At 45.2% G+C, this 144179-nt stretch overlaps 2 protein-coding genes and 2 non-coding genes across 4 annotated transcripts; all 4 read right to left on the reverse strand.

Moving 5' to 3' along the window:
* Positions 1–8181: 8181 nt before the first annotated feature.
* Positions 8182–41175, reverse strand: Etf1 (eukaryotic translation termination factor 1). Its single transcript, XM_038330450.1, has 11 exons — positions 41022–41175; positions 40760–40863; positions 19870–20045; positions 19460–19599; positions 16005–16143; positions 15655–15845; positions 15197–15326; positions 13144–13299; positions 12688–12752; positions 11457–11604; positions 8182–10457 (listed from the first exon to the last, which is right to left on the reverse strand). The coding sequence occupies exons 2-11, from the start codon at positions 40843–40845 to the stop codon at positions 10375–10377; spliced, it is 1314 nt and encodes a 437-aa protein (XP_038186378.1). The 5' UTR covers positions 40846–40863; positions 41022–41175; the 3' UTR covers positions 8182–10374.
* A 4817-nt stretch (positions 41176–45992) lies between these two features.
* Positions 45993–65427, reverse strand: Hspa9 (heat shock protein family A (Hsp70) member 9). The gene is made up of 17 exons (XM_038330415.2): positions 65236–65427; positions 63233–63291; positions 62951–63038; positions 61644–61825; positions 57784–57908; positions 56897–56970; positions 56703–56809; positions 55220–55382; positions 54813–54905; positions 52384–52593; positions 50923–51150; positions 49874–49978; positions 49041–49158; positions 47915–48009; positions 47427–47519; positions 47079–47219; positions 45993–46754 (listed from the first exon to the last, which is right to left on the reverse strand). Exons 1-17 carry the CDS (start codon positions 65314–65316, stop codon positions 46677–46679), a joined length of 2040 nt encoding a protein of 679 aa, XP_038186343.1. The 5' UTR covers positions 65317–65427; the 3' UTR covers positions 45993–46676.
* On the reverse strand, positions 50284–50352 carry LOC119815941. Its single transcript, XR_005285614.1, has one exon. It is a non-coding gene; the product is annotated as a small nucleolar RNA SNORD63 (small nucleolar RNA).
* LOC119815940 lies at positions 52098–52170 on the reverse strand. The gene has a single exon (XR_005285613.1). It is a non-coding gene; the product is annotated as a small nucleolar RNA SNORD63 (small nucleolar RNA).
* Positions 65428–144179: the final 78752 nt, after the last annotated feature.

Consider the following 144179-nt stretch of genomic DNA (forward strand, 5'->3'; position numbering starts at 1 on the left):
AATGCAAATCAAAACCATAGTGACACCAGCAATGAACAGTTTGAAAAAGAGATGAAGAAAACAATTCCATTTTCAACCACAAAGAAATGCCCAGGAGTAAATTTAACTCAGGTAGTAGAAAGATTGTTCAATGGAAATTATAAACCATAGTGAAAGAAAGAAAATCTAAATAAATAGAAAGTCATTCTGTGTCCTTGAGTTGCAGGACTTAATTCTTTCTTTCTTTCTTTCTTTCTTTCTTTCTCTCTCTCTCTCTCTCTCTCTCTCTCTCTCTCTCTCTCTCTCTCTCTCTCTCTCTCTCTCCTCCCTCCTCCCTCCCTCCCTCCCTCCCTCCCTCCCTCTCTCCCTCCCTCCTTCCTTCCTTCCTTCCTTTCTTTCTTTCTTTTTAAGACAGGGTTTCCCAGTTTAGCCTTGGCTGTCCTGGAACTCACTCTGTAGACCAGGTTGGCCTGGAACTCAGAGATCCACCTGCCTCTGCCCGCCAAGTGCTGGAATTAAAGGTATGTACCTTTTTCACCTGGCAAGTTATTTTTTTAAGTGAAAAATGAACAAAGGACAGGAACACGCAGTGCCAATGGCCAACAGTCATATTGTGTTAGTCATGACATGGGTGACCCAAGGCCCCGCGGGTGGGAGACAGACAGATATGCCGTGTAGAGAGAGTTTGGGTATAGAGTTTATTTAGTGGGTATTGGGAACTTTATAAGAGTAAGGGGTTATGGGGGGGAGAAGGGGAGAGAGAAGAGGGGAACAAAAAAGAAGAAAGGAAAGGCAGAGAGGCAGAAGCGGCCTCTTCAGAAGAGTGAGGGACACAGAGAGAGAGAGATGGAGTGCAGGCAGGAGATCCCTTGCTTGTGTAGGCAGGAAAGGGGAGATTGGGAGTAAGCAGGGCTTGTCACTTAAAGGGACAGGATACCCAGGTGACAGGGCAGGCCAGCAGATTGCAACATTATGAACATGTGTTTGAAATGGGATTAGTCACTAAGGACATACAAACCTACCACCATGCCCAGCTCTCTGTGTGGGTTCTGGGATTTGAACTCAGATCCTGATACTTGCAAGGTAAGCACTTTATTAAGTGAGCCATCTCTCCAGTTCCTCAAAAGTTACCCAAAGAGCGGTTGGCAACATTGCTCACCATGAGTAAAGAGTAGTGGTGACCAGACCCGGGGATGTCCAGGCAGTGCTGCACTCTTTGTGACTCTACTTGCAACACTTTCAACACCAAGCATGTGGGTGTGTGGAATCTCCATCTCCCCAGACACGAGCTGGGGATCCAACAGTTCAATTTTGACAGCTGATTTTAGTGCAGACACCATAGTTTAAAGGTTCAGTCCTGAGAGATGTGTTGTCACATGGGCCCGCAGTCTCTGAAGACTAGGGCAGGAAGATCCAAGGGCAATGAGTTCCAGGCTACCCCGGGGTATAGTATAGGAATGTACTAAACAGGGCAGTGGTGGTGCACAACTTTAATCCCAGCACTCGGGAGGCAGAGGCAGGTAGAATTCTATGAATTGGAGGCCACCTGGTCTACAGAGTGACTTCCAGAACAGCCAGGGCTACACAGAAAAAGCCTGTCTCGGGCTGGAGAGATGGCTCAGCGGTTAAGAGCACTGCCTGTTTTTCCAAAGGTCCTGAGTTCAATTCCCAGCAACCACATGGTGGCTCACAGCCATCTGTAGTGAGGTCTGGTGCCCTCTTCTGGCCTTCAGGCATATACACAGACAGAATATTGTATACATAATCAAGGAATCAATAAATCAATCAATAAATATTTAAAAAAAGGAAAAACCTTGTCTCTGAAAACAAAAGGCCATGCTGAAAGGAAGAAAGAGAGAGAGAAGGGGGGGTGGAGGGAGGGAGGGAGGGAGGGAGAGAGGGAGGGAGGGAAGAAAAAGAATAAGAAAAATAGGTATAGTGAGATCCTGACAGAAACAGACATATCTCTACGTTCAAGGCCAACCTGGTCTATATAGCAAGTTCCAGGCCATCTGGGGCTACATAGTGAGACTGTCTCAAAAAATGAAATTATAGGGGCTGGAGAGATGGCTCAGTGGTTAAGAGGATTGCCTGCTCTTCCAAAAGTCCTGAGTTCAATTCCCAGCAACCACATGGTGGCTCACAACCATCTGTAATGAGGTCTGGTGCCCTCTTCTGGCCTGCAGGCATACAAGCAGACAGAATACTGTATACATAATAAATAAATAAATAAATAAATAAATAAATAAATAAATAATTTTTAAAAATGAAATTATAGTGTGAATTTTATAGGCACCTATTTTAGAAATGGTTTAACACAGGGTCTCATTGTATTTACATTATACCTTAATATAATTAATAAACAAATGAGAAATGATGAGTATCAAATATCAGTTTCCTGAAATTTGAGTAACTTCCTTGCTTTCAGATCAAGTCAATAACCAAAGCCTGGGCCTTCTGCTCTTCACTGCCCGCTCACCACTGAGCCTCCGCATGCTGCACAGGCTCAGCGTATAGGAAATGCCTGTGAAGGCTTGCTCAGGGAAAGGATGGCAGTGATGGGTGCTGTAGACAAGGCTGGAAGGGTCTGGGTTTCGGAGGCCCTCTGCTCAGGTCCCCAGGCTACAATTAATCTGTTGCCTCTCTTCCAAGTCAGATTTGAAAGGGATGGGGAACGAATGGGAGGGCGGCCTGAAGTACAGAATTGAAGTGGGACAAGGGAAGGTTCACAGGCTGAGCACAGGAGCGCAGCTCCAGTGCTGGGGTCAACCCCAGAGCCACACATGCAAGGCAATCCTCAGCTACCGAGCTCCTAGTCTTGGCCAGCACGACTCTGCAGGGAGGAGCTCTATCTCTCCCGCAGCTGTCATCCTATCTTCTCAGAGCGTGCTCTGCAGCCCCTCTAAGTGGCCTTGCTAGTCCCATCACTCCCCACCCCAAAGTCCAGACTCGGAACTTGTTCAGTTTGGACAGCCATGTAACAGGCTTGTGTCCTGGCATCGAGTCCTGATTTCTCTCCTTTTTGAGCTCTCCTTTGCCCCCATCTCACAAGATCCTTGCTCCTTACTTGGAGCCTGTCTCTGAAGCTGCCGCTCTTTCCCTAGCCTCCCCAGGAATGGGATCTCTAGCTGAGTGGTTTGGAGAGCCAAGCAGAAAGGACCACATAGAGCCATACAGGGTGTCTCAGCAGAGTGGCAGAGAGTGCTGGGAGCCTGGGGCAAGAGAAGCAACTGAGTCACACACTCAAGGCAACCCTGACTAGGGGAAGTGACTTCACAACACTCTCTGGATGTTCCGCCTCCTTTCCCCTCCCATCCTCCTTTGGTTATGGCCATTCACTTGCCCCTTCTCACAATCTGTGCTTTCACCCATAGCACTGGAGAGAGCAGGATTTAAGAAAACAAGGTCACCTGTTTGCTGAGACTGCTCGTGCTAACTTAGAGCTCGGCAGGTCATCTGTGATGTTGCTCTCTGGTCTCCAGCCGCCTTTTCTGGGTTGTGAAGGGAACAGGATAAGATCCAAGGCTCTCGAGTGCTAAAGTTAGGATTCTCAAAGATCTCAAAAATGGTGCATGCCTGTAATCCAGCTCGTCGAGGGTGGAGGCAGGAGGATAACTAGGTCTGTGACTGGCCTGGGCTACATAGTAAACCCTGTCTCAAAAACGCAAGTATTGGGTGACTGGAGAGACAGCTCCACAGTTAGGAGCACTTGTTACTCTTGTAGAGGGCCTGGATCCTGTTTCCAGAACCCTCCTGATGGTTCACAGCCATCGACTTCCATGGGATCCGATGCCCTCTTCTGATCTCTGCAGGCACTGTATGCATGCTGGTGCAAGACATATATGCAGGCAAACACCCATACACATTATTTTGTGTATATTTTGTCTGCATGTATGTCTGTGCACATGTGTGGAATATGTGTAAATGCCGTAAGAGGTTATCAGATCCCTGGGACTGATGTGAATGAGAATTGAACCCAGGCCCTCTTGAAGAGATTCCAGTGCTCTTCTTGAGCTCTCTCCCTCCCTGAAACAACCTTTTTTGAAAAGTGAAGGTATTAGGCTATGTAGTGAAGAGCGGACTGACTGGAGACGAAGGACAGAAGTCTGTCTTCAGGTTGGACTCCATGTTTTCAGGTAGCTGTGCTTCCCCATCGCCTGCTGCTTGTCTAGCTAGGATCAAAGGTCCCCAAATAGTCCTTGTTCCATGTAGCTCTGGCTGTCCTGGAACTCTCAGAGATCCGCCTGCCTCTGCCTTCTGAGAGCTGGGATTAAAGACGTGTACCACCACCGCCCAGCTAAAGCTAGAATCCAACTATGGTGGTTTTATCTATAGTTCACATCTCAGTGTTAACTGTCCTATCAATGACATAATTTGAAGAGCAGGGGCAAGGGTCAGGTAAGAGGGCTCAGCAGAGGGAGGCGGAGGGAGGTGAAGAGAATCACCACCTACAGGTTGTCTTATTTTTTATATAAGCTGTGACATGCACCTCTAAAAAATGTTAACAAAAATGTGATAATTTTAAAAGAAAAAGTAACCTAGTTGGGGGCAAGTTTGGCACAATGCAGGTACCTGCCACTCTTGTGTCACCAGCTACTTCTGATGCTGAGCAAAAAGGGCAACAGTCACTTGAGGCAGGGGTGGACGCACCCGCCTTTGACCTCAGCCCTTGGGAGGCAGGGGTGGAGGCACCCGCCTTTGACCTCAGCCCTTGGGAGGCAGGGGTGGAGGCACCCGCCTTTGACCTCAGCCCTTGGGAGGCAGAGGCAGGTCGGTCGTTGAATTTAAGGTCAGCCTGACCTACACAGTGAGGAGTTCCAGGACAGCTAGGGCTATGTAGCAATCCTGTCTAAAAAACAAAAAATCAGCAGGGCTGGGAAGATGGCTTAGTTAAGAGCACTGAATTCTCTTCCAAAGGCCTTTTACTAGAATTCAATTACTAGCAACCACATGGTGGCTCATGACCATCCATAATGAGATCTGGTGCCTTCTCCTGGTGTGCAGGCATAAATGCATACATAAAAAATATAAATTTAAAAACCAAAAAAAATCATTTGAGACCAAGAGTTTGTGCAAGTTAGCAAGACCTTTTTGCTTCAAAAGGGGTGGATGGGTGGGAGGTGGCAATGTGGCTCAGTGGTAGAGTACATGCTTAGCTTAGAGCAGGACTGGGGTTAATACAAGACCAAGGACAAACACTATCGTTTGGAAAATTCTGTCTATTCTATGAAGACACTGGATAAACTGTTTTCCCCCAACCCTAGAGACTGTCTTATGTAACCAAGGCTAGCTAGCATTAAACACAGTATAAGGATGACCTTCAATTCCTTGATCTTCCTGCCTCCACTTCCCAAGTGCTAGCAGTTTAAGTGTGCTCCTCCAAGGTCTGGTGAGGATGCTGGAGGTCTTTGGACCCCCTTATCCATCTTCAACTGTGTTGGGGGATAAGATGGCTATCCAGCTGAAATGTGTGCTGTGGGAAGAAGTGTTTCCGGATACAACGCAGGCAGGGGGGAAAGCATGCCAGTGGGTGGGCATGCATGCCCACTTAACCTCACTTGCCCCAACATTTTCCCCCTTAATGCAAGAATTGCCTGCATTTCATGACTCTGGAACCAAAAAGACCTGACCGAGTCCTAGATTGCCATGTAATAGCTTGGACAGATAGAACTATGTCTCTGTGGTTTCTTAAGGGTTATGTAACTTGAATGTCAGTGACGGTAGTTATTTTACAGATGACGGTTCAAACCTAGATTTCAGAGGGCAAAAACTGAGCAGACGTTGAATGAGCCCCCTGGGTTCTTCCTCCCTCTTTTGGTTGACTGCCCTCGCTATTTCTCCAGACTGTAAGGACAAAGCAAGTTGTTCCAGACATCTAATGCTGGCCAGAGATCCGGCCTTTGCAGACGACGCAAATGTCATCCATAGCTAGTATCCTTGTAGTGTAGCACCACCTTGTGGTCACTGGTGTAAAGTCACTCTAGACACATCCATGAGGAAGCTGGTAGCCAAGGAATCTTGATAGCAAGTCTCATCACGGGCCCAATCGAGCTCCAGGTACCGTGCTATGGATTCACCATTATGAAAATTCTTCAGCCAGTCTGTCAGTCTTTCCAGGTAAGAAGGCTGGCCTAAAAAACTCTCTATTCTCCTGCCTCCAGAGTGCCGGTGTGTCACATGCAGTTCAAAGCCAGGGCTTTTTAACACCTCATGTGCTGGGGAATTGGGTGGGGGCTCAGCATGGTACAAGAATCAACCCCAAAGTCTTCACATATACTGGACAAACGTAGCACTAAACTACATCCCCAGCCCTTTGTTTTGAGATAGGACCTCACTCGTTTCAACAGGCTGGCTTTGATTTGCCCAAGCCTCTCAAGGACCAGGGATTACAGACTGGTTCCTGTTAAGCCCAGGTAAGGATGAGCCTGCCGAATACCGGGACTCCTGGAGACGGCTCTACTCTCCAGGGCAGTTCACAGGCCAGGACGTGCACTTGCAGGAAACCTTAGAAGAATGTCTGCTTATTTCCCCTTAGTTCTCATTGGGCCTCATGCCACCTTGTGGCATCCTGTCTCACAGGCTCTAACACCATGTTTCCACCCCCCACCCCCACCCCCCACCCCCACCCCCGCCAGCTCCTACACCCCTTGAGGTACAGTTCCATCAGGGTGGGACTTTGGCAGATGCGAATTCCAACCGGCACTACAGGGAAGCTGACATGAACCTTAAATTCCACCGTGGCATTCAGCCAATCTGCTGGGCCTGTCTGGGAGTGTTGTGGTATGGGAATGGGAACGGGGAACAAAAGATGGCAGCACTGCAGGCCCAGACAGGCAAGTGCCTCAGCTCACACGTCCTGCTCTCCCAACAGCTGAACCTTAATTAGGAACACCACCTAGGCATGCTGCAGGAGAAACACCCCCTCCTTTGCTGCGCAGTGTGCCTGCCTCTTTCCAGAGGAAGACTGTTTTAACCTGAGTACTTTCTGGGTCAGATGAGAAAGCACTGGAAAGGCAGTGATGGGTAGGAGAAGAAAATCACAACGGTCAGTTTTCCTTCAAACTGGAAATAGCCAGCCATGGACAGCTATTTCTCAACTACGTTTAAACTCTCAAAGGAGGGGGGCTCTGGAGAGATGGCTCAATGGTTAAGAGCACTGACTGTTCTTCCAGAGAGCCTGGGGTTCAATTCCCCGCACCCACATGGTAGCTCACACTGTCTGAAAATCCAGTTCCGGGGGATCTAACACCTTTATACCAATGCACATAAAATAAAGTTAAATGAACGTCTATGTTTCTAAACCTTTAAGGAGAGAAAAGAAATATTGTTAAGATCTGACCTAGGACTCAAGAGATTACCTGCTGGGATTAAAGATATGCACCAACCGCATCACACCAGATTTACTTTTAATGCATGCACCAGGTGCCAGCGGAGATCAGAAGGCACTGGATCCCCTAAGACTGGAGCTACAGCCTATTGTGAGTCACCATGTGGGCACTGAACCCGCACACTTTCAAGTGTAGCCAGTGCCCCACCCCTCCCATTTTCCAAGACAGGATTTCCCTGTGTATCCCTGGCTCTCCTTGAACCTGCCTCTGCCTCCCAAGTGCTGGGATTCAAGGCATGTGCCACTTGGCTTGGCTTACAGCCTTAACTGCTGAGCCAACTTACTCAGCCCCCTGGGCTATTCTTTCATTCATTTTTTGAGACAGAATCTCGCTATGAAGCCAAGATTAGCCTCAAACTTGTACCACCACAGGACTATGGGACCTTTTATAGGACTCAAAGGGAAGTGGACATAGAATTAACTTAAGAATTGGGACCAGGATAAAATTTTGGTTTTATCACCAAAGAGCTGCTGATGAAGGCCTTTTTACCTGTTAGGTAACACAGTCTGTCTCCATGGAGTATAGGTAGGTTTGAAATATTTTAAAACAAACAAAAATCCAAAGCTGGACACATGCACATTCCCTTCTGGCATACATGTAAAAGTGGAGAAAGGTATAAATTGGCTTGGCCATAGATAGTGGAAGCTCCTATAGCATAACCCTGGAATTGCAACCTCAGCTATTCTTCATTAACATGGAATCACTAAGGCTGAGCATTTATTAGGCATGGCTAATCTAATAAATGGGAGAATTCAATCTCTGTAGTTCAGACTTTCCTAGGAACATTCCTAAAGAATCTCAAGCACACAAAATATATTCTTAAATATGGTTTAATACTCTTCTCCATTTCTGTACATCACAACACCGAGATTCTGCTCTTAGGGTCTCTCTGCAGAGGCTAGGGAGTGCAGGCTACGGTTTCACCCCTCTCACGTATGTGTTTGTATGCGGAAGTGTAACACATATCGGTATATATTGATACACACATCAATATATAATGCAATATATATCACCAAGGAGAACACATTGATTAAAGAAATACAAAAATTTGGCATCATTTCCAAACTTAAATAGTAAAAATAAAAACTACAAAAGGAGCTGCATACCCTAAATGTATCATGTGAAACAACAAGCATTTCAAAACTGTCAATTTACATCCAATTTCTCTGGTCTTGTCATATCACATTAGACCCATTTACAATGGCAAAGCCCTATGGTACTGCTGGGAAGAGTGTGTTTGCTTGCTCTTGGGTGTTCTGCAAACAAACAGCAGAGCCCAAAGCAAAAGCCTGTTCTGGTGAAGCCTGCCATGTTGGTGAACACGAAAGAATTGACTCTTCTCACTGGGGATTGAGACATCAGGTTACGCGACAGACAGTCATTTGGACCTCAGGGTACAGTGTGAGAACCAGAAGCTTTACATTTAAGACATACTCCCTTCATTCAAGTGAAACAGGATTATTGGAACGATAGGCAGGTCTGTAACCTGGGAACAGGAGCTGGTTCAGACCAATAAAGCTACAAGTGACTGAGTCAAGTCAGTGAGGAACAGCAGTCAGGCACTAAAGTGTTAAAAGTACCCAATTTGAAACCCAATGTACCCCACCACCCTGGTGAGTGTGGGTGATACCAACTGACTTTAAAACCTTTGGTCCTTCAAAGTCCACTTGGTATGCTTTCCCCATTGCTGCCACTGGGCACACCCTACACTTCCTTTACTGTCACCACCTTGAGCACAACATGACCTTGTACTTCAACTGGGCTCAAATCCAACTTACAGCCCAGCTGTGAAGCATAAGCTTCAGGTTTTTGGCCAACTTTTGGATCTAACATGGTTTAATCCATGGTGCCAGAAGCTGTGTCCCATCCCTCCCCCATGCCCTCCCCACCCTCCTCCCATACTTTCTCATCTGAGAGTGCTTTAAGTCCCACTTCTGAAACAGATGCTCCAGCCCCACCAGGGGTTTGAGAAACATGCAGTCATACATGTCTTGTCTGTTGTTCATGTGAAAAATCTTGCAGTTCATTTGGAAGAAAAAAAAATCAAAACACATAATCTCATGCCACCCAACACAAGGAAACACGACCACCTCCGTTTATCAAGAATACATCCAAGCAAAATCATCTTTGCATTTTTTTTTTTTTGGTTCCACTTAAATTGCATGTTTTATTTCTCCCAATCCCAGCAATGGCACAGAAGCCCCATCGTGTCCATCCCACACTGGTTCCTAGTAGGCCGAGACAAAGGGGAGGGGCTTCATTAATGTTAGTGACACTAAGAGCTCCCAAATGCTTGGCACAAATGTGCCTCCAAAAAGATGGAAGTCAAGAATGCGCTGGCCCCAATGTTTCAGCACTCAGTCTGACTTTGCAACACAATCTGCACCTTTGAAACAGACAGTCTGGGAGTGGGAAGTGTGAGGGAGTGAAGCTGAAATTGCCTCCTATTAACTCACCCTTTCAACATTAAACAGAGACCAAGAGAGAAACAGTTCCAATATTTCACCACATATATTTCTTCTTGTGCAGTCTAAGCTGAGAATGCCATGTAAATGGGTCACTGCGAAATGCAGCAATTTAGTTATTCTCTGATCAAAATAAGAAACAAACCAGTATGATCTCACTTCTACTAACTTTTGAAGGTTTACAGCAGTTAAAGTAGTTTTGCTTCTATGTATGAAGGTTAAAAAAATCATTTTTTTTTTCATAAAATACAAGAGCAACCAATTTTACCATCAAGTAAAAGTAAAAATTGGGGTTCTTTTTTAAATTAGTCCAGTGGCATTTAGGACTTAGTTGTGGCTGCTGCGCTGACTCCATGACAAACCAAAGTGTAGGGTTGGGTCTGGTTCTGTTTCGCTTTCTTTTCAGTATCCAATGTTCACGGATTAAGTTCTGGAAATGTTCCAATTGTAAGGCAGGGATCTGTTTGGATTCCACCACGGGTATGCTCCTTGGGTTGAATGCTGGAGGGTGAGGCACATTTTGCCGGACCCATGTCGACTACCTAGTAGTCATCAAGGTCAAAAAATTCATCGTCTCCTCCTTGGTATTCCATTCCCTGGAAATCTACTCGGTACCGCAAGATACCTGAGGAAGCAAAAGCACAGTGAGTGATCTGGGTTCTTGAAGCAGGAAGGATTGATCTTCCAAGAGAAGCTCATCTTCTTCCCAAATTACAAAATGGCAATGATTAGCTATAGGCAAGCTGGCTCACAAATACAAATTTCAGTGCTTGGGAGGCCAAGGTACAAGGATTGCTCAGTTAGAGGCCAATTTGGGTGGCACAGTAAGTCTCAGACCCCCCCCCAAAAAAACCATAACAGAGAGGAAGAAGTAGAGTAGAGAATTACAGTGCATGTGCTAAACCTGATGGTCAGTCATTCCATTCCTGGAACCCACGTGATCAAAGCGTGGACTCCCAGTTTTCCTTTGACACCCGAGTGTTTGCAGACACAAAGCTGTACTCCCCAAAACAAACATAGGCCCAGCAAGATGGTTCTGTAGGTAAAGGCACTGCTGCACAAGCAGAGTCCCAGGATCCACATGGTAGAAGGAGGGAACCAATTTCTGTAAGCTGTCTGACCTCCATATGCATGCCACGGCACTTGTGCCCACACAGAAACACACCAAACAAAACCCCAGAGATTAAATATTAAATACACGCATTAAAAAAAAAATCATGCTAGTAGTACAAGTCTTCAGTCCCATTAGTCCTATGACTTGGGAAGCAGAGGCAGGCAGATCTCTGAGTCCAAGACCAGCCCAGTCTACAAAGCAAGTTCCAGGACAGCCAGGGCTATTCAGAGAAACTGAGTCTTGAAAAACCAAAGCAAACAAACAAACAAATCACAGATACACGATCCATTATTACACATAAATATATGCTAGTAAAAAACTATTAAAGATAACCAAAAAGTGGTTCAAACTAAGGAATATGCCTCCACCTGCTGTTCCAACCACCTTTCAAGTAGAGCGAGCATACGCCACTTGAACTAACTTATTTCAGGCTAGCCACAAGAGGTCCTGGTAAAAAAACAAAAACAAAAACAAACAAACAACCAACCCTGTGTGGAGTTTGCCACTCACCTCCAATCCCACCAAATCCTTTCACAAACTGTGACCCTTCTTGTGACTTATCTGTGACAATTTCTAGTGTAGCTCCAAATTTTTTATAGTTGTTAGCAAACCATTCCAAAAGGGGCATGCTCTCAATCAATTCATGTTCTTGTCCAGTCTACAGGGCAGTCAAGACACAGAAACAATGGGATCAGAACACAAAGTTTAGGATCCTCAATGTCCCAGCCCATCTTCACTGACCCTCTTACCCATTGAGTACTATAAATGTATAATCTTAAAAATATCCTGGTTCTTGGGAACATAACTGAATAACTGAGATGGTTAATAAACTGATTATTTCAGTATTTCCCCTCAGGCTATAGCCCCAGCAACAAAATGTCAAACCATACTTAGTAGTCAACTAATGATTCCTATTGTTGATTCCAGAAACTAGGTTGCTGTAGTTCCCCTTTATTCAACAGCCCAGAAGAGACATGGCAGAGTAAAATACAAAACAAAACAAAACAAACAAAACCACCACATTTGTGCCTGTTGCCCAGGAACTGGAATTATAGACAGCTGGGAGCTGCCATGTAGATGTTAGGAACCAAATCTGGGTCCTCTGCAAGAACAAATGCTCTTAGCTGTGCCATCTCTTCAGCCCCACTGTCAGCCTCATTTTCAAAAGCATGCAGTATTGTATGTATATGACGTCAACTGGCCATAAGGCACCCTGCAGCGGACAAACTGCTGGAGTCAGCTCTCGGGCAGCATGTGCTTTTTCCTTATCAGCCCAACTCAAAACTCAGGGCAGTTACCATTATAGCTGTCTTGGTTAGGAATGTAGCATTCATTATAAATCATGGCAATGCATTTATAAATTTAGTTAAGTTCAAAGGAAAAGCTGATAAAATGTTGATAAAACAAAATAGGTCTCACAGGGTGGGACAGCACTACTCAAATTAAATCTATGTTATTTCAAGGATAAGAGTGTTTTCCTGATTTCTTAACACTTTTTGGCTAAGTATGGTTTGACATTTTGTTGCTGAGGCTATAGCCCGAGGGGAAATACTGAAATAATCAATTAGCTACCATCTCGTGTGGTTCTAGCTGGCCTTGCACCCAGAGTGCATTTTCTGAGATTACAGGTGTACACCACACCCAGCTATACTAACGTGACCCCTCCCTTGGAGTCAGAAGCATGCTCTAGTACTCATGCTTTTGTAGGTTACCCTTACAAAAGGAACTCAAATTTACATACCTCTTTGTCTGTGAAATGAGACTTATCCTTCTCTTGTTCTGGAGTTAAATAGAGAATTTTCTCCTCTGTGTATTAAAAGTTAAAAAAAAAAGTGTTATCCTGGCTCTCACAATACTACCAGACAGAATAAGGAGATCAGATAAGGACAGGACTCTTGGACTAAATCTTCCCATAAACACCCTTGTACTCTGCCACTATAGGGAAACATCAAAGACACAGCCCTGTTCCTTGGCAACTTCAACTGCAAACATCAAATGGATGGGGGTGGGTGGTGGGGGGTGGGGGCGGCAGTAGCAGGAACACAACATGGACACAGACAGAGACACAACATGACACATGATCCTAGATCCTATGAAATTATATGCTCCCTTCTAACTAACTGTGCCTGAAACCAAGGCTTCCCGAACACAGAGAAATGTAACAGACAGCAACAATTTTTCATCTTTTTTTTTTTACCTTCTGTGCCTTGGCAATGAAGAACGTATCTCATTATATCCAGATTTTCATAGACTATTAAAATCTCTACAGCTCCCATTTCCAAAGCCTTTAGTGTATCTTCAACTCCAAAACAGTACTTGCCTGTGTCCTGGCTAATTTCATCAAAGTATCGCCCTGTGGATTAGGGATATAACAATAAAATATACGGTGGCTCTTGATATCCATGAACTTAGTCAACTATGGATTAAACACGCAGAAAAGTAAGCACAGCATACCAAGACGTACTAGAGAGCTAAGCCTGCGGTGGGTGTTTTGAACATACACAGATATTTATTTACTTGTCACTGTAACCTAAATGATAACACACGATTACTTATATAATATTTATAATATATTACAAGGTACATTATTTATATGACATTTACAAGGTATTGTAAGTAACTGAGAGATAATTTAAAGTACATGGGACGATGTACATGTGCTATATGTAAATATTACACAATTTCTCTAAGGGCCCTGCACAGCTCTGGATTTTGTAACTCACAAGGTTATGAAATCAGTTCTAGCAGTCCTGATCACTATAAAGAGAATCCCACTTTCAGTCCCAGGCTCGGCAGCTGACCCATCAGAGCAAGCCTGTTCCCAGTGTCTAGCTGTTCATGGCCTTAGGCCCATGTGGCTGAGGAAACCAAGGGTTTCTGGATCATTTCTGTTGAGCTCCTAGGTCCTCCCGAGTCACCCCTTTAAGGCCGGTGCTGTACTTAGACTTAAGGATGACCTTGAACTTCTGATCTTCCTGCCTCTACCACACAGAGTGCTGGGATTATAAGCTCCCCCAAAAGTATATTATACTGGTGCTCTGAATTGACCCTCTGAATTGAGGGTCTTGTGAATGCTAGGTAAGCACTTTATTTACTGAGCCACCTCCCCACTGGACCCAGCCCTCACCCCAGAATCTCACCTTGAAAATCAGGCTGGTTGGAACTTGTGGCAATGCCACTACCTTAGCTTCCTGAGTGATAAGATTACAGGCATGTCCAGCTAACACCTTTTTAAAAATGTATTTATTATGTATACAGTGTTCCGTCTGCATGTATGTCTACAGGCTAAAAAGAGGACACCATATCTTATTATGGATGATTTTGAGTTACCATGTGGTTGCTGGGAATTGAACTCAAGACCTTTGGAAGAGCAGGCAGTGCTCTTAACCCAAGTCATCTCTCTAGCCACAGCTAGAAAAATCCTCTGGAAAAGGAGGCAGTGTTCTTAATCGTTGAGCCATCTTTTCCAGCCCCAGCTGATACTTTCTCCCCCTCAGTGAAAATATTTAGTTTTCTATTTTTACTTTTTTTTCACTTTAGCTTTGTTTGAGACAGACAAAAGCCCTCAAAACTCTTAAGGATGACCTTGATCTAAACTCATCACCCTAGTGTGGGGATGACTAGTATGAACTACTACACCTAGCCTTTTCTTTCTCCTTCCCCCCCCCCCCTTTTTGAGGGGTAGGGCGGAATGTTTTGAGACAATGTTTCTCTGTAGCTTTTGAACCTGTCCTAGAGCGCATCTGTAGACCAGGCTGGTTTTGAACTCATAGAGTTCTCTGTCTCTGCCTCCCAGGTGCTGGAAATAAAGGTGTGCACCATTACCGCCTGATTTTTTTTTTTTTTTTTTTTTTTTTAAAGACAGGGTTTCTCTATGTAACAGTCCTGGCTCTCTTGAAACTTGCTTTGTAGACCAGGAAAGCCTCGAACTCAATAAGATCGCCTGACTCTGCCTCCCAACCACCACCATCCGGTTGCCTGGATTTTTGTTTGTTTGTTTGTTTTCTTTTTCTTTTCTTTTCATTTCCAAGACAGGGTTTCTCTGTAGCTTTGGAGCCCATCATCCTGGAACTAGCTCTGTAGCCTAGGCTGGCCTCAAACTCACATAGATCTACCTGCCTCTGCCTCCCCAGAGCTGGGATTAAAGGCGTGCGCCACCACCCCCTTTCTTTTATACCTTTTTAGTGTCTTTCTTCAGAATCACACCAAAAACATTTCACAGGCTAAGCAAAATAGTATTTTAGTGATACCTATTAATTTCTTCTCTTGGATGAACTTCACGTTGGAGAGAACTTCAGTAGATAATTCAATGGCTTGGTTGAATCCATTTTCACCACCATAGGATATATCAACTAATTTTAAAACTTTCGATTGCAACCTCTGACACAAATAAAAATAAAAACATTAGGACCTTAAATACCTTTAGTAAAATCCCACCCTCTCCCTTAAAAAAAAAAAAGTTATTGGCCACCAGGAGCTGGAGTTACAGGTATTTGTCTGCATCTGATGTGGGTACTAGGACCAAATTTAGCAAATTTAGGTCCTCTGTAAAAGCTGTGTGTACCTTTAACCACCGAGCCATTGCTACCCAGAGACTTTTTTTTTAGCCTAGGGAATTTATGGATAGGAATATGAACACATGCATAATATGCTGGGGACAAATGTACCCCACATTAGAGACTCTATCCGGCTGTTTCTTATTTCTTACCTGATCAAACATGTCAGACTGACTTAGTTCAGTTTTAAAGTCAGCTGATCCAGCTAAAACCAGACCAGCCACATTTACTTTGTCTCCAGAAATAAACAGCTGCACGGCCGTCTCCGCTACTTTCCGAACATAGTTGTGTCTCTTTTCCATTCTCAAACGGGCAAAGCGCAAGGCTGACTGACCTCCTCTGCCTGTGACACAAAGGTTAAAGATTAAGAGTACAATAGGCCATGAAGTAGAAACAAAATAACCAGTCAAGCTAAAGACACATAAACAGGACCCCCTCCTAACTATTTAGCACAAACTGAGCTTAGTGACTAGTGCTAGAGGGAAGAAGTCCTCCTACATACCGTGTTTCTTTGGGAGATCCACAGTGAATTTGTGCAGGACTTCTCTGGTGTTTCCTTGGAGCGTGCCAAAAAGAGCACCACTGCCGTCTATTACAATAAAACCAAACTTGCTGTCATCTGAAAGTAATGCTGTAAGAGCCTAAAAAACAAACACAGCACTGTACAATCAACTCCAGGGCTCTGTCAAGGCGGAGACAAAATTCAGCGACACAGGAACTCTTTTACTCCACTCAACATGGTATGAACACTATGGAGGGAATGGAGTAAGTGCAGACATCAGCTATGACTATGGAGTTTTCCACTCTGCAGGGAAGGAGAAGGGGAAATACTTGTTTACAGTTACAGGATTAGTTCTGGGATAAGATGGTGATCGTACACACCGAAAGGCACAACTAAAAGCAGTTAGGGTGACTTATCTGGATTTTACCATAATAAAAATAAGAAACAAAATATCTCAAAACCTAAACTTGGGCAGGCAAGATGGCTCAACCAATAAAGGTGTCTGGTGACTACACCTGGTCCCCCAAACCAATGTGGAAGGACAGAATGTGGAATTCCACAAAGTTGTCTTGACCTCCACAAGCAAGCCACAGTGCCTGTCCCCTTTCGTCCCCATCCCCCACACACAACACAACACAAAACTTAAGGTGGATACAATGGCAGTCTATAACTCTAGCACCAGAGAGGCAACAGGAGGAAAAAGTTCACAGCCAACCTAAGCTGCAGAGTGAGAGACCATTTCCAAACCTCATCCAACTAACCAAGCAACTACCAACCAATCAAAAAAAAAAAAAAAAAAAAAAAGTCAGAAAACTGTAGTTCATTTTCCTTTTCATCATTTTATCTCTAGATGATATAAGATGATATACAGAGTGTAACGTCTAAATCAAAGCTCAAGCTTTAATATCTGGTTCCTGGTTTCTAGAGTGGTGCTCCTCAAGTGCACCCAGGGAGCCTCTTGCACTCCGAGTCACTCGGGCCAGCTTAAATTTCTATTAACTATCAGTGACCTCAGCCTTACTAGACAGTACTACCAGGGCAAAATAATTTTGTAAGTCAATTCTATAGTAACAAGTAAAGGAAAACAGACGTGACTAAAAAGACTTTTTAGATTTGGAATGTTCCTCTCAATTTTAAAGAGCTCCACCACCCAGGATTTCTCTGTGTAGCCCAGGCTGTCCTCAAACTCAGAGATTCGCCTGCATCTACCTCCCAAGTGCTAGGAGTTGAGGCTTCCTGTTTTTGCTTTTTAAATGTGTATTGGTGTTTTGCTTGCATGTATGTCTGTATGAGGGTGTCAGGTGCCCTGGAATGGGAATTATAGATAGGCATGAGTTGCTATGTGGGTTCTCTGGAAGAACAGTCAGTGCTAGTAACTGCTGAGCCACCTCTCTAGCCCCATGATTAGTTTTACAGAACTACTAAGTTATGCACTATTTCCATATCACTGCATCTCCTGAGAGGTAAGTAAGCACCCCTGGGACCCATACAGACCCACTTTCTGTGATGGATTGAGACTTAAGGCCTTGAACATCATTAATTGCTAGAGTTTGATCTCTTTAGAACTGATGTATCTTTCATTCTACTTTAATTAATGAATAAGAAACCTTCTTTATAAAGATGTCCAGAATGCAGGCTACTGAATTAGCAATCTATTTTTAGACAAATGAAACAGTAGTAAGATACATATCTTGTAAATTTGGTGTGATGGCATGCCTTTAATACAAGCACTTGGGAAGCAGAGGCATGAGAGTTGAGTCCAAAATGCTAGCCTAGGTCAGACAGCAAGACCCTGTCTTAAACAAAATAAAATCAGGTGTTGGGATTCACTTATAACCTTTTTCAGGTGGAGAAGGATCAGAAGCTCAAGGTCATCCTTGGGTGTACAAAAACCTCTATTAAATTTATGTATTTATTCATTCATTTTTGAGAAAGAATCTCTCTACCGCTTTGGAGCCTGTCCTGGAATTCACTCTGTGGACCATGTGGGCCTCGAACTCACAGAGATCCGCCTGCCTCTGCCTCCCAAGGGCCGGGATTAAAGGCGTGCGCCACCACCGCCCGGCAATGTTGAGAACAGTTTGTCTCAACAACTGAACTCCAATAGGGGCTGAGAGGGAAAGTGGCTTGGTAGGTACGGTGCTTGCTATGCGTAAGGACCTTAGTTTGGATCCATGTAAAAAACTAGGTATGGGTCAAAGGCTTTGAGGGCCCTAGAGTCTCCACCCTTACCTCCACTAGTCATTTTAATGATTACCGGAAGAAAAGTAAAAATCAGTTATGCTAATGTAATAATCAAGCTAAAGTCAGACAATACAGCTATTGGGTACTTTTTAAGTCAGAACAATCCAAAATCTGCTTTCAAAGTTGACATAAGTAAATCTGTCAGATAGAATGGCTAACAGTCCCAAGAGGCCTTTGCCAGGCACTAACTAGAAGCTAAGAAAAAGTTAAGCTAGACTACCATACAGTCAAGCAAGATTCAACCAGGATTGGAATTCCTGTCAAGTTAGCAAAAATCAGCCACTGTAAACTGCAGACAAATGTCAGTTCTAATTCCACTGTAGAGGTTTTTCTCTAGGTTGATGAAAGGCAAGAGACTGAATTCGGAGCCAGCTGTGAATTCCTGATTACTCACTGTTGACTGATCTGGGTCAGTCTAATGAGGTTTCTTTTCTACCATTTATGTTCATCATAGTTAGCACTGTCACTCCGGTTTTATAAGAACAGGAAAAACAAACAACAAACAAAACCCCAAACGAGCATCAAATGCATTTTATTTGCCTATTTTTCAGGAATTTGTGAGCTTAGTGCTAAGGTGCAAGAATATAGGCAAGCCAGAGGTAACCAATCAATCAGCAGCCAATCACCTGCCTCTAATTAGTTGTCCTTAGCACTTTCCTCAAACATCCTAATGAGTAGTATCATAATAAACATGCATTATTCTGAAAATAGTTGTGACGGAGGATGTCCAGATGGAGTGCCCAGCACTTCAGAGGTGGAGGCAGGAGGATTAGGAATTCAGCACCCCCTACACACAAAAGAAAAAATACCTATGTAAAAAGTTGCCTATGGTTTAGAAAAGTGACTTCTCAAAAGATGAACTACGATTACTATCTGAGCTACCAGTTCTATTTCTACATATATAATCTACAAAAATAAAAACAAATCCCTGTGCATGAATGTGCAGTGGCATTGTTCATGAAAGGCAGACAGTGAAAACAACCCAGACATCAATGTATACCACAGAGTGCTCAATGACAGACTGGCAGAACAGTACAGAAATATGCTACCACACAAACAATCTTGAAAAAGGCTAGATTGTACAATTCCAATATATGAACGTGTAAGCCAAACTATTAATAGAAAGTACATTAGCAGTGGACTGGAGCTGCGGAAGCTGAAGGAAGGACAGTGGCTACTAATGGGCATGGGGCTTCTGTGCTCACTCTTACCTCTGTATGAAACTTGTTGTCACACAAATACAATGATGTATTAATAGGTTTGAAAGGTTCAAAGTCAATGTTGACTTTCTTTTCCTTTCCTTCTTCTGTTACAATCGTTCCACAGTAAACAACCAGACCATTTGGAGGTACTGCAAAGAACATAAACAATTTCTCTACTTTTAATTGTTCCCATAACCACAACTTAAGTAAAACAGAAAAACCCTTGAGACTCATAGGCAAAATTCTCATCCCACTTGCAAAACTTCCTCTGAGATGTTTCAGTAGGATTTATCCCTTAAGTACAGCAAATAGCACTTCACACTCAGTGGGTGAAAAAGCTAAAGAACAGCGAGCTGAAGACACAGCAGTAGGCACTGTGGCAGGAGCAGAGCGGACAGAGCGGACAGGGGAACGGTTACCTTTGTTATAAAGTTTGAGTCTCTGCTGTACAGATGTGATGGCTCCCAGGACTGAAAGGCGGTTTACTCGTGACTTAATGTTAGAAGCAGTTCCAAATTCGTCTGCTAACATCTTTGCCACTCGTGAAATCTGGTCTTTGGGAGGAATGATCAGCGATATCATGCTCGTGCCATTGCTGGAGAAGAGAAACACACCAGTTTAAATTCATGTTTACCACCAGTAAAACGAGCTACGGTGAGAAATCATAAAAATACACCATCTAAATGGCACCAGAAAGGCAGTTAAGCACATCAGTGCATTTTCCAAAGAAGCCTAACAAGAGCCAGCAGACAGTGGCTGCTCAATTACTTCAAAACGGAGATTAGCCAAGTAATGAAGGCACTTAAAGGGAAAACCTCAAGGACAAAGAGAAGAGGTTGCTGTGGAGGACCAACAAGCTGGAATTTTACCATGAATGAAGCCTGTCAACAGTAGGGGCTTAGGTTCTGGTTGTTCTTCGGTGGGAGAAGTTATGCCAAGACAATGCAACATGTCTTCCGGTGTCCAGACAAATATTTCACTTAATATTACCCTTTTCTCCTTAAATTCTAGATTTCCACAAAAATCCTCAAATACCAATTCAGCATACCCAATGCTTTCTTGATAAGAGAGTACCGCAATTCACAAATATCCCAGTTATGAAACAATTCGTATCCTACTATTTTGTGCGTGGCTTTCCCCACCCCCCCTTGAGATAGGGTCTTTCTGTATATTTCTGCAGCTATGTAGACTACAGAAATCTTCTTATCTCTGCCTCTCAGAGTGCTGGGATTAAAGGGTATGCTACCAAGAATGTGTTTGGACCACACTGGTTTAACTCAACATCTTACAGAAGTCATACGGGGCAAAAGAAAACGGCTGGGTGACTGAGACCATCTTGTTTCACCATCGTGAGAGCATGGAGCTGGGGTCCCAGAGCCTTGTAACACGTCAGCTGTTCTGCACATGCCTAGTAGCACCAGCTCCAAGGGCGGTAGACAATAAAGTCTATCACACAACATGCGTGTACAAACACACAAATTAAAATTTTAGAAGAATAACACACCGAGAACCTAATTAAGTATCCAAACAAATTCAAATATCTAGAGCCAAAAGATGAGGCTGAAGTATGACCCAGGAGAATACCACCTCTTTAACCTGTACTTTCAAAACACCATCAGCAGCAGTTACACCTGGTTTCATTATTTCTAGTTCTGTTTTTGTCTAGCATGCATGAGGTCACAAGTTCAAATTCTAACACCAAGGAGTAGTGCAGGGTATGACAGCAGCAACATAAACCAGTTTTGTAAGTTGAAAAGAGTTCTGAAGACTGGTTTACAATGTGAACATACTCATCTATAATGACTATACACATAAAGTTGGTTAAGATGACTAACGCCAGAGAGAGAAGCTGCAACAGGTAAAGGCATCCGCCACATGCAAGCACCAAGGAGGCTCACAGATTCAAGTGGAGATTTCTCAAATCACAAGTGAAGACTGACAAAGGAAAATACCCGATGCCAGCCTCTGGTTTCCTTCCACACATGTGCATGCACACACGAACACCCATGTGTGTTCCATACACAAAGATAACATATAAGACAATGTGTGAAAATCATGTGGTAAGATTTCTGAAAAGATTACAAAGAACATGTAAACAACTCCCAGCACTCAACGACAAAAAGACAACCCAAATTAAAAACCAGCAAAGCCTGGGCATAGGGGTATGTGCAGGCAGATGAGCTGAGTAGGCGGCCACCTTGTCTCAAAACAAGCCTTACACAAACAGACATCAACAAAAGCCAGCGAAGGACATAGGTCAGTGGCAGAGTGTTTGCTAAGCAAGCACTAGGTTCAATCACCAATACAAAATAAAACTGGAAAAATAGACATTTTTGCAAAGACCACAGAAAGGCACTGTGGTCTGTCATGGGTTCCCTATCTGGGGTAAGCAAAGCTGTGTGTGTTTCATCTCCCCAGGAAAAGCTTTGCCATACAACAAGAGCCTGGAGCAATGACTCAGTGATTCAGAACACCTGCTGCTCTTGCACTGGACCCAGGCTGGTCCAGTGCTCAGCATGTGCATGGCAGCTTGCAACTGACTGTAATTCCAGTTCAGGGGGATCTGGTGCCTTATTCTGACCTCTGTGGGCACTGCAAGCACACGATGCACAAACTTCTATTCTGATAAACACTCATACACATAAACTTTGAGAGTGATAAGTCATCAAACCTTGGTTTCTGGACTCCACATACAGAAGTGAATGAAGCCCCACCCACAATTTAGAAAACAGAAGATACAGGATGCAGAAATATAAAAGCTCAATATGTCATAGGTGTACTATGGGATGATCCCAGCAGGCGGGATGGATCAGTGAGTAAGGGTACTTAATTGTTAAGTCTGATGACCTGAGTTTGATTCTCGGGACTCGTGGTGTAAGGAGAGAACCAATACCCTTAGGCTGTCCTCTTATCTCCAAATGTATGCTGTGGCATTCATACACCCATATACATAATTAAAATGAATTTTAAGATAGATTGATATTCATGAGTTTAATTATAGCAAATAAAACCAATCATAAAAGACCACATGCTGTCTAGTTACTTCTAGATAAAGTATTTATTCAGAAAACAACTAGGTAGGTAGGTGCCATGGGACACAGAAGACTATGACACCGTAGAGAAGTGGTTATAAGCATGTTCTGTGCGAAGCTTTACTCTTTTAGCTTTTTGGGGGCCCGCACCCAGCTCACAAAAAAAAAAAATCACAAATAGATGCTTATTCTTTCTCATAAATTCCTGGCCTTATACTGGCTTGTTTCTTCTTTCCAGCTTTTCTTAAGTTATCCAGGCTACCTCTGAGTCTTTTCCTTTTCTTACTTCTGCAATCTTACTTTCACCGTTACTCCGTGGCTGTCTGGCCCGATGTCCTTCTCTCCTTTCTGCCCCTTCTTTCCAGATTTCTCCTATAGCTACACTGCCTGCCAGTCCTGCCTGTCCTTTACCGCCCAGCCATGCTCCTGCCTCGCTACTGGTCATTCAGCTCTTTATTAGGAGCATCAGGTGCAAACGATGTAACACGAACAAAATACACCTTAAAATAATATTCTACAACAAGCATGCACACATTTCTTCTCTGTTCTTGACTGCAGAAATGAAGTCCCTGCCTGACTTTCCTGCAATGATGGAGCACAGGCTGGAACCACTACTCAAGTAAACTCTTGTTTCTAAGCTGCCTGTTGTCAGGGTGTTTTACGTGGCAACTGAAGACTAGGACAGGGCCCTGAGTTATACCTTTTAAAAGGGGTATATTTTATGGTATGTAAATTACATTTTAATTAGGAAATCAGTTAGGGCTAGGATATAGCTCAGTTAGTAGAGTGCTTGCTAAGCAAGTGTGAGACCCTGGGTTTAATCACCAGCATAGTTTGAGGCAGGAGTAACAGAAATTCAAGGTCACCCTTGGTGCAAACCCTACCGAAAGGCACTGTGACAACAGATGGATAGGCCAATACACCCACACACGCAAGTACAAGTGGACTAGCTAGGAAAAGGAAGCAGATTAGTTTCAGGCATTTAAATGCTCCAGTTGGTGGCATGTTTGGGAGGTGTGACCTTGCTGGAAGAAATGTCACTGGGGCAGGCTTTGAGGTTTCAAAGACTAGGTGCTAGTCCCAGTTTGTTCTGCTTCTGGCTTCTGGCTGGAGCTGTGAGCTGAATCCACTCCACAAAGGACTCTACTCCTGTAGCCATAAGTCCAAGAAACTCTTTCCTTTGTAAGTGGCTTTGGTGGTGTTTAATCACAGCAGCAGAAAAGTGACTAAGGCACAGCAAATAAATACGACTGTGATACTTTATGTACATATATGAAACCTTTCAACTCATTTCCTAGAACCCACATGTGCACATATACACATCTCCAGTTTCTAGAGAGAAGGCTAGGTAGTTAAAAGCACTGCCTTAGAAAACCCAGACTCAATTCCCAGCAACCACATGATGGTTCACAACCATCACACCAGGCACGCATGAATGCGGTATAAGAACACACACACACAAAATCACCCCCTTTAAGGATATTAGTAATTATTATAGTCATGGGAATGGGTAGATCAAATAAACCGAGTACAAGTGTCCCTTATCCCTGCTACTGAGTCTGTGTATTTTCACAGGAACCTTAAGCCACTGTTGTTTTGTTTTAAAGACTGGGGGGGGGAGGGGGGGGCGGATGGACACAACTTTGTAGAGTCAGTTTTCTCCTTCCACTTTCGTATGCGTTTTTAGAAATCAAACTCAGGTTGCTATGCTTTTGAGCATCAGATGTATTTACTTATAAAGCTACCTTACAGGCCCTAGAGAGGTAAAGTCAACCCCCCCCGCCCCAGCAAAAAAAAAAAAAAAAAAAAAAAAGAAAGAAAGAAAGAAAGAAAAAGAAAAGGCAGGACATGGTGGTACATGCCTTTAATCCCAGTACTTAGGAGGCAGAGGCCAGCCTGGTCTATAGCATGAGTTCCAGGACAGTCAGGGATATACAGAGACCCTATCTAAAACCATCCCCAAAACAAAACAAAATTGTTTATGTATCGTTTGGTTTGGTTTGTTTTTTCAAGACAAGGTTTCCCTGTAGTTTCTAGAGCCTGTCCTGGAACTAGCTCTTGTAGACCAGGCTGGCCTCGAACACAGAGATCCGCCTGCCTCTGCCTCCCGAGTGCTGGGATTAAAGGCATGCACCACCACCGCCCGGCCCACAAGCTGTTTTTTTTTTTTTGTTTTGTTTTGTTTTGTTTTGTTTTTCGAGACAGGGTTTCTCTGTGGCTTTGGAGCCTGTCCTGGAACTAGCTCTTGTAGACCAGGCTGGCCTCGAACTCACAGAGATCCGCCTGCCTCTGCCTCCCGAGTGCTGGGATTAAAGGCGTGCGCCACCACCGCCCGGCCACAAGCTATGTTTTTAACATCTAGATTTCAAGCCTTTCTAGCCAAGTGTCTTAGAAAGGTGAGTTAAGAAATAAATGTGTTCCTCACCCCCCCACACACACACAGAGCAGGTATTATGTGTGGTGTTTTTCCTGTATACAAGCCTATCTCATCTGCACTATTGCATCCCTGGTGCCCTCAGATGCCAGAGAGGGAAGTGAAGCCCCTTTCCAAGAGAAATCAGGGCTCTACCTGCTGAGCCACCTCTTCAATCCCAAGACAAGTCAGTTTAAATACAAACAGTTTCTTCTCTCTCTCTCTCTTTTTCCCTGATGAACAATTTCAAGGAAGCATATACCTTCACTTTAGAAACCATAGGAATTCTCTTCAAAGGGCCCAGTTCAAGCTGGATGAGGGAGGCGCACTCCTTTGATTCCAACACTTGTGAGGCAGAGGCAGGCAGATTTCTTTGAGTTCTAGGACAGCTTGGTCTATAGAACAAGTTCTAGAACAGGATCCAAATTACAGAGAAACCCTGTCTCAAAAACATAAACAAACAAAAACCAACCAGGCCACAGCTCTAAGCACACAGCCTTGTTTACAGGGCAGTATCCTGAGATGGGACTGACAGAGCCGAGTCGATGGCACAGGAACCCAGACCTGAAGGACTGGGGACATTTGAAGCTAAATAGACTACTGGGACAAACTGAGCAAACCCAAAATACCTCAAAGCCAGAACAAATGGCATGCCAGACCGAGCAATGACCTTGAGATGAGCGGTTATCGACTTTCCACAACGAATCTAGCAGTAACAACAGTAGGGTAACCTTGCACCCCTATGTAACATTCCAGAGAAGATAAAGCAGTGGACACATTTAGTGATAGGATATGGTTATTTCCTGGAACTCACTGTTTAAAAGGTTCAGAAGCAGAGCAGGGCGTAGTGGTGCACTCCATTAATCCCAGTACACTGGAGGCAGACAGGCGGATCTACGAGTTCTAGGCCAGCCTGCTAAACACAGAGAAAGCCTGTCTCAAAAACAAAACAAAACAAAACAAAACCAAAAACAAAAACAAAGCAAAAAACCAAAACAGACAAACAGATTCAGAAATACAATTTGCCAGGTTTTTTTTGGGTACATTTTTACCAAATTGCTAAATGTGAAACATACTCCCTTAAAGCTTAAGACTGCACTGAAGAGATAGCTCTATGGGTACAAGTTTTCATGAAGACATGAGTTCAGATCCCAGAACCTACATAAAAACATGTGCTTGTAACCCTGGGGCGGTGGGAGGTAACGACAGGGCTGCGGGGACTCCCTGGCTGCCAGCCTAGCTCAGGTTCAGTGAGACCCAGTTTCAAGGGGATAAGGATCACAATGACAGAGCAGGGCGGCTCTCACCCAAAGATACATTGTGTCCATCTCTGACCCACCCAGAAATTTTAGGGACAAAACTACCTTCCACCAGTTTCCATCTATAATTTTCCCTGCTCTGTGTGTGTGTAGGGAGGGGGGGGGGTGAGGAACACATTTATTTCTTAACTCACCTTTCTAAGACACTTGGCTAGAAAGGCTTGAAATCTAGATGTTAAAAACATAGCTTGTGGGCCGGGCGGTGGTGGCGCACGCCTTTAATCCCAGCACTCGGGAGGCAGAGGCAGGTGGATCTCTGAGTTCGAGGCCAGCCTGGTCTACAAGAGCTAGTTCCAGGACAGGCTCTAGAAACTACAGGGAAACCCTGTCTCGAAAAACCAAACCAAACCAAACCAAACCAAACCAAACCAAACCAAACCAAAACATAGCTTGTGGTAGAGTAGAGCAGGGTAGTGCATGCCTGTATCCCAGTACTCCAAGGCTGAGGAAGGAATGGTTCAGGCTACTAGCACTGCCTGATAATTTTTATGTTAGCTTTAACACTAGCAGATTAAAGGCCTCTGCCAGGAAAGTTGCAGAGCAGACACACTCACTTACTTCACAGGCAAGTCAAAGCTGTTAGACCAGTTTGTGTAAATACAAGAATAAAATCTCAAGGAAGTTGAGTATTTCATGTTCACATACAGCAAATACCTCTTACAATGAGAATGAGAAACAAAACTCTTGCAGCAGGGGCATGTAGCTCAATGATGAAAGTACTTGGTTGGCATCTGCAGGCCTAGAGTTAGATCTCCAGACACTAGAAAAAGAAAAGATTCTCACTTGAGAAGCTGCTAGCTATAAAGACCAAGCTACAGCATATTCTCATCCCCACTACCTCCTCATCTCTGAGACAGGGTCTCACCATGTATCCTTGGCTGGCCTGGTGCTTACTATGTAGACCAGGCTGGGCTTGAACCCAGCTCTGCCTGCCCAGCCTCCCAAGTGCTAGGATTAAGGGTGTGTGCCACACCACACTGTTTGCCTTCTCTAATTCTAATGTTTCTTCACCTTCTACGCTGTCTATATCTCCTTTCCAAAATCAAAAGACCCTAATTAAAAACAGCCAGTGAGAGTACTGGAGAGATGATTTGGCAGTTAGGAGTAATAGTTGCTCTTCCAGAAGTCCCATTCCAATTATTTACATAGTGACTCACATAAGAAGTCAGTTATAGGGGATCTAATGCCCCCTTTCTGGACTCTGAAGGCACCTGGTATGCACGCGGTGCTCAAACATCTACACACGTTAAGAGGGGAAAAAAAGGGGCAATGACTACACATTTATAATCCCAGCACTTGGAGGGGTGGTACACAAAGAGCCCAAAACAGCTGTGGCTACGTGGCAAGACCATGCCCCACAAACAAACAAACAAACAAACAAACAAACGTACGTAGGCAGTGTAAGGGCTGGGGAGATGCTCCAGTCAGAGAAGAGCTCGGTCTCTGGAAGCATGAGGATCTGAACTAGAACCCCAGCACTCACATAACAAGCTAGACATGGCAATGTAAGCCTCAAACAACCTGTAACTAAGGAGGCAGAGAGAGGGAGATCCCTAGGGCTTTCTGGTTAGCCAGTGAGTGGGGAAGATGTCAAAAGAAAAACAAACAACAATAACAACACTCCTATCTCAAGATGGAAAGCAGAGACTGGAGAATCCCCACAACCCAAAGGCCAGCTACTTGACAGGAAGTGAAACAACAAAGAAACCCTGTCACCAATAAGGTCGGACCAACACACCTGAAGTTGTCTCCTGACCGACATTCGATATTCTGTCTCAAAATGAAACAATTTCAGCCTGCCCATGGGCAGCAGTGATTCTCTGAAGAAACCATGCATAGGTGCAAGGACACTCCACAAAGTTACCCTCTGACCTCCACATACACAGTGGCACATGCATGCACATGGGCACACACACAAAGAGACACAGACACACAGAAACCAAATGCATATACAAACAAGATTTCAAAAAGAAAAACAAAACAGCAAAGACATGTTTGTGTGTACGATCTTTCTGCTATATGAAAATTGGTGTTTTTCCTGAAGGATGTAGCAGTCAAATAAATCTTGGGGTGCTTACCAGACATACTCCTTGGCCAGTGCCCAGCAGCACCTGCGGTATTCTGCTTTAGTGGTACAGACACACCGAGCTACCCTACTTATACAATCACCAAATAATACAGCTTTGACCGGAAGAACACCTACACTCACCAGTTGTTTTATCAGACGGGTCACCATGCCTAATACAACATTTCAGGACTGGACCAGAACAGCCTAGAGATTTGCTCCCTAAAACCCAAGCTGAGGCTGAGCATAGTTTAAGACTCTTTCAGCTCAACATTCAATTGGGTACCTCCCAGGATGTAGATGACCCAAGTTATTATCATGCTCCGAAGTTCAACTTAGACCTAGACCATTTCTGGGAAAGATGCTAAAACCATGATAAAGACCATTTCCCAAAACTGTCCTTACTGGACTCACTATAAGACTTCAATTCTTCCTTCTTTTCCTAGATCATCTTTAAAGTGGGTTGGAGAGAGCTCTGTAGTTAAAGTATGTGCCTTGCCCTAGAAGATGGATATAGGGACTATGTGTAATCCCAGTGATCCTACAGCAAGATGGGAGGCAAAGAATGGAGGGTCTGGAAAGCTGGTGTGCACAGTGACAAACTATAAGAGGCCCAAGGCCAACACCCAAAGTTGTCTTCTGATCCTACAATGAGTGTGGGATGGCATCCCCAACAGAAGAAAAACACAGGTATCTTATGACTTTTGAGTACAGGTTTGGAATCATGCATATTCAGGCTTAGGCTCTAATCTGTTACTGGGCTATCTGACCCAAGAATTACCTAAATTCTTGCGAATCTTGCTATCTATTTACTTCACAAGGTCATGATGATTATGTAGGATGTGTTCAGTACAAGGCCTGAAGAGCAGAGAGTAAGTAATCACTAAATGGCAACTAGATCCTGACAGTCCCTCCCCACAGGCACAAGAGGTGAGCTCTCAAAGCCCCACAGGAACATTATTTGAACTTGGCTATGTCCACAGAGGTAGAGTGGACTTTGGTGAGTGGTAACCACTTTTCTAGGACAGTGGCACAACAGATTCAACATCATCTAAAACATCAAACAACCATACCAAAGAAATGGCCAAATCCTACATTTGTTGCACAGGTTCCATGGGGTATAAACCACTTCAAAGAGGCCTGCTACCTTGCCATAGGCTGGTGCTCTCGAGGGTAGAAATCATTTCCCCACACAGTGGCGGTAAAATACTTGAGGAATCAATAGTCTCTGACAACAAAAGCAAGGTCTTCTGTATACAGTATCTTAGCTACATTTATATATCTCTGTGTGAGAACATGTTTGGAGGTCAGCTCATTTATTTGTTACTGTGACAGTGTACATGGGGAGCTCAAAGAAACAACTTCTGGGAGTCACTTCTCTTTCACTTTAACACAGGTTTTGAAGATTCAACCCAGGTAACCAAGCTTGGACCCCAACACCTTTGTGATGTGGGAGGTCCTTCTGTATATGTGCTGCTTTTATTGGTTACTGTTCTGGCCGATGGCTTAGCAGAGTTAAGCCTGGCGGGAACTCTGAACAAAGATAGAGATAGAGAGAGAGAGAGTCAGGTAGACGCTATCCATGTAGCTGCTGAAGGAGAAAGACCCCCGCTGGAGCCTTACTGGTAGATCACAGCCTCATGGTGATACAAAGACTAATAGAAATGGGTTAATTTAAGATGTACGAGTTAGCCAGGAATATGCTTGAGCCATTGACCAAACAGTGTTGTAATTAATAGTTTCTATGATTACTCGGGTCTGAGTGGCCAGGAAACTAAAGAGCAGTCTCCTCCAACACCTCTGTTTGCCATTTTCAAGATGAGGTCTGCATATCCCTGCCTTTCCTGGAACTCACTCTGTAGGCCAGGCTGGCCTCAAATCCAGAGATCTGTCTGCCTCTGCCTTGAGTGCTGGGATTAAAGGTGAGAGCCAATGCACCGGTGCCAATATACTTTCTGATAAGCAGGCATCAGATGTTTTATTCAACTAAACACTTTCGACTCCAAGGTGGATAGATCTACTTATGTAAATCTTGGAACACTAAGAGTTGGGGGTAGTCTGGGCATGTAGTGAGATCCAGTCTCAATAAAGTCAGTCATTCCTTAGGTTTTTTTTTTTTTGGTTTCTCCGGACAGGGTTTCTCTATAGCTTTGGAGCCTGTCCTGGAACTAGCTCTCATATCCCAGGCTGGCCTTGAACTCAGAGATCCGCCTGCCTCTGCCTCCCGAGTGCTGGCCACCACCACTTGGCTTGAACACGTGCTATCTTTTTTGTATTGCTTTATAAATAATACCATTCAAAATTTCCACTTCCTCCCCTCTTCCCATTTCCCTCCTGTTCCCTCCTCCCGCTCCAGTCCTAAGAGAGGGCGGGGTACCCTGCCCTGTGGGAAGTCCAAGGCCCTACCCCGAACACATGCTATCTTAAAATAACTAATTGTCTCTCAGCTTCCACCTTACTAAAAAGATCAACCTGCCAGGTGTGGTAGATCTCTTTAAATTTGAGGCCAGCATGGTCTGTCCACACAGCAAGTTTGAAGCTGGTTTCGAACACAGATCCACCTGCGTCTGCCTCCCAAGGGTTAGGATTAAAGGAGGGCTAAGAAACCTTATCTTGAAAAACAAAAACCAGCGCTGGAGAGATGGTTAAGCGGCTGCTCTTCCAGAGGCCCCGCATTCAAGTCTCAAGTCACACTATGCAACCTCCGCTCCAGGGGCCCCAACACTCACATACAGGCATTCTTTCAGGAAAAATACCAATCCACAAAGATAAAATAAAGGCTAGGACACTATTTTACCCATAATAAACCCTAAACTTTTTTTTTCATTTGATTTTGAGGATCACCTTAAAGCCACTATCTACGATGCAGGTAAAGGGGTGGATAGAACTTGGTTAGAACACAAAATTAGAACTAGAAAATTAGTCATCGGGCTGGGAATGTAACTTAGTTGGTGGTAGCATGCAGGAGTTCCTGGGTTTGATCTCTAGCATCACATAAACAAGGTGTGGTGGCAGAAAGATCAGCTGCTTAGGGCCTACTTTGAGACCTTGTCTACAGAAAGAGAAGGGAGGGAAGATTAAAGATGGCTTAGTTAAAGTAATTTACTGTCAAGTCTTATGACCTGACATCAATCCCTGGCGCTCACCTGGTGGAGGAAAGAAGTGACTCCCACAAGCAGTCCTGACAGCAGGCATGTCACACATGCCCGCCCGCATATACTCCCGATGCTTGTAGGTATAGAATGATTTAATGTAGCAGCCATTTTCCAGTAGTTTACAAGGATCATCTTAGCATTTTATCGCCCAAAGCAGACCACTCTATCCTCTAAAATAAAAACACACTTGGTAATAGCCACCCTTACTAACAGAACATCCCAACACTACATACTGGAATATTCCACCAGGAAGTAGCAGAAGTTGGAAAATTTCTCTAGTTTTGTCAAAACAATGCACTACAAGGAGACAGCAATCTCAATCAATGTTAGGATCTCACTATCAGTGCTCTAGTTAGGAAAGTATAAAGGGATGACGACGAGCCTTTCTTGACCAATGTGTGTTTTGAAATAAAGGAAAAACACAACTCTCAGCCAGGCGGTGATAGCACTGTCTTTAATTCCAGCACTAGGGAGGCAGAGGCAGGCAGCTCTCAGTGAATTCAAAGCCAGCCTGGTCTGAGTGAGTTCCAGGACAGGCTTCAAAGCAACACAGAGAAACCCTGTCTTGAAACAAACAAAAAAGCACAACTCTCCCATTAACTGTCTTTTGAATACACACTTCCCTCACCATCGATGCTCATTAAGAACAACATGTTAAGGCTGGAGTAAGAGCACTTGCTGCTCTTCCAGAGGACCTGAGTCCAATCCACAAATCCACACCAAGCAGCTCACAACTGCCTTTAACTCCAGGGTAATCTGGCATCTTCATGCATCTGCACACACATATTCATTTATTTATCAGAATAAATTAAATCTAAACAACAACAACCAACAGAATTTTGGGGCCTAAGACTATACAGCTTAGTGGAAGAACACTTGCCCAGCATTCAAGGTCATGGGTTCAATTTCCAATAATTCAAAAAGATTTTAACTGCTTCAATCCTCTGTACAATACAAGAATGACCCACAGCAGCTATGGGGTACCCTGGGAAGTAGAGACAAGAGGGCCAGTTTCAGAGATCTTATCTCAAAATAATGAAACATCCCAATTGTAACAGTTTTATTCTATGTTGTGTAGAGCGGCGGGCTGCTTCCAGTCCTAGCTTTACCCGAAATAATTACACGGAAACTGTATTCTTTTAAACACTGCTTGGCCCATTAGTTTCAGCCTCTTATTGGTTAATTTTCATATCTTGCTTTAACCCATATTTAGTAATCAGTGTAGCACCACGAAGTGGTGGCTTACCAGTAAGGATCTTAACCTGTGTTCATCTCAGAGAGGAGAGCTATGGCATCTGCCTGAGACTTTTGCCTGACTCGGCTTTCTTTCTCCTGCAATTCTGTTCTGTCTACTCCACCTACCTAATTTTCTGTCCTATTAAAGGGCCAAGGCAGTTTCTTTTTTAACCAATGAAAGTAACACATAGACAGATGACCCTCCTCCATCAATTCTACCATGCCAAAGAGTCTCCAGCCACATAATACAACACCAATGCCCAAGCCAACTTTTTTGCAGTGCCTTGTACACACTAGGCAAGCACAAAGTAATCTTTTCTTTTGAGAAAGGGTCTCATTGCTCAGGTTGGCCTTGAAGGTTAGTCTCCCCACTATTGGGATTACAAGTGTGGGCTCAGCTACTTTATTACTTAGCATGCATGGTAACAATCCTTAAAAAAAAAAAAAAGGCAAAAAGAAAAACCCAGTTTTTTAAATGCTGAACCATCTCTCCAGCCCCTCAAAGTAACATTTTTTAAACACCTGCCTTGCTAAGATACTTTCTAATTTTTGTCCAAGTAGTTACCTTATTCTTTTTTAATAGTATCCAATATGTCATTTAAGACTATAATTTGGGCTTGTGACTACTGCCTGAAATCACAGAACTTGGAAGGTAAAAAAGAAAAAAGGTCCCCCTAAAAAAACCACACAACTTTTATTACATGTATTTACTTTTGTGTGTGTGTCTGCGTGTATCAGTTCCAAGAACAGAATTTAGGTCCTGATGTTTAGCCTCAAGCATCTTTATCCACTGAGCCAGCTCATGAGCCCCCACTTTCTCAATTTATTTTATACATTTTTCTTAAATACCTGTCTAACTCACTACAAAGGGTTTGATAAGCTTGACTGATTAACAGTAAAAAAGCATTTGTGGATTTAATTTTTGATGTGTGGATAAAATCGTAACTTGAAGGTCACAGACATGGTGGGATGGAGCCATGGCAGGTCAGTGGTAGAATACTTGTGTAGGATGAGCTAAGTCCTGGATTTGATCTCCAAGCAGTACCACAAATACAAATAAAAGACACAGCGGGAAAAAGACAAAACCCCTGACAAAGGTCATTCCCCTTAAAGGAGATTTTAGAAGATCAACAATAATGCGACAAGAGTAAACCACAGTCCTAGCCAGGGTCATGTCTGCAGGCCCAGCTACTCAAGAGGTTAAAGTTGATGATCACTTAACTCACAAACTCAAAATTAGCCTGATGCACACCCTTAATCCCCGCATGAGGCAGCGGCAGGTGCATCTCTGAGTTTGAGGACAGCTTGGTCTACATAGCACGTTCCAGGACAGCCAGGACTACACAGAGAAACCCTGCTAGGGATGGAGGTGGGGAGGATGGAGACATAGCTAGCCTGACCTTGCCAACACAAATAAGAGGGGACCTCTTTCTCTCTATCAACCCAAGACACCAGACATAAAAGCAAAGTTAATCTAGAACTCAGGAGGCAGAGGCAAGTGGATCTCCGTGAGTTCAAGGGCCTGGTCTACAGATCGAGTTCCAGGACAGTCAGGGCTACACAGAGAAAACCCTATTTTGGAAAACAAAAACCAAACCAAAAATCAAGGAAGCCTTAAAGGATCAATGTTAGATGCCTATAATCCTGCACTTGGGAGGCTGAGGCAGTGGGATTGTAAGGAGTTCAAGACTAGTCTAGTCTGAATAACAAGGCAAAACTTTGTCTCAAGACACCAAGTCTAGGCCAACGGTCCCAGGTTATCAGAATGACCACAAAGAGTTTCCAGGAACCCAAACATGCCAAGTCCTGTGAACCTAGTAGGAAGGGCTGCAACAAGAGTAAAGATAGTAGCCAAGCGTCCAAAGCAGGTCAAATGGCAATGTTAAAGCCTGCTATTAGAGGCAGTCTCACGGAGCTCTCGGTGCCTGAGCGGGAAGCCATATAATTTATAACCTCATGGAAAAGAGCTTCGAACCTTCCAACCCCCCTCCACTCCCTCTTAAGATAGCAGGCTGCGAAAGAATGAAAAGACACCTACAGAATGTATCCTAGGAGAAGATTCTATTCTGAGATTCCTGGAGAATGGGCTGGACTCAGAAATCTCTGCTGGAGATGATCAACTGGACGGACAGACCTGATAATGGGCAGGCAAAAATTTTCCTTCCCACTCTTCAAGCAGACTCCAACAAGTATCTTACAAGCAAGTTATCTTACTAGAACTAGCATGCAAGTACTCTTTCAAGCCCTAGTTCAAAGAACCCTCTTGTTAAAGGGTACATCCAATTGGTCTATGTGGTATGGCAGGAAGGATAGAAAAATAAAAATACCTTACTACATTCCGCCGTAAATGCATGCTAACACTGTACACTTGCTTACTGAAGAATGCGTCTAGAGATCTCCCTTCCCTGGAAGGATTAAGTACATCTCCTATCGCAATGTGTGTCAAGACTCGAAACTCAAAGAGTGTTTGTTCATTAGATCCACAGGACATAGGACTCCTGAACAGAATACTCCAGCACTTAGGACTAGTTCTGAATTAAGACACTTGGAGGGCTACCCGAGGAAGACTACCACATCCTAATTGGATGCGCTCATCACTCCCCTTCCTTCCTCTGTGTGCAATTACTCTCCACCAAATTTTTTGAGACTCACCCTGAACATGCTAAGCAAGTACTCTATCACTGAATTGTATCACAAGACTGCTTTTTACATTTTATTTTGAGTCAGAATGTCAGTTATCCAGGCAGACTTTGAACATGCAACTTCCTGCCTCAGCTTCCCAGGTAGCTAAAATCACTCCCGTGCCACTAGAGCTAGCTCCTGTAAGATATTTCTAAATATCAATGGATATAACAGGACTAACAGAGAAACCCTGTGTAACAGCCCTGGCTGCCTGGAACTCACTTTGTACACCAGGCTGGCCTTGAAGTTACAGAAATCTGCCTGACTCTGCCTTGCAAATTCTGGTATTAAAGGCATGAGCTACCACTGCCCAGCACAATCCAAGATTTCTATGCATAGTTAAATACATATAACCTATCATATGTCAAACAAGTCTCTGCAACTGGTTTTATATTCACCTCTCCCTGAATCATAAATATTCAGATTCTTGACTCTTCTCCTGTTTTTCATTTTAAAATCTAAGATGGGACATGGCACACAAGACAAAGGGAAGAATGAAAGCTCTTTCAGAGCCTGAATCTCTAGTGGCTTAGGTAGATACAGGAAAGCCTGGAAGATAGCTGCCAAGTCTGAAACAGGCCAGCAGTAAAAACTGAGCAAGATTCTTCCTTAACCCCCAAAGACTCAGAGCTCAAGTTGTGGCTTAGTAACAGGGTAACTGCCAGAAATGGACAGGCCTTGAGTTCAACCACTAGCAGCAAAACCAGTATCTTTAAAAATGGCTTGGAACAGCCGGGCGGTGGTGGCGCACGCCTTTAATCCCAGCACTCGGGAGGCAGAGGCAGGCGGATCTCTGTGAGTTCGAGGCCAGCCTGGTCTACAAGAGCTAGCTCCAGGACAGGCTCTAAAGCTGCAGAGAAACCCTGTCTCGAAAAACCAAAAAAAAAAAAAAAAAAAAAAAAAAATGGCTTGGAACATTCATTCAGTGCTTGTTTGCAACCCTCAGTTCAATCTCCAGCACTCTTCCTCCCAATATATATTTGCAAATGCACGGAGTGTGCAAAACAAGAAGGAATGGAGGAAGGGATGGAAAGAGGTACGAGATGAGGAGAAAGAAGACTGAATGACTGTAAGCTATCACTCTTAAGACTTTCTTTTTGGAGAGAAGTGCTGAAAATCATACACACTAGCTTTGTAACTGTGTCATCAAGTAGGATCTTAGCCAATGTATCACCTGAGTCACAACCACGCCTTCAAGAATATGAAAAGCTTACTTCCCTACACTCTTCTTTAAGAAGCCCTTACTACTTTCTGGGTGTGTCTTACTTTCTTCTGAGTAACACAGTCCCTTAATCCGCATGCTTAAACCTTATTAAAAAATCTTTAAAATCCAAATTTAGCCTCATTTAAAAAAGAATATTGAGAAATGAATAAAACCAAAAACTACCTGAAATTCACTAGTTTGAGAATGTTCTGCTGGGCAGTGGTGGCACACCTTTAATCCCAACACTGGGGAGGCAGAGGCCAAGTGAATCTTTGAGTTCAAGGCCAACCTAGGATACACAGAGTTCCAGGACAGCTAGGGCTACACAGAGAAAACCTTGTCTCCAAAAAGAAAATGTTTCTTTTATTAAGAGGAGAAAGATGTTTACAGAAGGGTCTCCTGTAGTCAACTGACCTTGAACTCGGGGCCATTTCTTTTCCCAGCAGCTAGAGTAATGAACTGTTCATGGTGGCTCATTCCTATAATTGCAGCATTTGGGAGATCGAGGCAGAAAGATCAAGAGTACAAGTTCAACCAGGAACACAGGAGACCTTATCTCAAAATAGAAAAACAAAAAGGCCTAGAAACCGCTGTAAGTTCCCTATTTGAAACCAGGTGTGGTTCAACTCATGTGGCACTGGATCCAGTTTTGGTAATGTACATGTTTTTCCTTATAAGGCAACTATGGGGAATATACTAAGAGTAATCATAAAGAGCTAAACTTATACAGGGTAAGTGCTAAGGGAGGTTTATATGTAAGAAAACAACTGGCTGCTTATCCTATTAGCCCATCTAAACAGGAACACTTCAAACCGGCTCACACACCATGTGCTATAAAACCAGTCCACCAAATTTCTCCTTCAGTAGTTGGCCTTTGTAGATGTAATTCCACAACAATACAACCTGCTGGACTCAGAGTAATTTTTAAGACTAGTCTTGTAGATTTTGGAAAAGACAGTTTTCCAAAGCAGCATACTGGTTCACAAACTAGAATGTGGATTACTATGCAGTTACACATGTGTAAACCAAGCTCAGAATTATAGGTCAAAGAGGCCGGCCTCTGTAGTTTGTTTGATGCTTAGCGTGTCTTACATTTTCACACTCTGACATTCAAGACAACAAGTTATCTAAGCTCTCGGCCTCAGCTGCTTTGTGTATCAACTGGTGACATTTGTTGTTGTGAACATTAAAAAGCATCTATGACAAAGCGCTCAGTCAATCATGTTGTGGTGACTTCATCCTGTCAATGTATTTTAACTATTGAGTCCATTTTGGGGTAGCTCTTTTTAAGCTACTCTACATTTGTTATATATCAAAAGATAACCTCATAATGACTGAGTAAACTTCAAAATAACTCGGGCAAATTTTAAAAAGTAGTGTTTAGGCTGAGAATGGTGACAGCATATACGAGCAGAGACACACACATCTCTGTGAGCTAGAGGCCATCCTCGGCTATATATCAAATTCGATGCCAGCCAGGGCAACATAGTAAGAATGTAACTCAAAAAATTTGGGGCCCTGATGACTTGCATTCCAGCCTCAGAATGTGACTTAAAGTAGAAGGAGAAAACCAACTAACACCACAAAGTTGTCCTTTGACCGCTACAAATACCCATGCACACACACAAAGAAGTTAAAAGAAAGCTAATGGGGCCCACATCCTAAACCTGCCCACAAGTTCCTATTTACTTCTGAGATAATTCTATGCATGTTAAACTGGGGCACCTCTAAAGACTGACACATATGGATCTATTTTGCCATTTGTCTTTAAGGTTCATCACAATCATCCTAAAAATATTTTAATATTAGCCAGGCTCGTCCTATAACCTCAGCACCTGGGGGATAGAGGCAGATCAGAAGTCAGGCCAGCTTCAGCCAGCCACATAATGAGTTGGAGGCCAGCTTGGTTTACAAAACCATTAAAATTTTCAGGGGGGGAGGGGCACTTAAAATTAACTCAGCCATGAGAATGAAATCTTGCCATTTCCCAAAAGAAACTGATACATAGCAAGAAAGTTCTGAGTCACATACAACAAACTTTTGATTACCTGACAAACAACTGAGATTTTAGCATTTCCATGGGTTCGAGGTGCAACCAGATCCTGGCTAAATTATTAAGCAAAGCAGGAAAAGATTATAAATTACATTACTTGTTTAGAGGAAGAGCCCCTAGCTAATTTAGACAGCGTAATCCTGTCTAACATACTCTTTAGCATGCTTCAAACTTTACTGAACTTTTCTAAACTAGAAAATAAAGTTTCCAAAGACTTTTAAGAGAGTCTTAACACTTTCAAGTAGTTAGGAACTATGGCTAGGAACAAATCTAAGAATGAGATCAACTAGGAGAAAGAAAAGTAGCTTTTTTTTTTTTTTTACGCCTTCAATGTTAACTTCACTCAAACGAGCAAACTAGTAAAAGAATTCATATTGAAACTGCTTCAGAGAATGTACTATATCCAAATTCTAATAAAAGAACCCTAAATGAAAGCATTGAGATAACCTACAGGTTCAAGTCCATCTTGAAACAGTGTCGCAGGAGGCATCCATAAATGAGTACCCCACAGAAAGCTTTAAGGAACAACAAAAGGATGCCTACTGAAACAACCTGGCTAATTCTTGGCGACCTAATGAATCATGACCTCTAGTAACATTCCTATATGATTTTCACATTTGGGCTTATTTTTTTCTCACTCTCCACACGACACAAGTTCCTATGAGAAAGTCTTTATATTCCATTTAAAACAAAACACCCTAAGAAATAACAACAAAAGCATCTATCTAACCTCATCTCAAGATTTTACACTACATCAAAGGGATGAGCAAAGACCTTCAGGCTGATCTTTCAAATGTCTAATCCCAAACAGAAATTAGAGCTGCTCGTTTATTAAGAATGAGACACCAAAGCAAAAGCATCCGGCTCTAAAACCATGAACTTTGGTAGAATGAAGCAGAATCCACCTAAAAAGTTAATGAGTTGGGTGCCAACGTTGTCATCACACAACTGTCAGACACAACTTCAGTGACAAACTCGGGCTGAAACTCAGAATGTCTCAACTGTGGGCTGTTCAACTTCCCACATGGCCTGGAAGAAAGGCACTGTTACAACTATGCTCTGGAGTGCAGCAATATATAACGTTCCACTTTTAGGGTGCCGGGAAGCCAAACAGTAAAAAGTTTCTATAACTGGGAAAGTAAATACAGCAATACAAGGAAGCAACACAAATACCTCTGGCAAACTCAAAAAGCAAACATATGGCTACTTTCAACCTAGCTTGTTCACCCAGGAATGAACACACTAACAAATTCTTATAAAAACTTACGGAGCCGGGAAGCTCCCTTTAAGTAAGTTTTGAATTTCCACAGCATTATTAATCCATCAGGAAACTCGACAATGACATTCCCAAGAAGTTACAAAGAAAAGCCGACAAGGACGCTAATGTTATGGTTCCTATCAAACAGTCTCATTACCTGGAATTATCTTGAATGAGCATACAACAAATTTGTTAACAAAAAAAAAAACAAAAACAAAAACAAAAAACACACCACCAGCCCATCCAGCACACGCTGGCATTTTCGGTTTATAGATGAGTCTTGGAACAGCCAAAACCAGGAAGCCCCGGGGAAATTAGAAAACTTAGGGAAAGTCGGAGAGGTCTAGGACCCAGACAAATAAAGGTGAGCCGGGAAGATCTCCCTTGGCCAACTCTCCTTTACAGCCCCCATCAAAACTTCACCCACACGGGACTTGAAAGTCCAAGTGGGGGAGGCCATTTTAATGAGGCCTGGCTGAGGAACGTGAAGCGAGAGTAAGATAGAAAATCAGGGTAGGGCGTTCGGAAAGGAGCGCCAAGTACTTTACCCCAACAGCACCCAAGTCGCGTGGCAGCACAAGGAGCCCGAAAAGTGAGGAGCTGGATTTAAGGGCTCGAGAGTGGTACAAAAGTCGCAGGGGCTTTCTCCAGAGAGGGGACCGAGTGATCTGAGCCGTGGGAGCCGGCTCCTTACCCCCAGAGGGTGGGGGGAGGACTCTTTCCCGGCCAGCAGCGCCGACCCTCGCCCTCCAGTCAGAGGCTACTACCCGGAGGTCTAAAGGCGGGAGTTGGCTAGTGCCGGGTTCTCCCCATCCGGCCATGCGGGGTGGGGGCGGCCATCCTGAGGGTCCCGGATCCAAGAGTGCAGGGGGGTGGCGGACGTGGCGCTCACCCGCGGGCCGCCTCCAAGCTCTTAATGAGCTTCTTGATCTTCCAGATCTCCACGTTCCTATCGGCAGCACTGGGGTCGTCCGCCATCTTCTCGCCTCCTCCTCCCTAGAGCGGCCCGGCGGGGCCCGGAGACACCAAGACCACAGAGTTAGCGCCGCCGCTGGGGCAGAGAGGCCCCCTTCGTCGCCACCCCCCGAGCTGCCCTCTCCTCCCGCCCCGACAACCCGCGGCATCGGGCGCCGGCTTTCCCACGCCCGCTTTACCTAGGGGCCCAGTGCTGGGCGGTAGCGGCTGCTCCTCCCCGGCGGCGGCTCCGCGGCGGCGGCGGCTCTGACGTAGGACACCGGCTCCCTCTCTCCAGGCAGCTGCATGTGTTGCAATCCGCTCACATGGGGCCTCTGATCTCACTTCCTCCGCCAGGGGCGGAGTGGAAGGCGGCGGGCGGAAGGGAGGGGGCCGGTGCGTCGCACAGAGGCTCTGCGCGCGCCGCGACTTCCCATTGGCTCTCGCGCCTCCGCTTACAAGAGGCCTTCTGATTGGCTGCCTCTGCGGCCGCGCTGCCTTGTGAGGTGTAGGCCGGGGAGCGGGAAGCACCGCCTCCGTTCCGGCCCCGCCGGCCTTGGAGGAGGAAGCGGGCGGACTCTCGTGCTTTTTCTCGGCTTCTATGGGCTGGAATGGCGGTGGCTCTTAAAGGGCGCGAGAGAGTGGTCGTTGTCTTCCGTTCTTTGCCCCTTCACCTGAACGGACACCTGAAGCTCTGCCGCGCAGAATCTGGTTACTCGGACCGACTCCTATGTACGTGCGAGTGGTCAAAGGTGTTTGGAAAGCTCAGAGGATGTCTCTCCGCCGTTCAGCTTTGTCGCTGACCCAAGTGCGGTGCACCTGCGTGTATCGTGGCTTCGCGAACAAAAGTTCAAAATCCTGGCCTCTAGGTCTGGATCAGGAGCTTCACCGAGGCTGGAGCCGATCGGCTGCGCTGGAGTGAAAGACGGTTTCCTGTCGTTTCAGTGCTACTGTGGGTTTATTGTGGTTCTGGGACTTTTGGGGGTTGAAGGGTTGTCTGAGGTTGGAGACCCAAGGTATCTGAGAGCATGCGTGTTTTGTTAACTGTTGAGCGTGGAGGTGGGGAGAACGTTGGCAACGTTAGAACTGTCAACGAGTTAAGCTTTCCAGTTGTCTGTCTCCAACTTCACAAATTGTGTGCACTCAAAAGATTTGAACTCCGAGCAAGTTGTTGAACTCTAGTTTTTCTAGAAAGCGGTGAATCGAGTAATATTAACTTTAATGGAATTCACAGTTTAGTTGAGCTTATAACCGCTCATAAGGTTTTTTTCCGAGATGGGTTTCTTCGTAGACCAGGTTGGCCTTGAACTCAGAGAGCCACACCTCTCTACCTCTATTACTGGGATTAAAGGCGTGAGCCACCGCTGCTTGGCAACCGTTCGTAATTTTTATAACTTCCTTTGTTGGCCTCAAAATCCGGGCAGTACTCCTGCGTCAGCCTTCAGAATGATGGGGTTACAGGTGTGAACCAGTAATCCCAGCCGATCTGTATATTTTGTGTATTAAAATAATCGGATATGAGAGTATATGACAAGGAATCTAATTCTGAAATAAAGCGTGGAGGGTGAGTAAATTAGGAGTCTAATATATTTGAGGAGCTATAAAACTGACAGTGTGCTGCAGCCACAGGAGGAGAGGTGATCCAGGAACTTTTTAAGCCAAACATAGCATTTGGAAAGCAAAGCGGGTAGGTTCATTTGTAGTAGCAGCAAGAACAAGAGACAAGCCCAGAGCTCATGACTCTCCTAGACCCTCATTAGGCTGTTATTCTGTATCTTTTGTACTATCCTCTGGAATGGATAAGGTGTGTCCTCCTGTTCTGTGAGCCACTCTAGCAAGTTGTCAAATCCAGCAAGGTCCCATTTGTCAGGTTCAGCCTGGAACTCTTACTAGGCATCCAAAGTAGACCTACAGATGCTGAACTTGTGGGATCTAGTGCTAACTCCTGGTGGTGTCAGGATTGGACATAAAGGTACCCAGTATGGAAAAGAACAAAACCTCTGGCCACCGAGGTTGAATGTGAACACTTCATCATCAAGTATGTTAGTAAAATGAATGCCTATTCTTCCACTGAGAAATATCCCAGTTCCAAGCAAAATTTATTATGGGACTCTGGTTGGAGCAGGAAAAAAACCAAAAAGTCCAAAAACATTTAACCCTAGCAAGTGTTGCAGATACTGGATATAAAGCAGGTGGTGGAGTGTTTCCTAGCATCCTCAAAGACAGGGTAATAGGCCTCAGCCTCCTAAGTGCTGGGATTTCAGCTGTGAGCAAGATACTTGACAGTTTTAATATGAATTATAACTTAAAATGTTATTTTAGTGCTGATTTTCCTGGCCTTGATAATTGTGGGAATCGTGTAAAGTGGATGCTGAAATACTTAGGGTTCAGCGTCAGGTGTGGACTGCAAGGTAACAAGACGTTAATCGAGTCTGTATGAAAAGTGTTCCACTGCTATTATGTGCCCTGTTCCACGACAGTTTAAGAGACTTGGAGATTTTTTTTTTTTCTTTTTTTTTTTTGGTTTTTCGAGACAGGGTTTCTCTGCAGCTTTAGAGCCTGTCCTGGAGCTAGCTCTTGTTGTAGACCAGGCTGGTCTCAAACTCACAGAGATCCGCCTGCCTCTGCCTCCCAAGTGCTGGGATTAAAGGCGTGCGCCACCACCGCCCGGTGAGACTTGGAGATTTTAAAGTTGTAAATAAAACAGAGGAAACTACAGGTTCCTCATCTGCCTAGGAAGTAATTGAGTGTTGTGGTCTGAGGTCCTAAAGGGGGATGAGGGTTTTGTCCTCCTAAGTAGACTAATGCTAATATAAAATTGCTTGATGCTGCAAACTCAGTCCTTTGCCTACTCTACCAGTCTCAGGATGATGCTGCAGGAAATGTGATAGATTTCTCAGACCTCAATTGTTGGGCTCTCCTAGCACCAGGCAAACCCGTACAGCAGCACCAAACAGACCCACAGGATTGCTGCTTATTCTGGCTATTCAAATTGTGTTGCTCAGGAAACATCACTCATGCTTGTGGTTTTAATTCCTCTTTATATTCCTTTCCTAATTAAGAACTTTTCCCTTAACCAAGGAGGCGGCACTCAAGCCTTTAATCCCAGCTTCAGTTCGGAGGCAGGCAGGCAGGCCTGAGTTCGAGGCTAGCCTGGTCTACAGAGTGAGTTCCAGGACAGCTAGGGCTACAGAGAAAACCACGTCTCAGGTATAAACAAAGCTTTGATATTCTGAGCAGGGTAGTTAGTGTGCATTAGTACTTGGGATGCTGAAGCAGGAAGACCAATGAAGGTGCAGCTCTGTTGGTAAACTGCTTACTAGTGTACACGAGACTGGCTCCATCCCCAGCACCCCACAGACCACCAGGTATGGGGGTGAGTGAGCACTTGTGAGACAGATGGAAGATCAGAAATTCAAGGTCACCCTTCACTGTACAGCTGTCCCCCAAACAAAATACACACCAACAAAAATCTGTTGTCTTGGGCTGTCAATAGAACTTGCTCAAGACAAGTTTTGAGTTTGATCCTTAGCAACAAAACACCTTTATGTGCTGACAGATGCACTTCCAATGGCTTGAAGCCCTAGATTCAATCACCAGTGACAACAAAATCATGCAGGTGTGGGGATACACGCTTATAAACTTAGCTGTCAGGATTGTGTCCAGTTTTAGGCCAGCTTAATTTGCCAGACTACATAGCAAGACTGTCAAAACCTTGACTTTTCTGGGTTAAAGTTGCATCCACTCCACTGTAGGTTTAATCTCTAGTGTGTCTTGCCTGTATGGAAGTGTGCTACATGCATTCCTAAGGTTTCTGATCTGGAATTGAAGTTACAGATGGTCCTGAGCTTCTGTGTGGCTGATGGGAATCAAAACCTAGGTACTCTGGGAAAGTAGCCAGTGAACAAAATGGCAGCCTCATAAAGCAACAACCACCAAGACAAACCGTCACAGTTTAAAACAAAGCGCAACCTAGGGGCTGGTTAACAGCACCTGTTCTTGCCAGAGGACCTAGAGTCTGTTCCCAACATTCACATGGTGGCTCCTAACTATGACAACACATTCAGGTAGCAGACACTGAGAGAAACAATAAATGGGACCTCCTGCAACTGAGAAGCTTCTGTAAAGTGAAGGACACAGTCAACAAGACAAAATGGTAGCCAAAGAATGGAAAAAAGATCTTCACTAACCGTAAGTGAGTGAACTGAAGGACATGCCAGAGAGAGTGAGACATTTGTACCCTAAACCTTTAAAAAGCATTTTTTGCCAGAGAACTCTCAACAGAGGAATCTAAAAAAAATGGATGAAAGACACGTGAGGAATGCTCAGCATCTATGGCCATCAGAGAAATGCAAATCAAAACAACTCAGAATCCATCTTACACCTATAAGAATGGCCAAGATAAAAAAAAAAAAGTGATTACAAATTATGCTGGAGAGGATGTGGGGTAAAGGGAACATTCCTCCATTGTTGGTGGGAGTGCAAACTGGTACAGCCCCTTTGGGTATCAGTATGACGATTTCTCAGAAAATCAGGAAACAACCTACCTCAAAGAGCTACCAATACCATTTTTGGGTATATACCTAAAGGATGCTCAATCGTACCACAAGGAAGTGTGTTCAGCTTATGTTCATAGCATTGTTTGTCATAGCCAAAACCTGGAAAAACAACTTCAACCCAAGAATGGATAAGGAAAATTTTGTGCATAAAAGTGACTTTTAGACATAAAGCAAAGTAAAACCACCCTACAATTCACAATCCCACAGAACCTAGACAACACAGAGGAACCTAAGAGAGATATACACAGATCTAATTGACATAGTAAGTAAAAAAAGACAAGATCTGAGTAAATTGGGAGCATGGGGACCATGGGAGAGGGTAGAACATGAGGGGAGAGGAAGGAAGGAGCGGAGAAAAATATATAGCTCAATAAAAACAAAAACTAGCTCTGCTTTTCAATTTTGTTGAATCTGGAAACAGCACTTTTTTTTCTTTAGATTTGTTTCTGCCAGCCAGAACTTTGAGAATGTCACTATGTAGCCCTGCCTGGCTTCCCGAGTGTGCTTCTACATCTGGCATATATGCCAGTATTTTTATTATTCCTCCTGTATCTTCAATGTGTCCAGTGTTAGAAAGTCATTTTCATTTCTTCCTGAAACTCACAAAAAAGATCAAGATTTCTTAGAATTTTATTTTTTTAAAAAAAACCTCCAAAATGGATGAAAAGAACAATCATCAAGGATCTAAGTGCCAGACACAGGCCATCCAAGAAGGTAGCTTGGAAAGTATGACTTAGGACCACAAAAGACTTCATCATTCATTGTCCTGGATCTATTTAAGCCATGGCTAACAGCTGGCTTACACTGACTTAGCTTCTGTACCAACAAACCATGCATAGCACAGGTAGCTTAGTCTTGCAAGGCCTGAAGGATGACCTCATATACAAATAGACCATTCTTTATAGCAGTCCTCTTGGCTAACAAAGATTTACATACAATCCAAGGTCCATGACAAGACTACTGCATGTGAAATGGGTTTCACACTTTGAAAACATGGCCCCTTCAGCACAAACCAGATATATCTTAATAATGATTGGTATACAGCCCCACCCCACCCCTGTAGACGTGGCTGAAACTAACTGGCTAGCGACAGAATGGTATGAACTGCTACTTCTGAATTACCACCCATTAAAATGAGTTAGCTAATTTTCACTACATATATTTATTAAGGAAATTATATGGGTTACTGCAAAAACACAGTAAAAAGACTGAAGTTTGACCCTTTTCTGCTCAGGACGTCCCTTTACTCCCAAGCTTCATGTTGTCCTTCTGGCCTCTCTCAAAGCCTTGCCACTGTTACTGTTTCTCCTCCTTCTGGTCTTCCTTCTGTTCCCCAGTACCAGAACTTCCAGAACCTTCCCGTTCAGATGCCATCTGTTGAGAAAATATTTCACATTAGGTCTAACCTCATCCTTCATACATAACTCACATTGTATTCATCATTCCGTCCACCCGCCCTTGTAAACCATCGCTATTTCCTATGCCTTTCCCTGTAACATTCTGTTCCCTCCGGCCCTTGTACCTTTTTTTTTTTTTTTTTTTTGGTTTTTCGAGACAGAGTTTCTCTGTGGCTTTGGAGCCTGTCCTGGAACTAGCTCTTGTAGACCAGGCTGGCCTCGAACTCACAGAGATCCGCCTGCCTCTGCCTCCTGAGTGCTGGGATTAAAGGCGTGCGCCACCACCGCCCGGCCCTTGTACCTTTTTATACGCCATCTCAAAGAGCTTCAGTGACGCCTGCTGCAGTGAAGATGCTGCCTGTCTGATGTTTTCTCCCGTTTCACTGTCCTTCCGTGCAAGCAGTTCTCTCATTTTGGAAATCTCTTCCTTTAGCTTGTTGCACTGTAAAAGACAAAAAACAAACAAAAGAAACCCTTTTTCTAGAATGTTCTTTTCTTACATGTAGTGCACTATTCAAATTCTCATTTTTGCCTTCCCAACTTTGCCCTTTTATTCATGTTTTCAAAAACCCAAATCACTATCAAACCCAAATAAAGACAACCTTCAAGAATCAGTGAATATTCTCTTCGATTGTTTCTAATAACTTACCTCATCAGCAGGTAACTGGTCCTTGAATTCTTCCATCTTGGTTTCTGTGTCATGAATAATTCCTTCAGCCATATTAACTGCTTCAACGCGTTCCTTAAAAAAATTTTAAGTTTAACATAACTAACTTTCCAATCAACACAAGTTTCATTAAGTTCTATATCACGTGATACAGTAAATTACTTAACACTCCGTTAACAGTAGAGCTAGAATGACTGTACTCAGACGTACTTGGGATGACCCTGAGAAAGAGTTGAGTTGGCTTTTGTGGCGTGGGAATTTTGATAGCGGGAGACTAAGAACATTCCAAATCCAGTTTGTGCCCTTAGTCCCAGGTACTAGTGGAGGCTGAGAAATGGGAGGGTTGTGGAAATCATCCTGACTACAGGATGTAATCTCAAATTAATGAAAGGGAACAATAAAGATGAGAAACTTAAGAGCAGTGACCTGCCCAGTCTGTCAGCTTTAACACGTTCAGCAGAAGTAATCACCTTCTTTCTCCGGTCTTGCTCAGCATACTTCTCTGCATTTTTAACCATATTTTCAATGTCATCTTTGCTTAATCCACCAGAAGACTGGATCACAACTGGAGTTAAAAAAAAATTCTCTTTAGTTCTCTTCTTTCACTGTATTAACAAATAACATTACACTACATGGTGCACACCTTTAATCCCAACACTCAAGAAAGCAGGCAACTCTTGAGCTTAAAGCCAGCCACGGCTACAAAATAAGACTCAACCTCCACAATAAACAAATAAATGCTGCCTCTATTTATAGTAACTAATCTGAATAATTCAAATTATGATTTTAGTTATTGTCTTATAAGTGAGTTGTATAAAAACACCAAGTGACCTGCCTCCCTAGTGAAACTTCAGCAATCCACAAGGTCAGGCTTGCCTGTTTGCCCCCTCCTAATGTTAACTTATGAAAATTCAGATATTTGTCCGGGCAGTAGTGGTACACACCTTTAATCCTAGCACTTATTGGGCAGAAGCAGATGAACCTTGAGTTTGGAGCCAGCCTGGCCTACAGAGCTAGTTCCAGGACAGCTAAGGCTACACACAGAGAAAGCAAACCTTGTCTCAAAAACCTAACAAAAAATTTAGAGATCTATGTCAGCATTTGGAAGGAAGAAGCATACAGATCTCATTGTTTGAGGTTTGCATGGTCTGAGCAGCAAGTTCTGGATCAATCAGGGATACAAAGTCAGACCCTGTCTCAAAACAAACAAAAAGGCAGAAATTCACTCAGTAAGACTGGCAGCAATCCTTTCCAGGGCTTCAGACATGCATGAGGTACAAGAAATACATGCAAAGCCAGGGAGTGGTGGGGCACACTTTAAATCCTAATGACTGTCTCAGAAAACCAAAAGAGAAAAAAACAAAAACCATGCAAGTGAAACACCCTTATCTCTGATACCTGGAAAAGGGGGCAGTGTGGTAGCAACCACCCCAGGGGAGAAGAGGCACAGAAACAGAGTGTGTAGTTCCTAATAACGGCCACCTTACTTTTCCTTTGATCGTCACCAAACCCAAGGCATCACATATGCTGGAAGGCACTCTACTGCTGGACAAAGTTCTCAGCATCATACTTCTTTCATACGGTCTAAATACTTACTCTGTTGTTCACGTCCTGTTCCTTTATCTTTGGCAGAAACGTGAACAATACCATTGGCATCAATGTCAAATGTAACTTCAATCTGAGGGACTCCACGAGGGGCTGGGGGAATTCCAACCTAAAGTAAATAGCCAGAGTCAGCTCCTCTCAGATGTGCTCCCATTTCCAAACAGGCCATCCAACCCCTTGCTTACAAAAACAAACAGTATCTTCACTAAAGTACAGAAACTTGAGATTTTAGGCAAAGGTAGTAGTTTTAGTGCTTCAAGAACAAATACATAACCGTAATAGCTGTGTGGGCCTGGAGTTTTCAGTAAATCAGGACTTCACTGTCGCAATGCTGACCCAAAACGGTGGCCATCAAGTGGTTTTAAAACAATCGATCATGTCTCAACTGATTTCTGAGTTAGCACTGCTTCTAAATCTGAACATGTCCCTGGCTTTTAAATAAAGATCTGAAAACAAAGCACTTTCTGGTAAAAACTGAATTTATGAGTTTCATAATTCACCTATGAAAACTATTTTTCAAAAGTAACACAGTATGGGCTGGGCTGATGGTTCAGTGGTTAAGAGCCCTTGCGGTTCTTCCCGAGGACCCAGGTTCAATTCCCAGCATTCACATTGGAGAAAACTGTAGTAAATCCATCCAGGGAACCCAATACCCTCTTCTGGCCTTAGTATATAGAGATACACCCATACAATAATAAAACCTCAATAAAGTATTAATAAAGTAAAAGTATGCTTGTTTGCAAGCAGTTTGGAGAGGTCAAACTACTGTCACCTTTGTAAGCTATAGGACCAAAACGCATGATATTCAGATTTGAAATACCTACCAAAGTGAACTGTCCTAGAAGTTTGTTGTCCCCAGCCATCTCTCGCTCTCCCTGACACACTTTAATCTCTACTTGAGTTTGTCCATCAGCAGCGGTAGAAAATACCTAGTAAGAAGGAAACTTCTTTACTTGGTAATCTGATTAAACTACACCCATTATACAGAAAAAGGCTAATGAGATTCACATTCTAATACTCGATTATTCCTAACATACAATACTCTCAGAACAAAGGTTTATCTCTGCAAAGACAGGATTAGTATTAAATGGCGTACAACAGCTACTGTTTCAGCTAGACAAGTAAGCTGAACAAGATGAAGCTTTAAGCCTGGAAGTTTAAGGCATCAAAACAAGGATATAAAATAACAGTTTGTCAGTCCAAGGACGTAAGACCAGAGATAGACGATGTACCATGTGCTCAGTCCTGAGATGTCATCACATACATTTTTCAGAATGATGTGTTGACAAATACATCACTGCACAAATACCAAAGAGAGAGAGATCCTAGAATAATTTAAGACTGATTTGAGTCTGGAAATACAACCATTTGAGACAGTGTCACACTATATGGTCCACAGTTCTCACATTCTCAATTTTCATGCCTCAACTTCCCAAGTTTTGGGACGATCCAACCAGGCACAAGAAGTGTGACTTTATCTAAGACTCTGCCAAGCCATGCCATATACCACTGCTTGGTAATACACAACCCAGGCCCCATGATTCATGCTGAAATCAAGCCTAGTCCCATGTTGCTAACCAGACTTTTTATTTTATTTCCAACTACAAAGAATTCAGTGGCAAATGACAACAGCCCTTTTAGGAGACTGTATTATCCTTCCCTTAATCACTTTTCCAGAAACTGCAACAAAACACACACACACACACACACACACACAGAGAGAGAGAGAGAGAGAGAGAAACCAAAAACACGGTAATCTCACCATCCAGTCAGCTGGTGTGGACTTAGAAACATTAAGTTTTAAAAAGTTCATGAAGTGGCTGCAGTTATGTACTCATAGAATTTAAAACCTGTTAAGAAGGATAACTCTTACCTGGCTCTTTTTGGTTGGAATTGTGGTGTTCCTATTAATAAGTTTAGTAAAGACACCTCCCAGAGTCTCAATACCCAGAGAGAGGGGAGTGACATCCAGGAGCAGCACATCGGTGACATCACCAGCCAGCACACCTCCCTGAATGGCAGCTCCGATGGCTACAGCCTCATCAGGATTCACAGCTTTACTTGGGGCTCTGCCAAAAATATCTTGCACAGTCTGCTGAACCTATGTGCGGAGGACAAAGAACCTGTTAGCCAATACCCAGGGCCACTGCTGAATTGAGACAGAGCATGAAGATGCCATCCAGATTGCAAGTTAGATGAACTCAGCTCCAACAATGCCGACTTGTTGTGTGAAAACTCACTTTATCCCCTTAATTTAGAAGCATTTGCTTCAATTATCTGTCTTCCAGATGACATTCATCACTGGAAACAGAAGGCATAAGACAAAGGACTATAAAATACAGCCTACAATTCTACATAATTAATCAAAGGCCAATTTGAAGGAAGCAGTAATACCAATTCTGTGGGATAGTTTTTGACCCTATGTGTTAAGAGCTAAGAAAAGTACACAGCCTCTTGAGATAATTTGTTAATATCAACTTGTCCTCTGTAACCAGAGTTCTGGGTCCAACTTTACTCTAGAACCATTTTCCAATATCCTAGCATTGCAACAAAGAAACAAAATCTCCCACAAACAACACAACCCACCTACATTTACACAATGGAGTACTACACAGAAAAAAAAAATAACGACATCTTGAATTTTGCAGGCAAAAGGATGGAGCTAGAAAACATTTTGAAAGACAGTTATCACATGTACTCACTCTTAAGTGGTTTTTAAACATAAAGAAAGCCAGCCTACAAATCACAATCCCAGAGAACCAAGATAACAATGAGGACCCTAAGAGAGACATACATGGATCTAATCTACGTGGGAAGTAGAAAAAGACAAGATCTCCTGAGTAAACTGGGAGAATGGGGACCATGGGAGAGAAAGAGGTGGGGAGAGGCAAGGAGTGAAGAGAAAAACAGAGCTCAATAAAAATCAGTAAAATTACAAACAAAACAAAAAACAGAAACCACCACCAAAAGCAGTAATTCCACCATTAATATGGACCCAAGGTAATTCTATCCAGCCTCCAAGGAACAACTGCACCTTCAACAATAGTCTGTGCTCAGTTATTACTTATCTACACATCTGTTTTCAGAATGATGTGTTGATTAATAAAATGCATCATTGCACAAATCTTTGTTGAAGTAATGCAAGTAGTCCCAACCACTATGCGGGGAAGAAATACCCAAAAAACATCTCCTAGGGAATGACCACGATCAAAGCTTGAAAACATTATCTTTATGAGAATGGGTTTAATATTCTCCCTGATACCCTTTCTTGCATCTTTTAATTAAATTGCATCATGTATTGATTTCCCCCCACATAAGAAATATGAGTCCATACCTTGGGCATCCTCGTCATGCCACCAACCAAAATCACTTCTCCTATGTCACTCTTGCTGACTTCTGCGTCTTGCATCGCTTTCTGGCATGGAGTAACAGTCCTCTTGATTAGATCTGCGACGATGCCCTCAAACTGAGCTCGAGTTACCTTCATATTCAAATGTTTGGGTCCAGAAGCATCCATTGTAAGATATGGCAAGTTGATATCAGTCTACACAGAAAATATTTCACTACAAGTTAATCTTTATGATTCCAACTAAGGTTAAGACTATACCCTAGATAGGACCTAGGAAGAATATCAGCCTTACTAAATTCCTACGATGTAGTGGAAATACACTAAAATCTCTTTTGATAAGGTTTATAAATATTAACAACGAAGACTGGGGCACACAAGGTGAAGAAACTATCATGTGACAGATTAATAGTACCAAAAAATATCTTTAAGAAACATGCTGTGTGTGTGGTTATCTTTCACATCGAGTTAAAATATCCCATGTCTGAGTTCAATAGTTAAACAGTGCTTGCTATTTTGGCAGAGAACTTGAGTTAAATTCCTAGCACCTATGTTGGGTAGCTAACAACTGCCCATAGTTGCAGTTTTGGGAAATCTGATACTCTTCTCTTCTAGCTTCCATTGATATCTGCACTAACCTTCTCCCATCCTCTCCACATAAAAATAATCTCTAAAAAAGAAAAATCATGAAGGGCCGTTAGAGTGCACACCTTTAATCCCAGCTCTTAGGAGGCAGAGGCAGGTGGATCTGATAGTTTGAGTCCAGCCTGGTCTACAAAGCAAGTTCTAGGACAGCCAGGACTATCATAGAAAGAAACAGGGTGTGTTGTATATGGGGGGTGGGTGAGGAACGACAAAGTCAAACAAGAAACAAAAAGAACATATGTTCTCCATCAACCTCTTAACATATCCAGACTAAGTTCCAGGAATTAGTGTTACCTCTGCTCTTACTAGAAAAAAGCAGGAGCGATGCACACTGGATGTGCTGGCTCTGCCCAAGCCCTCAGGAACTCACACAATCGTCTTCAGCGATAGTGAGTTCAAGGCCAGTCTGAGTGGCAGACCACCACAGGGCTTAGTTAATATTCTAGGTAAAATCCATCTTTTCAGAGTACACTATTAAGTCTTCTGAGATGTTCTCAAGGATTTATTTTACAGATTTAAAATCGTAACTATACACTGACTTAGCTAAATACTTTGCTAAAGTGCTAAAGGCTAGAAAAAAACATGTCCGTCAGTAAGACACAGCCATGTAAATGTAAACAACCTTTTCCCCTCCCATTATCAAATTCTGAGACATATATATTTCTCTTTCTACTGACAAATCCAGGCTCTTAAACCACAACCTTAAACATGAATAAGTCACACCAGTTCTGTAGCAGGGAGAATGGCATCACTACCCATGAGCATTGTATGGACAACATGGTTAACTACTCAGAGCCCCTTACAACAGTGAAGGTTTGGGAACTAGGGCCGAACTCAAAACTAGATTATTGTATACAGCGTTCAGGTTTCAGCAACTTAGTTAGCAACAGCCACTTAACCAACAGCTACCATAACTTGTTGCTGTGAATGTCAGAATCTTAAGTAGTCACAGGATTAGACTGGTCTAGTTTCACCCTGGTGAGGCTGTAACCTAGATTTTACACTAGTCTACACTTGTTAAGACAGGGAAGCTTTACCTCTCAGAACTGAGGTCAACAAACAAGCACAGAACAGAGAGCTGGAGCAAATCTGTGCTCCTAGGGCAGATTTTTCCCACAGCTCACTTTTTAGAATGGTGATCCAACTTATTAGGCAGAAAACTAGCAATTCATATATAATCCACAAAATAGTACATTGAAGACACTAATTTTTTCAAGGCTAATCATTCACCATACTGCTTTTTAACTCTAGTCCAGGGGATCTGACACCCTGAGACAAAAATGCAGGTAAAAACACCAATACACATAAAATAATTTAAAAAATATCTCAGGACTGGAAAGATAGTTCAGTGGTTGAGAGCACTGGCAGGTCTTCTAGAGAACATGGGAGTTCTGGCCTCTGCAGGGACCAAGCACACACGCAGTACGTATATAGACGTGAAAAAAAGATCCACACACATAAAGATTTACCTAATTCACTAAAAAGAAAAGTGATCATTGTCATATCGTTCTTTTTTCTTTCGTTTTTGAGACTGTTTCTCTGTATCGCAGCCTTAACTGTCCTCTAACTAGCTCTTGTAGACCAGGGTAACCTTGAACTCAGAGTGCTGCGATTAAAGGCATATGCCAGCACTGCCCAGCTTGCTCAAGGTTTTTACCAAATAGAAAACTGTAAACAGGCTACACTGACATTAGGTAAATTAGAATATATGATTCAAATAAGGTTAGGCTAAAAATATCCACCAAAAGAACTTGGATTTCTTCATGTCTCACCTGAACAGATGAGGAGAGTTCACACTTAGCCTTCTCAGCAGCTTCCCGAACCCTCTGAAGTGCCATGTTGTCTTTCGTCAAATCAACCCCTGTCTACAAAATAGGATTCATAAGACAATTAACAGAGAAACTGCAGTGGCAATGTGGATTTTGTCTGCTTATGAAAGGATCATCCTTTATAAAGAAACATAAATTGTGAGGATTTGTGGGCTAGGGGACAAGTCTTTTGTTCCCAATCTAAGGTGCTATATATATGTAATTAAAATGGTTGAGTTTACCCATGAACCTGAATGTAATTAATTACTTTAGTGCAAAAAAATTATTGAGAAACTAAATGAACAATTTGAACAAAAATTCTGAACCTCCTACACAGAAGCCTACACATTAAATCCATAATGGTAACTAACCTCCCTCTTGAACTCCTTGACAATGTGTCGTAACAAAGCCTGGTCAAAGTCTTCACCGCCCAAGAAAGTATCCCCATTGGTGGATTTCACCTCAAACACTCCTTTCTGAATTTCCAGGATAGAAACATCAAAGGTTCCACCACCTAAATCATACACAGCAATGCTAGAAAGGAAAACAAAGAAACAAATTCTATTACAAAGGAATGAATTTAATAACCAAAGATTAACTTAGTTATCTTCCTGAAATACTAATTTTGAAATCTAGTAACCAACATGCCTTGGTAACATATAAGAGAGACTAGTAAAATTCATATCACACAAACCACGGTTCCCAATTTATCAACACCCATAATAACAAAAATAAAAATTGTTCAGGATACCAAGGAAACAGAAAAATTGTCTTAAAACAACGAAAAACAGACTATATATACAAATTTGGGGAGAAAAAAGGAAGTACACAGCAAAATCCTGTCTTGAAAAAGAAAAAAAAAAAAAAACAATTTACAACATGAGGACTGGCAAGATAGCTTTTTATCTGGTAAAGATCCTTGGCTCCAAGCCTGATGCAACCCCAGGAACCTATGTGGAAGGAGTATGAACTCCACATTACCCTTCTACATGCACACTGTTATGAACATGTCCCACCACACACAGTCAATGATAAGGAGGGTTTGGGTTAGAGCGAGTCAGCAGCTTTGAAAGCAGAGAGGACCAGTTTGATTTCCAGTACCTACACCAGGTAGCTCTAAGGGAATCTGACATCTCTGAAGGTGTTGTGTGTGTATATACCCATACACAAACACATTTACAATTGAAAATGAGTAATTTTTAATTAAAAAAAAAATGTAAGGGCCTCTGATGGTGAGGGCATTTGCTGTCAAGCCAGACAAACTGATGTAAGACCCATTTTTGAGAAAGACAAAAGCCAGCTCACACATTTTATCTTCTGACCCCCACATATATACCATAGCATAAACATACCTTCAACACAAGTACCAACACAAAATTAGAAAATGTAATTGTAGAAGGAAGCAGCGGGGCTGTGTCCCGCCACCCGGCCGCCGGCTAGCTTTACACCTGAAATAATTACACGGAAACTGTATTCTTTTAAACACTGCCTGGCCCATTATCTGTAGCCTCTTATTGGTTAATTCTCACATCTTCCTTTAACCCATATTTAGTAATCCGTGTAGCACCACGAGGTGTGGCTTACCAGGAGAGATCTTAACCTGAGTCCATCTCGGAGAGGAGAAGCATGGCGACTCACTATGGCGAATGCCTGAAGCGTCTCCCCCTCTTTCCCAGAATTCTGTTCTGTCTACTCTGCCTACCTAATTTTCTGTTCTCTTAAAGGGCCAAGGCAGTTTTCTTTATTAATTAACCAATGAAAGTAACATAGACAGATAACTCTCCTCCATCATGTAATAAAAAAATCATGTAAAAACATAACTCAGGTAAGAGTTTCTACGCTTTATAAACTTACACTTTATCTTCGGATTTGTCCAGACCATACGCCAGGGCAGCAGCTGTAGGTTCATTAATCACTCGAAGTACATTTAGCCCAGATATCTGGCCAGCATCCTTAGTGGCCTAAAGAAAGTAAAAATAAATGTATTTTTCCATCCTTTAACTCTGGAACCTTTCCCCCAGGCAAATAGGAGATATAATTAACCTTACCTGTCGCTGTGAGTCATTGAAATAAGCAGGGACTGTGATCACAGCATTTTTTGCTGTGTGACCCAAGTAATTTTCTGGAAAAGAATAAAATTCAATTGTGGCATTATGTCAGGAAAAAAAAAAGCATCAAAATTACTACCAAAGCCTAATATTCCTCCTCAAATCCTCTTGTGGAGCAATACAGAACACTCACCTCCTTTGCAGCTTAACCTGCAGACAGGCCACATAGAAAAACACTGACCACTGTATTGTACCCCAGTAATCTAGCACCAGGGAGGCAGCAGGAGGAAGATGAGTTTAAGGCTGTCCTGGGTAACACTGCTCATGCCTTTAATCTTGGCACCCAAAGCTGAGATAGGAAGATCACCCTAAGTTTGACACCAGCCTTGGCTACAAAATCAGTCTGAAGATAACGTAAACTCCAGTATGAAATTTATTCTCAGAAACAAATCACCTTGACCACTGTTAGTTCTTCAGAGGCTGTAACAACATCAGAAGCTCAAGGCAGCCAAATCGCCCCCATTACAAAGTTATTTGGAGATGCAGGGAGTAATTTTGTGTAGCTCAGCAGCCAAGGTGGTACTGGCTTAGAAATTCCAAATTACCTTTAGCATTTCAGCCAAGACTTACCAACATCAATTGACCTTTAGATTCTAAGTTTAATGTGTAGCTTTCTGGATTTTAACAAATACTACACTGTCCCCTATTGAAAAAGCAATAGCAGGTATCATTAGGGAAATTAAACTCAACCTGCAGATGAAGAGTCCCACAGTTTTGCCGTTCCTACATTTCCTATGCAAAGAGCATAACCTACAGGGCATGAGTCTATAAACTCAGAGGAACCACCAATACTTCCAATTTCCCGAGAATGAACTAAATTTTCTCACCCGCAGTCTCTTTCATCTTCATCAACACAAATGCTCCAATCTGACTAGGAGAATAGAGTTTCCCATGAGCCTCAACCCAGGCATCACCATTAGAGGCACGGACAATCTTAAAGGGAACATTTTTGCTGAAAAATAAAAAGAATTGTCATCATATACCTATCCATTTCAAATTATAAAAATAAACAGATGGGCCAATAAACGATAATTTCTGGAGACAGGTTTATTAAAAATCTCTATAATCACTATCGTGTAAAAATGTGAGCCTGATGACTTTTGAAATCATTTCAAAAATTGTCTTAATAGTTCTCATTAAAAATGATACAAAGCAGCAATTCCACTAAAATCAGGAACAAGACAAGGTTTTCCACTCTCTCCATATCTATTCAAAATAGTTGAGATCCTAGCTAGAGCAATAAGACACCAAAAGGAGATCAAAGGGATACAAATTGGAAAAGAAGTCAAACTCTCACTGTTTGCTGATGATATAATAGTTACATAAGCAATCTCAAAAATTCTACCAAGGAACTTCTATAACTCATAAACCCTTTCAGTAATGTAGCAGGATACAAGATTAACTCAAAAAAAAAAAAAAATCAGTAGTCCTCCTATACACAGATGATAAAAGGGCTGGGGAAGAAATCAGAAAATCAACACCATTCACAACAGCCACAAATAACATAAAATATCTCGGAGTAACTCTAACCAAACAAGTGGAAGACTTGTATGACAAGAACTTTAAATCTTTGAAGAAACTGGAAAGTGAAAGATCTCCCATGCTCCTGGGTAGGAACAATTAACATAGTAAAAATGGCAATCTTACCAAAATCTACAGATTCAATGCATTGACATCAAAATCCCAGCAAAATTCTTCAAAGACCTCGAAAGAATGATATTCAACTTGATATGGAAAAGCAAAAAACCCAGGATAGCCAAAACAATCCTGGGCAATTAACTTCTGGAGGCATCACAATCCCTGACTTCAAACTCTACTACAGAGCTTCAGGACTGAAAACAGCCTGGTATTGGTATAAGAACTGACAGGAGGACCCAATGGAACCGAATTAAAGACCCGGTTATTAATTCACACACATTCAAACACCTGATTTTTGACAAAGAAACAAAAAATATCAAATGGAAAAAAGAAAGCATATTTAACAAGTGGTACCGGCATAATTGGGTATCAACACGTAGAAGAATGAAAACAGATCCATAACTATCACCATGCACAAAACTCAAGTCCAAATGTATCAAAGACATCAACATAAAGCCAGCCACACTGAACCTTAGAGAAGAGAAAGTGGGAAATACACTTGAACGCACTGGCACAGGGAACCACTTCCTAATCCCAGCAGCACAGATACTGAGAGAAACAATTAATAAATGACATCTCCTGAAACTGAAAAGTTTCTGTAAAGCAAAGGACATGGTCAACAAGGCAAAATGACAGCCCAGAGAATGGAAAAAGATCTTCACTAACCCCATGAGACAGAGGTATGATCTACAAAACATACAAAGAACTCAAGAAATTGGTCACCAAAGACCACATAATCCATTAAAAAAAAATGGAATACAGCCGGGCGATGGTGGCGCACGCCTTTAATCCCAGCACTTGGGAGGCAGAGGCAGGCGGATCTCTGTGAGTTCAAGACCAGCCTGGTCTACAGAGCTAGTTCCAGGACAGGCTCCAAAGCCACAGAGAAACCCTGTCTCGAAAAACCAAAAAAAAAAAAAAAAAAAAAAAAAAAAAAATGGAATACAGACCTAAACAGAGAACTCCCAACAGAGGAATCTAAAATGGCTGAAAGACACTCAAGGAAATGCTCATCATCCTTAGTCATCAGAGAAATGCAAATCAAAACAGCTCTGAGATTCCATCTTACACCTGTAAGAATGGCCAAGATCAAAAACACTGATGACAACTTATGCTGGAGAGGTTGTGGGGAAAAGGGAACACTTCTGCATTGCTGGTGGAAATGCAAGCTGGGTACAATCCCTTTGGATGTCAGTATGGTGATTTCTCAGAAAATTTGGAAACAACCTTCCTCAAGACCCAGTAATACCACTTTCGGGTATATATCCAAAGGATGTTCAATCATGCCACAAGGACATGTGCTCAACTATGTTCACAGCAGCTTTGTTTGTCATAGCCAGAACCTGGAAACAACCTAAATGCCCCCAACCAAAGAATGGATAAGGAAAATGTGGTACATTTACACAATGGAGTACTACACAGCAGAAAAAAATGGCAGCTTGAATTTTGCAGGAAAATGGATGGAGCTAGAAAACATTATTTTGAGTGAGGTAACCCAGACACAGACAGTGATCACATGTACTCACTCATATGTGGTTTTTAAACATAAAGCAAAGAAAGCCAGCCTACAAACCACAATCCCAGAGAATTTAGACAACAATGAGGACACTAAGAGAGACTTACAGAGATCTAATCTACATGGGAAGTAGAAAGTAGAAAAAGACAAGATCTCCTGAGTAAATTGGGAGCATGGGGACCTTGGGGGAAGGGTTGGAGATGGGAGGGGAGAGGCGGGTAGGAGAGCTGAGAAAAATGTAGAGCTCAATAAAAAAAAAAATCATTAAAAAATGATACAAAGGAGCTAGGTAGAGGTGGCTGATAGATCTCTGAGTTTGAGGTTGGTCAGGTCTACATAGTGAGTTCTAGTACAGCCAGAGCTACACAGTGAGATCCTGTCTCAAATAAACCAAAAGTAAAAACAATTAGGATAGCATTACTCAAAACAACAAAGTGAAATTAATTCAAATGCTCATTTGAAAGGTGGGAAAAAAATATGTTCATGTAATAGAATATTACTTAGTTACAGGCAATTTCTATTGAAGACTAGAGAGACAGACCAGTGGTGAAGAGCACTGGCTGCTCTTCTAGAGGAACCAGGTTCGATCCCAGCACCCACATGGCAGCTCAAAACTACCTGTAACTCCAGTTCAACTCTTGAGTTCAAGAGTCAGCCTGGTCTACAGAGCTAGTTCCAGGACAGTTAGGGCTGTTACACAGAAAAACACTGTGGGAAAACAAACAAACAAACAAAAAAACCCACACCCCCCCAAAAAAAAACCCCAAAAACCTGGTTGGGCAGGGATGGCACAGGCTTTTGACCTGAGCACTCAGAAGCCAGAGGCAGGCAGATCTCTGAGTTCGAGGGCAACCTGATCTACAGAGTGAGTTCTAAGACAGTCAAGCTACACAGAAACCTGTCTTGAAAGCACAACAGACAGACAGACAAACCAAAGAGCTGGATAAGGAGATGGCGTAACAAATAAGGGCTCATCCTGTCAAGGCTAATGCCCAGGATTTACACAGGAGAACAGAATCCAGCAAGTTGTACTCTGACCTCCCATTTTGTGAGGATGAATACACCCACAAACAAAAATGTTAATAAATAAAAGCTTAGCCAGGAACTGGTACATGACTTTAATCCCAGCACTCAGGAGGCAGGGACAGGCAAATCAGAATTCAAGGCTAGTTTGGTCTACAGTGTGATTTCCAGGACAGCCAGGGCTACACAAAGAAACCCTGTCTCAAACAAAAATAATAGGAAAGGGCTGTAAACACACACACGCATGTAATGTAAGAACATATAACAGCCTTACATGACTGATGAGGAACATCATTTAGGAATATCTCAAAAACCTTAATGCATCTTAACATATTACCCGTCATGTTAATGAATAAAAAAACCAAGTCTATGAAAGCACAAATGGGCTTTTAAAAACTGTTTACTCTTTTGGCGGAGATGTGAATTTCTTTTAGGAACAACGAAAAAGTGACTTGCTCATAGGACCTTGAGCAAAGCTTGCTTTGCTCAAAGGTTGCTTTTCCTACTCACGTGTCTTTCTGTACTTCAGGGTCATCATAGCGACGTCCAATCAGACGCTTAGTAGCATAGAAGGTGTTGTTTGGGTTGGTGACAGCCTGTCGCTTTGCTGGCATGCCAACAAGTCGTTCTCCATCTGCTGTAAAGGCAACAACAGAAGGCGTAGTTCTGGCACCTTCAGCATTCTCCAGAACCTAAAAATTACCAAAGATAATGATTAAGATCTAGTCATGACTGACATCTTTGCAGCCGTGATTTAAGATACAACCATAGCTCAAATCATAAAACAAATGCTAAAAGGATACCACTAAGTTGGGATGTTTACTGCTGGGAATGCTACACAGTATCATTTCAAATATATGGAGAAGTCTATGGCCATACCACCTTGAATATGAATAATATGCAAAATTCTTGTGGAAGCTAAAGCTTCAGAAAATGGGGGGGGGGGTGAGGATAAGAAGCATAAATTAAAAATAAGGAAGGGCTTCACTTCTCTTAGTATCCAGCAAGCCAGACTCCTGTAAATAGCCCGAGTTGTTTCAGATGAGGCCACGGGAAAAGAAAACATGAAGGGTCAAGAATGAACAGACAACTCTAGAATTACAGGTGCCCTTAAGATCTGTGCATTCTGAGGAGGCTCTATCAAACTTTACATGGCAGACACCTTGAACCCTGCTGAACTCCAAGCTGAGAAAGCCATTCCAAGTCCTCTAACGGCATTACCACCCACACCGCTAGAGAGAACACATTTAGATTCTATCCTGGAAAGTTGTATTCGTTCAATTATCAATATCCAAAAGTTAATTCCTGAGTGCAAATAAATAAATAAAATAAAAGCAGTTTTAAAATGCAAATTAGGCCAGAAGGTGGGGCACATGCCTTTAATCCTAGCACTCAGGAAGCAGAGGTAGATGGATTTCTGTGAGTTCTAGGCAACCCTGCTCTACAGAGTTTCAAGACAGGCTCCAAAGAAACAAAGAAACCCTTTCTCCAAAAACAAAAACCATAAAAAGCAAAAACAGAAACACACGTCTACAGTAATAGCTAATACCTGTAATGTTAGCACTGAATAATCTGCATTTGAGGATAGCCTAAGATACATACTGTCTCAATAGAAAAGCCAGCACCAAACCTGATTCAATGTCTCCCCCTCCCCTTTTTGATACAGGGCTTCTATTTATAGTGCAGGCTGAGCTCAAACTCTGAGATCCCACTGCCTAAAGGTGTGTAACACCATGCCCAGCTCGGATTCAGTATTTCTAGGCACCTAAGTTCAGGCAGGAATACCTAAGTAACCCCAGGCTTCCAAACTTGCTCACCTTTGCTTGTTTGCCCTCCATAACCGCCACACAGGAGTTGGTAGTACCCAGATCAATACCAACAACTGCACCCTTAATTGCCTCTGATCTGCAAGAAATTTAAAACACCATGGTTATCTTAACCGTCTCCAACATAGTAACTGTTTTTATGTTGTTGTTAAGTGGCATATTTCATAAACTACAAGTATAAAGTTACAGAGGGAAAATTATTTAAATGTATAGATCACAGCCCAGGTGTTCAATTAATGTGTCTTCTCCCAAGGAAACTAAAGTTATACTTACGCATAATCTCTTCTTGAAACAAATCTAAAAGCTTCATGACTAACGCCATTCCAGCCATCCTGAGGGGGAAAAATTGCATCATCCGTCAACTACACAAGTACACTTGGACTTTTTCCAATTATTACTCTGAGAAACACATACAACCTTTAGAATTAAGTAGTAGCCTGTATAAAAAACAGAAGAAAAGTATGTAAAATATATAAAATATCTAAGCCGGGCCGGGCGGTGGTGGCGCATGCCTTTAATCCCAGCACTCGGGAGGCAGAGGCAGGCGATCTCTGAGTTCGAGGCCAGCCTGGTCTACAAGAGCTAGTTCCAGGACAGACTCTCTAGAAACTATAGGGAAACCCTGTCTCAAAAAACAAACAAAATATATATACATGTCTACCACACATCTACAAGTCTTCCGGATTGTCAGGTAAAAATATAAACTGTCTTAGACTATAAAAAATTCTAATTGGGGCCAAGCGGTGGTGGTGCAGGCCTTTAATCCCAGCACTCAGGAGGCAGAGGTAGGTGGATCTCTGTGAGTTCGAGGCCAGCCTGGTCTACAAGAGCTAGTTCCAGGACAGGCTCCAAAGCTACAGAGAAACCCTGTCTTGAAAACCCAAAATCAAAAAAACCACTAATTATCTTAAATTACAAAAAAAAAAAAAAAAGAAAGATTGAAAAAAAAAAAAAAACAAAAAAATAAACAAGAAAAGTTGGTGGAGCAATTCTTTAATCCCAGCATTTGGGAGATGGAAGTCAGACGGACCAATGAGTTCCAGAACAGCCAGAGCTATACAGAGGAACAGCCTCAAAAGCAAACAAACAAAAAACAAAAAACCTAGCATTAAAAAAGAAAAAAGGATAATCTCAGCACTCGGGAGGCAGAGGCAGGCGGATCTCTGTGAGTTTGAGACCAGCCTGGTCTACAAGAGCTAGCTCCAGGACAGGCTTCCCTTTTTTCCTCAAGCTGCAGAGAAACCCTGTCTCGAAAAAAAAAAAAAAAAAAAAAAAAAAAAAAAAAAGGAATTACAGTGCAACAGAGAGTTCTCACTGCTTAGAAGCAACTCTAGTCTTTACCAATAAGAAGCCCATAAATTAGTGTCCCTCAAAGTCAATACAACCAGAAAGCTGACAGACATGCCACCCCCCAATTCCCCTGAGGTGGGGGAACAACTCGTGCTGCCTATGATCAGATTAAGGAGACATTATGCAAAAAATTCAAAAATTATTTCACAGTTGCCAGGCCTGGTAGCAACCACCTTTAACCCCAACACTTGAAAGCCAAAGGCAGGTCTGGTCTTGACAAGTTCCGGTACAACCAAGGCTAAATAGTGAGACCCTGTCTCAAACTCACAGCCGTGCACACCTGAACCCCATCATACGTGCACTCCAAAAGATAACAGAGCCACTTCCAATGGTCTTGTCAACAACTCCTTTGGGGAGCTACAGTCTCAAAGACGTACTTTCTCTTATTTCAGACCAAGGTCCACAATCTTTTTCCTGTTCTATTACAATCCACAAGTAAATCGAAGACATTAAAAAAGGTTGGAGCCAGGTATGGTGGGTGGTGCACACCTTCAATCTCAGCACTGGCGAGGCAAGGACGGGCGGGTCTCTGTGAGGTCTACATGGTCAGTTCCCTGCTTCCAGAAGAAAAAAAAAACAGACTTGGAACAGTCCATGGGCTCTTAAGGAAACAGAGCCTAGCTCATAGTTCTGCCTTACGATAGACCACATCCGCTGTCTGGGACCAAGCACATCCAACGCGCCCCATGTCAGGTGGGGAGGACCGCTACCTCGTGAATTAGTGGGTGCGACTCCAGAACGCCACGGATTGTGACTCAGCAAAGCTCGAGGCTAAAGTCCTGACCAAGGCCAGCAGACCTGACCACCGAAGGTCCGTTACCTTTCTCCGCTCCGGATTTCTCCTAGAGTCTGACCCTGAAGGGCAAGTCCTACCCCACTCAAGTCAGGGCCTGGAGCCCCTTCCAGAAGGCATGGCATTTCCTCACCTGGTGACGGGCGGCCGCCAGACTCCGGGAGGCTGCGGCGCCCACGAGACGCACGGCCGCGGCTCTGCTGGCACTTATCATGGCTGCTGGACTGAGGGGACGCGAGAGCAGAGAGCAAACACCCCACAGGTCCGGAGCTGCGCGGCACAGCGGCGGCCACACTTCTAAAAACCTCCAACCACGTGGGGTGGGGGGCGGGAATTGACGGCCGCAGCACGAAGGCCCGCTCTTCCGCTGAGGCGCCGAGCGCTTTGCCTGACCAGAGGCTGCTCGGCTGCTGCTCCCAAAATCGCAGCCCGCGGCAAGCACGCCCGGCAGCAAGATTGTTGAAAAGTCCTGACCTCTGAACACGGCCTCCGCAGCTGCGGGAGCAGAGAGAAGGGATACGAGGAAGAGGAACAGACAGGCAGTGCTTCAGACAGCCCCGGCCCTTCGCGGCTGGAAAGACTCAAGGACACACGGGGTAAATTACAGTCTCCTTGCGTCAGTTGCGCCGGAGGAGGAGCCTCCTGCGCCTGCGTCCTTGGCACCCGACTGAGGCTCTAGCGCGCAGGTGCGAAGGGTGTGGCGGACCCGGGTTTGGGACATAACTGTGGCCTTTATTGGGTGCTGCAGAGTACGCGAGTTTGCCCAGGAGTACCCAGAGCGCGAGGTCGCACTGACGGCCTCGAAGTTTCTCCTCAGGCCTCTTCTTGGAGCGGGCGCCATCTTGCCTTGGGGCACTGCTGAGTGTACCCGTGTTCTTTCACGGTCAGCGCTTGTGCACAGCTTGAAGTATGCACACCTGGATAGGGCATCCTTAAATTTGTGCCGCACACTGCGGCGGCACGGTTGGGTTTCCAACTTCTAGGGCAGCATTTGATTCACACAGCTTTGGATCATTTAATGCTATCTTGGTAACAACGCTGAAAAAAAAACCACGTGAGCTGCTTCTCCTCCCGGACCGATTCCTTGGCGGTGGTGCCTGTGTACCTTTTTAAACCTGCGCTGGTTGTCAGGTGTCCAGGTGTCACTACCTTGTGATTTTAGACGTGGTCGACAGTGGAGGGGGTGGGGGAAGGACAGGTTCTCTCGCTCTCTCTCCCTGTCCTGGCTGTCCCGGAACTCGTTATATAGACCAGCTAGCTGACCTTGTATATGCAGAGATGCCTAGTCTTTACCTCCTGCGTGCTGGAATTAAAGGCTTGTGCCCCCTCCCATCCCAAACTGTTACTAGCCCAAACTATGTAATGATTTGTATCCTTAGTTGTCCTCAAGATCAAGGCTATATATACTGCCTGATTTTCCCAAATGCCTGGATTACATATGTGAAGTATGTCTGGCCAGATAGAGACTTAGGGACAAAAATAATTGAACATGATTTGTGTCAGGATGTCTTGGTGGTATAAAGCAGTTCACTGATTTAAAGACCATGAAGTAGAACCAAAAAAAAAAAAAAAAAAAAAAAAATTCTTCATGACCACAAGGGAAATGTGGCAACTAAATGTTCAAAGCATGAACCTAACAGTAGGAGCTTTTAATATTTACCAGTATGAAAGACAGCCTTCCACGCTGCTTTGCAAATGAGCATTTACAGCCTGAAGGCTGAAGAAATAAACTGAATCTGAGAAGGGTTCAAGTGACGACAGGTGGACAGAGAGGTCCAGAGCCCACAGGCGCTGCTCATTACACAGCGCTCTATTGTATCGATTTCTCTGTCGCCATTTCCCTATCGAATGAAATGGAAAGAACTGGTGCATAACTTGCATGAGGATAAATGTTTGCCGAACGGAACAAGTGATACCACAGTACCTGTGTGTAATACACATGGTATTTATTTGTCCAATATCATGTTTAATAGAGTCTCACCATATAGCCCTGGCTGACCTCTAATTTGCTGCGTAGATCAGGCTAGCCTCAAAGGGACAGATCTGCCTGGCTAGTGCTGGTATTAAAGGTGTGCACAATACTTTTTATCTTTTTAGACAGGGTTCAAGTTGTGCAATCTGGCCTTAAATTCACTGTGGTGTGTTTAGTACATGCAGGCATTTTGCAGAGTGATCCTGGCAAATCACTGCAGATTTGCCAGTCTGCAGTCTAAGGAGAAGTGAGGAAAGAACTCCTTGGGGGAGGGATTGCGAGGCCCTAATATCCTTGTGTATGTTTGATGCTTGGCATCTGGGGAGTGTATCTTAATGGTGAAGTATGTGCTTAATATGCACAAAGTCCTGAACTCAATCCCAATATCCTATAAAATAAATATTCTAGTAGGCATGGTTTTGTAATGTTTGAATACCATTTCCTCATTTGTGTTGGAGAGGAACTTTATCATATACATGTGGAGGTCAGAGGACAACTCCAGGATTTGGTTCCTTCTACCATGTGGATCCCAGGCTTGATGGCAAATACCATGGCACAGGCCCCATGATTGATATTTTTGGCACGGGTAAGTAGTTTCAACTTAAGTACGTGTAATGGTCTGTCCTGTCTCTTTAAGAGACAAGCCACGCCCACTCCCCCTCCACCTTCCAGCCTGAATCTCTTTACCATCCTCTTAAAGAGGCAGCTTCTCTCCCCCCTCTCTCTCTCTCTCTCTCTCTCTCTCTCTCTCTCTCTCTCTCTCTCTCTCTCTTTCTCTCTCTCTCTCTTTCTCTCTCTCTCTCTCTCTGCTCTTCTCTTTTTCCCTTCTCCCTTACCCCTTTATAACCTACTAAATATCCAACCTCACTCTGGATGGTGTGCCTATCCATGTTTCTGTCTCTTGCCCACCCATGTGTCTCCCTGACCGGGACCAGCCACTACTCGGGGATCTGCAGCCATTCCTGCCTGGGACTGGCTGCTCTCTGTGGGGCCCCTGCCCACTGCCTGCCTCCCGGGATCCTGCAGCATTTTTAATTAATCCATTACAGTACGTAGTTGCATCCACTAATAGGAATTGTCACTAGGATAGTAATAATAACTATTAAATATTAAGTGCCCCAGTAGAAGTATGCTTATTACATGGTTTCAAGTAAATACTGTTGATATTCCCATTTGGCAGATGTAGAAACTGAGGCTTAGAGTGGTTGTATATGTGAACCATTGGTCACAGAGTAATTGAATGATAAAGCCAGATTTTAAGTCAGTCTGTCTTTTCCAGAACCTGCATTATACACCCTAAGGAAATCTGATCTTTCCTTTTGTGTTCACATATAAAGAGATGAGCGGTGTTATACTGGCCTACTCTACTCTTAATAGCAGTAATATTAGTTGCAGAATTTTAAAAGTAGTCAAAAATGTCTAAAAATTGTAGAATAACCACAATAAAATTCAAGGCTTAGTATGTAGCTAACTCAGAGGCCTCTGAACTTATACCCCAGCCCGGCAGAGCATTTAAAAACAGTTAAAAGTAAATTTAATCTGTGATATAATACACAGGATTTATAACTATAACTTATGGATTGTAAGAACTACAAAAATTTTTTTGAAGCAGGGCTATGTTATATAGCCCAAACTGGCCCTAAACTTGAATCATCTTGCCCCAGCCTCCCAGGTGCTTGGGTTACAGACATTCACCACCATCCATGATTACTTTTATGTGTTTACAGCAATGTCTCTGTAAACTGGTGATGGAGATGACATTTTATTCAATGTCCTCAATGATAAATGTCATGTGGTGGCACCTCCCATCTTCAGGAAATAAAAAATGTGGTGTACTTTAGGAATTTGTCACTTTGGTGGTTGTTAGTTTTTCATGTTCCTGTAACAGATTTCAGGAGGCAGTTCCCACGCTTCTTAGCCACACAGCACCAGAGAGCATTTGGAGGCGGTTCCTCTCACGCCCTTTCCTGAGCTTCCCTCGTGAAACAGAGAAAGTATTAAATTAGTAGGTTTTGTTCTCTGAGATGCTTACTAACCCATCAACTTGGATGCCTTCTGATGAGACAAAAAAGAAGTATAAAACATCAGAAAAGAGGCTGCTTTGATTAGCTTTGACAGCTAGGTTTCAGGTTGCAGGGAAAATGCCATAACTCTGCACAGGTGTGAGTCAGTCTTGCTCTGCATTTTCCTTCTGGTTGGGAACTGTGGAGGCCCAAAAAGGCCAAAGGCCAGAGACTAGGAATTCTTTCTAGTTCCTTCAAGGTCATTGTGCTTCTGCCCCAAACTAAGCTCCCACCTCGTTGTGAACTGGAGTTCTGCTTCCTCAAGGTTGTTGTCAACAGGTGTGGCAAATCGCGTCCGACCTCCCGCTCCTGGAACACGGATGTGGTTTGTCCCCACCCAAAACAAAAGTCTAAGGGTCCAACTAAGTACCAGTTCCCTTTATGGAAATAACCTGGGATTCCACCCAGGGAGTGGTTTATCTACAGAGTATTTGGTCTGGAGCAGGAGTCTATGGCACAAGTCTAGGGATTAAGGGTGTTTTGGTCACTTGCTTTGTTTAGCTACAGAATGTTTAACTATGATTGTAGCCCACGGCTTTCAACTGGTATGTTAATGAAACCATTTGCCTTTCTTCTACCTTTTGGGGTCAGGGGTATTTTAAGCAGTTGGAAATTAAAAGCGAATTTTCAGTACCCATTGGAATTCCCTCCCGATACTATCCTATATGTTTCTCCATATTATTGTTTTCATTCGCATCTTTATATTCTTTACTATATTTCTTTTTCTTTTTTGGTTTTTTGAGACAGAGTTTCTCTGTGGCTTTGGAGCCTGTCCTGGAACTAGCTCTTGTAGACCAGGCTGGCCTCGAACTCACAGAGATCCACCTGCCTCTGCCTCCCGAGTGCTGGGATTAAAGGCGTGCGCCACCACCGCCTGGCTCTTTACTATATTACTAAATTCCCACGCCTCTACTCTGGAGAAAGGCATTTCTGTGGGGGCTGGCCCCGACAGGGAACACAGTTACATATAAGACAGATGGAGGACTCAAAAGAAGACTAACTGGGAATGGCAGGGATGACACAAGCAGAGGTTTGCTCTTTTTTTTTAAAGTTTTTTATTGATATTTATTGAGCACTACATTTTTCTCTGCTCTCCTCCCCGCCTCTCCCCTCCCATCTCCAACCCTTCCCCCAAGGTCCCCATGCTCCCAATTTACTCAGGAGATCTTGTCTTTTTCTACTTTCTACTTCCCATGTAGATTAGATCTCTGTAAGTCTCTCTTAGTGTCCTCATTGTTGTCTAAGTTCTCTGGGATTGTGGTTTGTAGGCTGGCTTTCTTTGCTTTATGTTTAAAAACCACATATGAGTGAGTACATGTGATCATTGTCTTTCTGTGTCTGGGTTACCTCACTCAAAATAATGTTTTCTAGCTCCATCCATTTTCCTGCAAAATTCAAGCTGTCATTATTTTTTTCTGCTGTGTAGTACTCCATTGTGTAAATGTACCAATTTTCCTTATCCATTCTTCGATCGAGGGGCATTTAGGTTGTTTCTAGGTTCTGGCTATGACATACAAAGCTGCTATGAACATAAGCATCCTTTGGATATATACCCAAAACTGGTATTATTGGGTCTTGAGGAAGGTTGTTTCCTAATTTTCTGAGAAATCACCACACTGACATCCAAAGGGGTTGTACCAGCTTGCATTCCCACCAGCAATGTAGAAGTGTTCCCTTTTCCCACAACCTCTCCAGCATAAGTTGTCATCAGTGTTTTTGATCTTGGCCATTCTTACAGGTGTAAGACGGAATCTCAGAGTTGTTTTGATTTGCATTTCTCTGATGACTAAGGATGTTGAACATTTCCTTAAGTATCTTTCAGCCATTTTAGATTCCTCTGTTGAGAGTTCTCTGTTTAGGTCTGTACTCAATTTTTTTTTATTGGATTATGTGTTCTTTTGGTGTCCAATTTCTTGAGTTCTTTGTATATTTTGGAGATCAGACCTCTGTCTGATGTGGGGTTAGTGAAGATATTTTCCCATTCTGTAGGCTGTTTTGTCTTGTTGCCCAGGTCTTTTGCTTTACAGAAGCTTTTGTACATGGTGATAGATATGGGTCTATTTTCATTCTTCTACATGTTGATATCCAGTCATGCCAGCACTGTTGTTCTTTTTCTAAATGCTATGAAGTCCCAGGTAGTAGCTGTAGGCAGGCAGCAAATGCTATAAAGTCCTAGGTGGCAGCTGTAGGCAGGTGGCAGACTCTGCGAGCAGCCAGTCCCAAGGCAGAGATGGCTGCCGGTCCCAGAGCAGTGGCCTGAGCAGTGATGGCGGGCCATGCAGCCGCGAGAGCCAAGCGGCGGCGGGTTCCCAACAGCAGGTGGGCGCGTGTAAACAGTCGGTGGGTAAAAGGCACATAGACACAGAAAATAGGCATAAAGCTAAACATTTATTAAAGGAGAGAGGAAGAGGAAGAGGTGGGGGACAGGAATAGACAGAGATGCCTGTACACACGAGAGGGGACAGTAAGAAGGAATTCCAAGATGGCAACGGGAGGTCAGAGGTAGCCGGAGTGGGCATGGCTTGCCTCTTAAAGTGACAGCCAAAAGAATAACAAGCACCACTTGTTAAATATGCTTTCTTTTTTCCATTTGATATTTTTTTGCTTCCTTGTCAAAAATAAGGTGTTCGAAGATGTGTGGATTGATATCCAGGTCTTCTATTCAGTTCCGTTGGTCCTTCTGTCTGTCCTTAAGCCAATCCCAGACTGTTTTCAGTACTGTTGCTCTGTAGTAGAGTTTGAAGTCAGGGATTGTGATGCCTCCAGAAGTTCTTTTATTGTACAGGATTGTTTCAGCTATTCTGGGTTTTTTGCTTTTCTATATGAAGTTGAGTACCATTCTTTTGAGGTCTTTGCTGGGATTTTGATGGGCATTGTGTTGAATTTGTCAGAGGTTTGCTCTTAAGACCCATGTAGAACATGAGGTGTGGTAGTTCATACCTGTAATCTCAGGATTTTGAGGGGAGAGAAGCAAATTAAGAGTGTGATGCCATCTAGGCTACAAGAGATGTTGTATTTGTCACCGAGTGCAACTAATACACTGTTTCTAAGCTTGCTAAAGTGCACAGGTCCACAGAGGCTGTAGATATAATTACCCTTTTTGTACTCTGCAACTTGGCATAGATCCCAAAAAGTAAGTCTGGCTGGGTGTTGGTGGCGTACACCTTTAATCCCAGCACTCAGATGGCAGAGCCTTCAGGGCCAGCCTTGTCTCTGGGATGGGCAGGATTGTTACAGAGAAATACCTTGTCTCAAACAAACAAGCAAAAAGAATTTCAAGGTGTGGTTGTCAGCACAAGGCCATAGAACCTATGCCCTGTGATTCCTCTTTGGTCTTCCTCAGTTGTCCTTCTGTGGTGACTGTGTTCATTACATCTTGAAGACTATAGGGGCCAGTTCTAGGCAGAACAACTTATTTTCACTGAATGCAATTAAGTTTTCCCCTGGGCTTTGGGCTATGGTTTAGATGTGGTTTGTCCTTCCAAAGATTCAAGTGTTGGAAGCTTGATCCTCGATGTGGTAGCATAGTTGAGGGTTAAGCCTAGCTGGAGATGACTTGCCAAAGGGGCACTGACCTCAGAAGGGATCTGAGGACCTCCATGGGCACCATTTCACATGCAGCATATACTCACATGACAACACATGAGTAAAATAATATAAAATATAATTTATTAAAGCCTCTATTCGTTATGCATTCTTTTCGTATTTGCTAGAATGTTGCCTTTCTTATCCAAATGTCACCCTTCTTCTCATCCTATGAAACTTAAATGTCACTTCTCTGGAAAGCCGTCTCTGACTTCCTGAGACAAAGTTTGTCATCTGAGTCTTGGCGTTTCTAGAGGGTTTATACAGTTTTTCTCCTGACGTATCGCAGAGGATTTAACTATCTGTGAGCATATCATCCCTCTTAATAGATGGTGGTATCTCAGAGATAAAAAAGTTTTAGTAATCCCAGTAATTCTAGTACTGAATAGATGTAACATAAGTAAAAACTCCGTCACTAGCCGGGCGGTGGTGGCGCACGCCTTTAATCCCAGCACTTGGGAGGCAGAGGCAGGTGGATCTCTGCGAGTTCGAGGCCAGCTTGGTCTATAAGAGCTAGTTCCAGGACAGGCTCTAAAACTACAGTGAAACTCTGTCTCAAAAAACAAACAAACAAAAAAACTCCATCACTAAATTTCATTTATTTATTTATTTATTTATTTATTTATTATGTATACAGCTAGCCAGAAGAGGGCACCAGACCTCATTATAGATGGTTGTGAGCCACCACCTTGTGGTTGCTGGGAATTGAACTCAGGACCTTTGGAAGAGCAGGCAATGCTCTTAACCACTGAGCCATCTCTCCAGCCCTAAATTTCTTTTATTAATATGAGCCTGCCCACCTGAGCACTAGCATATCGCTTTGGGAAAGAACAGAACTTTTTAAAGTTGTATTTCATCCTAACTTATAGATGCTAAGACTGGCTCAGCATTTACTTGAATCTGCTGTAGGCATGCCTATGGGTAGAAAGCAACGGGCAAGGAAAACTTCTTCATCCTCAGAGTGTCCTGGGATATTTCTGTATATTCTGAATAAGATAGAGTCTTGATTTTTTTAAATAAATTATTTTTGTTTTATTACATTGGTGCTTTATTTGCATGTATGCCTGTGTGAGGGCGTCAGAAGCCCTGGAACTGGAGTTACAGACAGTTGTAGCTGTCATGTGGGTGCTGGGAATTGAACCTGGATCCTCTGGAAGAGAAGTCAGTGCTCCTAACTGCGGGACCACTTCTCCAGCCCGAGTCCTGATCTTTATATCTGCATAATATCACTAGAGATTTTAAGTCCTTACTCTCTCATTGCATCCATTCAAACTCTCATTTTTTCACACTTGAACTATCATAATTATAGTAAATCTGGTTCAGTCTATAAATCCATGTGTGTAGAAAGTACCACATTTAATTTATTTATGTTTTTTTGTTGTTTGTTTTGTTTTGTTTTTTGAGACAGGGTTTCTCTGTGTAACATCTCTGTCTGTCCTGGAGCTCACTTTGTGTAGACCAGGCTGGCCTCAAACTCACAGTGATCTGGCTGCCTCTGCCTCCTGAGTGCTAGGATTAAACATGTGCGCCAAGCCCAGCTGCTATTTCTTATCTTTTTTTTGTTTTTTTTTCCAGCTGCTATTTCTTAAAGATAAACTAATCATATGCTTGAATTCTGACTAGTATGTTTTTTATTTTAAAATTATTTTTAAATCTGTGTTTGTTGTGTAACATGTGCAGGTACTTGGAGAGGCCAGAGGCATCACAAACTCCGGGAAGTAGCTTTACAGGCAGTTGTGAACTGCCTGATGTGGGTGCTAGGAGTTGAACTGGATCCTCTGGAAGAGTAGTATGTGCTCTTAACCACTGAATCATCCCTCTAGCTCTGTTTTGCTTTGTTGTTGTAGTTGTTTAAGATTTATTTAAGTCAGGCATGGTGGCACATGCCTTTAATCATAGGTCTTGAGAGGCAGAGGCAGATAGATCTCTGTGAGTTGAAGGCCAGCCTGCAGGGCAGTGAGAATTAGGAATGAAGAGAGAACGGGGCCAGGTTTCATTGCTGCTTTATTAATGGTGTTTCATGGGTTTGCATCCACAAGGAAGAAACATGCCCTAGCAATGACACTCAGGTCCGTTTATCAGGGTAAGCAGTCAGGGCTGCTCTGAATGGTTCCCTCTGCCTTTGCTATCCTTTGGCTTCTCTCCATGCTGCCATGTTCAGCCCTCACCAGAACGCATCTATTAAAACCCAGGCCTTCTTGAACAAACCTACCTCCCTACCACCAGTTCAAGGTAATCATCCTTCCAGAGATCACTGGTTAATAAACATGACTGAGTGGTTATACACTTTTGGGCAGCTTCATAGGTTGTAAGTCTGTCTTCATGCAGATAAGCTGACCAGAAGGCCAACTTCCGTTCATACACAAGAATATTGGAGAAGTGGAAAGAAGAACCCTCTTGCTTCGGTCATTGAGCTTTACTTGTCTCTTACTAAGTCTCCTCTGACTTCTCTGCAGCCTTTTCTGACCAGTATTTGTATTGATTCAGTGATAGGGAATGGACAGAGGATACCAGCATCATTTGGTTGGGGAGATGATGTTGGACTATAGAGTTCAAACACCAAAGAGGAGTCACCCCCAGAGACCACCCCTCACACCACAGCTGATGGAAAAGCATGAGGCTTTTATTAATTCTGTCATGACAGGGTCCCCCAGCATTCGGGAAGCCGAGAGACCTTGAATAGCTGGTACAGGCTACTTTTAAAGGAAAAAGCCACAGAAGCAAGGGGGGGTTGTTCTTTGACTATTATAATTGGCTTATTCGAAAGGGCTATTACCAATAATTGGCTGGAGAGCTGTTGCCAGATCAGATGAGGTAAGAGGTCATTTTGACCCCATTTCCCAGGGGACTGAATCAAAACATACATGTATGGGTAATTGTTCAGAAACTGAGTTCAACATCTTAAAGGTTATTTTGCCCCAATTTCTGGAGAACATACGTGCATGTGTAGCTGTTAGGTCCTTAGTTCCCAGGGGAGGAGGGGAAAGCACTATTGGCATGGAGGCTGAGAGGGTTCAGAAAATGGCTTCAGAATTGTCTTAAAGTTTTACAATGATACACTGTAACTTTTACTTGCAATATATCAGTTTTTGTTTTATTGTTTGGGGTGATAACAATTATTGAACCCAAATCCTGCACATGATAAGCATGTGTTCTACTATCATACTGCAGCCCTAGACCCTACTTGCTGTTTGGTCTACTTGTTGTTTTGGAATGTTGTTTTGCTTTGTTTTGTTTTTTTTGTGTTTTTGAAACAGGGTTTCTCCTGTTGTAGCTTTGGAGTCTGTCCAAGAACTCACTCTGTAGACCAGGCTGGCCTCAAACTCCCGAGTGCTGGGATTAAAGGCATGTGCTACCACTACCCAGCCCTGTGTTGTCTTTTTTAAATGATTTATTTTTATTAAAAAATATTTTGCTGGGCAGTGGTTGTGCACACTTTTAATCCCAGCATTCAGAAGGCAGAGGCAGGTGGATCTCTCTGACCTTGAGGTCAGCTTTGTCTACAAAGTGAGTTCCAGGACAGCCAGGGCTACAAAGAAAGACCCTGTCTCAAAAAAATCATTATCTTCAATTATGTATATGTGGAGTTGGGGTGCATATGCCCTTGGAGGCCAGGAAAAGGCATTGAATTATATTTAGAGCATCAGGAGTTCAAGGTCATTCTTGACCACATATCTTACATAGTTCAAGACTGGTTGACTACATGGGATCTTGTCTAAACAATAACAACAAAAATACTCTTCCTTTTCCCTGATGCTTCACTTTGGTAGCCATGCTATAAATCGGGCTCTGCTGAAACGAGTGATAGAGAAACAAGATACCCATAGTGTAGTTACACTGTAGCAGGTACTGCAGGAAGCATGTAATTTCTGAGTAAAGACAGGCAATAACATTGTGCTCCTCCTTTCTGTTGAAGAATTATAATTGTCTATATCTGAGAAATGCACCCCTATCTCTCCTTCTCTCAGTCAGAGCAAATAGATAAACAGCAAGTTGTGAGAACTGAGATGACTCTGGATGGGCCACAGACACTAGGCAGTAATTAAGCAGCAGAGGAGGCCTCTTTTGTAAAGGTGACAAGAAGAGATGGCAGGTCTAATGGGAAGAAAAAGGTAATTTTGTCAGTCACATTCTAAATGTCACTTTTTCCCCTTAGGGACAGGGTTTCTCTGTAGCTTTGGACTCTGTCCTGCAACTTGCTCTGTAGACCAGGCTGACCTTGAACTCAGAGATCACCCTTCTCTGCCTCCCAAGTGCTCGGATTAAGGCTGTGCTACCACTGACCAACTAACTAAATGTCACTCTTAACAGTTCGTATCCTAATCATGGTTGGAGTTACTGTCTGTGGAGTTATAATTGTCTGTGGAATTATAGTCATGGATCAATCCTTGCCTGAGTAGTTCATTATTCCCCAGACTGTCAGAGATGTAGTTGTACTTGGGTGTGTCTATAGGTTTGAGGTGGAAGGAGTAGATGTCATCTCTGATGAAATGACTGGATATCTTTATCATCATAAACTTAGTTTGATCTCTAGGTTCAGAGCCAGAGACTGCCTTACAAGGAATTAAGGCTTTCACATAGAGCTATCAAGCCAGCAGATGGAGTAGCAGCTCTTCGTGTGCCTTTGGGCTCGCCTGGGCTGGTATTGTTGGTGATGTAAAGCTCTGGCCATAGGAGACAAGGCAATGAATAAAAATGGTGGCATCAGATTGCCACAGCTGTTGTCCTGTTTGCAGACTTTGCTAGCATATGATCCTGGGGAAGCTGTCTTCATGGGTCTCTCTGGAATTACTACAGAAGCAATTGTAAGGACCTGTGTTTGTTTGCCTGAAGTGACTGCAGCCATGAGAGAAGGGAAAGTGTAGAAATGACAGAGCTGAGACCTGGGCAGCAGAAGAGTTGGCCTGATCCCCTCATCCCTGGGAAAACTAGGGAGCACTCAGGTATAAATCTAGTGACTTTCAGTAGGAAAGGGCATTGGATGACACTATTCCTGGGGGGGAACAATTATCTACCACACCAGATAGGGAACTAATGACAATCCAAAGTACTAAATCACCAAAATCCAACTTGGTTAGCACTGAGGTTTGTGTTTTGTTTTAATATTGCTTTTATGTTTATTTTGCTTTGTTCATATGAATGCTTTGCCTGCATTGATGATATTGTATCACATGCAAGCCTGTTAGATCTCCTAAAATTGTGGATGCCTGTGAGCCACCATGTGCTGCAGGAAGGTTTACTGCTCATAATTGCCGGCCTACTGGGGCGTGGCCTCTTACACTACTTACCCAGATACCACTGAAGAGTCAGCCCCTTCTTCTCTCCTTCCCCCTGGTTTCCGTTTGCTCGTTCGGATTGTTTGGATCCCATCTCCATCCACTGTTCAAGCAGAGAATCCTGATTTGTAAGTTTTCCCCCTAAATAAATATCTATCTCTCAGTTCTGAGCTAGTGTGGGATTTCTTTTAAGCGTCCGATCGCTCTGCTATCACTTGGTGCCACGTGGGTTTAAACTACACGCCCACTGTGCTGTAGGCTTAGTCCTTCCACGGAACGGTTTTTTCATAAAATCCCTGTGAAAGTAGAAGCGCTGTTTGCCAGCTGCTGCAACGCCTCGGGGAGATTCAGTGACTTGGTGGCACATGCGGCTTCTGGAGTTCTATTCTCTATCCCTGGATTCTGGGTTTCTTGCTCTGTGCATGGGATTGCTTTACATTTAATCTGTCACGCAACACATATTTCTTAGTATTTAACCAGTACCAGGGCAGAAACTTAAGCAGCCTAGGACCGCACCCAGACACAGTTGCTTTGCTTCTAGTCGCGACTTTGCAACAGCGCCATCTGCTGGACAATAACTTGCTGTTTACCAGATCGCATAATCAGGTAACAGGTTTATAATAATGTCAGATTTCGTTTCCATTGCTGCCTTTACTTCCTTTTTTGCCCCTGCTATGGATGGTATTATGGGAAGCTTATATGACTATGTGAATACCTCAGTTTATCGGTTACTGGGTTTCAGTTTTCTTCTCCATATTCTATCCTTAAGGAAGAATATGTCACTAGTTGACAGGATTAATATAATTGAAAATCAGAAGTTATCTGAACAAGTGGATATTATGATAGATAGAACCGACTCCATATATAAGGGTACTAGGAAGTTATCTGAAAGGATTCATACTGTTGAATTTGACATTCAGAAGTTATCACAAAGTTTTGATAAGTTAACAGACAGAATGTACCTCCAGGATGGCAATCTACATGATATCCAAGAAAAGTTCAAGGAGGAGATGTTATCTTTAAAGGGGAACATTAAAACCTTGGAATCATAGGTACAGAATGAGGACCAGAAAATTGATACCTTAGTGAAATCACTAGAAACATATACAGGTCAGGAGATTCAGGCTTTACAAAAGACAATGATAAAAAGATTTGAAATGATTGAGGATATTATTGGAGCTGATGAACAGAGAAAGAAGGCACAGGGACAGGATACAACATCACCACTGGCTGTCAGAATTGGCTTACCCAGGGTTTTAGCATCTTACCCTGTAATTTACTCTGACAAAGCTTCAGGTTCTAAAAGCCAGAGGATCAAAAGAAGGTAGATGGACACCTATAGGAATGAATGATCTAAAAGAAATTAATCAGGCTGCCATAACTTATGGCTTGCATTCTGCACTTGCTAAGGAGATGATAAAGATCTGGGCTTCTCGTGTCAGGACAACCCCCCAGGACATTTTTCAGTTAGTTTCAGCAGTCCTGGATGATGGACCTTCACTGATATTTGGAATTTATTTCAGAGAAGAATCCAAGTATATGGAACAACGGGGAAAAGCTAAAGGTCTTGAGGTCTCCCAAGACCAAATTCTTGGTGAAGGACCGTATGCTGACCTACAGATAGGTCCGAGCTCTTTACAACGAAGAAGTATTGTCCCTATGCCACAAAGCAGCTTTGAATGCTTGGAATAGGATTCAAGAATTAGGGAAAATGATTGAATCATATACCAGGGTTAGGCAGGGACAGAGAGAACCCTTTACTGACATTTTATAAAGATTAATTAAGGCTCTACAAATAGGAGTAACAGACCCAGAAGCTAGACGAATAATTCTTAAATCTCTGGCTTTTGAAAATGCAAATTTACAGCTGGGTGGTGGTGGCACATACATTTAATCCCAGCACTCTGGAGGCAGAGGCAGGCAAATCTCTGTGAGTTCAAGGCCAGCCTGGTCTACAAGAGCTAGTTCCAGGACAGGCTCCAAAACTACAGAGAAATCTTGTCTCGAAAAACCACAAAAAGAAGAAACATACTGTGTGTGTGGTTGTCTTTCACATCGAGTTAAAATATCCCATGTCTGAGTTCAATAGTTAAACAGTGCTTGCTATTTTGGCAGAGGACTTGAGTTAAATTCCTAGCACCTATGTTGGGTAGCTAACAACTGCCCATAGTTGTAGTTTTGGGGAATCTGATACTCTCCTCTTCTAGCTTCCACTGGTATCTGCACTAACCTCCTCCCATCCTCTCCACATATATAAAAATGAAAAAAAAAAAAAAAAAAAAGAAAGAAATCACGAAGGGCCATTGGAGCGCACACCTTTAATCCCAGCTTTTAGGAGGCAGAGGCAGGCAGATCTGATAGTTTGAGTCCAGGCTGGTGTACAAAGCAAGTTCTAGGACAGCCAGGACTGTTACAGAGAGAAATGGCGGGCGGGGAGGGAGGGGAGATGATGACGTCAAACCAGAAACAAATGAATGTATCTTCTCCATCAACCTCTTAACATATCCAGACTAAGTTCCAGGAATTAGTGTTACCTCTGCTCTTACTAGAAAAAAGCAGGAGCGATGCACACTGGATGTGCTGGCTCTGCCCAAGCCCTCAGGAACTCACACAATCGTCTTCAGCGATAGTGAGTTCAAGGCCAGTCTGAGAAAATTCAAACTTAGAATGCAAAAAAGATAATTAGGCCTATAAGGTTTAGATCAGCACCTATAGATGAATGGATTCTGCATACAATGAATGATGAGACATTTGACTGTAATGATGAATCTTGGGTAGGAGAAGCGATTTCCAAAGCAAGGAGGAGACATCAAACTGCCAAATGTTTTAATTGTGGTAAAATGGGACATCTGAAAAGGGATTGCAGGCAAGGAATTTCTAGGAATAATATCTCATCTGGGAATGGCAAAAATAGGAGACCTTGACCTTCAGGTATGTGTAGAAGGTGTGGTAAAGGATGATATTGGACCAATGAATACAGATCAATAACAGACAGTCAAGGCAACCCAATACCTTTGGGGAAACTCCTTGAGGGGCCTCTTGCAGGTCCCCAAGTCAAAAGTGGCTCAGTCATTCCCAGTAACTGTGGAGGGCATGTCACACCAGGAAAATTTAAAAATCCAGAACCTTCTGTGCAAGACCATAATGTTCTAAATGATGGCTCAAATTTGGAGGATAAGTAAAAAAAATTCAGATAGGAAACAAGAAGCATATATTCTGGCAAACTTCTATAAATGATCAGAGACCAAAGCTGAGAGTGCATATAAATGGAATTTTGATTGTTGGCTTTAATCCCAGCATCTGGGAGGCAGAGGCAGCTGGATCTTTGTGAGTTTGAGGCCAGCCTGGTCTACAGAGCTAGTTACAGGACAGCTATGGCAGTTACACAGAGAAACACTTTCTAAAAACAAATTTATTTTGTGTGTGTGTGTGTGTGTGTGTGTGTGAGTGTATCTATGTGTACCACATGTGTACAGTACTTCACAGAGGCCAGTACTTTACAGAGTACTTTACAGTACTTTTCACAGTACTTTACAGAGGGCACTGGATCCTCTGTAGCTTCAGTTACAGGTGGTTGTAAACCATCACGTGTGTGCTGGAACAGAATCTGGGCCTTCTGCAGAACAGCAAGTGCTCCTAATTGCTGAACCAACTCTCCAGAGTCCCCAGGCAGAGGTTTTTAGACCAGTATTTTCTTGTGCTTGGGTGGGCTTTGAGAGATGTTTTTACCTTCCTTCTTCCCAGTCTCTCACCTTCCCATGCCTTGGATGGTGTGTCAGCTATCCTTAGTGTAAACTTGAAGGAATGGGCAAGTACATGAGTCAGGAGGGGTACTGAAATGCATCATCACACCACTTGTGGCAATGTATGCCTATAATCCCAGCACTCTGGAGCCCAAGAGCAACTGCAGTTCAGACATACTTGGCTAAGTTGAAAGTTAGAAGCAGCTTGGGTTATATGAGACCCTGACTCAAAGAAACTTAATAAATGGGAACGTCCCTTTACATTTTTTTAGATTCTCTATTTTACAGTTCTGAATCTATAGATTTAACTTTTTTGTTTTATTTTGATTTCCTGAGGATATTTTATGGGTTCCATATATTGTGTACCATTATTAGCTTTGGCAATTGAAGTAGAACTGGGTTAGGTGGCAATTTGTATGGGAAAGAAGATATGTAATGGTCTGTCCTGTCCCTTTAAGAGACAAGTCCCACCCAATTCCCCACCCCTGCAACACCATCTGCCAAGTCAAGCAATCTTCTTCCCCTTCCAGCCTGAGCTCCTTCCTTTCTGTCCCTCTCCAGAAGAGCTAGCTTCTCTCCTCCCCCTCTCTATTTCTCTCTCTCTCTCTCTCTCTCTCTCTCTCTCTCTCCCTCTCTCTGCTCTTTCCCCTTCTCTCCTTCCCCCCTTTCCCTTTCTCCTCCATAATCCACTAAATAAATACTCACTTTGTCTGCATGGCCTGCCTATCTGTTTCTGTAGGAGTGGCTGACCTGCTGTGAGGCTCCCTGCCTGGGACATACTGCCCCTTATGGCTGGCTGCCCACTGCTGCCCCCTGGGGAACCACAGCTTTTTATTTTTACCATAACAAGATGGACTCAGATCACCTACTTTTTAGCTCCACAAGCTGGGGAGAAATAAAAAGGACATCATCATTTCCCCTTGTAATGAAGAAATTGTTGGTTCTATTATATAAACACCGGGGGAGTGGAGAATAGCTCAGTGACACTGTGCTTGCCTAGCAGCTGTGAGCCCTAGGTTCAAATCCCAGCATGACAAAAAAGAAATAGGATCTTGGGATTTTCTCAGAGAGATTCTGTAATGATGCTGGTCAGAGAGGAGAGGGCAAGAAGAGAAGGGAAGTCCCAGGACACGGGAGCAGTGCTGTGAGTGAGAAGAAACTGCTTGCTACTTCAGGAAAGAGACGCTGCAGATCTAAAGAGGGAATCAAACCAGGCCAACTCAATGTCTGTCAGGGAATACTCAGGTTCAGGCCCCCCCCACTGAAGGCAAGGAAAGGAAGAAATCCCTCAGACCGTGGCTAATGCCTGACACTCAAAATATTAGATTGTGAGGCCAGAGACACGGCCGTTCCCTGGCACGTAAAGGACACACAAGGTACTAAGAAGAAAGCACATCTCCACCGAGGGATTCCAGCTTCAATATCTTCCCATTCCAGCCTTTTAGCTGCTGTCAAACAACATTAGGGCAGAATATTGAACCCTACCATATCCCAGCTGCTGGGGATTTCCCCAGAGACAAGCATGTGACAAAGCAGGCACAAAGCTCCCATCCATGTGTCTGCTCCTGGCATACCTGAATGCTTCTACCAGGTCCTACTCTCAAAGTCACTTTCAAAATCTAAGATGTTATTCAGGTTGCTGCCTCCCCACAAAGCCACAAAACCGAGTATAGGCTACTAAGATACAAGTTCGTAGAAGTCTGTGAAGCCTTGGGTTAAGAGGCCATACTAGAGGGTACACTAGGCAGGCTCTTGGACTGGGAGAAGCAAAGTATTGAGTTCAGATCCTGATCATGTCAACACTGTAGGGAGTTTCATCTCAATAATACTGGTAGTAATAAGAGACCAGGTGATGGTGGCATGCTCCTTTAATCCTTCACTAGGGAGGCAGAGACAGGCAGATCTCTGTGAGTTTGAGGCCAGCTTGATCTACAGAGCAAGTTCCAGAACAGCTAGGGTTACACAGAGAAACTCTGTCTTGAAAAACAAAAACTCAACAATAACAATAACAACAAAAGAGTTCAAGGCTAGCCTGGGATGAGGTTGAGACCCTGTTCCAACAACAACAACAACAACAACAGATGTATAAATGGAAGCAGAGGAAGAGGAGGAAGGACCAGGAGGCTTTCTGGAGATGTCAGACCCTTAATCTTGAACTTGGAATTTTCAGGACTGTAAAACTAAATCTGGCATTTGAGAGGCAGAAGCAGGTGCATCTCTGTGAGTCTGAGGCCAGCTTAGTCTACAAGACCTAGTTCCTGGACAACCAGGACTGTTACACATAGAAACCCTATCTCAAAAAACCAAAAACAACAACAACAAAAACAAAAATATAACAACCCCCCTCAAAGACTCCCCAAAACCTAAATCTCTGGGGGTTTCATATTTTGCTTTTAGAGACAGACTCTCCCTATATAGCTCTGGCTAACCTCAAATCCACAGAGATCTGCCTGCCTCTGCCTCCCAAGTAGAGGTATAAACATCAATGCCTGGCCCAATCTTTGTGTTTTTAAAATATAAATTATTTTTTAACATTTTTTAGAAAATGATTTTTTTTTTAGTTGTGTGTTTGTGTGGGCATGTGCACATGAATGAACATACCCCTGAAAGCTGCAGGTATCTCATCCCAGATTCCCCTGGAGCTGGAGTTATAGGCAGTTGTGGGCTACCTAACATGGGTGCTGGGAACTGAACTCAGGTCTTCTGCAAGAACAGTCCATGCATTTAACATCTCTCCAGACCTTTAAGCATACTTTCATAGCAATAAAAAATAGATTAAAACCCAGGGAGTGCAGAATAGAAGACTTGAGACAAAGTTGCTTGCTGTGGTTCTCCATGCTTCAGCTTCCCTCCACCGTGACCTGTCATCTGACCCCAAATTACATTCCTGATTCTTCAAAGAGAATCTGATTCTTCTCCCTTCTACACATCCCACCCAGGTTGCCCTGGTTCAGAGCTATGGTTGCAGGGATTGGGCTCTTATTATAGACTACGTGATTATGAGACAAACCAGACAAGCAACGACGACAAAATCAGCAGCTCACAACCGATGAGGGATCGTCTGTGCCAGGCATGGTAGAAAGTGATTCTGATGGCTTAACTCCCTAGCGTAGCGGTCCAAACCCTGTCGCGGGAGACTCAGGAACGGTGGGTCGACTGGGAGTTGGTCCACTTAGGGTTCAACTGCAGGCAGATGCTTCTGAGCCAGAGCTTGTAAGCGGCGTCTCTGCTGCTGCTGAGGTGGAGCTGTGGTGAAGCTGTTGCTCTAAGGAGAGACGGAGGGTGCGCAGGCAGTGTGCTCGGCATATGCGGTCCAAATGCATCCTGCAGGAAGGAAGGCAAACGGACCTGGTTCCAGAATCCTCCAGCTCTTTTGTGAGTGCTCTTTGAGGGTGTGGCATGAAAAAGACACCAGTTTCCATTTAAAGTTGACAAACGCATGACCTCCCCGCCCCCTATCAGATTCTAGTAAAGATGCTGGTTTTTTTTCTTAGTTTAGACTACAATTTCCCAAAGTTATCTGAGCAGGAAATCATGTCTTTCTTTGCAACACACCTACTCATACGTGGTGAACCTTAGGACTGTAGGGAATACTTCCCTCGGCTCTCGGGATACCCACCAACCCCACCCAGTCCCTTTAAATAGTAGCAACACCTTAGCTGGCAGTGAGGATTTCTGTAGCACAGAAAACTTGGTGACCAGTCAGCTCAGATGACAGCCACAGGGTACTAATTAACCTAGGTGAGGCAGCAGCTGAGGTTTGTAGGCTGCAGGAAGAAGCCATGCAACCAAACTTGGTATTTCCCCTGTCACTGCTCTTGTCTCGACCCCGCACATCACATCTGGGCTGTCAAAACAGGCCCCTGACTAATTTCCTTGCCTGCTGGTTTCCCTGTCCGCCCCCCACACCTGGTCAGAGCTGTCTTCTTAACGCGCTGCTTGAAGTCGGCTGCCGTGCTGGCCCAACTGTACTAAATCAGTCTTCACGTCTGTCCTGGATCGCCCTGGCCTACCTTCCTCCACAGCCTACATTGTACATGGAGCTGAATCCTTCCAGATTCCTCTCCACATGCTGCTTCCTCCAGCCAGCGCTTGGAAAGCTCCCACTGCTTTCCCTTCTGCTTCTGTCAGATTCCTGCCTGCTCATTCAGTCTCTTACCCATTCAACAGCAGTTATTTTGTGCCTCGGTGCCAAGCACTGTGCTAGCTTATGACCCAGTCCTTTGCCTCGTGGAGCTAATACCAACAGATAAATATACAAACGAAAGCCGGACAGTTAAAAAGAAGAAGAAGAAAAGAAAAGAAAGCTAGCCTCAGCATAAAGCCAGCCACACTGAACCTTATAGAAGAGAAAGTGGGAAGTACACTTGAAAGCATTGGCACAGGGAACCACTTCCTAAATAGAACCCCAGCAGCACAGACACCGAGAGAAACAATTAATAAACGGGACCTCCTGAAACTGAAAGCTTCTGTAAAGCAAAGGACATGGTCAGCAAGACAAAATGACAGTCTACAGAATGGGAAAAGATCTTCACTAACCCCATATCAGACAGAGGTCAGATCTCTAAAATATACAAAGAACTCAAGAAATTGGTCACCAAAAAAACACATAATCCAGCAATAACAACAAAAAAAATGGAGTACAGACCTAAACAGAGAACTCTCAACAGAGGAATCTAAAATGGCTGAAAGACACTTAAGGAAACATCTTTAGTCATCAGAGAAATGCAAATCAAAACAACTCTGAGATTCTATTTTACACCTGTAAGAATGGCCAAGATCAGACCGGGCGGTGGTGGCGCACGCCTTTAATCCCAGCACTCGGGAGGCAGAGGCAGGTGGATCTCTGTGAGTTCGAGACCAGCCTGGTCTACAAGAGCTAGCTCCAGGACAGGCTCCAAAGCTGCCTGTCTCGAAAAACAAAAAACAAAAAATTTAAAAAAAAATGGCCAACATCAAAAACACTGATGACAACTTATGCTGGAAAGGTTATGGGGAAAAGGGAACATTTCTGCATTGCTGGTGGGAATGCAAGCTGGTACAACCCTTTTGGATGTCAGTGTGGCGATTTCTCAGAAAATTTGGAAACAACCTTCCTCAAGACCCAGTAATACCACTTTCGGGTATATATCCAAAGGATGCTCAATCGTGCCACAAGGACATGTGCTCAACTATGTTCATAGCAGCTTTGTTTGTCATAGCCAGAACCTGGAAACAGCCTAAATGCCCCTTATCGAAGAATGGATCAGAAAAATGTGGTACATTTACACAATGGAGTACTACATAGCAGAAAAAAATAATGACAGCTTGAATTTTGCAGGAAAATGGATGGAGCTAGAAAACATTATTTTGAGTGAGGTAACCCAGACACAGAAAGACAATGATCACATGTACTCACTCATATGTGGTTTTTAAACATAAAGCAAAGAAAGCCAGCCTACAAACCACAATCCCAGAGAATTTAGACAACAATGCGGACACTAAGAGAGACTTACATAGATCTAATCTACATGGGAAATAGAAAGTATAAAAAGACAAGATCTCCTGAGTAAATTGGGAACATGGAGATCTTGGGGGAGGGTTGAAGGGGGAAGGGGAGAGGCAGAGAGGGGAGCAGAGAAAAATGTAGAGTTCAATAAATATCGAAAAAAAAGAAAGAAAAAGAAAAGAAAGCCAGGTGGTGGTGGCGCACGCCTTTAATCCCAGTATTTAGGAGGCAGAGGCAGGGGCATCTCAGTGAGTTTCAGGTCAGTCTGGTCTACAGAGTGAGTTCCAGGACAACCAGGGCTACAGAGAAACCCTGTCTTTTTTGTTTGTTTGTTTTTCGAGACAGGGTTTCTCTGTGGCTTTGGAGCCTGTCCTGGAACTAGCTCTTGTAGATCAGGCTGGCGTCGAACTCACAGAGATCCGCCTGCCTCTGCTTCCCGAGTGCGGGGATTAAAGGCGTGCGCCACCACCGCCCGGTGAGAAACCCTGTCTTAATAAAACAAAACTGAAACAAAAAGATAACACTGAGGTTATTTTCTTTAAATTTATTTAAATTTATTATACTTGTTTATTATACTTCACGTGTATGAATGCTTTACCTGCATGTCTGTGTATCACATGTATGCTGCTTAACACCCATGGAGGTCAGAAGTGAGAATCAGGTCTCCTGGAACTGAAGGGATGGGAGGTTATAGCCCCTATGTGGGTGCTAAGAATCAAACTGTGTCCTCTGCAAGAGCAGCAGATGCTCTGAAGCAATGAGCCATCTCTCCCGTCCTGGTTCGTTTGAGACAGGCTCTCGTGTAGCGCAGGCTAGCCTCAAAATCACTATGTAGCTTAGGAAGAAGTTGAACTCACGGTCTTTCTACCTCTATTAACTAAGGACTGGGATTGCAGGCATGTAGCACTGAGCCTGGATAGTTCGTGGGTTTCACAGCAGGGCACCTATGCTTTCTTGGGCCCCAGAAAGCAGGCTGGGGTAGGCTGCTTGGGAGAAGATGTTGAAGCCTGCTGGTTGAAATGCTGGTAGTCATTTGAATGGCAGACAGTGTAAACAAAATGGGCTAGGTATATGGGTTTTCACCATGGGTTAAATAGGACAGGCACTCAGACCCAATCCACCTGCCTTCGAAGAGTCTCTGGATGGTCCTGTTGACCTGGAGAAGACAGGTAAGAGAGTATATCAGGACAGCAGAGACTGGTGGAGGAAAGTCAGAGAATGACTGGCCTCTTCCCTACATCCTCTGGTTCACAGGGACTGCCTCCCTCCTCCCTAGCTCCCAGGCTTTTCTAAGAAACACATTCAGGCAGTTGGTTGCCAGGGCAACCCCAGAAGGCAGTCACAGTCCAAAAACAGATGCTGAAACCCCCTACCCCAAGCCTCAGTGCCTGACTCTGAGAGACAACAGGGTGTCCAGTCCCCCCCTGGGAAGCAATAGAACTGGGCCAAGATGTTCAGGTGGTCTGCGTGGAGGGTGTGGGAGAGAGAGAGCCTTTCTAAACCTCAGCAGTGTCCTGAGGAAGGAGGTGACTCGGAGCAGTCCAGGGCATTTTAATCCACACAAATACTTCATGCTCGACACGAGCAACATATCCTTGCTTTCTGAGACACAGCTAATTTATTTCAGGCCTCAGGCTCAGTAACGCACAGTGACAGCCTGCAGCTCTCACGCATATGTGTGGAACCGCAGTGCTAATGAGATTGTAGACATGGTGGATTTCTCCTGCTCATGGTTTTTCTGCTCTGTTGAGTCTGAATGCCAGTAACTCTCTCCTCTTCCTGAGCTGGGGCCTGTGATCTGGGCCAACAGGTACTAATTATAGGAGAAGGCAGAAAGCCCACACTCCTTAAAGACATGCTCAGAGCACTGGAACGTCTCGGTGCTTACCTGGGCTCACTGCTGCTCCTGTCTCCCTCTCTTCTGCCTGCTTGAAGTACCCACTGCTTGCCACACAGCAAAGAAAGCTGTGCTCTGTGTGGTCAGCACACTGACTTCCAGTTTTCCGTCTATGGCTCAGGCAATTTATTTAAGTATCCTGAATCATTCTTTACTCATGAAATAGAATCGGTACCATCTGCCCCAACTAATCCCACAGGGCTATTGTTAAATACCACATAAGATTACTTATTTTTATTTGTTTTAAATTTGTATTATTTGATACAGGGTAGCATGCATCACCACCACCACCACCCAGTTCATCTCCCAAGATGAACCTAAAATTGCAGGTTATGCCCAGTTTCTATAACGCGTTGAGGGTAGAGCCCAGGCTTTGTACACACTAGACAAGAATTCTACAAGTGAGCTATATCCCCGGTCCTATTCTGTCTTGCTTTGAGGTAGTGTCCCACCAGAATTCAAAGGCTAGTTTCAACTCATGGCAGTCTTTCTACCTCAGCCTCTCAGCTCCCTGGGATTCTTGGTGTAACACCATGCCTGCATATGGCAGTTTAGGAGCGAACACTTTCTAAACTGTGGGCAGCAAAACTGAGGAGGAGGAGGAGGAGGAGGAGGAGGAGGAGGAGGAGGAGAGGGAGAGGGAGAGAGAGAGAGAGAGAGAGAGAGAGAGAGAGAGAGAGAGAGAAGAAGGCACCACCACTGTGCCACCTGCTGCTGAATGGCTGTGTTCTAACAGCTGTCTTCTTTACTCATGGGGTCCCTTGTTAATGAAGACGCCATTGGTTTTACTCAGATCTTTCCCTCTGCTGTGCATCTTCTGGTAAGATGTGTGGCAGCTGTCAGTCATGTGTGTTCTCGCGTCTCTGATCCAGTCTGTACTACTGACTCACCATTATCTCACATGCTCAAGCTCAAGCCTCCTGTTCCTGGATGGACTGCGAACTCAGGAGAGGACTAGTTTTAGTTGCTATCCCCAAGAGAGTGAACCCTGGGGACTGGCGTGACCGTTCAGTGGTTAGCAGTACCTACTGCTAGAGGACCAGGGTTTGAGTCACAGATTCCTGGACCTGCAGGACCACTGACCACCATTTCCAGGGGTTCTGATGCCATCTTCTGGCCTTTGTGGGCGCAGAACACACCTAGTGCAGACATACATGCAGGCAAAACCCACATGCATAAGACAAAATGAGAAAAAAATAAAGGTACTGAACACATAGCTGCTAATTGAAAACCTGAAGTTGGCTAAGGGACAGAGTGTTTGATGTGCAACTCCGATGTCTGAGTTAGACCTGGAACTTGTGTAGAGGTGGAAGGGGAGAACTGACTCCATGCCTGCATTGTGGCTCATTCACACACAGTAATGATTAAAAAATTATTTGTCTTGTTTTTTTTTTTTTTTTTTTTTTTTTTTTTTTTTTTTTTTTTGTTTTTCGAGACAGGGTTTCTCTGCAGCTGTAGAGCCTGTCCTGGAGCTAGCTCTTGTAGACCAGGCTGGTCTTGAACTCACAGAGATCCGCCTGCCTCTGCCTCCCGAGTGCTGGGATTAAAGGCGTGCGCCACCACCGCCCGGCTTTGTCTTGTTTTTTTCAAGACAGGGTTGCACTGTGTACCTTGGCTGTACTGGACTTCCTTCTGCAGACCAGGCTAGCCTCAAACATGCAGAGATCTGCCTGCCTCTGCCTCCTTGTTTGGGCCTCTGAAGGCTCCAGGCATAGCATATGATGCACACACAGACATTCAAGCAAAACATCTATACATGTAAAATAATAATAATAATAATATAAATAATTTTGGGGTTTTTTTTGAGACAGAGTTTCTTTATGTAGTCTGTCTTGTTTCTGGCTGTCCTGGACTTCACTCTGTAGACCACACTGGCCTCGCGCTCACAGACATCCATCTGCATCTGTTTCCTGAGAGCTGGAATTAAAGGATTGCACCACCACCGCCCAGCAAAAACATAATTTTTAAAGAAAAGAAACCTGAGGTTGAAATGTCTAGCCACTAGTTATAGTACGAGTTGTAAATGTCCTTTGCTTGTCTTCGTTTTGTGTGACTCAGTGTCTCATGTAGCTCAGTTGGACTCAAACTGGTTAGGTAGTGAAGATGACCTTGAACTAATACATAATATAAAAATTATTTTGCAATGTGTGTGCATGAGAGAGGACAGGTGCAAAAGTCAGAGAATAATTTTGGGGTTTCAGATTCATCTGAGACTTGCAAGGAAAGCACTTCTACCCAGTGAGAGCCATTTTGCTAGCCCAGCCTTGAACTTCTAATCTCCCTGCCTCCACCTCCCAAGAGCTGTGACTATAAGCATGTGCCACCATGCTCGTTTAGCATGGTGCTGGAACAAGCACTCTACTAACTGAGCTACACTTTCAGCCTGAGAATGCCCTATATTTTCAAAGTCTGAAAAGTGACTGACCTTCCCCTGCACTACAAGAATGGCAAGTACCAGTGCGATGTCAGGCCCAGGAGAAGAAAAACAGAACAGAGGCGGGGTGCTTGGTCATGTGTTGCTTTTATTTACACTTATTTAGTTATTTATTTATTTCGTGTGTGGGTTAGGCATGCTGCATGCACTCCCTGGGTAGGTGGGCATCTGGAGAGTACTCCCTGGGTAGGTGGGCATACAGTGTGCACTCCCTGGATAGGTGAGCATCTGGAGAGCACTCCCTGGGTAGGTGGACATCTGGAGAACACTCCCTGGGTAGGTGGACATCTAGAGAGCACTCCCTGGGTAGGTGGGCATCTGGAGAGCACTCCCTGGGTAGATGGGCATATGGAGAGCACTCCCTGGGTAGGTGGACATCTGGAGAACACTCCCTGGGTAGGTGGACATCTGGAGAGCACTCCCTGGGTAGGTGGGCATCTGGAGAGCACTCTCTGGGTAGGTGGACATCTGGAGAGCACTCCCTGGGTAGGTGGACATCTGGAGAGCACTCCCTGGGTAGGTGGGCATCTGGAGAGCACTCTCTGGGTAGGTGGACATCTGGAGAGCACTCCCTGGGTAGTGGGTATGTGGACTGCACTCCCTGGCATGAGTATGATCAGAGGACATTTTGTGGGAATCATCTTTTCTCCCGTCATTACTGTTAAGTTGTGCTTGCTCAGCTCTAGACTCATGTGTGTGTGTTTGTCTGTCTGTCCGTGTGTCCATATGAATGTCAGGGAAGTATACACCTCTGTGTACATACAGGTACTGTGGGAATGTAGGATGGTCAGTAAATCCAGGGCTTGTCTGTAGCCTGATCTCCCCATAACTGGTCCTGGAGGGGGCGCTCTACCTCAGTCTGCAGGCTACCTAGCTGCCATCCCTGCCCCCAACAGCAGCATCTCACTCTGTCACAACAAGGAGCTTTGGCAGGGAGGGAGGGAGCGTGGGTGCTTCAGAGAGAAAAACACCCTCAAGTTTCAGGAAAATGGCAGGAGAGATGCCAGCACACAGGGAGCAGGCGCCTTCTGCTTCTCACGGCCTGCACTGCTAGGCCAGGACATATACCATGATTTCCTTCCTTTCTCTCCCTTCCAGCCACACCCTGACTGTGTGATTCAGGAAAGGGAAGCCTACAGTGAGGAGAGGAAGGCAATAAGAGATGCTATTTTTGAGCTCTGCCTGCTTTGGGCAACATGGTGTGTGTGCGTGTGTGTGTGCATGTGCGTGTCTGTGTGTGTTAGAGACACACAGAGAGAATGGGGTGTTGTGCTATATGGGTGCCTGTAAATGTGTGAACATGAGTATATCTGTGTGAATATAAATGCGAGTGTGTTAGTGAGTGGAGCTGTGTTCTGGGAACAGTGGAAATAGAGGGTGGAAAGAATAGAAGGAACAAATGCACTGTTGGTTCGATACTTGCCTCAGGTAATCCACATAGGTGTGGTGGCTATTTGACTATATGTGTGCATTAGGCTGGCCATTACTCCATTTTATGTAGAGCTGGAATAAAGATGTATGAAGCAAAAAACGGTCAGGCTAGACACTTTTCACCTGGTACTTTTGACTTAGGGAATTCACCCAGGCGGTGGCTCCATGTCTGCAGGACAGAATCTTACAGCTCAGAGTGTTCACTTAAATGAGGGCTGGGGCTGACCGTGTTCTATTTGCTTACAAAATAGTTGAGTTTGTAAATAGAACCCCAAGGGGAATATTTATCCACCTCAAGAAATGGAGTTCTCTTTACCTTTTTGAAGTATCTATTTGAATTCCAGCAATATGGTAATTATAGATCACTTCTTCCCAGCAATTCATTAAAGCAAGTCCTGGAGGCAATCCCTGCAGAAAACAGAGAGACTGATCCTTTCTACTTAAAACACCTATGGTGAACTCTAATAGTTTATCTGACTTTAAAGTAATTCACATACGATCATAACAACTTCTAGGACTTACTGAATGCTTATCACAAGCCAGGCATTGATTTAAGACTTATACACATAGCCTGACCTGGTGGTGAACATGTTTTCTTTTATTCTTTTTGGTTTTTTGAGACAGGGTTTCTCTGTGTAGCTTTGGGGCCTTTCCTGGAACTTGCTTTGTAGACCAGGCTGGCTTCAAACACATCTTTAATCTGGGCACTCAGGAGGCTGAGGCAGGCAGATTTCTGTGAGTTCTGTCTCTTGCTGGACTTGGTGCCTTTCTAGAGAGGCCTGGCAGAGCGCAACGAGGGCTCATGGGGGCCTGTGTGGAAACTTGGTAACCCCAGGATTTTAGTCACAGGAGAAAGGGCCTGGAAGGTGGAAACCAGGCCTAGACTTCTAGCTTGCTTTTGTTTTTGTTTTGTTGTTTTTTGTTTAAAGATTGATTTATTTATTATGTATACAGTGTTCTGCCTGCATGTTTGCCTGCAGGCCAGAAGAGGGCACCAGATCTCATTATGTGAGCCACCATGTGGTTGCTGGGAATTGAACTCAGGACCTCTGGAAGAAGAGTCAATGCTCTTAACCTCTGAGCCATTTCTCCAACCCCTTGTTTTTGTTTTATAGGAGCTATTTCACTGTTTTCATTGTAAAACTGAGACGAGATCAAGATCTGGTGAAATAGACCATAGTACCTCCACTTGGCAGACTGAGCAGGGAGACCTGAGGGCAAATGCACAGTAAGACCTTGACCCAGAAAAAACAAGAACAAAACAAAAATGCTGAGGTGAGCTGTGCAGTGGCGTACAGATGTTTACGGGGGGAGGGGGGGGGTGGTGGCCCGAGAGGCAGGGATATTTCTGTGAGTTTGAGGCCAGCCTGGTCTACAGAGCAAGTTCCAGGACAGGCAGAACTGTTGTACAGAGAAACCTTGTCTCAAAAAAAAAAAAAAATCAATAAAAAAAAAGAAAATCGTTTCTTTTAAGAAAGAATTTCAGACTCGTATGTTCCCCAGGCTACTCTCGAACCTTGAGTTCATGCCTCAGCCTTTACAGTAGCTGGACTTACGGGCAGATGCCACCAAGCCTGGGCTCTTAACCTCTGAGGCATCTCTCCAGTTCCAGGGTTGTTGTTGTTGTTGTTGTTGTTTTGTTTTGTTTTGTTTTTTAAGATTCGGGATTCTAACTGAGTGTGATGGTGTATGCCTGTAATTCCAGCACTTGTAAGGAAAAGTAGAATGTCCAGGAATTCAAGGCCAGTTTTTGCTACATAGGGAGTTCAAGACCACCCTAGGCTTCATAAGACTCTGTCTCAAAGCTAAGCATGGTGTACACTCCTTTAATCCCAGCACAAGGGAGACAGAGGCAGGCAGATCTCTCTGAATCTGAGGCTGACTTGGTCTACACAGTGAGCTCTGGAACAGCCAGGGATACATAGAGAAACCATGTCTCAAAAAAGAAAAGAAAAAAGGAAAGAAAGAAAAGAAAAAGACCCCACCTGAAAAGATAACAAAACAAACACAAAAGCAGAGAACACAAGAAAGAGGAGTCAGGTGGATCTTCCCAGCTCAATTACCGTAATCTAGAAAATTCCTCATAAGTACACTTAGTGGTTTGTCTTCATGTGGATTCTAAATCCCATCAAGTTGATAATCAGGATGAACTCTTGTAGGACTAAACAGATGTAGGCATCACTCTGTGTAGGCAGAGGCTGCAAGTTTGTTTCCCAAGTGTTCAAACCCGAATAATCATATAGAAACCATATTAATTACAACACTGCTTGGACTATTAGCTCAGGCTTCTGATGAAGTAACTCTTACATCTGAAATTAATCCATTTCTTTTAGTCTGTGTTTTACCATGAGGCTGTGGCTTACCAGAAAAGTTCTGGGCATCTTCCTCCTTTGGCAGCTACATGAAGTCTCCCTGACTCCACATACTCTCTCTATATATCTCTGTTCAGATTTCCCACCTGGCTTTACTCTGCTAAGTCATTGGTCAAAATAGCTTTATTCATCAGCCAATAAAAGCAACACATTTACAGAAGAACATCCCACATCATCTTCCCTTTTCTGTCTAAATAAAAAGTAGGGTTGTAACTTTAACATAGTAAAATTACATATAACAAAACAGGTTCAAGCAAGAATTACAGTTACAATATTTAGTCTATTTGTATTTGGCAAAATTAAAGAAAATGTACTGTAAAGGAGGACCTTCTGTTTATGTGTTGCTTTCATTGGTCGAATAAAGAAACTGCCTCGCCTTTTGATAGGGCAGAACTTAGGCATGGAGAAGACAGAACTGAATGCTGGAAAGAAGGGCAGGCAGAGAACCCCCTTGGAGCTGCCAGAATCAAACATGCTAAATCTTTTCTGGCAAGCCACAACCTCATGGTGACATACTGATTATCAGAAATGTGAGAGTTAGTCAATAAAAGACTAGAAATAATGGGCCAGGCAGTGATTTAATTAATACAATTTCTGTGTGTAAGTTAGCCTGGCAGCTGGGACAAACAAAGGGCCTGCATTCCCTGTAACATTATACTATCATCTATTTTATCTTTGTGAGTCTAAAGTTTCATATCTAATTTATCTTTTATAATAACTAAGGAAAACTATATCTGTTCTACAAATTCATCAAAGACTTCAGAATGATATAATATTACCTAAGTAAACAGGAAGTGCAATCAAATAACTTCCAAAACGCTAGAATTGATAGAGACATCTCACTGCCTGGTCAGTTACCTGAAGCTCTTCTTTAACATTGGGGCATCCATCTTCAGCTTACAGGCCTATAGTATCTTTCAGACTTTCCAGTGAAGCAGAAAATTTGAAGATCTGTTTTGCCTTATAATGGCAAAGTTTATCAGTTGCTTTCTTCTGTGTTCTGTAGAGAGTCTGACTGTTTCTTCTGTGAGGCAGGAACCCTGAAGGACTATCCCATCATTGTGTTGGCATACAAGAGAGTTCCAAAATAGCCCAGAATGGAGTATAACAAAGGTTTATTACTAGGGATAAACTCACAGAAACAGCAGTGATCCACAGGTCTCTGCATGCACTGGGAAATGGAATCGAATCCAGCAGCCAAGAACCTGGGCATGCTTTTCATCTGCATTTATAGTACATGAGACCACACCCAAAGTGGGCTGGTGTCTTAAAAGGCTATTGGCTGAAGGAGTTCCCACAACAACTATGAGACACACTGGTGGTTGGAAAGAGAAGGGCTCACATGTGTGAATACTTGGTCCCCAGTTGGCAGGACTGTTTAGGAAGGATCAGAAGGCATGGCTTTGTTGGAGGAGGTGTTCCCAGTTCTCTTTCTCTTTGTCTCGTGGTTATAGATCAAGGTTATAGATCAAGATATGAGCTCACAGCTATTTCTTTGCTCTAACATTATGGACTCTAGCTCTCTGAAACCTTAAGCCAAATTAAACACTTTCTTTTCTAAGTTGTTTTGGGCATAGCCTTTTATTACAGCAGTAGAAAAGTAATAAAGGCAGGGACCAAAGGGAGCTTTCTCATTGTGATGTGACAGCCTGCTGAAGAGGGAGGATATAGAGCCAGGCATTGGTGGCGCACACCCTTAATCCCAGCACTTGGGAGGCAGAAGTAGGTAGATTTCTGAGTTCAGGGACAACCTGATCTACAAAGGGAGTTCCAGGACAGTCAGGGCTACAGAGAAACCCTGTCTTGAAAAACAAAACAAGACATAATAAAAAAAGTCAAGACATAAATGGAATCCAGAGCTGAGAAAGCAGTGGTCTCTGGGGAGAGGGAAACATGAAAGCAATTGCAGCTCAACGTTATCAGTGCAAGTACAAAGCCACAACAAACTGGCAAAGAATAAGTTCTTTATGAGCAGAGGGTAAGAAGCAGCTATGGGAAGTGTCTAAGAAAGAACTCAAGGGGTTGGTAAAGATGACTCAGGGGTAAAGACACTTGCAGCCAAGCCTCCAGGGCCCACGTGGTGTATGGACAGAACTGACTCCTGCAAGTTGTGCTGTGGCTTCTACTTGTACACACACACACACACACACACACACACACACACACACACACACAAAATATTTGAAAAAGAAAGAAAAGAACGGACCAGAAACGGGAGAGTGGAGCCTAACCCGGATGGCCACTCCAGAAGTGGGTTCTTAGGAAGATTGCTGAGGGGCAGTGGCTGGCTGCTGAACTAGTGAAGATGAGATTTCCCAGAGACCTGGAGACTGAGAGAGCTGTCACCCTGGCCTCTGCTCCCTGCCTCTTTTCTCTCCCTCCCTGCCCCACATTTTCTTTGCATGCCAGACCAGAAACATCCTCACAGGCGGCTGCTCTAATTACTTTATCCCGTTTTAATTCTGCTGAGTTAGGAGCCTGTGAACTCAAGAGGAAATTCATGTGAAATACAGGACAGATTGAATGTTCTGGCATTTTAGAATCAAGTCTGACCCTATCTGCCCTACTCATCCTTCCTTTTTCTCAGCTTGAAAAATCTGGGGTGAGTGTGCTGTTGGAAAAAAGGTGGAACTGATGGGTAAGATGTTGCGTTTGATTGAATAATTTGAGCATTTCTGAAATCACCAGATGACAGAGTAGAACTTTCCAGCCTGTGTGGGTGATGGGTGTAGGTGTGGGTTCTTATAGGGCCCTTTTTGGAACCGATGGAGCCCATTTCTACAGCTCTGAAATACTGTCTGTGGTCATAATGTTTCCTCATATGTCAAATATTTACAAAATATGCCCTCAGGGGGCTAGAGCAGGAAGATTGAGTTCAAGGTCAGTCTGAACTACAGTGAGACCCCATATCAAAACACAAAATATCAAAGACTTTCTTATTCCTTACTGTGGGGTAGCTACATGAGAGGCTGAGGCAGGAGGATGAGAATTCAAGCCCCACTTCAGTATATAGTGAGTACAAAGTCAGCCTGGGCATCTCAGTGATACTCCTTACTCAAACAGAAAACATTAAAAGTGGTGGTGGGTCCTAAGGATGTAGCTCAGGGGAAGGGAGTTTGCCAGGCATGCCCAGGGCTCCGGATTCAATCCCAGCCCACAAAACACGGTGATGACTGAGAAGGTAAAATGGCATTTTTTATGAATTCATGAAAATGCAATAAACAATCATTATATCCTAATTATACCAGCTAATTTTGGTAAAAAAAATGTTTTCTAAAGAAATAAAAACTAATTGGGTGTGGCAATATGCATGTTTAGTTCCAGCACTTGTGGGGCAGAGAATTCAAGGCTAGGCTGGTCTACAAAGTGAGTTTCAGGACAGCTAGGATAAAATAGACACAGGACAAAACAAAACAGAACCCGAATACAACGCCCCCACCTCAACACAGAATTTTAATTCTTTAAAGATTTATTATTTTGCTTTTTGGATGTGGATGTTTTTCTTCCATGTATGTCTCTATTCCTCCTGCGAGCTTGGTGCCTGCAGCAGTCAGAAGAGGGAGGGCGTTGGATCCCCTGGAACCTGAGTTACAGAGGTTGGGAGCCACCCTGTGATTCTGGGAGTGGAACCTGAGTCCTCTCTGAGCACCCCTGTGGCGGATCATGTAGCTATTGCCCGGCCAATTCAAACTTGAATGTTTGGCCCATAAGGAGTGGCACTGTTAGGAGGTGTGGCCTTGTTGGAGGACATGTTTCCCTTTGGAGGCAGACTTTGAGGTCTCATATATGCTCAAGTGGGACAGACTCCTTCTGCTGCCTGCGGGACTTTCTAGCTCCTTCCCCAGCACCATGTCTGCCTGCATGCCTCCTCCCATGACAATAATGGGCTAAACCTCTGAAGCTATAAGGCAGCCCCAGCTAAATGTTTTCCTTTCGAAGACTTACCGTGGTCATGGTGTCTCTTCACGGCGACTGAGACAAACCCCTACACACACATCTTACACACATTTTTTTTTGAGGCAGTGTCTCAATTATATTCATTGCCTGGCCCGGAACTTCCTATATAGCCCAGGAACATCAGTTTCTAAATTTTATCTCCTTGAGTTTGTGTGTGAGTCTGTGTGTGGCTGCAGGTGAGTACACGCCACGCCACGGCAACCATTTGAACGTCAGGGCATCTACTAGAAACCGATTCTTTCCTTCCACTGCGGGTTCCAGGACCTGAATCGCATTGTCAGCCCGAGTGGGTATTGACACAAACAGGGACACCTGGGAGGAGGGATCTCAACTGAGGAATTACCTCCATCAGACTGGCCTATGGGCACATCGGTGGGGCATTTCTCGACTTCTCATTCATGCAGGCGGATCCAGTCCACTGCGGAAGTACCGCCCATGTGCAGTCGTCCTGGACAGTAAAGGAACGGTAGCTGAGGGTTGGAAAGATGGCTTAGCACTTGAGGGCATTTTTGCTCTCTCTCTTGCAGAGGACCTAGATTCCGTACCCTTCACTCACATGGTGGCTCACGACTTCCTGTAGCTCCAGTTCCAGGGGATCCGATGTTCTTTTCTGGAGACATCGTGGGTATTGTAGAGACCTTACATGCAAACAAATCATCCATACACATAAAATACAAATCTTTCAGAAAGGAGAGAGAGGCAGCTGGCGGTGAGCTAGGAGAGAGCTGGAAGCAGTAGTCCTCCCTCCCTTTAGTGCCTGCATGGGCTTCCTAAGTAATGGACAGTAACCTGGAAGTCAAGTCCACCCTTTCCTTCCCCAGGCTGGGTGTGGTCAGTTTTCATCCCAGCAGCAGAAAGCGATGCAGCACGAGGGACAAGTGCTTTTCCCTGCTGAGCCCTCTCACAGGCTCAACTCACAGGCTCAACTCACAGTACTTCCTTTGTGTTCCCTAATTTAATTTGTTAATGCTTTTAATTGAAATAGGACGATATCATTTCCCCTCTTTCCTCCCACCAGCCCCTTCCAGTTACCCTCTCTTGAACCCCTTCTGTATTCCCCCACTCTCAAGTTGATAGCCTTTTTCTTTGATTATATTTGTTACATGTGTGTGCACATGTGCACATGCAAACATATGTAAATAGAACCTCCTGAGTCTGTTTTTATTATTTGTGTATGTAAGATTTCAAGACCAGCAACTCTGCATTGGATGGCCATTAAAGAGTCTAATCCCGGGGCTGGAGAGATGGCTTAGGGGTTAAGAGCACTGACTCTTCTTCCAGAGGATCTGAGATCAATTCCCAGCAACAACATGGTGGCTCATAACCATCTGTAATAAGATCTGGTACCCTCTTCTGACCTGCAGGGATATATGCAGACAGAACACTGTATACATAATTAAATAAATCTTATTTTTTAAAAAAAGTCTCATTCTGAGATTCTGGGAGGCAAGATAGCCATTTCGGACTAAGGTAGAGGTTCCTGCCCTGTTTGAGTTCCTGTCCTGACTTTACCATTGTTCTGATCTTGTTTATACCACCATTTCTAGAAGAGACTGTATCCAGCAGATTTCTTGTTATTCTGGCTCTTACAACATTTCCACCCCTCTTCCACCAAACGTGAGGAAACAGGAGCTGTGTTGTAGATGTAGCCATTGGAGCTGTGCTCCCGGGGTTCATTCATCTCTGCATTATTGCTTGTTTACTTATTTATTCATTCATTCATTCATTTTAGAGACAAGGATTCTCTGTAGCTTTGGTGCCTATCCTGGAACTAGCTCTTGTAGATCAGGCTGGCCTCGAACTAACAGAGATCTGCCTGCCTCTGCCTTCCAAGTGCTGGGATTAAAGGCATGCGTCCTCACCACCAGGATCATCTCTGCATTATTGTTGACAGAGGTTTCTGCCCTGCCCAGTCCTACAGCCATTCAGTCCCAAAGAAATACACAGATGTCTATACTAATTAAAACTGGTGGGCCTATTAGCTCAGGCTTCTTACTAACTTTCTGACATCTTATATTAGCCCATAGTTCTTGTCTGTGTTGGCCATGGGGCTTGGTGCCTTTATCAGTGAGGCATTCTCATCTTGTGTCCTCTGTGTCTGGTACAAATGCAGACTGAGCCTTTCCTCTTCCCAGAATTCTTCTGTTCTAGTCACCCCGCCTCTACTTCCTGCCTGGCTACTGGTCAATCAGCATTTTATTAAACCAATAAAACTGACAAATCTTTGTCAGTTTTACTGACAAGACCATTGTCCCACGGTACTCTCACCCCCTTTTTTTTTCAAAACAACAACTCTGAATCTAATCTCCTTTGGTTCGCTTTTTTCCTGACCATTATCCATAATAACTTTTTTTTAAAAAAAACTATTTATTTATTTATTTATTGTGTATACAATATTCTGTCTCTGTGTATGCCTGAAGGCCAGAAGAGGGCACCAGACCTCATTCCAGATGGTTGTGAGCCACCATGTGGTTGCTGGGAATTGAACTCAGGACCTTTGGAAGAACAGGCAATGCTCTTAACAGCTGAGCTATCTCTCCAGCCCCTCCATAACTTTTAATCAACACTCTAAACAAAGACAAACATCCATAATCCATTTTTTGGTAATCTAGGCTACTTCCTGCTGACTGGGGGCACTGATAATCTTATGTGGACCTAAAGAAAATTTAGAATTATTGACAAGTCCTGACTGGAATTTTCTGCGAGGCTGGATCTTCTCATCTAGCAGTCTTGAGGTTGTTCTGGATGTAGAACTTGGAGATGTACACTTTTTTTCCCCACAAGAGGGCGTGGGAATGTTCACACACACACACAGACACACAACACACATGGGACACAGAACTGCTCTGTGGCAGAATCACACGGACCCAGGAATTGAACTCGGGACCTCGCATGCGCAAGCGCCGCCCTTAACAGGCTGAACTATCGCCCAGCTCTGTAGAACTTGGAGAAAACTCCAGCCCCGGATCCCAGGAGTACTACTATATCTAGCTTTATATGAACTCTGGGGATTCAATAATCAAAGGCTTTACCCATGTAGAAATGCCCTATAAATGATAAATGCTGTTTTCCATGTTTATCTACACAGAAGAAATCTGGGTTAAATCAATCTTGGTGTTCTTAACTAAAAGTATCATTCATCTGCTGTGGGACAATCTTTTTGTACACTGTGAATGTATTGTTCTCTCACTGGCTAATGGTTGGGCAGAACTTGTGGACAAGAAGAAAGCACAGAGAGAAGAGGGCGGGGTCGCCAGTGAGTCATAGAGAGAAGCAAGATAAGTATGCCATGCTGAAATGAGGCACAACCACGTGGTCGAGTGTAGATAAGACATATGGGCTAGTTTAAGTTGTAACCGCTAGTTAGTAAGAAGTCTAAGCTATCAACCAAGCATTATATAATTAATAATAAGTCTCTGTGTGGTTACTGGGGAGTCGGCAATCCCGATGAAATACTCTGCCTACCTTCAGCCTTTCTTCTAAGACCCTGAGGCACAGCCCCCTGCTCCAGAGCTGGAGACCCACTGGAGTAATGAACCAGACCTGAGAGACCGAGACACTTCTCTGAGGGGGCTATAATAATATATATGGATATAAAACCATTGAGGTGACTGAGTGGTTAAGAGCACTGACTGCTTTTCCAGAGTATCTGCGGTTGAGACCCAGCACACACAAGGTCTCTGACAACTGTCTATTACTCTAGTTCCAGAGGATCAATGCCCTTTCTGGCCTCTTTAGGCAATGCACACACACCTGGTGCACAGACATACAGGCAGGCAAACACCCATGCACATAAAATAAAAACAAATACATCTAGAACAATGAAGCTCTTCTCGGAGCTGTGTACTTTTCCCAGATAGTGACCAGGATTAGGCATTTCTGGGACAGTGACTAGCCAGGGCTCATTTCAGAGCGCCAGGCCACAGAACAGTGGTCAGGACTCTGGCTGCTGAGGTTCTCGCCTCTGGAGCCTGGGCCACCATACAGGTTCCTTATTTGGGGAGAGCAGATGCTCAAGCCTCCCCTCTGCTGGAAACCCAGAGCTCAACTGAGAAGGTGCCACTATCTCCACTCATCCGTTTCTGGTCATGCCTCTTGTTAAATTGTTGTGTGCTGTGCAGAACTGGCCTGGTTCCCACATGTCTTCCTCATAGCAACCCTCAGCCTGCTCCAAAGTCAGTGTCTGTGTCAATATGATAATGTTGTGATGATGGCCAGGAGATGTCATCTGCTAACTGATTGGGCCCTCTGGAGTGACATCCAAGCCCAGCTTAATTCTCCCTGGTTAGGAGGTAACCAGGACCCAGGGATGGAACGCAAGATATTGGCTAGGAAATTATATCTGGAAAAGCACTGAGGGAGAAAATTGGAAGTATGAGAATTTCCCAGGTTGCTATTCTCCAGGGGCCAAGCATCGTTAGCAGCAGCACTAATTATGATCCAGAAGAGCCAGGGCAGACTGTCTAGCATGCCAAATCAGCCCTTTGGAGCAGCCTTGGGAGCTGCGAGGGCAGAGGCAAAGCTGCGGGCAGGCCGAGGCTCCTCAGCAGGGAGAACCTGAGAGGAGACTGCAGGGTCATTCAGACACATGGCAAAGAGGAGATGGAGAGGTTTACCTGCGGGAGGTCCTCATGTCCTTCAGAGGGCTTGGCCTGTAACAGGGAGTGAGATCGCTTTAGTGACCTCTACCTGCTAAGTTTTCTATGTCTTTTCTGTGTCTGTCTTTGCATTTTCTCTCTTTTTAGAAAATTATTTATTTTATATGTATGGATGATTTCCCTGCATGTCTGTGCACCATGATGTGCAGTACCCACAGAGGCCAGAAGAGGGCGGTGGATCCCCTGGACTGCAGTTATAAGTGGTTGTGAGCTACCATGTTAAAGCTAGAATCGAGCCCAGATCCTTTGGGGAGCAGATCTCTTAACTGCTGACCCATCTTTCCAACCCTTCTTACTTTCTCTTGTCCTCACTGCTCCACACCAATTGTCCTGTTAGTGTCATCAGTGATGCTCATGTTACTATTCTCAGATATATTTTAAATTTTTGATTACATTGTTCGTGTGTGTGCATATGCATGTTTGTATGCATGTGGAGCTCAGAGGATAATTTGTTGGAATTGGTTTTCTCCCTCAGTCACGTGAGTCCTTGGAGTTGAACTCAGATTTTAGGCTTGATAGCAAGCACCTTTTCCCACTGAACTATCTTAAAGGACAACAAATGTCATTTTTAAGTCCTCATTTGTTCCAGATGGTCATTTGTCCCTTCTCAAATCTGTCTCTTCAGACAGGTGTGGTGCTGCTTGCCTTTGATCATAGTACTCAGGAGGCAGAGGCAGGTGGCTCGCTCTGAGTTCTAGAGCAGCCTATTCAACCAGGGGGTGCATAGTGAGACTCCAAAAATCCCATCTCAAAACAATAAAATCCAAATTAAACCCTCTCTTCTCATTGGGCCTCCATGCTGCTGTCCTCTGTTCCATTTTTATGTCCCCTCTATTGGTCCCTTCTCTTCTCCACCTGTGGGATTACCCAGTCTGCCCATTCTTCCTTTCTGTTAGTAATCCTATCTCAACAATTAAAACTACTTATGAGTGGCTGGAGAGATAGCTCAGTGGTTAAGAGCATTGTTTGCTCTTCCAAAGGCCCTGAGTTCAATTCCTGACAACCACATGGTGGCTCACAACCATCTGTAATGAGGTCTGGTGCCCTCTTCTGGCCTGCAGATGTACACACAAAAAGAATAATATTGTATACATAATAAATAAACAAATATTTTTAAAAAATAAAACTGCTTATGAGAGTGGGACAGATAGGTCAGTGGTAGAATACATGCTCGGTAAGCAGAAAGTCCTGGGTTCAATCCCCTGCAACAATAACAAAACAAACAAACCAAACGCACACAATTAGTTAAAAAGCAAAGCTAGCTACATGGCTAAATCCCGGTGATAGCTCACAGTCCCCATAGGCTCTGTCCCCAGTCTTCACTTTGGCCGCAAGTGTCTGCTCCACTAGGCGCATGGCTAACTCACCTCTTGCTTTCATAGCCCTCGGGCGATGCTGCTAGTTCTTCCCCCTAACACAGTCTTCAGAGTCTCTCCCCTGTGCCTCTGGTTCCGCTACAACCAGTTTCAGCAAAACTTCTCTCCACCGTGGCTGGCCTGGGCATCTACAGTGGCCTGAATTAGGTCAAACATAATAGAGGCCTCCATCCCTTCCCAAGTTGTTCACAGGAGAGAAGATCGCTTCCTCCTTGTGTGTTAGTCCATGCAGAAGTAATCCAGGCTTCATGGGCTCCGCGGAGGTAGGAGCCATGGTTCTTCATGGCTCACCGCTGAGTCACCCTCAATCTCTAACTTCCGTATTGTCACCTTAGAGGGCTGGCTCCTCCAACTGTTGCCATCGTTCTGTGAGATTCCAGCTTAAGGAGAGGAAGGAAGGAAGAAATGCAGAGCAAAACCCCCTTTAAAAGAGTATGAGCTGGCTAGCACTCAGGAGGAAGAGGCAGGGGGATCCCTGAATTTAAGGGCAGCCTGGTCTACAGAGCAAGTTCCAGAATAGCCAAAGATACACAGAGAAATCTTGTCTGGAAAAGAAACGAGTATGACTTGAAAAAGGCCACTTTGTAGTTTGTTTCTTCAAGATAGGATTTCTTTGTGTAGCCCTTGATGTCCTGGAATTAGGTCAGGCTGGCCTCAGAGTTCCAGAGATCCACCTGCCTCTGCCTCCTAAATGCTGGGATTGAAGGTGCATGCCACCACTGCCTGGCTGGAAGAGACTACTTTTTCAATATTCCACTGCTTTGAAGAGATGCTGTGAGCACAGTAACTTTTTTTCTTAATTTTAACTTATACTTTTATTTTTATTTATTTACTTATTTTTATTAATCCTCTCATACAACACATTCTGCCTGCAGCCTCTCCTCTCCCCACCCCTCCAAGTCCCCCCAATCTTGCCTCTCCTCCAGATCCACTGCTCTTATATTTCCCTTCAGAAAAGAGCAGGCCTCCCAGGGATATCAACCAAATACGGCATTAAAGGATCCAATAAAATTAGGCACAAACCCTCATATCAAGACTGGATGAGGCAACCCAATAGGAGGTAAAGGGTCCCAAGAGCAGGCTAAAGAGTCAGAGACACCCCATTCCCACTGTTAGGAGTTCCACAAAGCCACCTGGTGTAGGAGGTCCTTCTGTGTTTGTGTTAATTTCATTGGTTGAATAAAGAAGCTGCCTTGGCTTTTTGATAGGGCAGCCCTTAGGTGGGTGGAGTAGACAGAATAGAATGCTGGGAAGAAGGGAAGTGTGGCAGACACCATGCTTCTCCTGCCCAAGACAGATGGTGGTTAGACTCATGCCAGTAAGCCACGACCTCAAGGTGAACACAGATTAATAGAAATGGGTTAATCAAGATGTGAGAGTTAGCCAATAAGAGGCTAGAACTAATGGGCCAGGCAGTGTTTAAATGAATACAATTTCTGTGTAATTATTTCAAGTGTAAGCTAGCCGGGCGGCGGGACACAGCCCGCTCCCCATTACAACAACCACCAAACTATACAACTGTAATACATATGCGGAGGACCTAGCGCAGACTCATGCGAGCTCCATGATTGCTGCCTCTCTCTCTGTGAACCCCAATGAGCCCCGCTTACTTGATTCTCTGGGCTGTATTTTCCTGGTGTCCTCGACTCTTCTGGCTCCTGCAATCCTTTCTCCTTCTTTTCCACAGGATTACCTGAACTCAGCGAACAGGAGTTCTTGTGGCCAGTGTGGCCTCTAGTCAAGTGAGGAGCCTTCCCTGGAGTTCGGGGTCAGGACTGACCATGGTAACTCTAATAAAGGAAAACATCTCATTGGTGCTGGCTTACATTCAGGGGTTTAATCCATTATCATCATGGCAGGAAGCATGGCAGCATACAGGCAGACACAGTGCTGAAGAGGAAGCTGAGACTTCCACGTCTACATCCACAGACAGCAGGAGAGAGAGAGAGAGAGAGAGAAAGAGAGAGAGAGAGAGAGAGAGAGAGAGAACCACTAGGCCTGGCCTGGGCTTCTGAAACTCCAGTGCCCACCCCCAGTGACACACATTCTTAACAAGGCCACACCTCCTGATCCCGGTGAAGCAGTGCCACTCCCTAATGATGAAGCATCCATATACATGAGCCTATGGGGACCATTTTTTTCAAATAATTTATTTCAACTTTATTTCATGTGCATTGGTATGAGGGTGTCAGATTCCCTGGAAATAGAGTCATAGACATGTGTGTGCGGGGAATTGGACCTGGGTCTTCCAGAAGAGTAGCCAGTGCTCCTAACTGCTGAGTTCTCTCCAGGCCTCTATGGGGTCATTCTTATTCAAACCACCACACTACTGTTTGATTATATTAATTTGATTGAGGAAATAATTTCATAACAGTATGTATCTCAAGCTTTATATGTTTACTTTTGTATGTGTGTGTCTCCCTCAAACACTCTCTGCCTTATTTCTTTTTTTTGCCTTATTTCTTTAGTGTGTGCATGTGTATCTCCCTCAAACACTCTCTGCCTTATTTCTTTAGTGTGTGTTTCCCTTAATCACTCTCCACCTGAGCGTGTATTGCATGTGCATGATTGTGCAGAGGCCAGAGGAACACAAGTGTCTTCGCTGTCACCTACTGCCTCAATTGTCTTGAGACAATGTTTTTCACTGAACTGGAAGTTCACAATTTTTAGACTAGGTTAGCTGGCCAGCAAGTTTTGGGGATCTACCTGTTTCTGCTTTCCCGGTGCTGGGGTTACAGACACATGCTACTGTGCCTAGCTTTGAGTGGGTTCTGAGAATCCTGCTCCAGGTTTCGTGCTTGTCTGACAAGCACCGCGCTGACTGCACTATCTCCCCAGTGACCTAAATATCTGCAACCTGTGTTAGTCAATTCTATCTCAATAAAACTGGGGGGAGGTGGAGGTAGGTGAACATGGTGTCCAGGTATGCTGAGCCGTCCAGATCATGACTGGGAAGAAGTATATATTACCCCAGCTCATATCCTATCTTCTGCATTTTGTCCAGTGACTGTCCTTAGCTCCAAGGGCGATTAGGGACTGTAATCCCTTTTCTGAGCCTAGTTAATCACGGATGAGGAGAAGTTTGGGGAGAAAATCTTGACTTTAGGAATAGTCTCTTCAGTAGTTAACCTACTGCTTTGCTTGCTTGTTGTTTTAGTCAGACACTCAAGCAGGGTGTGGTTGTGCACACCTTTAATCCAGCAGTGGGGAGGCAGAGACAGGTGGATCTGTGAGTTCTCGACCAGTCTTGCCTACACAACGAATTCCAGCACAGCCTGGCTTACATCGTGAGATTCTGTCTAAGCTAAATAAACAAAAATTAATAAAAAGTTCTGGAGCTGAAAATATGGCTCAAAGATCAAGAGCACTTGTTGCTCTTGCAAGGACCCAGGTTTGGTTCCCAGTACCCACATGGTGGCTCACAACCATATGTAACTCCAGTTCTAGGGGATCTGATGCTTCTTCTGACCTTCTTGGGCACCAGGCATGTACATGGTGCACATATATGCAAATAAGTAAAACACACACACACACACGTAAAAGTGAATAAATAGTGCTTTGATTACAGGCTTGCATTGCCGTGTCCTGCTGCACTGTTTCCAATAAGGTGACTAATGGCATCTGAAATATGTTTATTTGCTTTCTGTTTTTTCCACTAGTGCACTGATCAAGAGTCCACATAGACACATTTGCTGAATGAACGAAGAGGGGTGAACAAGGCAGTATGTGGTGCAGAGGCAATCAAACTGGGATTTCTGGGCTCCACTCAGAAGGACCCATTTCTTGTTCTTTAAATTTTTTTAGAATTATTTTTATTTTTATTGTTTATAGATTTATTTATATATTATGTATGCAGTGTTATGCCTACAGGCCAGAAGAGGGCACCAGATCTCATTGTAGATGGTTGTGAGCCACCCTGTCATTGTGAGGAATTGAACTCAGGCAGAACCCTCGGTGCTCTTAACCTCCAAGCTGTCTCTTCAGCCCTACTTTTGGTTTTTATAAGACAGAGTTTCTCTGTGTAGCCCTGGCTATCCTGGAACTCGCTCTGTAGATCAGGCTGGCCTCAAACTCATAGAGATCCTCCTGCTTCTGCCTCCCTTCAGGGACTAAAGGTGTACACTACCAGGGGCTGGAGAGATGGCTCAGAGGTTAAGCACATTGACTGTCCTTTCAGAGGTCCTGAGTTCAATTCCCAGTAACTACATGATGGCTCATAACCATCTGTAATGAGGTTTGGTGCCCTCTTCTGGCATAGAGGTGTACAGGAAGAACATTATATACATAATAAATCTTAAAAAAAAAGGTGTGCACTACCACTGTCCAGCTATTTATAATATATAGTATATAATGCATGAGTATTCTGTCTACATGTATGTATGTGCATCGCATGTATGCCTGGTGTCTGCAGAGGTCAGGAGAAACTGTTGAATCCCCTGGAGCAGGACTTCACTTGCTGCTGGTCTGCCTAAGATACAGTTTGAACTAGTTCTCATTCAGTGCAAGGGGAAGATGAGAAGAGGTTGCACAGCCAGACGGTTAGCAGAGATGGAGGGGAGGATCTGGAGTGCTGGGGAACCCTTCATGAAGTGAGAGAGGAGTGGAAAAGCTGGAGATGAGTAGGAGATACATTTCCTGAAAGATGGCTCCATTATCCATTCCTGCTCTGGGCAAAATGCAAAAGGCCATGGTTGTTGTTCTCCCCAGAAGGCCTCCCAGGGCCACTGAGGCACTGTTCTGACATTTACAGCAGGAGATCAAAGGCCTCCAGCCTGACTTGGGATTTCCATACTGAGGTTCTATTTCTCCCACCTTGCAGGAGACTGTCTGTTGCACCCTCTTCCTTCTCTTGACCTTTTTCTAAGCTTGTATTGAGGGTAGGGAGTATGAAGTAGAACCAAGAGCAAAAATAACTTTAAAATTTTTTAAAGACTTATTTATTAATTATGTATACAGGGTTCTTCCTGCATGTATGCCTTCAGGACAGACGAGGACACCAGATCTCATCACTGATGGTTGTGAACCACCATGTTGTTGCTGGGAATTGAATCTAGGACCTCTGGAAGAGTAGTCAGTGCTCTTAACCTCTGAGCCATCTATCCAGCCCAACTTTAAAAATTTTTATGACTCAGCCGGGCGGTGGTGGTGCACACCTTTAATCCCAGCACTCAGGAGGCAGAGGAAGGCAGATCTTTGTGAGTTCGAGGCCAGCCTGGTCTATAAGAGCTAGTTCTAGGACAGGCTACAGAGAAACCCTGTCTCGAAAAAACAAAACAAAACAAAACAAACAAATAAACAAAATTATGACTCTTATTCTTTAAAGACATAGTGGTTTCTTACTGTCTGTTTACTCTGTGTGTGTGTGTGTGTACATGTGTATGTACATACGTGGAGGTCAGAGGACAACTTGCTGGAGTTAGTGCTCTCCCTCCACCGTGTTTGGATCCTAGGAATGGGATTTAGGTGATCTGGATTGGTCATAAGTGTCTGTCCTGGTCAGCTTAGGCAGTACATGTATTGCCAGCTTAGGCAGTAGTTCTTTATTTTATTTTTTGTTTTTCTTTTTTAAATTATTTAGTTATTTATTATGTATACAATATTCTGTCTGTGTGTCTGCCTGCAGGCCAGAAGAGGGCACCAGATCTCATTACAGGTGGTTGTGAGCCACCATGTGGTTGCTGGGAATTGAACTCAGAACCTTTGGAAAAGCAGGCAATGCTCTTAACCTCTGAGCCATCTCTCCAGCCCTAATTTTTTGTTTTTCAAGACGAGGTTTCTCTGTGTAGCCCTGGCTGTCCTGGAGCTCACTCTGCAGACCAGGATGGCCTGGAACTCAGAGAGGCCTGCCTGCTGAGTGCTGGTAAGGTGAGCGCCACCACTGTCAGGCAACAGTTCTGAAGCTTGAAAGTGTGTGCTGTGGTACATATACACTGTGCATACACAATGAATGGATGAATGACAGTACTTGGGGAACTTGGGAATGTGTGTTACCTGTTGCCACACCCAGATTTTCTGATCGATAGATTTAAGTAGGAACTGAAAATGTACATTTCTAGAGAATTCCCCAGCTGACTCTGTCACTGCTTGTCCCAATTACTGGTCTGAAGCAAATAATTTGGGTTTAAAAAGGAAACCTGTCCCAGTGGTTCTGATCCTACGTCCTTTCCCCTCCACTCTCCAGCTAAAGTGGGCTTAGGTTATCATAGAGTCATTCAAATTCAATGGCTTTCTGACTGTAAGAGCTGCTGGCCAAGACACCTGTCCCACCTGACTCTCATTCTTGGACTTGGGAAGTAGCATCACCTGTTGCAGGTGGAGGGCAGGAGATAACGGATGCAGAATAAGCGGGGACCCTTCGTGCCTACACTTCTGCTCTCTGAGATTAAAACGCTTGTTCCTTCCGGGACTGTGCTCAAGCTTCTTCTGCATAGTGAGTTCAAAGCCAGCCCAGACTATATGAGATCCTGTCTTCTATTTTTTCTTTTGAATTATTTTTAACTGGCTTGCTTGAGGACTTCGCTACTTCCTCTCAACCTCTTGGTTTCTTTGAAGGTAAACAACTCAGTTTTGTCTTGGTGATGCACAGCTTCAGCACAGGTGACTCCGTGTTGGTTTGTCCAGTTGAGCCTAGTGTAGGAGGTCAGACTAGACCTACGGCCTCCTATACATTTCATTTAGCAGGTCTTTGGGAGACAAGAAACATTAGATAGCATACGAGGGTGCGAACCTCACAATGTGACTGTGGTAGCTTGCTGCTGCTTTTCGATTCACCATGAGAGGATGCACTGGCAATCCAGAAGAGGATTAAGCGTGTTGGTGCTCTCAACCTGGACATTCTGCCTCCAAAACAGTGAGGAATTAATTTCTGTTGTCCGTAAGTCACCTGGCTTGTTTTAATAGCCAGAGATGACTATGCTTAACCCACTAGATACCTGCAAACCCCACAAATAAACAACATGGCGGAAAGGAATGAAACCGTATCCCCATCCCTACTCATGGAACACTCGAGAGAGGAAGGGGTGAGTTTCCCCTGTAAGAGAAAGGAGATCAACAAGTGCCAGAGATTAGTTCTGGGTTATCCGCCCCTCATTTGTGAAACCTTAGGACCCAAAAGAGATAGAATCAGGCTGCTATTAGAATCACAGGGCTGAATAACGCTGACTTTTCTCCTCCTAGGCAGGGAGAGTCCATATGGACACCAGTATTCCAGGCTACAAACAAGCTGGCTGCTTGGCCAAGAGCTCACAGCCTTCCTCTTCCTGCCTTTCCCATCCTGGCTACTCATCCTGAAGTCTGAGCCACAGGGAACCCTCTCCAATCTGCTGGAACAGAGCATCACAAACTGTTCCTGTTGTGGTCTGGGCAGCCGGCTCCCCAGCCTGCTGCTGCTAGAAGGCAACTGGGAAGCGATGCATGCACAGCGTCCCTCTCCGTGCCAGTCTCTTCATTTGGACAGCATCATATCCGAGGCAGCAATTTTGGGAATGATTGGAAGAATGGAAGAAGACAGAAGTGCTCAGATGGTCAACTGGGCAAAGGCGGGCCACATTGTGCGTTAGGCTCTCCCCACTAAACAGCCTTCTGGCTCAGCCAGTTCAGACCCATCTGCCCAGCTTTCCTCCCAGACCCTATGGAAATAGCAGATCTTCTCTTTTCTGCTTCTAGGTCCCACCTGGCCCATCCCCAAGATGCATAAGTCCCCCGACAGGATGCTGGCTTGCTGGCGGGCCATGTGAGCAGGACACAGGCTGCAACCATAGGTGTGAGTTGATGAGCCTGTGGCTTAGTGCTAACTTAGGCAGGTAGGCACACTTAGAGACTGAATGCCACCTGCTCCTGGCTCCCTTCCCTCTTAGGAGGTGATGACCCAGAAAGCAGGCTTTTGAGGTGTGAGGCCCATGTTTTACCCTGACCTGCCCCTTTTTAGCCAGCCCCTCTGACCTTCTGTGAGTGCAGAGTGGCAGTGTATACCTGTTGTCCTGTTATTTGGGAGCCTGAGACAAGAGGACCCAGAGTTTGGGGCCAGACTGGGTTGTGTAATGAGACACTGTCTTAAGACAAATAAATATTGTTTGTTTGTTTGATTTTTTTTTTTTTTTGGTTTTTTGAGACAGGGTTTCTCTGTGGCTTTGGAGCCTGTCCTGGAACTAGCTCTTGTAGACCAGGCTGGTCTCGAACTCACAGAGATCCGCCTGCCTCTGCCTCCCGAGTGCTGGGATTAAAGGCGTGCGCCACCACCGCCCGGCTTGTTTGATTTTTTTTAAGGTGCAGAATTAGGGATATAGCTCAGTAGTAGAGCACTTAGCATGCTCAAGGTCCTGGATTTAATCTCAAACACTGAAAGAAATAGGCAATCATTTGAGAAAGAATAAGTAAGCTAGCCGGGCGGTGGTGGCGCACGCCTTTAATCCCAGCACTCGGGAGGCAGAGGCAGGCGGATCTCTGAGTTCGAGGCCAGCCTGGTCTACAAGAGCTAGTTCCAGGACAGGCTCTAGAAACTACAGGGAAACCCTGTCTCAAAAAACCAAAAAAAAAAAAAAAAAAAAAAAAAAAAAAAAAAAAAAAAAAAAAAACAAAACAAAAAAAAAGAATAAGTAAGCCAACTGTATACATATCTCAGTTAACTTTCTCTCACCTGTCCCTGGGTCCTCCTGGGTGGTGTTCTCACAGGAGATGCTCTCTTGGCTATCAGGAATGTGGAGATGCTCCCAGAAGGCAGCCCCACCCCACTGAGGTGCAGTCAGAGCCCTGAACCCTCTAGAACAGGATGACCGACCCTATGTCTGTGTTGGTTTATATTCCAGAGGGGAAGCAAACAAAAGCTTAGGTCAGGGGGACATGGGCAGGAGAGGGTACGAGGCCTGATCTCTGCTGGTTCACCCCAGAAGCCTACAGTTTTGTGTGGGTTTCCACACCTGGAAGACAGGTTCAGAGAAGCAATCCCTGCTGGAGACTGATGTCAAGAACCTGCTTTCCCTCCCAGCTTCCTCCTTGGTGATTTACAGGAATTATTTGGACAGAAGAGTTAATGGAAATAGGTTGCCAGTGCGTGGGCAAATTCATCACTGTCTCCTTGCATTCCAAGAGCAGATCTGTCTTTCAGGGTAATATATCCTGGAGACACTTCCCAAGACCTGAAAAGTATAGGCCACCTTGGGAGGACAAGGCTGGGGCCAGCCTGGGCAGGGATTTTGTAAACTTGGGAGGGTTATACACTGCAATGTAGCTGTAGGAATTGTCCGGGAGGGCTTTTCCTTGTCATTCTCTAACCATGGGGCAGGGGGAGCAGAGAGTATTGGCTTCCATGGGGTTACCTAAGCTTAAGGCCTCCCTTCCCCCAACCTCCTAAAATAGTTTTGTCCCCTGTGCCTATTGTTTAGTGTGGGGAGGTGGTAGGAAGGGGGAGCCATTTGTTGGTGCAATGGTCTGATGGGAGGGTCTTCTACTTTCACCCCATTGCCGGCATCATATGGGCTCTGTTTGCCCTGTTTCTTTACTGGGGACTGAGCTGTTCTGGAAATACAAAGACCTAGTGCTAGAAGCCTGGGGGCAGAGGGGAGGGGAGCTGAGGAGAAGATTACCTTGCATATGGGGGTGATCCTGAGTCCAGTGAGTCGGTGAGGAGCTGCCCCCTCTACCTTCACGTTTGCCAGGCCTTCTCCACAGACTGAGTGGTGTGTGTTTGTGTTTGTGTTTGTGTGGCTGGGGCTCCACGTTTAGTGTGAGCCCACACAGCAGCTGTAAAGTGCAGAAGCCTGTTCCTGCGCTCTCCAGCCTCTGCCGGCCTCTCTTAGACATTCACTTGCTGCCCACCTCTCTGTTCCTGCTCTTCCTCTAACTAGTTTCTCACCATTTATCTCCTCTTTCCCCCTCCCTTCCCGATCTTGGAAATGGAGCAGAAGAACCTCCCTCCAAGCTGCTGGTACTTAAGGTGTACGAAATGAATTTGAAAATGAAGAATGAACTAGGAATGGAGGCGAGGGGTGGATGTCCCGCAGAGAAAGCAGCCCTGTAGAATCTTGTAAACTCAGGGAACATCAGAACTAAAGACGAGCCATTTGTGGGTCTCTCCTGTGCTTGGACATTAGGAGTGGGACACCCTTCTGGAAATAGCTCCTGTCTGCGCCAGTGGTAAATGAGGGCCCCTCCCTCTGGTCCCTGGGGAGTTGCTGGGAACATTAGGATGTCTTTCCTGGACTCCTCAAGGTCCAACGTCAGATCCCATAGGTGACTGACCAAGTTCTCAGCTTCTCTTGGACTCTGAACAGGAGTTTGGTCTTGCTACGTGGACCATACTTTTTCTTCTGAGGTTGGTGACACCTTCCTTCAGAGCTCTTTGCCTATGTCTAGAGGCCACACTGCAGGGCCTGGGAGAGACAGCCTAGGTGTTAGCCTCCTGTCAGGTCCATATACCTCTGATTGAGGTTCTGATATTATTTGGAGCGGCTCCGGATCCAGGGTCTTACTGGTGGGTCTGGCCTCCCACAGTGGCAGAATATGGACCACTGCAGCTAGTTCCTTCCTAGCCTACCTCTAGTTGCGGTCCCAAAAGCTAAACAGCAGGGGGCGCTCCAGAGTCACGCTAGCAGATTCTATGGCGTCTCAACCTTGTCTTGCCTTGGGAAATTTTGCCTGTCAGGATGAAGGTAAGCAGAGCAGACTATTCAGCCTCTGGAAGCAGTCTTCTTCTGGCAGACAGAGACAGAAACTTGAGCGGAAACTGGCTCCAACCTGTGTGGGGCTCCATGGACTTCAGGAAGCTGAGAGAACAGTTCGTGAGGCAGCTCTCTGTGGGGATGTCATGGCTCAGGCCGACTCCCACCTGGTTTGGGGCCATGTAACTTTTGACCCTTTGCCAAAAACAAACCGCAAGTCTTCTCCGGGAAGTGGAATACCTCAATTTTCTTCAGGAATATTTCAAATCAATCTGTGTTGCTATTGCCCGTGCCCTTCCCCCGAGGCTTTTCATCAGGAGGAGGACGTGAACTTTCTCTTTCAGATCTGATACAGTCCCGACTTTGCCTGAATTTTCTGGAGTCAGATAGGTTGAGGCTGCTAAGCAGTTCTATGGGTGTGGCGCATTCCTGACCCAGAGGCCATACAACTGGGCAGCAGCTGCCAGGAAAGGAAGTCCCGAAGGGAGCGGCTTCCCAACAACCCCTTTATGCCACACATAATATATTTTCTAGTTTTTTTTTTCAGATTTTCTCATCACCCCCCCACCTCCAGACAGACAGACAGACAGACACACACACACACCCCCCAAAACCCAAAAACACAACACCTGACTCCAGAATTCCTTCTCAATAAAAGGGCCTGTGTGGTGTTGGTTTATGGGTCTAGCAAGGGTAAGATGTCTGTATCAGGTTACACAACCTAAAAGAAAAGCCAGACTTTTTGGCTTTTACCACCTCCAGCTTCTCTTTGTGAAGAAAACTGGGGCTGGGGAGCCAGGAACAGTAGTGGAAAGAACAGAGCCTCTGGGCTGGACACAGGCTTTGTTGCCCACAGAGCTGAAGGCCCGGTTCGTGTCTGTTACGGGGATTCATCCTCTGAGCTGAAGCCTTCCATCCAATCCAAGTCAAACTCTCCCTAGAGTGTGTCTTTGCTGGAAATCAGAGGCCTTTCAGGAGCCTCCCTTGAGGCCACAGGCTTGCCTAGGATTAGGGGCACCTCCACTTTCTTCATGCACCAGTATTGATTACCCAGTCCTGCTGAGGAGCTAACTCCAGGGTAGGTGGGGGTGGGGACTAGTCCTCTCTGGAGGAAAATTTGAAGATTTGTAAATCCCATAAGCCTTTTCCTTCTGTCTCTCAGGCCTTTCTTTCAGTCAAGGTATTTTCAATGAGATTTCACCTGAATTCCTCCAGCTGCTCTTTATCCCACCCTTTAGCATTGAAGACCCTGGGACACTCACTTGTACCATTGGTGAGAATGCAGACTAGGGGAAGACTGCAAGGGAATGGACAAAGTCCCCATTCCGTCCCGTCCCAGACTGGCCTCTAAGTCAGAGATGGACCTGCCTCTGGTCCCAAGCTCTGGATTAAAGACATTCACCTCCATGCCCGGCATCCGTCACTTCTTTTTGATTGTAGGTTTGGCACATGGAGCTGTAGGATGGGGAAGGGCTACACTGATTCTAAAACCCAAGATCATTCAATCTCAAAAGTCAAAGGTGCAAACCGGCAGTGGTGGTGTACACCTTAATCTCAGTATTTGAGAGGCAGAGGCAGGTGGATCTCTGTGAGTTTGAGGCCAGCCTGGTCTACAGAGCAAGTTCCAGGACAGTCAAGTTTATACAGGGAAACCCTGTCTTGAAAAACAAAAACAAAAATAAAATCAATCTGATTACAGGGGAAGATCAGTTCAGGCACCCTCTCCACAATTGCTTAGGTGTCTAGCTGGGGTCATTGTTGTAGATTCCTGGGAATTTTTCTGGTGCCAGGTTTCACTCTATCTCCATAATAGCTCTCTCATTCAAGATATTTTTCCTTGCTGTCCCTCTCTGTCCAGCCCCCATGGGTTTTTGTTTGTTTGTTTTTGTTGTTGTTGTTGCTGTTGTTTTTGTTTGTTTTTTCGAGACAGGATTTCTCTGTAGCTTTGGAGCCTGTCCTGGAACTAGCTCTTGTAGACCAGGCTGGCCTTGAACTCACAGAGATCTGCCTCCTGAGTGCTGGGATTAAAGGAGTGTGCCACCACTGCCCGGCTATTTGTTTGTTTTTAAATGGGGTCTCATGTAGCCCAGGCTGGTCCAGAACTATGTAACTGAAGATGACTTTGAACTCCTGGTCCCGGTCCTGCCTCCTGACCACTGGAATTAGAATTTGAGCCATGTGTGCAGGTTTTTGTCTCTTTTTGAGACCATGTAGTGGTTTGAATGAGAATGGCTCCCATAGGCCCATATATTCGAATACTTGCCCTCCCCTCCCCCCCCACGCTGGTAGAACTGTTTGGAAAGAGTAGGAGGTGCGACCTTGTTGGAGAAGGTGCATCACTGGGGGTGGCTCTGAGATTCCAAGAGCTCAAGCCATTCCCTGTTAGCTCTCCCCGCCTTGAGCTCTTGCATCAACTCTTGGCCACTGTCCCGGTGCCAAGCCTGCCTTTTGGCTGCTGTGATCCCCATGATAAGCAGGAACCCTAAAGCTCTAAAACTGTAACCTTCAAATAAATTCTCCTCTCAGTTGCTCGGTCACAGTGTCTCTTTGGTGGCAGCAGCAAAGGAACTAAGAGGGAAAGGATCTTCCCATGTAACTGAGGCTAGCCTCGGGTCCTCAGTTGTCCTTGACCCCTGTCAGAGCCAAGGGAAAGCAGAGCTGGGCTCCTCTTCACTGAGGCTGAGGTGTGGTCATAGATACAATTTTCCATGGAATCTGCAAGCCACAATTGGATCAGTCCTAACCCTGATTCGGATTTTACAGATAAATAAGCAGAGTTATAGTGCTAATAGCAATCAAAATGGGAAGCCATTGGTATCTTGGGGGTGAAGTCACTACACCTGATCACCTGAGTTCAATCCCAAAAGACAAGGTGGGCAGTGTTAGTGCAGGCCTTTATTTCCAGCACTCAGGAGGCACTGGCAGACAGATCGCCATGAGCTTGAGGTCAGCCTGGTCTACAGAGCACATTCCAGCACAGTTAGTACTGTTACACAGAGAAACTTTGTCTCAAAAAAGAAAACAAAACAAAAAACCAAAACAACAACAAAAAAAAAAAAAAAAGAAAGGAAGGAAGGAAGGAAGGAAGGAAGGAAGGAAAAGAAAGACACAAAACAACTCCTGCATGTTGTTTTCTGATTTCATGTGTTAGCTGTGACTTGTGCAGGCAGGCACACACACACACACACACACACACACACACACTAAATGTAATTTAAAAAATAGAAATAATGATTAAATGTTTGCAGCTTAAAGAAAAACTTACCCAGTGTTGGGCCTTATGCAAACACATTTACAGGATTATTAAATCCTGGGACTCATATTATCCATATTTCCATCTAAGAAAACAGAGTCTGAGAAAATAACTGAGCCAAGAACCAAACGACATCCACACAGACAAGCCATGATCCCTTAGCAGTACTGCCTCCCACAGGGGACTCAAGGAGAGCAAGTGACAAGAGGCCCTCTGGACTTTGAAAGCAGAAGTAACCATGATCCGTTCCTGCTGTGCAGGAACACCCTCCCCTGTTCCTCCCAAACAACCAGGGTGTGAAGCTTCACTGCTGTCTCCCTGCCAACCCCTATCCTCCCCCTCCCCCCCCCCCCCCCCCCCCCCGCTCCTCACAGCACTGGGCTATGGAACAAGCCCACAGCCTGAGCACAGGGCCTAACACAAGCTGAGAAGGGAGAGGGGAGCGCTCACTCAGCCTGAAGCCTGTCTCCTTGTTTACCCCCAGACACACACCCCAACCCTGATATCCTGTCTGGGGCTCCTGTCAGTCTTTGCTCTCTCCCAGAATCACTGTGAATCTTGCAGGGCTGCGGTTGCCTTGGTAACTTGATGGGAGGCTCTTGAGGTTTTGTGGAACCAGAGAGGGATGTGGGGGGCGGAAGGGAGAAGGGAGGAAGGCGGGGAGGGGTACCAGGCTCTGTTAGGCTGCTGGTCACAAAAGGGAAGGAACAGTTCTAGCTCTGGCTGCCTGTCAGCAAGCCAGTCCTTCTCTGGGTTTGGCCGTGGTGGCTTCTGTTGCATCTGCAGTAGTTTTGTTGGGGGCTGGAGGTGGGGACTCTTTATAGTCGAACCCATGAGGAAAAGAACTGTGAGGTAACTGCTCTGTCCTTGGAGTCGACTCCCATAGTCACCCAGAGTTGAGGGGCTCCTGCTTGCTCCCCGCCCTGGCCCTGAAGTCTTAATTGGTTTTATGAAGTTCAATGCCTGTATTTTATAAGATAGATAATTATAGTGAGGGGAGGTCAGGCCCTCTTCTACTAGACTTGGCAGGGCCTCCAGACTGCTGAATTTCCAATCAGCACCCAACACGCTGATGGGACCAGGGTGGGCGGGGCAGCCGGGTCTGTGGTATTCGCCTGTCTCTACTTTCCAGTCCCTGTGATGGTCAGGAGAGAGCTTGTGTACCACCTTCTTCTTCCATTCCCGTTCTGAACGCTCTAGAGCTGACTTACTGTGAGGCGGGCGCCTATAGGAGTATAGGGAGAGGAGGCAGCTGGGGCAGGAGGGGTGGTTATATAGCTGTCTTTCTAGGACAGGGCCTTAGGCTTCCTACAGAGATCCGGTATGGTGCAGCCCCCTCCCCACTTCTTCAGGGAGGACCTGGCTAACTGCCTGCTGGAGTGCTGTTCCACTGAATACCTCAAGCTGGCAGCAACAAGGACTGAGGAAGATGGGCATAGATAAGGCGATCTGCGGGCTTAGGGATGGCTTCCCACTAACAATCATGCACAAGAAGAGGGGGCAGGGCAGAGGGTTCCATATCCTTCTTCATGCCATCAGCTGCCATCCAGGACTGCGATTCACAGAGACAGGGAAGGGTTGGCTCCTGCTCCCTGGGCCAAGCTGTATGCTCTGCTCCTCTGGGAAGGTGTTTTGACAGCTACACTGGCTGTAATCGTGACAGGGACAAACCTTTATTTTCAGGTTGAGCCCAGTTGCTGACTACAGCTGGCTAAGGGACAGATGACCCAAAATGCCTCCTAAACAGATTATAAGCTCTGTCCTCCCCCTGATTTCTTACTCTTTGAGAAAGTCCAGTCTTCAGGAAAGAAGAGAAGAGCGAGAGCTACCCAGGTCGGCAGCCTGGGACCCCCCACCCCGCCCCGTGAACCTATCAATCCCTTTTCCCTCTACTCCCTCCTTTTAATTAGCTAATGTCTATAAAGGACCAGGTGCTGTAAAAGCCCTATACAAATGTGGAACACAATTTCATTTCCAAGACTAGCAAAGAATGTATTTGCCGACTTGAGTGAAAGGTCACTAGGCCTGCCTGGGACAGAGGCCAGCTTCCCTCTCTTCAGGGCCCAGAGGAAAGACATTTCTCGGAGGTCAGGTAGGGAAAGGAGACCTTGTAGGGACAGAGTGCCAGTCACATCAAGGATCAAGGTCCCTGCCCTTCTTGGGCCTTGACCCCGACATAATGCCAGCTTCCTACCTGTATTAGTTACTTTTCTAATTGCTGTGTGACAAAAGCAACAAGAAAAAAGAGTATTTGTTTTGGTTCACAATTTAAAGAGCCATGATCCCTCATGAGAGGGAAGGCATGATGGCTGTCACATGAACTGTAGGTCACATGGCATCCACAGTCAGGAAGCAGAGGAAGAGGAATGCTGGTACTCTGCTCACTTCCTCCTTTTATTCGGTCCAGGGCCCCAGGTGAAGATGTGACACCAGCATTCAGCATGGGACTTCCCTCAGCTAAACCTCTTTGGAAATGCAAGCATAGACATGCCTGGAGGTGCGTCTCCTAGGTGATTCCAAATCCAGTCACCTTGACAACGATGATTAGCATCTCCACCCTAGTACATTCCTGACTCCCAGAGCTCCAGAAGATGGTCCTCTCTGTGGCAGCATCTTGGAGGTTCTTCACCAGGGGTATGATGACAGTCACATTATTAAACAGGTACTGGCTAGCAGCCTTTGTTAAGGGCAAGAGCTCTCCAGCTCGGGGACTGGCGCTGTCTCTGCAGTGGGGATTAGAAGCTTGTCCTTGGCGGCACAAAGGACCTTGAAACCCTGGGGAGAAGGGACAAGCGTTCCTGTTGTCTGCCCTCCTGAGGACTTTCAGTGTGGATGTGTCCTACACTTCTGAACTCTACTGTCCTTGCTCTGATGATGACCGGCCCAAATCCATTAGGAAAGACCACATAGGTCCAGCTTGGGGGCGGCAGCTCTTCAGCAGAATAATTGCTTAGCAAATAGAGATGCCAGGACTGGGGAGCTGCTCGGTGGTAAAGTGAGTGCTGTGTGTCCGCGAAGACCCGAGTCCAGATCCCAGCACCCACATAAAAGCTGGCCACAGGAGTCCATGTCTGTAGCCCCAGTGCTAGGAAGGAGGGTACAGATGGATCCTTGGGGTCAGCTGGCCAGCTAATGTAGCCAAAACAGGTAGCTCCAGGTTCAGTGAGAAACCTTGTCTCAAAAATAGATAGATGATAGGTAGATAGATAGATAAATACATACATACATACACATACATACATATATACATAAACAGTAAGTAAGATATGGTGGAGCATGCTTTTAGTCCTAGCACATAGTTCCAGACCAGACAGAGCTACATAGTGATATCTTTTCTCAAACAAAACAAAAAAAAAAGGTGAGAAGCAATAGAGAAAGATTTCTAACATCCCTCTCTAGCCTCCACACATAATGCATGCGTGAGTATACCTATCCGAAAAGACACATTTGCATAAACACACGCACACAACAAAAACATAAGAACGAAGCAGCCCTTATCCCTGGCACTAAGAAAGGATGAAAGGGAGAGAGGCAGAAAGGGAAAAAACAATAATGAGACCAATTAACCTCGACAAGTTCCATGTCCGGAGGCAGGTTTCCAGTTTCTGGTGCCCCAAGGCCTCCACCCGTCACCCGTGTGTCTCTGCCTCCTGAGAATCCTATGAGCCAGTTCTTAGGAATGCCTGCCCTTCATCTCTAAGTAGGAACTGGCTTTGGCTCAGCTCCAAGGTGAAGGGGACTGAGAGAATAGAACAGGAGCCTTAACCTTCACAGCCCCTAAGGTGCTCTGTGTGTGTGTGTGTGTGTGTGTGTGCGTGTGCGTGTGTGTGTGTGCGTGTGTGTGTGTGTGTGTGTGCGCGCGCGCGCGTGCGCGCATGTGTTCATAGAGCAAGGGAGAGTGCAAAGCCGGGAATGAATGTAGGTTCAGGAAGAAGCAGGGAGAGGGATGTGTTTCTGCATCTCCTGGGCCTCCTTTGTCTCCACCCCCTTAGCCCCCTAAAAGCTGAACAAAGCTGGGAGACATGGCCCTTGAGACCCCATGGCCCTCCAGGCCCCACTGCGTCCCTAAGTCCTCCTTTCTGGCTTGTCTTCAGGACCCAGGTGTCTCACTCTGCCATCAGTTCATTATCTGAGAAGTTATCTGTCCTAGAAAAGGCTAAGGCCGGTCTCCACCACTTGAGAGGAGTTCAAAAATGGACAGAGGCATAGGGTGGCCTCAGGCACCCACACAGCACGAAGGGACTGGTTCCCAGAGTGTCTACATAGACAAAACCACACGCATGCAGACCCACACCTTTTCACAGGGTCACACGGGGGTTTCATGTCACCCAAATTGCTGTGCCATGGCAGGCACACAGATGCCACAGTTCCCATAGGGCTCAAGATCACAGCTCCAGCGGCCTCCACCTCTAACACAGGCGGGGACCAGGCTGCCCAGGCTCTGAGGATGGGGCAGAACAAAAGCAGAATGTGGAGGACAAGGTTAGAGATCTCTGAGTTCCATTAGCCAGAAGACGCGTGTTGTGAATAAGAAAGTGGGGAGAAGGGCACCGCTGAGTTGGTTCCTGACAAATGTGTCCTCACTTCCCACCCCTCCCCCCACCCCCCTGGAAGCTTCTTGCTGTCAGCAAAGCCATTTAGGGATTAGAGCAGCTCCCTCAATTTGCTCCGCTTATACAAAAGGTGCTTTCAGTTCACGTGCCTTTCTTCACGGATTTCATAACACACAGAGGAGGTTCCGCCTCAGTACCCACCTGGAGTGCCTGGTCCGCGCAACCTAGCCATTCGGGCTGGCTTTGGTTTTCTGGCAATGCTAGCCAGGGACTGTCATACTCCAAGAGGGCAGCTCCAGGCACAGCCAGGACAGGACATCGGTGAAGTGTTCCCAAAGAAGAAGAAAGGGTTCTGAGCTGTGGAGACAGTTTCCCGGCGGGGGGGGGGGGGGGGGGCGCAAGCCTGGAGGGAGTGGTTTCAGCTTGTAAGACTCTTGGCAGGTTCGCTACATGTATTTAGTTGATTCTTCCTATTTATTTACATCCAGTGTGTGTGAGGCTAAGTACTAAGAATACAATATTTGAGCCGGCAGTGTGGTCGTGGTGCAGGCCTTTAATCACAGCACTCAAGAGGCAGAGGCAGGCAGAGCTCTGTGAGTTCGTGGCCAGCCTGGTCTACAGAGCGAGTTCCAGAACAGTCAGAGCTTTTTAGACAGAGAAACCCTGTCTCAAAAAAACCAAAAACAAAACAGAAGAAAAACAAAACAAAACAAGACATGAAAATCCAACCAACCAAACAAAACTCCCAAAAACATTGAAGAAGATAATACTGCCAAGCCTAAAGATGAGAACCCGGAGAAAGCCGGGTAATAATTCAGAATTATGACAAGAGCTAAAAAGAGAACAGACAGGATACTAAGTTAGAAAACAAGAAGAAGATTGGGGCTTCAGATGGAGTAGTCAGGGAAGCACTTAGGCCTCAAAGCACAGGCAGGAGCCAGGTAGGAAAATTACAAAAGCCCCCGTGCCAGGGGTTGCAGAGAGACAGACAGCAGGGTGGCTAGTACGGGGTGGAGGAGGTAGATATGGCTAAGTGATCTGATGAAGGAAGCTTACAAGGTTTAACGGGAAGAAAGGCTTGTCCTGACTCCCATTCAGCAGGAGTCTTCAGAGGGTCCAGGTGGGTCCAGGGAGGTCACCGAGGAGGCTGCTATAGTCATGTCAGCGAACAGGAGACAGGAAGAGGAGGAGAAAACAGCCAACTCCTAAAAAATGATGTCCTCGAGATACCTGTTAGTTATGTGTCAATCCTTGTCTTGAGGCTGGAGAGATAGGTCACTAACAGCACTATCTGCTTTTTCAGAGGACCCTGGTTCGATTCCCAGCACCCGCAAGATGGCTTATAAGTGTCTGTAAGTCTGGTCCCCACACCCTCTTCTGGCCTCCTTAAATACCAGCCACACATGTGGAGCTTGCATACACATACAGATCAAACACCTACACAGAAAATAAATATAGAAACAAAATAAAAGAATCCCTGTTTGGCTGGGTGTGATGGTGCACGCCTTTAATCCAAGCACTCGGGAGGCAGAGGCAGATGGATCTCTATGAGTGCAAAGCCAGTCTATACAGAATGCTTGTCTTACGGTGGGGAGTGTAGCTCAGTGGGTAGAGTGCTTGTCTAGATCCGCAAAGCTCTAGGTTCAATCCCCAGCACTAGATATATTGGGCAGTGATGAATGCCTGTATTCCTAGTCAGAAAATAGGAGTTTGAGGACAGCCTGGCCTACATGGGAGCCTATTTAAAAACAAAACTGGGGGGCTAAAGAGATGGTTTGGTGGTTAAGAGCACTGGTAGCAGCTGCAGAGCACCCGGCTTTGATTTCCAGCACCCACATGTGGCTCACAGTCACCTGTCACTTTAGTTCTAGGGGATCTGGTGCTTTTTCTGATCTCCGAGGGCGCCAGAAACCCGTTTAGTGCCAATACACACACACACACACACACACACACACACACACACACAGGAAAAACACTCAGACACATAATAAAATAAAATAAACCCAATGAAAAACAAAACAAAAAGGATCTCTGTCTCAGTTCGTCCTTTTGTCACCTCCAAGGTCCACTGTGTGCTTTTCCGTCTCAGATCAGAGGGGGTCCACGGCTGCTGCTTCCTCATTTCTAAATGAGATTCTCCAGGAAGCTGTCACCCTTCAGGCTGGGAAGAGGCTGCCATTTTGGGGAGGGGTCATTTTCAATGTCTTTCTGCCCTACTGATCTGGAGTAGGGCCACAGAGCCACGTGTTGGATAGACCGAGGCTGACCGAGCCATGGAGACCCAGAGGCAGCACCTGCCACCAAGTCCAGGTTCCCCGTGCCTGTCCCATCCTGCATCAGGAGATGAGGACAAGGCAGAATTAGAATCGGTGGGGGGGCTACTCAGGGCCTGAGCCACCCTCTGGGGACACAGGAATATGAGCTGAGGAGTTTGGGCATCACAGGTAGCACTCAGGATTGAAAACTGATTTACAGTCAGAAAGCGGGCAGGCGGGAGGGGGAAGGAGGCGGGGGCTCTGTGTACAGTGCAGCCTTGTGGGGCGGCGGTAATTACAGATCACATTGAACTGTCCTTGCTGCACATTGAAGGGCAGTGGGAATGAGACTCTAAATCACAGCTCCTCGATGCTCACCATAGCTCACTCCCGTGATGTGGCCCCAGAGCCCAGGGCTGACACTTCTGGACACACACACACACACACACACACACACACACACAGCCTATTAGGAACTAGCTTCCCTGACTGGAGACGAGGAAGTGGGGATGTTACTAATTCTGGCAGGAGCTGCAATCCCACAAGCCTCACTGTTTGTCCCCAGCCCACATTCCCAACATTCTCACCCTCGACTTCCCTTCTTCCACGGGGCTCTGAATGACCGAGTGTCATTTGTTGGAGACACCCTGTCCTCCATTCCTTGCTCTCGCAGCCTCTCTTTGCTGGACAGCCATTGTCTTTGTTCATTAGGGACCACACCCATTTACTTCATTGCAGAGCTGGGATCCTGGGGATCAAACCCAGGGCTTCCTGTCTGCTAGGCAATTGATCTACCACTCCAATACCCTTTTTTCCATCTTGCGAATTTTTACCTGAATTTTCGTCATCTCATAACTAGATCCCCTCTCTCTAGCTCACTCTCTCCCCTAATCCCAATTCTTTCCATTATTGCAATGGTAATATCTCTAAACACACTTCTGACTCCGTTTTCTTTTTTTGGGGATAAGGTCTCTCAGCCTTGTAGCCTTAGCTGGCCTGGACACCCCTCTCCCCATGTAGACAAGGCATAACAGAGATCTACCAGCCTCTGCTGCCATGGAAGGTCTACGGCCACCATACCCTGGCTATCTGACTCTAATTTTAATTTAAATTGCCTGAAAACTCCAAGAATGGAATGTAGCCCAGGCTAGTACACTATGTAGCTGAGGATGGCTTTGATCTTCTGATCCTCTGTCCCTGCTTCCCAGATGCTCAGATTATAGACATGGGCCTTCTCCCTTGGTATGAAACTGGCTCCTGGGCTTAGGAGGCAAAGGAAACCCCATTTCCTCTCGCGGATCTCCACAAGCTCTTTAAGGCAGGACACTGATTGCTAGTTTACTTGCTATCCTCAACTAGCAGCCTGGGGAGGTACAGCTTTTTTCCTCGAAGGGCCCTTTCCATGGCCAGACAGACCCTGATTCTTAGAACCAGTCCCTAACCTCCCTGTAGTCTGTGCCTCCCGCCCCCCAGCACTTCCTGGTTCAGGAATATGGCAGGATGTAGGGGTCAGACAGCAGACAGACCTGGATTGAATTCTGGCCCATGACCACACAAGTTATTTGCGCAACACATAGATTGACAGTCTGCACCTGGACAGTCGGAGTCAGACACAGCTCTACTGCTCTCGAGCTCAGCTGGGACAGTGACTCATCCTCTGCTCGGCTGGGACAGTGACTTACCCTCTGTTTGGTTTCTCCACTTCTAAAATGAGAGCAATAATAGCACCTCCTGGATTGCTCCTTGCGTGAAAACAGACGTGATGTTACGGCAGTTTTGTGCTCTAGCGCTTATCACTGTGATTTGACCACCCTGAGCCTCAGTTTCCCCATCTGGAGCAAATCTCCAGAGCCATTTGCCTCACTTTCAAAGCTCTGCTCTATTTGACTTTTCTAGCGCTGTGCTAAATGGGTCTTCACTCCAGCCTTGGCCCGCGGCTTTGCAGTGAGGGATCTATTCTTCAGCCCTATCATTTCTTCTAAAATATTTTTATTACATGCTTGATCAATGGAGCCTGTGTGCAGGTGTGTGTGTGGGTTCGGTTGGGAGTCTGTTCTCTCCTTCCACTGTGTGGTCCTGGGGATTGAACTCAGTTCATCAGGCGTGGTTAGCAGGCTGAGCTGTCCGGCGGGCTCCTTCTGTTACTCATCTGGAGTTTGTTTCTCGGGTTCTCAGAGTCTGGGCAAGAGGCAATATTTACTGTCTTCCTCCTATTCCAGATCAATTTGAGTCCTGGAGGCCTTGGGGTTCTCTTCCCTTCCAGAGCAAAGGCCGTGGGGACACACCCACCTCTGATAGATTTCAAAGGAGGTGCCCAGCTGGGCCTGATGGTACACACCCATGATGTCAACAGAGACAAGAGGATTCCTGTCCTGTGTAAGTTAAAGGTCAGCCAGGGCTACCCAGCAAGACCAAAAAAAAAAAAAAAAAATCCCAGCACTCAGGAGGCTGATTTCTGTGAGTTCAAGGCCAACCTGGTCTACACGAGCTAGTTCCAAGACAAGCTTCAAAAACTACAGAGAAACCCTGTCTGGGCAAGGAGGGGGGAAGACGTGCCATAGTGCCAGGCTGGTATATGGGTGTTTTGTCTGCATGTAGATCTGCACACTAGAAGATGGCATTGGATCTCATGGGACTATAGTTATAGATGGTTGTGAGCCACCGTGCAGGTGCTGGGAATTGAACTCAGGACCTCTGGAAGAACAGCAGTGCTCTTAACCGCTGAGCCATCTCTCCAGTCCAAGCCTTGCCAGTTTTAAAGAAACAAACTGAATAGGCAGGGAGCCTGGAGACTGGAACAATCTGGAAGTTAGAGGGGAGGTTTTGGGGCTAGAAGAGGGGTGAGTGTGTGTGTGTGTGTGTGTGTGTGTGTGAGAGAGAGAGAGAGAGAGAGAGAGAGAGAGAGAGAGAGAGATCAGGGGCGTGTTTTGATATGTGTCATAGGTATGTGATGTGCTAACTGTGGACTGGATGTCCTGCTTCCCGGTAGAAGGGGATGATGGGGGAAGTATTGGCTCTTCCTGACAGACAGAAACCCACTTCACAGATTTCTGAGGAACATTAAGTGTTACTCACCAGCAATCCTTCTGTTTACCTGGTCCGAGTCTAGTGTGAGCTTAGCCCAGATTGTCATTTTAGGGGTTGGGACCTAACCCAGAGGACCCAGGTTTGGTTTCCAGGACCCACACGGTGGCTCACAACCACCTGTAATCCAGTTCCAGGGATCCTACAGCTTATGGCTTCTGTACATGGTGTACAGACACACGTGCAGGCAAACACCCATAAAAATAAGATCATTTTAGTAATAGTAATAATAATAATAATAAAACCCCACAAAATTAAGTGCAGGCTTTGGGAAAGACCTATGTAAATGGGGAATCCTGCGAACCCTGAGCTCTGTCACCTCCCTGGAAAGGCTGGAGGGACCTTTGAAGTGAGCAGCAGCAAGTTGCTTATAGCCAGAAGCATGCCCTCCAGCCGTGGTGGGCGGGGTTTCCGGAGGAAGCTGCCTTCCAGGCCCAGCCTCCAGAAGTCACCCTGTACCAGGCTAGGCTCCTCCAATGGCTTCACCTCATGCTAATTGTTCATTTTAAAGACTCAATCAGCTATTTATTTTTGTACTTGGTGAATTTGCATGTGATTTACATAGCATTAATATTCACACACATGTTTGGGAACCCTGCTTTCCTTTGTTCTAACTTAAGCTGGATTCCTGGCACTTAGTTAAGAAAGGAGGAAACAAACAAGCAAAACTTTCACAGAGTGAAAGGAAAGCATCTATTTAGAACAAGTTTCTAAAGCCTCTGGCCCTGCTCAGACCATCTTTCTCTCCATATTCCTGAGTCTTAACCATAACACCCCAGCTTCCCTTTAATTAGGAAATTGAAAGTACATAGTCTCAAGGACTTACATGCTCTCCCTAATGTTGGGCTCCCTTGGGCTCAAAGCAGTGGCTCCTAAATCAGGAGACACCTGTCACTAAGATGCCACTGGATAGGAATACATGGGGTCCTTCCCCAGATTGCCCGTCACCTCCAGCATGGTCCCCTTGAATTGTTCAGAAGCCTTGTTTATATGAGTCCTCTGACTGTCAGCAGCAGATGGCAGGTGGGCGTGCGTATGACTTTGAGTGTGTGTGTGCTGGCATACACATGAGCTGTGCACACATTATAGAAGTGTGCACACATGTGAGACTGTGAATGCCCACGTGCACACTAGTATACCCGCCAGAGGAGGTAGAGGTGAGGATATGGAAAGGCTTCATCCAAGAAAACTGTATGGTAAATCTGAATGTCATGAAAGGTGACCTTGCCTCCCCAGCCCTACCCTGTAATGGGGAGGCACAGAGAAGTCACAAAGGCAAGAAGAGGTCTCAGGGAAGTTCTCCCAGATCCCCCCTGGAGGCCATGAGTCACAGAACCCAGTCAATGCCGTATTCCACTTGTCTCTGCCTTCTTCATGTCCCTCTCCCCAGCCAGGCCTCTGCCCCCATGGGCTTCTGAGATTCCTGAGACACCCTAGCCCCGTAGGCCTCCATCAGGGAAGGCAGGGGCAGTGAATGCTTGAAGCAGAGACACAGTAAGGAGAGAGAGGAAACAGATTTCTTAAAAATATTTATTTATTTACTTATTATGTATACAATATTCTGTCTGTGTGTATGTCTGTAGGCCAGAAGAGGGCACCAGACCCCATTACAGATGGTTGTAAGCCACCACGTGGTTGCTGGGAATTGAACTCAGAACCTTTGGAAGAGCAGGCAATGCTCTTAACCACTGAGCCATCTCTCCAGCCCAAGGAAACAGATTTTTTGTATATGGAGGGAGCATGGGAAGAGAAGCTGAAAACGTAACAGAGAAGGAGACAGACAGAAAAAGGAGGGGAGAGAGCATGAGGAGGGAAAGAACGGGCTGGAATGGAAACACGGCTGAAGGGCTTGCACAGCTCAAATACCCGGGACCCCATGTAAAAAGCAGGCGCGGAAACACATTTCTATAATCCCTGTGCTCTGATAATGGCATGGGAGACAGGGACTGGAGAATCCTTAGAGGCTCATAGGTGTTGGGCCCCAACACATAGGTCTGCAAGGCTGGCTTACTCAGCATCCAGCAGCAAAGAGACCCTGTCTCAGGTGGAAGATGAGGCGTGGCAAAGTTTGACCTTTGACCTTCACATTGTACATGCACACTCATATAGATGAACGTGCACACACATAGGCACATGCACACGCATCATGTACATACACACAACGAAACATACAAGAAAAAATAGCAACAGCCAACCAGGTGAAGAGCAGGGAGGCAAAGCTGACAGGGTCTTAGATCTGCTGCTCGGTTTTCCTACCCCCCATCTTGTTTAGGGGCTCTGGAACTAGTGCTGTAGAGGGAGGCCCAACCCTACAAACCAGCTCAGGGTCTATGCTGTCGCCTGGGGACCCTAGTGTCTTAGCTTGGCCCCACCCTCTTCAAAAATGAGGTCTAGAAGGAGGTGGGAAGAAAACAAAGAGAGGCTCAGGGAGAGGGTGAAACTCACTGGGGCAACCATGCCTCTTCTGTGGAGACCTCGTTTCCCCCCAGTACCTTGGCACTTGTCCAGTCATTGTGTCTTCTGGCCAGGTCCTTGCACTGAGTGACAGCCTAAGCAGTCACTTCTTGTCACTGACGGAAATCAGAACAGGGGCCCTTTTATCTGACAGCGAGCAGGACTCCGCCCTGTCTCTGAGACTCCTAATTTCCTAAAATGCTGTTTGTTCCCAGCGTAAAGTGGGAGGCATGAATGAAATCAAAGCCTTTGTTCTATGTCTGAGGCAACAAAATGGCAGCAGACTGGAAAGGCCAGCTGGGCTCTCACAAGACTGCCCTGCCTTCTAGTGGAGCACTCACCTAGATCTGTGAGTGAACTTTTCTAGAGACACGACAGTCTGGTGTCCAGGCTCGCACGTCATGCTTCTGCACAGTCACCGTCAACAGCGATAGCGACTCTGATCATAACAACCAGCATTTACTAATGCCTAATTCATGCCAGAGATTTCAATATCTTTGTGTGCATTATTTCATTTAATTCTACAACATCATTATGGTATAATCACCACTGTGAGACGTAGAGGAGAAAACCGAGGATCCCAGGGGTCCAGGATCTCACAGCTGCGATACAGCTGAAATTTGAACCGTGATCTGTTTCCCACTGGCTTTTTTCTTTCTTTGCCTTAATCATGCACGTTTTTGATATTCGAGTTTCCACCCAAAGCCTTCATCTCTCCCTGTCTCATCTGTCCTCTGGCCTGTGCCACCTCTGGAAAGCCCCAGGTTTTGTGGACTGTCCATCATGACAGCTCGGCTTAGATTTGAAGTTACACTGGAGCCCTTGGGGTTGAAGTGGTGAAGAAAAGAACAGCCTAGACCTCGGCTATCTTCTCCAAGAGGAAGGAGGTGAAAGTGGCTTGTCACTTCGCATCAGGGGCAGCAGGAGGTTGTTGGGACGGCTTAGGGTCACATGGTGCCTTAGGCCATGGTTCCCATAGATATACCCTGGCAAGACTCAAGAAACCCAAGAATGTGGGAAGTTACAGGTCCTCAAGGGAGCTGGGGACAGGGACAAAAGTGGAGCAAGGGATCCTTTTCCATCAGATGTTGTGTGTTTGGTGCTGTTGTTTGTCCACCAGGCAGTCAGAGCTTCTCATTCATGTGGTAGCTGCAGGCTTCAGACATCTTGGAAGTCCCACAGGCAGTTTTTGGTTAGCTCAGGAGAAATAGCATGCTAGCCAGGCATGGCGGTGCCTTCACTGCCTTCACGTCTCTCTGCATTCTGGAACTGAGGCAGAAGAATTGTGAGTTCACAGTCAGTCGGGATTATACAGTGAGAGTCTCTTTGAGAGAGAGAGAGAGAGAGAGAGAGAGAGAGAAACAGAGAAGAGGAAACAATAATGTTGGAAGGCTTGTGGCTATGGGTTTTTGTTTGCTTGTTTTAGCATATGATTTACTTTTATTTTGTGTTCTTTGGTGTTTTGCCTTCATGTATGTCTGTGTGAGGGTGTCAGATCCCCTGGAACTGGAGCTACAGATGGTTGTGAGCTGCCATGTAGTTACTGGGAATTGAACCTGGGTCCTCTGGAAAAGCAGTCAGTGCTCTTAACCGCTGAGTAAAATTGTGTGTGTGTGTGTGTGTGTGTGTGTGTGTGTGCGCGCGCGCAGGCACGCATGGGAATCTGTGTGTGTCTGCTTCTGCCTGAGCACAGACCACAGTGCTTATGTGGAGGTCAGAGGACAGCCTTGAACGTTGGTTTTGCATTTTACCTTGTGCAAGGCAGGGGACCTTTGGTTTTCTGTTGTGTATGCTGGACTAGCTGGCCTCTGGGCCCTGAGGTTTCTCTGGTCTCTACTCATCTTTCAGTAGGGGGATTTATCCAACTTTTCTGCTGTGGTTCTCAGGTCCCCCCAAAGCCACCTCGCATCAGACTGCCATCTCAGGCCCTCTCTGAGAGAATGTTCTGGAGCTTGGCTGGGACCAGATGTTCCTCTGGGAGCTGTGAGTAAATGAGGGAGAGAAGTACATAGAGGAAGGAAGGGCAGGGCCAGGACAGCTGCATGGGCTCACACAGGGAGAGCAGTGGCCATCTGAGGACAGAGACAGAAACCTGGAGACGAACCAAGAAACAGAAGACAGCAAGCCCCTAGCTGAGCCACAGTGTCTGCTTTCTGCTGGAGTCGGGGTGTAGTTTGGGGAAACCTCTCTTTTAAATGTGAGGGGGTTGAGGTCCCAAGTGAGCAGATGCTGCTGCCTGAGGCCGTTCTGATCAGAGTGAGTCTCTGTTCAGTGCCTAGGAGCAGTGTGATGAGGTCCTGCCTGGGCTACCTTGTGTGAAGGGAGAGGTCCCGAAGGGGACCATTCAAGGCTTCGGCCCTCCACGCTGGCTTCCCTCGCCCTGGGACCTTGGCGCCTTCCAGCTCTCCTCAGTGGCTTGCACTGAGCGTCTGCTTTGCTTCTGCACAGAGCGCCTGGGAGGATCACTGCACACAGAATTGCTTTACAAGCACAGAGCGTTGTCAAGTCTGTGATTATGCCAGGTCGGTGAGGGCTGCAGCAATAATGGGAGGATTAATATCCACAACACGGGAAATAGGGACACTAATGTCTGCCATGTCCTCTTCTCTCGGTCACCTGCCCTGAGAGAAAGCACTCAGTATTTCCAAATTGACTTAAAGAAATGTGTGGTGGCAGGGCTGTCCCTCGGTCAGCCGTCACTTGCCCAAGGCAGAGAGATTTTAATTTTCAAGCTGTAATGAGAAAAGGAAACTCAGAATTAAATAATATTCCAGCGAAGCAGTCAAAGTAGCTGCCCAGACTCTGAATCGAGGAGAGAAATAGAAATTAAAACCTCTCTACCTCATTCTCTAGCACCAAGTGGGTTTGAGGAAACAGAGCTGTGCAGTTGCAGAAGGACCCTGTAACCATGGCCCATTCCCACTTTAGGGTGCTCACAGAATAATGAGAAAGAGATTCATATGATGTTCTCTCTCTCTCTCTCTCTCTCTCTCTCTCTCTCTCTCTCTCTCTCTCTCTCTCTCTCTCTCTCTCGGTTTTTCGAGACAGGGTTTCCCTGTAGCTTTGGAGCCTGTCCTGGAACTTTTTTTTTTTTTTTTTGGTTTTTCGAGACAGGGTTTCTCTGCAGCTTTAGAGCCTGTCCTGGAGCTAGCTCTTGTAGACCAGGCTGGTCTCGAACTCACAGAGATCCGCCTGCCTCTGCCTCCCAAGTGCAGGGATTAAAGGCGTGCGCCACCACCGCCCGGTGTCATACAGTGTTCTTAGAGGAGAGATTTACCTTTGTCATGGTTTGCTTCCATGGGCTCCAACCCTCCTGAGTGAGGTCAGGCAGGCCATAAAGGTTGATCTGGGGTCCTGGAGAGTTGATGGATGGAGCTTCCCTCCTCTCTGACCTCCTGAGTACAGAGATTCTGCTGCCTTTTGTCTAAGTGTGTCTAATCCCAAGGGAGACCTCTTCAACTGCTCTTGTACTTCAGGGTGATGGGGGTGGCCAGAAATCTTTAAAAGGCATGTGAGAACCGAGGGACCATGCTCCTGGCATCACATCCCAGGCCCCGAAGAAATCTGTTGTCCTGGCCTCGCCCCGACTATCTGCCACTTTCTCCTTTATCTGCCTACCTACATTAACCAGAGCCGCCTGTGTGCTGGAATCTGTGTGTGGGTTAAGGCCTACAGAAATAACCAAGCCCAGTTCCTGTTGCCAGGGATGAGAGAGAGACAGGTGGTGGGAGATTATCACAGAGCACACCATGCTAGACAGTGAAGTATGGCAGGTGGCTCAAAACCCTGGCGTCAGGATGATCTGGAGGAAACACTGCCTCCATCCCCACTACTTCCTTTGGGACAAAGCAAGTTAGTTGCCCAGCCCGATCAGTTTGCTTGTCTGTGTAATGGGGATAATACTTGTTTTGCAGGATTTATGCCAAAATGAATTAAAATAATCTTGACAACTGCTTGGAACTATGCCTGACCTGTGGGAAACACTCATTAAAGACCAATTAGAATTACTTGAGGGATCTTAATGTTAATTCATTAGCCTGGACAGGGAGCTCACTGTGAGCAGACCAGGGTAGCAGCAATTCAAGTGTAGCCTTTACCCTGAGAAGCCCATGATCAGTTAGAGAGATGTGCAAACAGACCCCCGACCCTGAGAAGCCCATGATCAGTTAGAGAGATGTGCAAACAGACCCCCGAGAAACGCGTTATCACTGCCACCTCTGGGAGCTGTCATCTTCTTAACACTGACTTTGTGCCGGATACACAAGTGTTTTTTGTTTGGTTTTGAAGTAGGGTTTCACTATACAGCCCTGGCTGGCCTGGAACTCACTATGGAGACCTGGCCTCCAACTCTCGGAGATCTGCCTGCTTTTCCATTCCTAGCTGAGATTAAAGGTGTGTGCCACTACACCCAGCTACCTGAGATTTTAAAGATCCGCTGTCTGACTCCTCACCAACTTTTAGGGGACATATCCCCCTCATTTACAGAGATTCCATAATAACTGATAACTTCCGAGGTCATGGTGTCTGCAGAGTGAAGTTTTGACTCAGTACTGAAGGAGTGATCCACTAGGCCTGAAAAGGACCCAGGGAGAGTGTCAGTGCTGAGGCCGTCTTTGCTCAGGGCAGAGTCTGGAGAGAAAGGACATTGCACCAGGACCCCTAGGGGTCTGCAAGAGACCTGAAATTGCTGGCAGCTCCCATAGGAATTCCCCATGTCTACAGATCCCCAAGGCCCTATGTTCCCAAGGTTCCCTGCACCAACTTAATAGTTAGTCCCCTTGTCTCTCAGCACTCTGTCACAGCCTACAAGGAGGGTGATCATTTGAGAGAGATTGCAAACCTGGATGAAGGATAATTAGTAAAACTATTATTAGCAGTCTGTAATTCCAGAGGATTCCAGCTCATTCACTGATCCCCTCAGGTCTGCTGCCTAGGCTAGGGAATCAGTTCCAAGAAGTCAGGAGTGGGGGGCAGGGGGCTTGGGACCCCAGGGAGGCCAGGAGGCACGATTAACCTAGAGACAGATGTCTCGCATCCTTGGGAACTTCCAACTGGATCTGGGGCCAGTAAGCATCTTTGCCAGGCTTAGTCATTTTCCTTCCATTCTTTCCTCCTTTGAGAAGAGCCACCCAGAAGGCAGCCATCTTGGTGCAAGCATAGGTCTGCCTGTCAGAGCCAGGACGCGGCATTCGGATCCATCTGGCTGGTTCCTAGGCTGGGGAAATGTGCATTCGCCCTCATTAACATTCTGTTTCTCTACCAGGAACAAGGAGGGGCAAGCACACTGCTGGAGCAAGGGACAGCGGCCAGCGGGAGCTCCAGGATTGAGAAGCCAGCAAAGCTCAAGACCACCTGTCCTCAGCCAGTGGCGTGAAGTGCTGTCAGCACAGTGTGTGGTTTGAGGAGGCTCTGGGGAAAACTTTCCGACCACAAGGTGGGGAAGCTTTGGCGCCTGTGACAAACAGATTGCCAGTGCTCTCCATATACAGGCCTGAATAATGTGGCTTCGGAGGAAAGAAAATGAATGATGGACAGGCACCCGAGGTCTGACTGCCACTCCGTCCTTGAAGCAGCTCCCCACTAGCCTCGCAGGCCAAATTCACTCCTCACACGGAAGAAGCTAGCCCTGGGAGGGACCAGCCCCCACCGAAGCAGGAAGCCCGTGCACATTCCAATAAAGCACTCAAAGAGGCAATTATTTCTGGACTGCCTATCCCAGAGCAGGGCGCAGGCAGCCAGATTTCCAGTGTTGCTGTCATTGCCTCTGGCTGTCGGCAGAATTAAACTTCTTGAGAAGTCAGAGTGAGCTGGCACCAAGGGGGTTGGGATTGCTTACCTGCCTGGGGCCTTGGGCATGGGACTAGGTGAGAGACTAGGGCATGAGGGTGGGGACAGAGATCCTGTCTGTAAAATGGCCTTATAGGACCTCACAAAGTAACACATGCCTGTTTTATGTCCATGTTGAAACATATGTGCGTATATACCAAGTCTTCCTGTCACCCACTGGGATGTGGCTTAGATTCTATCTGCTTACTGCTATGCCCTGGGACCGTCCCTGGTGCCTGTCTGATTGCTGAGTGGATGTGCACACTGTGGCCTCCAGCAGGCTCCTGACAGACACTGAGTCTCTCCTGGGCCTCTCCCCACACACATAGGTCACACAGATACTGGAGAAGTGCCCGTGCTTTGCTGTCTCCTAAATGATGCTGTACAATATTTGGTAAATCTCCTCAAATGTGAGAAATGGCCTGCCTGAGACATGCCGGAGTGGGCAGTGTTCTAGTTGACCACCCACAAGGAGAAGGCACTGCCTCAGGCCTCACAATCTCTCCCGCACCCGATTTGGAAACATTCTCCCGCCCTCCCATCTCCAGCCTCTTGCTGAGTCCCTCTTGCATTTTTAGATGTCTCTTATGCACTGCTTCAGATTCTACCCACCAGCTGTGACAATCAGCTCTACACTGGCTCCCGCCTCCTCCTGCCCTGTGACCTGGCCGCAGCCACCCTCTCAGGCCTAGGGCCTTCTCCTTTTGCTTCTTGCTTTGGAGAGTCTCTGCTGCCAGGGAAACTACCTGCAACCCAGCACAGCCAGGTAGATAATACCTTGGGGGCAATTCTTGGCAACGAGGGTGGGCACCTCTGGATAAACGCATTCCCTTTTTAGTCCCTGGTGGGCGGTCCATAAAAGCTCTCTGAATGTTTCCGGGTGTTTGAACCTGTGACGCTCTGAGTCATTCCTCTGTCCCTTATTGCATGTGTATGGGGTGTGGAGGAGAGGGATCCTCTGAGACCTCCACAGCCAGCAGAGTAGCAGTCCTTAGGAGACTGTTTGTTTTCTTTTTTGGGGGAGGAGGAGGGAGTTGAAGAATGGTTCCTGGCTCTCCTGGAACTCACTCTGTAGATCAGGCTGGCCTTGAACTCAGAGATCCACCTGCCTCTGTCTCCTAAATGCTCGGGTTAAAGGTGTGTGCCACCACTGCCCTTCAAGAGAGGAGGCAGTTTGTTCTCGACACAGCTAAGTAGCAGGGGTCGACTCAAAGTTCGGGAGTCTGACTCTGAGTGGTTTATTTTAGGCATATTTGGGCACAGCACAATTTGGTGCAAACTTTCCTGGCGATAATTAATTCAGTCCCATGTGTACAGTAAAGGATACGGATGTCTCCTTGAGGAATGAAGTAAACCAAATAAAGATTGGACGTGACTACATCAAAATTCTTTGTGAAGTACACGAAGATGGGTTCTATAGACTGACTGAGCAAAACAAGTGGACGGTCAAGGTCTGGGGAAAGATGCAATTTGGCGGTATGGTCTCAGGTCACAGAGACAGACAGAGCAAAATGTCACCACCAGGCAATAGTTCCCGTTGTCAGCTCCCAGCCTTCTGAGTGGATAAAAGGTTTGCATCCATTCCTGCAAAGGAACAGCCTTATGTTTAATGTTCCAGATCCCCTAACGCTTGTTTGTAAGCACAAAGCCCACCCCGCCTCCGGCACCTCACCCCTGCTCTCTGGAGCTCAGCCTCGTTCTCAGGCCTACGTATCAGCCGAACTCAGGCTGCCACTGACCTGGAGTCATTAGCTTTTCTTTCAGAGAAAACCACCTCCTGTTTCCAGAAGACTGGCCTACTGCCTGGAGCCTGCTGTCTCCACTAAGGAAGTCGGGACAAGACTTGAAAGAGCAGAAATACGCAGCAGCCAGGGGTTCTGGGAGAAGAGCGCTCTAGCCCTGAAGGCTGGGGCAGGAATGACCTGATCAGAGCCAGGATAGAGCAAAGTGAGAGAGCAAAGCTTGCAGTCCCGGGCAAGGGACCGAGCAGGGTTGGCTCTGCGGGCAGGAGGACTGTGCCCTCTCAGTGCGTCAGGAGGGGAGCCCCACAAGCGCAAGGCTCCTGCTCCTCTTGTCCAGTGCCAACCCTGTAAAGAGCAGGCACTTAATTGTGAAGTGAATGAATAACATCTTTGAGTATGTCCTTGTCCCAGCCACTCCTCCCACACACAAAGGGACAAAATAGTCCCTTCTAAGTAAGATTGTATCCCTGGAAGGTTGCTAGCCTGGAACTCAGTATGTATCCAGGCTGGACTTGAACTTGTGGCAATCCTCCAGCCTCTGCCTTCTGAGTTTTGGCATTTACAGGGGTGTGCCACCTTGTCTGGCTTTGTTTTTGATTCTTTGAGGCAGAGTCCAGGCTTCAACTTTCTGTCCTTCTGCCTCAGCCTTCTGAGTGCTGAGAATACAGTCATGGGTCACCATACTGGCCTTCCATTTGTTTTTCCGCAGAGAGCCTTCCGAGTGAGGGCACTGCCTGCTGCACACACTGCCTCCTCTTCACCCATGGTCAGTTTTAGTCTGGCGGCTTACTCTTCTGCTCTGCTGGACCGACACCATTAGTCAACCCCCCCTTGGTTCTCAGGCTCCTTAATGAGCCGCTGTCTCCTCAGTCTGAGAAGGGCCTGCCCTGGTCTGCTGCTTCCTAGGGAAACCAAGGTCAAGCGTACAGAGGGCAGAGACGATCCCAGTCTTTCTCCCAGCACCCACCAGGCTCTGAAGGCAGTGGGGAGGGAGGGAAGGAGTCTCTCTGAGCAAAGAAGACGGGAAGACAGCTAAAATTTAGGGTAGTTATAAAGAGTCCATGGAGACCAGAATTGACTATTTTTCACTGAGTGGCAAAGAACAGGTTGAGACGGCAGCGACAGGAACAGGGGCGGGGTGACGGGGAGAGAATCCATCACGGCAGGCAACTGAGGACATAGGTTGAAGGCCTTTCCTGCTGCTCGTCATTGTTCTCCGTGTGTGGAGGTGACAGAGTAACCTCTTAAACGCCACATGGAACACAGAACTGAACCGTGTTTCCTTGGTTGCTGTTGGCTGCTCTGAGGCAGCCCTGGGCAAGGATGTCCAATTAGGGGCCAAGGTGACAGGGGGCTTCTAGGTTGCTGTGCAACAGAAGGAGTCACACTCAGCAAGGGCCTGCGGGAGAAGAGACGACACAGAGAGTAAGCTGAGAGGCCGATGGCAACCTGTTCACATACAGGCAGGCTATAGGAAGATGGGCAGCAACATGGAAGGAACCAGAGCCTAGTACAGTAGAGAGAGCCTACGTGTGAATTTTATACGATGCATACACCATAGGTATACATGTGTGCCTGAGTGTGTGTGTGTGTGTGTACCGTGTGCATGCAGGAGCCTGTGGCAGTCAAAAGAGGCCTTGGCTCCCTTGGAGCTGAAGTCATAGGTGATTGTTAGCTGTCTTATATGAGTGTTGGGGACCAAGGCCCGTAGAAGAGCAGTAAATGCTACTGCTAAGTCATCTCTTCAGGTCCCCCCATCCCTCCACCTGTGTTTCTAAAAGAGAATCTTGGGGCTGAAGAAATGACTCTTAGTTCATTGTAGTTAAGAGTCCTTGCTGTCTTTGTGGGGGCCCAGAGTTCAACTCACAACACCCACAGCAGGTGGCTAGCAGCTGCCTGTAACTCCAGTTCCAGGACTTCTGATGTCCTCTTTGACCTCTGCTGGCACCCACTCGCCCTTTCCCTGCAACAAATAAAATGTGTGTGCAAGTGTGTGTGTGTGTGTGTGTGTGTGTGTCTTTGTGCTGAATGTGCATGAATGTGGAGGCTAAACAGCAGTCTTGGCTGTTGTTCCTCAGGTGTCATTTATTCACGTTACTATTTGGTTTGTTGTTTTATTTTATTTTTTTAAATTAAATTTATTATTATTTATTTTATTTTGATTTTTTTCAAGATAGAGTTTCTCTGTCTAGTCCTGGCCATCCTGAGACTCACTCTGTAGATTAGGCTGGCCTCAAACTCACAGAGATCCTCCTACCTCTGCCTCCTGAGTGCTAGAATTAAAGGCATGCACCACCACTGCCCAGCTATTTTATTGTGTGTGGGGTGTGGGGGTGGAGGGTGTCCATGCATGCCATGACCCACGTGTGGAGGTCAGAGGACTACTCGCTGAAATCTGTTCCCTCCTTTCACCATGTAGGTACTAGGGGTCGAACTTTAGGAAAAGCACATATCAGCCAGGTGGTGGTGGCGCATGCCTTTAATCCCGGCACTTGGAAGGCAGAGGCAGGTGGATCTCCGAATTCCAGGCCAGCCTGATCTACAGAGTGAATTCCAGGATAGCCAGAGCTACACAGAGAAACTGTCTCGAAAAAAAAACAAACCAAACAAACAAACGTTTGTCATTAATCCCAGCTCACTACCATTATATTTTGAGTGCTGGTGACCAAACTCAGGCTGTCTGGCTCCTGTCACTCATAAACACTTTATTAACAGTCATCTCCCCAATTCCAGTTGAAGGGTTTACCAGAAAGGGGAAAGGGGGGAAACTGGAACTGACAACGTCTGTTGGACAGTTGTGGTCCCACAGGAGCAGTGCCATCCTGCCAGCCCACAGGTCAGCAGAGGGGCCATAGAGAGATGGGGAACTCTCTCCCCATTGGTGCTTCTGCTGGCACCTCCCATTGGCCAAATCCAACAGGAAGCCAGGATGACACAATCCTCAGCTTCCTGCGGCACTGAGCAGAGGAAATGGAGAGAGTTTAGAAGCCTTAGTTGTTGTTTTGAGACAGTCTTATGTAGCCCAGGCTGGACTGAAAATCAGTACCTAGCCATGGATGAATTTGAACATCTAATCTACTCACCTCCAACCACCACGTGCTGAGATTACAGGTGTGCAAGCACCCCACCTGGCGAGCCTCCTCCTGATGTCAGCGTCCTCTAAACCCAACGTATTTCTGATTCCAAAATAATCTTTCAAGTCCCTGTATTACTTGTGCTCAGAAGCCATTTGGTCTTCATAAGCGAAGCCTAGCCTGGCTGCGGGGCTCCAGCCAAGCAGAGGGGATTTCAGGCACCCTGAGTTGGCCTCTCCCCACTTGGCCTCTACTCTTCACCTTGCATTTTGTTTTATTTTTATTTACCTATTTATTTTGGCTTTTCAAGACAGGGTTTCTCTGTATAGCCCTGCCTATCCTGGAACTAGCTCCGTAGACCACGTTGCCTTGAACTCACAGAGTTATTTGGTTTTTTTTCAAGACAAGGTTTCTTATGTATTGCCGAGTATTCACACTTCCTGGCACAACCTTTGGGGGCTTTGGCTGGGGCACTGTTTTAGCATAACCCCCTTCGACTTTCTCTCACAGGCATTGACCGTATGGTCTCACATGCTAACCATGTGCTCACCCACTGAGTCGTAATCCCTACCCAGCAGTTATAATCTCAGTGAGCTGTCAAGGAAGGCATTTTCCATTTTCCGTCACCCTGAAAAAGGTTTGGTGTATTGGTGTGTGACCTGAATGCTCTTTCCTGCCTTAGTTTCGGACGGAATGGCATGCCCTCGTGTGAACCCTGAGATTCCATCTAGTGTGAGTCTCCCAGTTTCATTGTCTGCTTCATCTCCATTTCCCTGCAAGCCGCCTCTATTTCTTCTTTTGGCGTTTTTGTTTGTTTTGATTTTTTTGTTGTTGCTGTTTTTTGTTTTTTGAGATAGGGTTTCTCTGTGGCTTTGGAGCCTGTCCTGGAACTAGCTCTTATAGACCAGGCTGGCCTCGAACTCACAGAGATCCGCCTGCCTCTGCCTCCCGAGTGCTGGAATTAAAGGCATGCGCCACCACTGCCCGGCTTTGTTTTGATTTTTTGAGACAGGGTTTCTCTGTGTAACAGTCTGTCCCAGAACTCTCTTTGTAGACCAGGCTGGCCTTGAACTCACAGAGATACACCTGCCTCTGCCTCCCGGGTGCTGACCACTTAAAAGGCCTGCGCCACCACTGCCTAGCTCCTCTATTTCTTTCTAATACAATTATTTCTTGTTGTCATTGTTTTTGACTTGTTAAAGTATTTTTATTGTTTGCAACCAAAGAAACCTTTCTAAATTAGCATACAAACTAATGGACTTTACTTTGTAACCAAAGCCTCTTCATCAATACAACTGCCTGGTAGAAGAGCCAGGAAATCTGTTCACATGTGATTTCAAATCTGAACCTGTGGCTTGGATTCAATCTCAGGTGGAGGGCTAGGGCACGGGGGCAGATCAGTGGCAGAGCATTTGCCTAGCGCGCAGGGAGGACTTTGCTCCCTAGCACAGCAAACAATGCCTTATCAGACCTGGGAACAGGAGGGAAGAGTGTCCGTGGCTGCTGGATTCACGTCCCACTTCACTTCAGGAATCCTGGCTTTGTTGGACTTTCAGGCTGCTTGAGTCATAGCTTAAAATAGTCAAACTTAGCTCCCATGACTCCCTATCCCGAGGCCCCCAGCAGGCCAGGCATATCTCCTTGTTATTTTCCACAAACAGCAAATTCATAGCGTCCTGGGACAACTGATAAGCTGTTGCTCACCGTCACCCAGAGCCTCGGAGCCCCTCTGACCTTAGGTCACCCCTGCTTCCTCCTTCCTGAGGGCCTTCTGTGCCTCATCAAGTCCACAGCTGCTTGCCAGCCAACAGCTCACTGTGTTCCAGTGAATGTGGGCCAGAGTCAGTGATGCGGGGTTGGGGCTCGATAGGAGGGCCTTAAGTGTGGTGAACAAGTGCCCGAGTGCTCTTTCTAAAATGGACCTCAGTG

Source organism: Arvicola amphibius, chromosome 5 (genome assembly GCF_903992535.2).
Source record: "Arvicola amphibius chromosome 5, mArvAmp1.2, whole genome shotgun sequence".
NCBI classification, from domain to species: Eukaryota; Metazoa; Chordata; class Mammalia; order Rodentia; family Cricetidae; genus Arvicola; species Arvicola amphibius.

What these genes read in the sequence shown, in the direction of transcription:
- Etf1 (XM_038330450.1), bottom strand. Translation starts at nt 40,845, where the DNA reads ATGGCGGACGACCCCAGTGCTGCCGATAGGAACGTGGAGATCTGGAAG. An exon ending in AGTCTGACATGTTTGATCAG is followed by an intron (nt 15,327 to 15,654) that starts GTAAGAAATAAG and finishes TATTTGTGTCAG; the next exon opens with AGGTTGCAATCGAAAGTTTT. An exon ending in CTCATTTCACAGACAAAGAG is followed by an intron (nt 11,605 to 12,687) that starts GTATGTAAATTT and finishes ACTGCCCTGTAG; the next exon opens with ACTGGACAAGAACATGAATT.
- Hspa9 (XM_038330415.2), bottom strand. Translation starts at nt 65,316, where the DNA reads ATGATAAGTGCCAGCAGAGCCGCGGCCGTGCGTCTCGTGGGCGCCGCA. An exon ending in TCAATGACTCACAGCGACAG is followed by an intron (nt 56,810 to 56,896) that starts GTAAGGTTAATT and finishes TACTTTCTTTAG; the next exon opens with GCCACTAAGGATGCTGGCCA. An exon ending in TTCCAACCAAAAAGAGCCAG is followed by an intron (nt 49,979 to 50,922) that starts GTAAGAGTTATC and finishes CCTTCTTACTAG; the next exon opens with GTATTTTCTACCGCTGCTGA.